The sequence below is a fragment of the Juglans microcarpa x Juglans regia genome, chromosome 7S (genome assembly GCF_004785595.1).
Source record: "Juglans microcarpa x Juglans regia isolate MS1-56 chromosome 7S, Jm3101_v1.0, whole genome shotgun sequence".
Taxonomy (NCBI): domain Eukaryota; kingdom Viridiplantae; phylum Streptophyta; class Magnoliopsida; order Fagales; family Juglandaceae; genus Juglans; species Juglans microcarpa x Juglans regia.
This window is the reverse complement of record NC_054607.1, coordinates 21,465,244-21,588,177: the sequence shown is the minus strand read 5'-3', so window position 1 is coordinate 21,588,177 and position 122,934 is coordinate 21,465,244. Positions and strand designations below refer to the sequence as shown.

The 122,934-nt window shown below is 36.2% G+C and overlaps 12 protein-coding genes, 3 non-coding genes and 1 pseudogene across 25 annotated transcripts; 9 read left to right on the top strand and 7 right to left on the bottom strand.

The window, feature by feature from the left end:
* Positions 1–9,952: 9,952 nt before the first annotated feature.
* LOC121241700 (serine/arginine-rich SC35-like splicing factor SCL30A) lies at positions 9,953–15,270 on the top strand. 2 transcript variants are annotated; one of them, XM_041139585.1, is made up of 6 exons: positions 9,953–10,104; positions 11,082–11,243; positions 11,953–12,030; positions 12,917–13,081; positions 14,432–14,578; positions 14,912–15,270. In XM_041139585.1, the coding sequence occupies exons 2-6, from the start codon at positions 11,101–11,103 to the stop codon at positions 15,090–15,092; spliced, it is 714 nt and encodes a 237-aa protein (XP_040995519.1). In that variant the 5' UTR covers positions 9,953–10,104; positions 11,082–11,100; the 3' UTR covers positions 15,093–15,270. The 2 variants fall into 2 exon arrangements, with proteins under 2 accessions (XP_040995519.1, XP_040995521.1); XM_041139587.1 differs by having other exon boundaries at positions 11,052–11,243.
* A 2,715-nt stretch (positions 15,271–17,985) lies between these two features.
* On the top strand, positions 17,986–24,260 carry LOC121241699 (glucan endo-1,3-beta-glucosidase 4-like). 7 transcript variants are annotated; one of them, XM_041139583.1, is made up of 6 exons: positions 17,986–18,278; positions 18,600–18,685; positions 20,474–20,601; positions 21,721–22,968; positions 23,675–23,702; positions 23,789–24,260. In XM_041139583.1, exons 3-6 carry the CDS (start codon positions 20,535–20,537, stop codon positions 23,934–23,936), a joined length of 1,491 nt encoding a protein of 496 aa, XP_040995517.1. In that variant the 5' UTR covers positions 17,986–18,278; positions 18,600–18,685; positions 20,474–20,534; the 3' UTR covers positions 23,937–24,260. The 7 variants fall into 7 exon arrangements, with proteins under 7 accessions (XP_040995517.1, XP_040995514.1, XP_040995512.1 ...); XM_041139580.1 differs by having other exon boundaries at positions 20,468–20,601; XM_041139578.1 differs by having other exon boundaries at positions 20,445–20,601.
* An 800-nt stretch (positions 24,261–25,060) lies between these two features.
* TRNAM-CAU lies at positions 25,061–25,132 on the top strand. Its single transcript has one exon. It is a non-coding gene; the product is annotated as a tRNA-Met (tRNA).
* A 35-nt stretch (positions 25,133–25,167) lies between these two features.
* LOC121241701 (constitutive photomorphogenesis protein 10) lies at positions 25,168–29,561 on the top strand. 2 transcript variants are annotated; one of them, XM_041139589.1, is made up of 4 exons: positions 25,168–25,553; positions 27,538–27,611; positions 28,791–28,938; positions 29,194–29,561. In XM_041139589.1, exons 1-4 carry the CDS (start codon positions 25,340–25,342, stop codon positions 29,289–29,291), a joined length of 534 nt encoding a protein of 177 aa, XP_040995523.1. In that variant the 5' UTR covers positions 25,168–25,339; the 3' UTR covers positions 29,292–29,561. The 2 variants fall into 2 exon arrangements, with proteins under 2 accessions (XP_040995523.1, XP_040995522.1); XM_041139588.1 differs by having other exon boundaries at positions 25,170–25,553; positions 29,191–29,561.
* Positions 29,562–30,305: 744 nt separating this feature from the next.
* On the top strand, positions 30,306–39,931 carry LOC121241028 (probable acyl-activating enzyme 18, peroxisomal). Its single transcript, XM_041138612.1, has 14 exons — positions 30,306–30,842; positions 31,492–31,621; positions 31,743–32,002; positions 33,087–33,288; positions 35,302–35,342; positions 35,642–35,770; positions 35,916–35,989; positions 36,090–36,310; positions 37,092–37,186; positions 37,267–37,483; positions 37,741–37,866; positions 38,735–38,833; positions 39,002–39,208; positions 39,493–39,931. The coding sequence occupies exons 1-14, from the start codon at positions 30,574–30,576 to the stop codon at positions 39,604–39,606; spliced, it is 2,184 nt and encodes a 727-aa protein (XP_040994546.1). The 5' UTR covers positions 30,306–30,573; the 3' UTR covers positions 39,607–39,931.
* Positions 39,932–47,515: 7,584 nt separating this feature from the next.
* Positions 47,516–49,005, bottom strand: LOC121241031 (feruloyl CoA ortho-hydroxylase F6H1-2-like). Its single transcript, XM_041138615.1, has 2 exons — positions 48,411–49,005; positions 47,516–48,281 (listed from the first exon to the last, which is right to left on the bottom strand). Exons 1-2 carry the CDS (start codon positions 48,914–48,916, stop codon positions 47,711–47,713), a joined length of 1,077 nt encoding a protein of 358 aa, XP_040994549.1. The 5' UTR covers positions 48,917–49,005; the 3' UTR covers positions 47,516–47,710.
* A 6,402-nt stretch (positions 49,006–55,407) lies between these two features.
* Positions 55,408–58,294, top strand: LOC121240949 (ubiquitin-conjugating enzyme E2 E1-like). Its single transcript, XM_041138465.1, has 4 exons — positions 55,408–55,658; positions 56,181–56,223; positions 57,293–57,440; positions 57,693–58,294. Exons 1-4 carry the CDS (start codon positions 55,408–55,410, stop codon positions 57,791–57,793), a joined length of 543 nt encoding a protein of 180 aa, XP_040994399.1. The 3' UTR covers positions 57,794–58,294.
* Positions 58,295–58,876: 582 nt separating this feature from the next.
* Positions 58,877–67,292, top strand: LOC121241029 (probable acyl-activating enzyme 18, peroxisomal). The gene is made up of 14 exons (XM_041138613.1): positions 58,877–59,300; positions 59,950–60,079; positions 60,201–60,460; positions 61,738–61,939; positions 62,839–62,879; positions 63,179–63,307; positions 63,437–63,510; positions 63,586–63,806; positions 64,586–64,680; positions 64,760–64,976; positions 65,234–65,359; positions 66,230–66,328; positions 66,497–66,703; positions 66,988–67,292. The coding sequence occupies exons 1-14, from the start codon at positions 59,032–59,034 to the stop codon at positions 67,099–67,101; spliced, it is 2,184 nt and encodes a 727-aa protein (XP_040994547.1). The 5' UTR covers positions 58,877–59,031; the 3' UTR covers positions 67,102–67,292.
* A 1,107-nt stretch (positions 67,293–68,399) lies between these two features.
* LOC121241030 (probable polyamine transporter At3g13620) lies at positions 68,400–69,989 on the bottom strand. Its single transcript, XM_041138614.1, has one exon. The coding sequence runs from the start codon at positions 69,944–69,946 to the stop codon at positions 68,528–68,530; it is 1,419 nt and encodes a 472-aa protein (XP_040994548.1). The 5' UTR covers positions 69,947–69,989; the 3' UTR covers positions 68,400–68,527.
* Positions 69,990–71,646: 1,657 nt separating this feature from the next.
* LOC121241693 (probable polyamine transporter At3g13620) lies at positions 71,647–73,898 on the bottom strand. The gene is made up of 2 exons (XM_041139573.1): positions 73,355–73,898; positions 71,647–73,324 (listed from the first exon to the last, which is right to left on the bottom strand). The coding sequence occupies exons 1-2, from the start codon at positions 73,386–73,388 to the stop codon at positions 71,943–71,945; spliced, it is 1,416 nt and encodes a 471-aa protein (XP_040995507.1). The 5' UTR covers positions 73,389–73,898; the 3' UTR covers positions 71,647–71,942.
* A 3,110-nt stretch (positions 73,899–77,008) lies between these two features.
* Positions 77,009–77,080, bottom strand: TRNAG-UCC. The gene has a single exon. It is a non-coding gene; the product is annotated as a tRNA-Gly (tRNA).
* A 2,702-nt stretch (positions 77,081–79,782) lies between these two features.
* TRNAG-UCC lies at positions 79,783–79,854 on the bottom strand. The gene has a single exon. It is a non-coding gene; the product is annotated as a tRNA-Gly (tRNA).
* Positions 79,855–80,796: 942 nt separating this feature from the next.
* On the top strand, positions 80,797–83,445 carry LOC121240367 (phytoene synthase 2, chloroplastic-like). Its single transcript, XM_041137784.1, has 6 exons — positions 80,797–81,308; positions 81,627–81,677; positions 81,876–82,048; positions 82,344–82,579; positions 82,666–82,858; positions 83,100–83,445. Exons 1-6 carry the CDS (start codon positions 80,984–80,986, stop codon positions 83,259–83,261), a joined length of 1,140 nt encoding a protein of 379 aa, XP_040993718.1. The 5' UTR covers positions 80,797–80,983; the 3' UTR covers positions 83,262–83,445.
* Positions 83,446–89,942: 6,497 nt separating this feature from the next.
* On the bottom strand, positions 89,943–100,316 carry LOC121241153 (serine/threonine-protein phosphatase PP2A catalytic subunit-like). Its single transcript, XM_041138796.1, has 11 exons — positions 99,990–100,316; positions 97,429–97,485; positions 95,914–95,997; positions 94,314–94,385; positions 93,493–93,564; positions 93,134–93,174; positions 91,934–92,000; positions 90,875–91,066; positions 90,699–90,788; positions 90,497–90,604; positions 89,943–90,411 (listed from the first exon to the last, which is right to left on the bottom strand). Exons 1-11 carry the CDS (start codon positions 100,074–100,076, stop codon positions 90,346–90,348), a joined length of 936 nt encoding a protein of 311 aa, XP_040994730.1. The 5' UTR covers positions 100,077–100,316; the 3' UTR covers positions 89,943–90,345.
* A 10,597-nt stretch (positions 100,317–110,913) lies between these two features.
* On the top strand, positions 110,914–120,332 carry LOC121241107 (F-box/kelch-repeat protein At1g55270-like). 3 transcript variants are annotated; one of them, XM_041138724.1, is made up of 3 exons: positions 110,914–111,355; positions 117,820–119,307; positions 119,662–120,332. In XM_041138724.1, exons 1-2 carry the CDS (start codon positions 111,305–111,307, stop codon positions 119,068–119,070), a joined length of 1,302 nt encoding a protein of 433 aa, XP_040994658.1. In that variant the 5' UTR covers positions 110,914–111,304; the 3' UTR covers positions 119,071–119,307; positions 119,662–120,332. The 3 variants fall into 3 exon arrangements, with proteins under 3 accessions (XP_040994658.1, XP_040994659.1, XP_040994657.1); XM_041138725.1 differs by having other exon boundaries at positions 117,820–119,388; XM_041138723.1 differs by having other exon boundaries at positions 117,820–119,414.
* Positions 120,333–121,276: 944 nt separating this feature from the next.
* Positions 121,277–122,176, bottom strand: LOC121241110 (annotated as a pseudogene).
* Between the last annotated feature and the right edge of the window lie 758 nt (positions 122,177–122,934).

Genomic DNA, 122,934 nt, shown 5'->3' with positions numbered 1-122,934 from the left:
ATAAGTCTTACTAATAAATAATAATTTTTTTTACACTTTTTTAAAGTAGAGTTTACTTTTTTATAAAAATTTATATGAAATTTATCTATTTAAGACTTGTACAAATCATTTCTCTATTATTATTTCAAAAGACAAGTACTCCTTTAAGATTAATATCTAACTATTAATTGTATTTAGTTTAATAAATAAATCACACGTCATATATAAGCAATATTGAAGCTAGCCAACTTGGACTTCGATACATGATCAATTGATCATGAAGATAATGTCTGTCCAAGATAATATTTTTATGCATAATTGGCGATTTATATATATATATATAATGTAGAGAAACACTACTTTATCCACTTATTGTGACCGCTCCATTTGACTGCTTGGTAAAATTTTTTTTTTTTACTTAGTGATTAAGGAAGTGATTTTAAGTGTATTGATATTTTTTTTATTTTTTAAAAATATTACACTAGGCTGTACGCTCAGCGGTCAACATCGGGCAGCATAGTAGCCGCACCCTATAATATATGCATTTTTTTTAATTTGCACTGCCTGTCGACCTGCCTGCCTAAATTGATACCCACCAAAATTATATATATATATATATATATATATATATATATATATATATATATATGGTGGATAGTTTATTGATCATGAGCAGTACTACTACTACTGCTTGAGATCACACGAAACAAAAGTACACAAAAATGGTGCACATGATCATGTAGAAACAAAGTTAGTTTTGCACTGTTATTCGCTGATCTGTTGTATAAACAGTACTGTAAAAACTTATTCTAGCTTATCCGTGCAGTACCATTTAATTTAGCATATAAATGAAAAATTCTGATCTACTTCTGCAATCCATCGATCGATCCCTAGCTAGCTGATCTATGTATCATCAAATTAATAGTGAGTATATTAATATACATACATGATATAAATATACATACATGTATATATATATATATATATATATCCTCATCGATCGAAATCTTATAATTGTATGAACACTATATATAATATAATTAATCAAGACGTGTGGCTGCTCTTATCAAAGTAATTTACATCTACGTACTTCGGAAAGTACGTACATGCAGCAGGACGTACGTACTACGCGTATCAGTCGCCCGGGGGGGGACACACCTAGAAATTATAAAAACTATATGTACTGTCGGAAAGTAGTCATGTACGCCAAATTATAAAAAATCATATGATCATATATATAGATCAAACATTTGTATATTCTAAAACTCTGATCTCTTCTTTTAGAAAAAAAGATCTCGGATCCGAATTTGAAATTGATCATCAGATAAAAAAGATCATCATGATCAATCCAAAACAAATTAATGATCTGTAAACTAAATATATATATATAAAATCTTTGGAACAAACTTAATTAATTTTGACAACGTGGATCATAAATGAGCTATTAATCTACAAAAATATATTATAGAGTAATATTATATATAATCGTAGAGTAAGTAAACATCGTGCAGTCATTTTGAAATAAATGAGTCCATTATTAAAAAAAAAAATGTAAGTTTCGTATTTATTTATTTTTTTCAAAATGATTATATAATATTTATGCACTCACGACTGTAAGTATCATTTTTCTGTATTATAATATCATCGTCTCCACTGATCCCCAGAATAGTCCAGATCGAGCATGCATGCATGGCAGCTGTTTTCTTCCAAGTTCCAATCACATCGATCTACGTACGTATACTACTGGTTGGTCAACCCCCTTGAACCAACATGATCACTATGGATCGATCCCGATCGAGGCTATATATATATATATATATGTTTGATTTTTACTCTAATATAATTACAAGAAAATTATTTATTTGTGATTAATTAATTTCAACAAAATAATTATTTACAGTTAAAATAAATCTATTTTGATCACAAATAATCTTTTCATCGCAATTAAATGATCACCAAAATTCATTTTTCTTATAATGTATCTAACATTATTTAATCCCTCGCTCGCATACGCCACTCGCCCAGCTTTATGATGATTTTATAACTGGGGAACCCTAATTAATCAATTTTGTAGATCGAGGATCATGATGATCTCATTGTTATGAACAGTTCCGATCGCATGAATATCGTTATTTAAAATGAAGCAAAATGCATGCAGCTGAGTATCATATAATACGCTCATGAGAAATAGTTAATTATATATATATGCTTAATTGCATGCACTAATAATTTAAAGCTAAAATTTCAGGAAAATTTAATTAGCTAGCTAGCTAGGTAACCCCCGACCCAACAACATGGCTAGCTGGAGACCACATAGCTGGCAGCCTATTCACTCATAAAAGGATAATAATAATATACGACGTATACGTACCTGTCTCTGGGTGCGAGTCTTGTTTAACTTAATTAATTTGTTTTCGATCTATGGTTAATTACGTACGTACCAATATATACATATATATATATATATATATATGAAATCTCTCAGAAAGACACGATCGAAAGCAAGCTTAATTATATATGTTTATTAGAGCTGGTAAGGCACCGATGCTGCTAGCTAGCTAGCTAGAGCCTCAGAAAGAATGTACCCAAAATTTTTTACCGATTCTGTAAAAAGTTGTTTTTGTAAAACATTTTTTTTTAAATTCTTTAAACGTTTTTAAAAAAATAAAAAAAAAGTCACAAATTCATTATATAAAAAATATTTCTTTAATTATTAAATAAAAAAATAAATCGGTACAAATATTTAATTTTATGTGAAAGTAGTGTTTTCCAAATCATATAATATAATATTAGGACTAAATAACATAAATTAATTTTTTTCATGTGTACGTACGTCGTGTTGTGTTGCAGTACTACTACGTACGTACTTTAAGTCCGAGATCAACCAAAAGTAGTGGTAGTACTTTAGTTTCAGGTGGAAAAAAAAATACGCAAAAGTAGTAGTACTTTTACAAAGTAATTAATAATATGCTAGCTAGCTTTAATTCTCATGATTGTCTGTTACTCAAAAATAAAAATAAAAAATAAAAAATGTAATTCTGAATGGCTAGCTGGCCTGTTACATACGGCAGTGCCAATTTGACGTAGAAAATAAAAACTGGTTGAGAAGTAATTAATTAATTTGGTGTGGGTGTTCATAGAATTAATAGACCCCATGCCCAGGGTCTAGATCAATTAATCATTCCTTCTTTGGCGCGCAAGACCCAACTAAGAAGCTTGCGGAGCAAGTCTTTCCAAGGTCGACGTACGTAACTCACGCACGCACGCACGACCTTGTCAATTAAGCAACCTACATGCACTCTTGATCATCCCGATTCTCGATGGCCGGGTACGAAAGATCAACATGATCTTCTTGTTCCATCTTTTACAACTCATGCATAAATTCATTTGAAAAGGTCAGCCATGTTTTCCATTGCACAGCAACCTTTTCTGACTCAACTCAAATATAATCGTACGTGTTGACTGTCAAAAGAGCATCTACGTCAGTCTATGCATCTTGTAATGAATTTGTATTGTAATATTTTTAGAGAAATTTGTATTGTAATGATTTTGGAGAAATTTTTATTGTATTAAGTTAACATTACAAACTGTTTTTGAGCATAGAATTACGAAGTTGATATTATTGCATGCTCTTCCTCTAATTGCAAAGTCTATAAAAAAAATTAAGCAAAAAAATTAATAATTATTATTATTTTGTCACAAATATGCATAAGCAAACGTGGAAATTTACTTGAATGATAAAGTGGATATGTAAAAGATATGATTTTATATATGCATATGTATAGATCAATGTTAATACTCTTAGCTTAGCTTATGATCATTTTTCCATGTAAAATATTTTATAATTTAGACAGCACTGGTCCAATGAAGTATATTGTACATGGGCCGTGAACTCCACAAAGAATGGGCTATAGCCTATAAGTGAGATGGGTTAGGAACTTAGGATGACTGCCTTCAGCTTGCTAAATATGTGTAGGCCCGTAGTTACAGTCGTGGTGTGGAATCTTGGCCTTAGATCTCATTCTTCCTCAAATCAGATTACAGCGTACCTTATGCTCCAAGATACAGGAAAAAAAAAACTATTTAGGTACAAAAGGTTTGGAGCATCAAACTGTATATCAATACTCATGTAATTTTTTTATTAAAAAATTAATAAAAGAAAATAATTTTTAAAAAAAGAATAAGATTTTTTATCTTATAAAAATCATTTTCATCTTCAATTCACATTGTTTCATTAAACGAATGTCTTACATTTATTATTGGTGCACGGTTTAGTGCACGAAATCGTTTGTAAAAAAATTTTTCTTTTTTTTAATAAATTTTTTAATTTTTTCTTTTAAATTCCAAATATTATTAAAAAATACTTATTTAATCATTAAGAAAAATAAAGACAATCAGAACTCATTGTCGGGACACCAAGTATTTTCCAAACAAAAAACACAAAATGTCCCGATTAGTTCGTGAATTATGCGGAAAAATTGATCACTTTGTCAATAAGTATTTAAGATCTCGAGCGTATAGGGATTTTTTTGGCAGACGATTATATAGTAATAATAACAAAGATTAGAAATAATAAGAATGTGATCTAACAGTCATCCCAATTCAATTAGGACCTATTTGGATACAAGATGTGTCGTGTCTTATCTCATCTCATCTCATCTTATCATTACAATTTTTTTAAATTTTTATACAAAATATAATAAACAATTCAACTTTTTCAAATCTTAAAATAATAATAATATTAAAAAATAATATTCAAACAATATTTTATTCAACTTTCATCTCATTTTAACTCGCTATTTAAACAACACCTTATTATAAAAGCAATCAATTAGATTTAAAATAAAATTTGGCAAATGAATCCAACAAAAATTGGTCCAATCTTGTGATCTTGGCCAAGATCCACGAGGTGATGACAATAAGAAGTTTTTATTTTTTAAGACAATCAACATGATCATGTTCCATCTTTTACAACTCATGCATAAAATCATTTGAAAAGGTCAGCCATGTTTTTCAATAAATATATATATATATATATATATATATATATTCATTGTACAACAACCTTTTCTAACTCAACTAAAATATAATCGTACGTGTTGACTTTTAAAAGAGCATCCACATTAATCTATACATCTTATAATGAATTTGTATTGTAATATTTTTGGAGAAATTTGTATTGTGAGCAAAGAATCTGAAATCAAGCCTCATGGAATTTGAAGGGACATCTCCTCATCCTCAAGCCATGGTAGGTACTACATGGCAAGAGATAAGTCTCAATACTTCCATTTTCTATATACAAGTCCATGGCTTAATAAGAGATCGTATGAAAAGTAAATGGAATGAACTCCCATCTTGAAAATCAAAAACTGAAATTGTTGAGAGTCCAAAGGCTTGGTTAATGCATCGGCAAGCTGATGTTGAGATGCAAGATGGAATGTTTTGATGATCCAGCCTGGAGTTTGTCTCGAATGAAATGGCAGTCAAGCTTAATGTGCTTAGTCCTTTCGTGAAAAAGGGGATTGGCATTAATGTGAAGTGCAGTTTGATTGTCACAAAAAAGATAAGCACTATGAGTATGAGGAATATGAAAGTCAGAAAGAAGGGTTAAAAGCCAAACTATTTCACAAATAGTAAATGTCATAACCCTGTATTCAGCTTCAACGGAAGAACGAGAAATAGTCTGTTGTTTCTTAAGGGTATTTTTGGATCCTCAACTCATTTCAACTTTTTCAAATTCTACCACAAAATATAATAAACAATTTAACTTTTTCAAATTTTAAAGTAATAATAATATTTAAAAATAATATTTGAACAATATTTTATCATCTCAACTCAACTCAACTCAATTCAACATCTAAATGCAGTCTTAGTCATCCAAGAAGCCAGAAAGTCACTAAGGAAAACACATAAACTAGTGGTTGATCTTCTACTATCAGGACAAGAGGCCCAGTCTAAATCTGTAAAAACCTTGAGAGTTAGAGAATTATGAGTTGAAAAAAAAAAGACTAAGACCAGAATCATTTTTTACATATTGTAAAATCCTGTGAGCTGCAGTCAAAAGAGGTAGTCTAGGGCGATCTATAAACTGACTAAGCCTCTGAACAGAGTAAGATAAATCTGGTCTTGTAAGAGTAAGGTAGAGAAGTCACCAATCAATCTTCGAAAGACTGTAGGGTCAGGCAACAAAGCACCATCATCTTTACTAAGTTTCAAATTTTGCTCCATAGAGAAAGAAACTGGTTTACAAGCTAAAAAACCAGCATCTCGTAATATTTTAGGAGTATATTTTTGCTGACACAGTGAAATACCACTGGGTGATCTGGCCACCTCTAAGAAATTTATGGTGCACTAAAGCAAATTCCCAATCACAAGGCCCCAGATCCAGATGGAATAACGACTCTATTTTACAAACACTACTGGGAAACTATCAAAAGGGAGGTCATTGCAGCAGTTCAGACTTTTTTCAGGAATGAGAAATTATTGAAGCAAATAAACTACACAAATATAGCCCTCATCCCGAAGATAGAAAACCTAAGCTCCCCCAGAATTTCAGGCCAATCAGTTTGACAAATGTTTTTTACAAAGTCATCACAAAAATTTTGGCCAATCTTTTTAAGAAAACACTCCAAACATTATTTCTCCTTTCCAAACAGCCTTTGTCCCCTGTCGAAATACTAAAGAAAATTCTATTATCGCTCATGAGATGTTCCATCACCTCAAAAATTCACAAGGGAAGCAGGGGCAAAGTGACATTAAAACTGGATATGGAAAAAGCTTTTGACTGCATTGAATGAAACTTTTTATTTGCAATCATGAAATCCTTGGGATACAACATGACATTGATTAATTTAATCAAAGAGTGTATAACGATTGCATCTTTCTCCATCCTCATCTATGGCTCCCCAATAGGTTTTTCTCAAGCTCAGCGAGGTCTCAGGCAAGGTGATCCTATTTCTCCTTTCCTTTTTACCCTATGCACGGAGGTGCTATCAATATTAATTGCCAGATTTGAAGTTACAAGAAACATAGAAGGTATAAAAATTAGTCGGAATTGCCCTTCTATCTCCATTTTTTTTTCAGATGATCTAATTATTTTTGGAAAAGCAAAGGAAAAAAAATTCAAAACAATCAAAGACAACTTGGAAAAATATCAGTCTTGGTCGGGGCAAAAAATTAATTAGCACAAGTCGTCAATCTTCATCACTCGAAATACAAACTGCACAAATAGAAGGATCATCTTGGCCAACTTACCATACAAGGAAACTTCAACCAAAATGAAATCTCTAGGGATTCTAACTTCTTTTGGCAGATCCAAAAAAGAAGACTACAAAGAAATGATAAAGAAAATTAACAACAAACTTGAAGGGTGGAAAACAAATGTGTATCACAAGCTCGAAGAACTATGCTCATGCCAGTACCATTCCATCGTACCAAATGACAACGCACACAATTCCAAAGTCGATTTGTAAATCCCTCAATACCCGTTTCAAAAATTTTTGGTGGGGAACAAAAAAGGATCAAAAGCATAAACTATACTTGAAATCCTAGAAAACCATCTGTCAGCTAAAAAAAAAAATTGGTTTAGGATTGAGACTTATAGAAAATATGAATGCGGCCTTACTTGCGAAAACGAGATGGGAAATGAATCAACCCAATTCTAGCATATGGAAAAATCTTCTAACCAAGAGATACTTGAGTCTGGAAACTTTTGAGCAAGCTATGACGAAAATAACAAGCTCAAGCCTTTGGAAAGGCATTCTCAAGACAAGATCACTACTAGAAAAAGGTATGTGCTATCAAATTTCAAATGGCCTGTCAGTTAAAGCCTGGTTAGATTCTTGGATACCAACTCTGGAAACCTTCAAGCCCCTACCACTATTCCATATTACATAGTTTCCATTGTCTCTCAAAGTCTTAGATCTGATCAACTGTGTCACAAACTCTTGGGATATCCAAAAAATGCAAACTCTTTTCCAGTGAAACTGCATCAAAGAAATATTAAAGATCCCTCTGCCACCCTCCACTCAAAGATCGGATAGCTTGATTTGGATAAAAAAATCAAAATGGGAAGTTTTCTGTTAAAACTACATATCACCTTGCCGTTGAGATTGGGATCACTCTCCAAACACTGACTCTTAACTTTCCAATGGATAAAACTTGGTAGCTTAAGATCCATGATCGCCACAAGCTTCTACTCTAAAAAATAGTGTGGGATATACTTCTAACAAAAGAGCGACTCAGAAGCTTTATCCCCAATATCCATTCTTTCCAATGTCCATTATGCGATGAACAAGAAGAATATGTTGTATATTTATTCATCAAATGCCCAATCACAAGAATATTATTGAGTCAAAGCAGTTGACCTCTAAAACTCTCAACTTCGGACATAAGCTCCATGAAGGACTGGTTAACATCATTTCCAGATTTTTGCAGCACTAATCTTAGATTTTATTTGGCGACTGTGGAATGATATAGTTCATAACCAAACTGAACTCTTTCTACAAAAAGTTTCAAACCTACTGAATTTGGCATACCAAGAAAATCTTGACCCTTGGACCGGTAAGATGATGTCCAAAGTTGAGCAAAAATGGCAAAGCCCCTCCTTGAATCAAATCAGCATTTCTTTTGATGCTGCGGTAAGAACCTTTCCTCAATAGCTTCAGCGATAAGCAGAAATTCAGAAGGGGATATCATAGAGATATGGACTGGAGAAAACCCCTCTACAACCCCAGTCATCACAAAAGTATTTACTGCTAAACTGGCCACCAAAATGGCATCTCATCTGAATTACCCGTCTATCTCTTTAGAAGGAGATGCTCAACTAGTTATTTCTTCAATCGAGGGAGAGTCTACAAATTAGAAGATCACCAACATCACTGGGGATATCGCAAATACTCTGGAAATTCACAAAGGCTGGCATTTAAAAAATTAATCGATCTCAAAATCGATTTGCGCACTTGGTGGCGCAAGCAATGGGCCGCTACCAACTTTATATTTGGTAGCATTCTATTAGATATTATTCCTTCTAGTTTTCTGTTGATTGATAGTGGAAAATATCCTCTTAAACTTGTTTCGTTGTTTGTTTACTATATTTTATATAAGGAAAAATTTAATTGTAAGCAATTCTGCACACTAATACGTGCACCCATTCAATATGATTGGTTAGAAAGTAGATTTTATTGAAAACAATGCTAATTTGAATTTATAATATAAATGCAACAATAATAGTACGAATATTACTATGTAAACTTGTTTGTACATAACAAAACTCTTTATATAATGCAAGCTTTATTAGAGTGAGACCAAAAAAAAAAGATACCGAGTGTTGGGCACGCATTAGAGCACTCTCAATGGATTCTTTATCTTATCCTTTAAAATACATCACCAAAACTCACTTTTTCTATTTTACATACTGACTTTTATAATATGTCATCCATCAGCTTATCTATTTTTTTTCTATATCATTTAAATATTTTTTTTATTCTTTTTAAATATTTCATTTCTACCAATAAATTTACAATATCTATATATTTTTTTATATTTGTAATTTATTTTTATATACAATGTAAAATAATTCAGTCCTATACACGTAAAACAAAAATATATAAGCCAAATAAAAATTAAAAATAAACTCAAATATGAAAAAATTGGTTTAAAAATAATTTCAAGATATTTTTTAGAAGAAAATAAAATATATGCATTTTAAATGATGAACAATAAAAAGAATTTACTTATATGATAAAAATCAAAGTAAATAAAAATAAGGAGTGAATGAAATATCAATAATAAAAAAATTTTTACAGGATGAACAGTATCTGCTACATGTAGTAGGGTACTATAGTTAAATATATTTTACAATTCATTTTACATAATCGGATGAAACTTTTTTTTTTTTAGAACAATTCTTTAAATTATTTACATTTTTTGTATAATAGAAAAGGAGTGCTCTTATATGGAGAAACCCTAGACCAACGCCACTCGAGATAATAGCATAGTACGCTCTCGAGCGCAGCCGTCTCGTCCAATTTCAAAAAATCATATCCGAATTCCGAACCCAATACTCTCGCGAGAGCCGAAAGCCTTTTCGGCCATACATAGACCTCGCGGATTCCATCTTTTTAGGTCTCTCTCTCGATCGATAGTCAGGGCTTAGGGATCTCTGTTGTGCCCTAATTTGTTCTCTCTCAATTTTTATAATCTCGAGCTCCATTCACGTACTTGTTCTCTCGATTATGGCTTCTACTAGTTTGATTTATCATTTCGTTTATGTTAAAATTCTTGCATTATATTGTAGGGTTTACTGTGTTAGTTAAATTAATTGGAGTTTTATTATATTCGACACACAATGCATGTGTTCTCTGCTAAATTTAGGGTAAAAGAAGTAATTTTCTGTTTTTTTAATACAAACTTTTGGTTCTTTTTGAATTATAAATTATATGTACAGTGATTTCAGAAAACATTTGTTCATATAATATCGATTTTGCATTAGAATGCTCCCTTTGTTGTTTATTTACAGGGTCATGTTATGACATTTTTTATGCTGGTTTCTTTTATATATTTGAAGGGCTCCTTATTTTTTCCTTTGAAGACATATTAAAGTAAATTATGATGTAAATTTCTTAAATGATTTGTATATATGATGGTTTTGTTAAGAACAACGATTAGTTGCTTTTTGGGTGGTTAAAAGAGGACGATCTACTGTAGTAAAAATTTGTTGGGTCAAGACATTGCAGAAATTAGTTTCTTGTTGGTCCTTTTTTTTTGTGGGTTCTAGGGGAGGCAGTTTAGGGGTTGTAATGGGTTTTCCAGCCTTTTCAAAAAAAAAAACTCAAAATCATAATTTGTGATGTACATTATTTCAGTAAAATTTGCTTCTTATTTTCTTATACTTTGCGTGGTATCTGTTAGTCATTTTATGAGTTCTCTTCTAGAATTAGATCTTTTTTTTTTATACTTTTATACTAAGCTTTGGGCTAAAGTAGCCATTTGAGATAATAGCTTAAGTTTGTTGCATGTACGTTGGAGTAAATGTTTTTACTTCTTTGGGCTAAAGCTTTGCCATTTTGCAGTTTCCTTGAATCTCTAGAAATTGTTTACAGGTCCTACTGTTTTCTATAAATGAGGGGGAGAAGTTATACCCCATCACCACCAAGGGGTCATGGCAGGAGAGGACGGAGCCCTAGCCCTAGGGGTCGCTATGGTGGCCTTGGTAGGGATGGTCCTACTAGCCTTCTTGTTCGTAACCTTCGCCACGATTGTAGGTTTGTTCTAATTAACCATTATTCCTTCCTTATTGCTAATAAAGAACTATTATCCACGTTATTAACTAACTATCATGGGATAGTTTAAGAGAAGTATGTTGATTATTTTTTTTAAGCTTAAGATGACCATGTTGATGTTTCTGCACTGTTTTTTTCTTTTTTTTTTTTAGATGGCTCTATATTTTTTGTATGAAATATGAACCTAGAATGATAGTAAGCTTGTGGGAAATGAAAATGGCATATAAATATAAAATTCTAGTAAGTCATTATCACTTGTAAAGAAACAAGATCATGTGCTTATTATTTTTGTTTATATCACTTTCATCATTGCATGGTTAGAAGCTGCATTGTGTGGCTTGAACCATGTAAAGCCTATTTCTTGCGTAATGATTTATGGTTTATGATAAACATAGGTTTTTTAGAAGATTAGAGTTGTTATAGTTTTTTAGAAGATTGAGTTTCTATGATGTCTTGCCAATACACTTTTTAGAATGTTGGAGGTTCTACATTAGATATTCTCTTTATGAAATGGGACAGTAGTTGAAGTTTGTCTTTACTCTATTATCCCAGGATAAAATGTGGTTGTGAAATTGTGACTGATTGGCATTTCTGCAACTGTCTATGATCAAAATAATTTTATTTGATTCGTATCCACAAAATTTTATATATGCTGGAATTATGCTCACTTTCAATACATGCTTTTATGCAGGCCAGAGGATCTTCGTAGACCATTTGGGCAGTTTGGTCATCTCAAGGACATTTACTTGCCAAAGGATTATTATTCTGGGTGAGCATATGTGAGATATTTGTAAGAGTCGATTTCTATATGTAAGTTAAGATCTTTGTAAGTACATAAGGATTATTTCTTGCTTGATGAAGACAATGGCAAGGTATGATGTTGTCTTCAATCTTATTAGTCTTCATAGGTAATAAGATTAGCATTATGCTTAATCTTATTATTTTGAAAAATTTGTTACTAGAATCGTTCGACTTCTCGGCTATTTATTCTCAAGAACTTCTATTGAAAACCTCTCTCTATCTGTCTCCATCTTTAATTCTTGTAGTGTTGTTATTTATGTGTTTCATTCTGAATCTTGGTTGAAGAGACTTGTTGATATAGAAAATGATAATTTCTCAAAATCCTCTTCCTTATATATCTTGTTAAAGGTTTGGGACATGCTAACTATTTTCAAAGCTCTCATTTTGCAAAATGTGGCCCGTCTTGCTAAGTTCCTTCTTTTGAACTTTTTTTTGTTGTGGGCGTTTTTCTTCATAATCTACTCTTTTCTTATCTCCAGTTGGGTGTGTTAATTGAAGTTCTTGAGATTTAACAGTGAAACTAAAGTTTTGAAGACAACAATCAAGTAGTTAGAGTTCTTTTGAAGATGATGTTAATGATAGTGAAGATTGGAAGGAAGTTGGTTTTGAATACATGTTGAAGATGTTCCAAGTCTTGGAGAATTTGAAGTCAATCTTAAAACTGATACTACAAGGTCAGCAGCCAAGTGCTTGCTTTTTATCATGACCTTCCATATTACTGAGGATTATCTTGGACAATTTCATCCGTAAGATCTATGGCATGCAAAGTATGACTCAAAGTTATGCCTTTCAGCATAACCCGTGTTTTGACACTGTTCTCTTTCCCTTTGTTTTGTACACATGTATTTTTCTAGGGAACCCCGTGGTTTTGGTTTTGTGCAATATGTAGATCCTGCTGATGCTGCTGAGGCAAAATATCAGATGGATGGCCAGGTTCTTTTTGGCCGTGAGCTGACTGTTGTCTTTGCTGAGGAGAACAGAAAGAAGCCATCTGACATGAGGGCAAGGGATAGAGGGAGGTAAGATTCCCTTTCTGATTGGGATTTGTTCAGCTGTAAATAGAAATTTTTTAGTTTTTTTTGTTGGTGACATGACCATTAATCTTTTTAGACTTAGCTCAATACTTTTTTAGAAAGTTGAATTATGCTTTCACACAGAACTCAAAGGATTGTCTTATTTTAAAGGTTTTGTTAGAATGTTGTACATACTTCTCTCTTCTTGAATGACTGTAATTATGAGAGTATTGGATCATCGAAGAGACCTGCGGATAGTGTGGTTTTTTTTTTTTTTGGGGGGGGGGGGGGGTGATCTTGATCATCATGTTCAAAGGAAGAAATTTGATGCAATTTCTATAATTTTGGAAATGAGGATACACAAAATCCATAGTCAGTCTTATCAGAAAATTTCATTGCTGTCTAGTAAGTGAAATGATTTTAGTCATTTCACCATTCAAGTTTAAAATGCCAGATGCATCCATGGAAATGGAGTATAGATATTGGATTGGAAAGTGCTCATCCCGCGGATTACTGCCCTGTATATATGGATTTGTACTTATGTAATGTGTAGAATTTGTGTTTAGAGTAAATCTGCTGCAGTCAGATTCTGAAGTTTTTCTCAAGCTTAGCATGTAGAGTAATGACTGGGATTTGGCATTGGATGATTTGTCTGAAAGTTGACAAGAAATTTAACAATCCCTATGGAATATGCAATCTCTATAATACCAGGGAGTGAATTCCTCTGATTTGGTATCTGCCTTTATAAACGATTAGAGTTTCTTTGTTTTTGTCTTTCTATTTTCATTTTTTTAAATTTTTTTGTTTACCATTCATTATAATGTTTTAATTTTTTAACATTTTGCAACTAAATGTTTAAAGTGGACCCATATAGGTGGTACTTCTTCCCCTTAAAATTTCCCACTAGAAATAGCCATTGGCCAGACAATTTTAAAAAAGAGAAAAAATTTCACCTAACGAATAGAGCAGGAATTAGCATGAGGCTGATACTAGTGAGATTATGGAGTGATGAAATTGATTTTTCTTTTTTTTTTATTGAAAATAACAATGTAGGAAATGCTTGGATATCATTACTAATCTAGAAAACTAATGTGGCTGTGGAGTTGTCAAGCCACACATATTCGTACTGTCTCTGTGAATTGAAACCCAGAGTGGAGTACATAATCGGTGGGTGTTACATATCGTACTTAGCACCATCATAAATCATAGCAGGTGTAATGGAGTTTTATGAAATTCTTGTACTCTGAGTATCTTACTACTGAACAATTTATAATTTTTTTTTTCCTAAATTTCACTTATTAAAAAAATATTTTCTAAGTTGCATTTGTGAGTTCTGACTTGACCTTCTAAATACAGTCGGAGTCGATATCATGATCGAAGACGATCACCCCCACGTTATTCTCGCTCACCCAGGTACTCTCAGTCTCCGCCTCCACGTCATGCAAGATCTCCATCCCAAAACCGTGATTATTCCCCTCCTCCCAAACAAAGGCATTATTCAAGGTATGGAATTAAGCAAATCTCTGTTTAATTTTATTTATCTAACAATGTGCAATGCATTGTTTCAAAGTTTAGGGGTAAACCTGACTTGTTTAGTAAGATAATTGTAGTTGGTTGCTCTTGAAATTGAGAATGTATCTGTGAGGTGTTAACTGAATATTGATTTATGTTTGCAATGTGTCTGTAGGGCGTGTGATTAGTTGACTGCTGAACTATAGATATCTTTATCTTCTTCCCCCTTTGCAATTTGATGCCTTATTAAGTTATTGTTGTTCCTTTCCACTTTGTATTCATACCTTTTCCACTGTGGCAATGCGGTTTCTTATTTTGAGGCAGATCTGTTTCACCCCGAGACAGAAGGTATGGTCAAGAGAAGTCATATTCACGTTCGCCCTACAATGGCTCAAGGAGCCGCAGTCGAAGTCCAGCCAGAGGTCCGAGCCGTACTCCGAGCCGAAGCCCTAACCGTGAAGAATACTCGAGGCAACCAAATGGAGATAGGTCTCCTAGTCAGTGAGCTACTCTGAACAGTCTATTGTTATGATAGCTTTTTGTTGGATCTTGTTTGTAATTTGGTTCTGTTCCATGAATTTGAGTCAGATTCTGGTACCCTTTCGTTGACGATTTATTTTCTTGAAACTGATAGCTTTATCTGTGATGATAGAATATATGGTTGAATGTGTCGTGTTCTAAAACCTGTTTGATGGGGGATAGACTATGGTTGCTTAATATACCGTGCCAAGTCTATTTTTGTACTCCAAAAGAATGGAAGGCATTCAAAGCGAGTGCGGAGTGCCACGGATTAACCACGGTTTCGTTTGCTGATATTGTGAGTGAGGCAGTTACGAATTTTTTACCTTTCCCCTTGCCCCTTGAGCATTTACTAGGGTCTGATTTCAATCGGTGACGGGTCTGATTTCATTAAAAAAAAAAAAAAAAGGGATAATTTTTCAGAAGACTAATGGGGGTGTTTGGCTTGGGGAATCAAAATTTAAATTTTCAGAGAATGTATTTTAAATGATTAGGAATCTAATAGAATTTTCGTGAACTGATATTCTAACGTTTAATTTATGTGATCTTTCTTAAGGTGTATGTCACTGCTTTTGATTATATAAAATATATAATTGTGGCTATTATTTTATCTTTTATAAACATAGATTGTACGTAATGTTAAAATTATTTTCTTGATTCTTTTTTTTTATTATTATTTCTATATATTTGTGGAATGAAGACGGTTACAATGAAACAGAGAAATGGTAGCACTAAAACATAACTAGCTATTCTTGTACAATAATAACAATATCCAACAAATTAGAAAAAAGTAAAAGAAGTCAAATGGTAGCATTGGAATGTGGATTCAACCAAGATTTCCCTTTAAGAAAAAGGTCGAGATGGATTTTAAATTTAAATAATATATATATAATTTTATGCAGTTGTTTTTACATGTTTTTTATGAATTTTATTAATGTGATTATTTGTATTATTTTTTTAATATAAAATAATTATTTTGATTAATAAAGTGTATAATTAGTATATAAAATAATTATTTTGATGAGTCAATTCATCAATATCGAGATTTTATTCACTTTTAAGTTATCCTCGTCCAAACATCCCACTAAAGTTTCTAATGATGATGTTGCAGTCCAACCAAAAACAGTCTATAAAGAGAGAAGCGCTTTTTGACGTTTGGTGTACGTCCACAGCATTTTAGCCTTTACAACTAAGCAGCTAACGTTCAATTTATTAGTATATAATATATATGCTGCTTTTACACCTTAAAAGCAATTTGTGTGGTTTATCTATAATTCTACTACTCTTATAATGTATTTTATAATCAATCAATATAATCGTACTATTTTATTAAAATTACACTTTCTCTATTTTATATGGAGTTGTAAAATAGTTGCAGAAGAGTAATAAGTTTACTATTTTCATGTTTATACGTTCAGACTTGGTTTCGTTTGTTCAAGCATTTGGGATCCATTTGTGTTAAATTTTGAAGTTTTGTGAGGCTCGGCCAGTCACTTTTCTGGGTTGATGTTAGATGTGTACTCCTTTATGCAGCAAAAAGAAAAAAATATTTCTGCACAAAACCTTTCAAATGAAAAAAAAGGTAGTAGGTAGTGGGAATTTTGAGTAGTAATGTATCGAAAAATACTTTAATCACAAATAGATTATATAAAAATAATTTTATAAATTGACATGTCTTTATGTAATTTGTCAGATTATAAAATTATTTTTATTGTGAATTATATTTAATAAATTACATAAAATCACGTCAATTTATGAGATTACTTTTGTGTAATCTCTTTGTTGCTAAGATTCCATTGCCCTTTATAATCTGCGCTTACATTCTTCTATAAATCCCATACATTCTAATCATAATCTTACTTAAAAGTTCGCTTGAACGGTGTAAAAGCACAGTACTCCTTCAATTCAAGTATACAAGAAACCAAAAAAATGAATATACAAAGTCCAACAAATAAAGCTTTTTGGAATCATTTTCAAAGTCCAGTTTCCTTTAGTATACAACCAATATCAGATTTAGCTCCCCTTACCATATTAACTATTATCACAACCCTCTTATCTACTATAGCATTTAGGCCCTAACTTTAATGAACATCAACACTCACAGCTCTCCAACTGAGAAAAAGATCACTTGAGAATTTGAAAACAAAACAAAACAAAACCAAAGTTCTTGTGCCGCAGTCACTGTCTTCGAATGTTGTGGGCCCGTTGTCTTTTAGGGTATCTTCAAGTAATAATAATTATAAAAGAAAAAATTTTCTCATCAGTTATTATTTATAACTCTATACTCCACATCCTATAAAAAAATCTTCATACTCTATAAAAAATACCCTCACATTCTATAAAAAAATTTATAATTATAGAGTGTAAAAATAAATAATGACTGATGTATAATAAATCTCATTATAAAAAGAATTGTTCGGCCTAAAAAATCATTTAAAAAATATCTAATATAAACTCCCAAGGAGTTGGCCCAAATGATGAAGGCATTGGTATTAGATATCACTCACTTCAAAGCCTAAGATTCAATATCTTAAAGGTGTAAACGATCATTTGGAGCCAAATTCTCTAATAAAATTAACAATTTAATTAATTTTGTATAAATTTTTTTTAAAAAATATAGTATATGAGATTGAGACTTATTCTGCAGAAATAGGTTCGAATGCCCTACCTTGCAGAGGAGCCCGACGTAGTTAAAAAAAAAAAAAAATCTAATACATATATATATTTTAATATAACTCGTATCATGCGTGGAGTCATAGCTCATAAATTCAAAAGCAACTGCTCATAATTGCATGACTTTTTATATATCTTTTCATGATCACCAGCCTATTAATTTAATTTAAAACCGTTCTGCCACCAGACTTTTCAGCTCCATCTCCCTTTCTTTCAAGCTCACAGAGTTTACTTTTGGAGGGAAAATCACTATTTTGTTGTCTTGCATAGTCTTACATATAATCTTAATACTGTCTATACATGTGCATTAAAATATAAGTAACCGTGTAAATGAGTGATAATCCCCATCTTTTAGAATCAAATTCAATAATCAATAGGTTTTAACCCGTTAAAGAAAAGGGAGAACAGTCCGACAGACAAAAAGTAGTGTGTTGTTGTCTGTATGTCTGTTGGCTGTGTTACTCCGTTCCTCAGACTAAGAGAGAAGCTGCCATTACAGGTTTCTTCATCTCCGTAACCTTATTTTTTATACTGGTTCAGCTCTGAACATCTTATTAGTAGTGTTGGACGTGTACTGGTACTATATTCGTTTATAATAGATTTGTTCTGACGGGGTATTGTTTGTAAGGACTTTTGTTTCCAGAAAATGGTTCGTATAGTTTGTTGTTCTGCTGTTTTGTAGTTCCACATTTTAGGAATAGGTCTTTTTATTTTATTGCTGGGCTTTGAAGTTTTTTCTAGGTGTTTTCTTAGATTCCTTGTTCTGGGCGGTCAGTTTCGTGTCTCGAGTATGTAAGTAACCGTGCCGGGTTTCCTGTAGGGTTTTGTTTTCTCAGTTCTTTGGAAGTGGCTTGGAGTGTAGATATCTCACTATCTCTGCCCGTTCAGCTGGGTCATTTGGATCAGGTACTCTCTATTCACTCTTGATTTCTACATCTGGGTTCAGTTTTTCCTTTTCCTTTCTGGGTACTTTGATAATCGATGCTCTTTGGGTTTTTGCTGGCATCTCGGTGCTTTTCAATCTGATTTTCTTTTTTGACGGGACGGTGGCAGTTTGACCCCCGGGTTTCCTGAGTTTAGGACTTTTATTTTTATTTTCTATTGTCCCTTTTAAAACTTCGCTAAATCTTGAATGGCTGATATGCACATAAAGATTTGAATTCTATTACTATTTTTTTTTTAAAGGAAAAGATTATTCTTCTGGTTTCGGATATGAGCAGGAATATCTTCTTGAAAGGATGTACAACTTTTCTGCCTTGATATTTGTAGTTATATCTGGCCACTAATTGAGTCTCCGAATAATGTCCGCGAATTGGCTTATGCAATTGTAGTTTAGTGTTGTGGTTTTAAGGTATGTGAGAGTTGAATGTTAAGACCTTGGGAAGTGTTTACTTTTCTCCGTCTTGGGTTAATTTGTAGTATATCGATCACTTACTCTTGTCATCACTACTTGATGTGTGGCTCGATCGCTAAACTAACCACACCACTCTTACGTGATCATTCCAACAACAACCCCTTCCCCCCCCCCCCCCCCCCCCCCCCCCCCCCCCCCCCCCCCCCCCCCCCCCCCCCCCTCCTTCACGCGTCTTCTACCAAATTAAATTACATGGCTGGAATCCCCCTTGAACAAGTCTGATGAACCCTCTGAAGGCACTCCCCTCTATGCATGGACCGCCAAATATGATCTAGATGGACCTTCCGTATGAGAAGCCAAAGCCGCTCTACTAGCGGTCAAGGAGGCTTAAGCTCTAAAGCAGGATGATATCATTCTAGAGAGCGACTCATTAGGGTGGTCACCGCTATCCAACATAGCCACCTGACAACCGACTGGAGAATAGGTCCCCTGATTAAGGATATCATCGACAGCTTAAAAAATTTCTCCACATTGACAGTCCAAAGGTCCACAGAAGTGCCAACTTCTCTTTCACAATCTTGCAAGCTGGGCTGCTTCCTTGACATTGTAGGAAACATTCCCATCGCCAATGTCCCAAGCCATGTATACACCTGTCCGTGTTGCAATTCCACCTGAACCCCTAGCCTTTGTTATCCTTTTATTCACAAAAAAAAGTCTGATACTCACCATTGTAGCTCATTTAATCTTTGAGTCGAGCTAATGTAGAAGTTATCTTGTACCATAAGCACATTTTCTTCACTCACAACCATAGTCTTTAGTCAACCATGGGTATAACTAACACGAAAGTCACCATTGCTCATTGTGGGAGCCACCAACCTGTACAGTCACATTGATTGGATGCTCGCCCCATCGATATCACTTATTGGGGATTATGAGTTTATAAAAAGTTAAGATGTTGGTACATTACTGTAACTCAAATAATGCTGAGACTGGCTTCAAACATTGCTCTAACTCAAATAATCTTGTGGATAATTCAGTTTTAAGCCTTTTGGAGGTTATAATTTTTGTATATTTAAATTTAATACATTATCTGTCATGCCTATTTTTTTTTGGATAAGTAAATTATCGGCCATTCCTACTTGTATATTCTGCAGGTCATTACAATAAAATTTGTGGTTTTTACTTTCAAGTCCACACTGAGTTTCTGCAAGTTTATTTTTATTTATTTTTTTAATCCCCTATATTATCCTTATGTTATGGCATTGGTTCTTTTCTGAAATTTTCTGGCTATTATGACATGATTGCATTCAGCACGTGCTTACTGAATCTGGCAGTTTGAGGTTCATCACAGAGTGAAAAGCTCATAAGTGTACATCTAGGCTTGACATTTTATCGGCTCGGATGAAGCTTGGAAAATGGCTTGGAATTCTGGTTTTGCTCGTTGTTGGCATTTTCAGTCATTCATTAGGTAATTGTGCACAGTTCTGATCTCCATTGCCACACTTCTTTTCATGCTCAAGGTCAAATATGTTAATTAGGTCAAATATGTTAATTAAACTATGAGCAAAATCTGGTTTAGAATTGACAATTGCCTTTCTGGTAGGAACTATGGATATCAACAGTGAGAATGGTTTTCATAAGGATTAAACTGATTTATCATTGCCAATTTTGTGTCTATGTGCTTGCTCTTTGATTGTGCAAATTACCATTGCAATTCTTAGGTTATAAAGTACTTCTTTTGCAAGTTCATAAGTTAGAATTGTTTTCTATGATTGTGGAAACAAAACAATGTTCATTTGACAATGGTCTTTGTGATACTCTATACTGAGTGATGCCTCAGAACGTATGGTTTTTGTAATACTCCATATTGAGTGATGAATATAGGTGGTGTGTAAGATTCCACATTGCTTAGGAGGGAGAAGTTATTGTCCTTTATAATCATTCCAATGGGGCTCTAATTGTACCACCAACTAGTCTTTTTGGAGTATGGGCTTTGATGTGGCTTGGGCCTTCCTTAGGGCTTTACAAATGGTATCAAAGATAACCAGAAGTGTGGAATTTAAGCCATGCCACTTATAATGGAATGGCTTGATGACGACATTGGGAATATAAGGGTTGGAGATTGTGCTATCCCATACCGAATGATGAGTATCAGTGGTTTATGGGATCCCATATTGCTTGGGTGAGAGAAGTTATTGTTTTTTATAATGATTCCACTGGGGCTCCTATTGTGCCATTGGACAGTCCTTTTGGAGTATGAGTTCAGTTGTGGCTTAAGCTTTCCTTGGGGCATTTCAGTCTTAGGTTGTCATGGGAGTTAGCATGAATTATGTATTTTTTAATTAGGAAACTAATCTAGCCTTTCCTGATGTAAAATAATATATACGTGTCAAAAAAGAAAAAAAACCAGATGTAAAACTATATCTTAAATATGTTCTGCAACCTGATGGAAAGTTTGGGCAATGCCAGATGCAGAAGCTGTTGAGTGTTGGGGTCATTTGGATCTAGTGGGGGAGTTTATATTCAATCATATTATTCTTTCTCATAGGTTGTTGGTTGTCACTGAATCGTAACTTTGAATTGGTAGGTGCATTTGTGGGGATAAACATTGGCACCGGTGTTTCCAATTTGCCACCAGCTTCAGATGTTGTTGCAATTCTCAAGGCCCATCAGATTACTCATGTACGCCTTTATAATGCTGATTCTCACATGCTGAAAGCCCTATCTAACAGTGGGATTGAGGTAATGGTTGGTGTCATAAATGAGGAAGTTTTAGGGATCGGTGAATCTGCATCAGCAGCAGCAACCTGGATTAATAAAAATGTTGCCGCTTACTTGCCTTCAACCAATATTACGGCAATTGCCGTCGGCAGTGAGGTCCTCTCCTCAATCCCTAATGCAGCTCCAGTTTTGGTTTCCGCCATGAATTACCTTCATAAAGCACTAGTCGCTGCGAACCTCAATTTTCAGGTCAAAGTTTCAACTCCACAGTCCATGGATATAATTCCTAGACCTTTCCCTCCCTCCACTGCCACCTTCAATTCTTCATGGAACTCTACTATTTACCAACTCCTCCAGTTTATAAAAAATACTAATTCCTATTACATGTTAAATGCCTATCCCTACTATGGATACACAAAAGGAGATGGCATTTTCCCAATCGATTATGCTCTTTTCCGACCACTTCCCTCAGTCAAGCAGATTGTTGACCCAAACACTCTTTTCCACTATACCAGCATGCTCGATGCTATGGTGGATGCTACGTATTATTCTATAGAAGCTTTTAATTTTTCTGGAATCCCTATTGTTGTAACAGAGACTGGCTGGCCGTGGTTTGGTGGAGCTGATGAACCAGATGCTACTGTGGAAAATGCTGAAACCTTTATTAAGAATCTAGTCAAACGAGTTCTAAATAATTCAGGTCCACCTAGTCAGCCAAGTATTCCCATTAATGCTCACATTTATGAATTATTCAACGAAGATAAGAGGCCTGGGCCAGTGTCAGAGGAAAATTGGGGTATTCTTTTTGCTAATGGTTCGACTGCTTATCCATTGAGTTTGAGTGCTTCTGATCGGATTACACAGAATTCTTCTGTGGTTTTCTGTGTGGCAAAACCTGGTGCAGATTCTGATAAGTTGCAAAGTGGCCTAAACTGGGCTTGTGGACCAGGCCAGGCTAACTGCACTGCCATTCAACCCGGGAAGCCATGCTATTACCCTGATAATCTTGAAAATCATGCTTCTTATGCTTATAATGATTATTATCAAAAGATGCGAAGTGTTGGTGGAACGTGCGACTTTAGTGGTACAGCTATAACCAGCACTAATGATCCCAGTAAGTTCGTGTAACAGTTTTCCTTATTATCTCTTGAGCTCATAACATGTTTGGATTTCTTTTTTGTTTACATATCTTTTCCTTTTGGTTTCTTGCTTTCTTTTGGACAAGTTTTCTAGAAGCGTGTATGAGACTGACATTTTCTTTCAGCAATCTGTTTCTTCCAGGAGAAACAGTTTCTTTCAATATTTGAAGATATTTATTGTGAATTCATTTGGCGTAAGTACTATAAAAGGATTTTCTACTCTCTTACAATTAAGTCAATATTGTAGAGAAAACTTAAAGTTGAGAAATCATTTCCACACTGTTGGTTTGTTGAGTTGAATCCCCCACGGTATACCACTTTATGATCTAAAGATTTTATTGATGCCCGTTAGCCTGAAGGTTACCTCTACTGATAGGACTACGTATATTCAAATTTGGATACTTGTTAGTTGCTAGTCTCCTTGGAGGCTTGAACGGTGCCTTCAGCTTCTATCACCCTTCCCATGTGCTTGCCCACCACAAAAGATCATAAAAAATAAAAGAAAAGGCCATGATGATCGTTGCTATTGATTCCTTCTTAATACGTCAGCCTTGCATTTTTATATCCAATGTCAATTCTTCTACAATCCGATCATATAATAAGCTGTGCCCCTTCCATCTTCCCGTCTCTAACATAAATATGTTTTCGTGATTCTCTTTGTTGATGGATACCATCCTGCAGGTAATGGATCATGTCAGTTTGCTGGAAGGTGAGAATCTGAATATATTTATTCCAGAAGAAACCTAAATTATTATTTAAGGTTATTGGCTCTAAACATGTAATATTCTGAAACAGTTCTAATTCAAGCACAAGTGGGGGATTTTCACCTCCTGTGGCACTTGGCCCTGCAAACCCATTTGATGGGAGCTCGAATTCAATGCGGCACAATTCCAAGCTTCAGCACATGATATCTGCCATATTTGTTGCTCTAGCGTTACATTGACTTGTAGAAGATCCTTCAAGTTGTCTTCCATCTTGAGCTTTAAAGCATTACTGCTGTGATTGTAATTTCAAGTAATGATGGAAATCTTCGTATGTCATTTTCATCATGGCTGTTCATCAATTTTGGTTGTTTCTAGTTTTGCTTTTATAGTCCGTCCACCTCTGCTTCTTATCAGGCGGGATGTCTTAAGTTATGGGTTCATTCATTGTAATGTATTCTTTTTAGGTAGTAGTAGGTCACTAGGATTTTTGGGACGATGTAATTGTACCTTTGATTTTGTTCTTTAACAATGAACAATTCAGCGTACAAATATCCTTTCATATTTGTCCATTGTCTCTGGAAATATTTGGTAATTGACTCATGCAAACATTTGCTTCCGAAGTTGCAGATCAGATCTCTTTATATTGTGCATGGCCATCCAGAACTAGAAGAAAAGCACTGGGCGGTGCAGATAGAGTAGACATGTCCTTAGATTATAATAAGTTGCCAAAAATGTTTATCTATTATTTTGAGTAATTATTAGGTAATCTTTAAGGATGGATACATGCACTCTTCCTGTCATAAATGATTGGAAATTTTAATTTATAATATACTTGACAAAATACTTGTATGACATGATTTTATTTGAAAGAGAAATTTTAAAATTTATCAAAATTTTTCATGTAAGTGATATGGATGACATATTTTATTGGCTTAAAAAAATAATAACTCGTGTAAATAAATTTAACAATAAATCACTAAACAATAAAGGAGTACTAATAAACAATGTAGACTATCAGGTTCTCTTTGTATGTTGCGTTGAGTTGAGTTGAGTTGAGTTTTTTATGAATAATAATAAGTATAGTTGGTAGAGAGAGTTTTGTGGGGCTCACCTAAGATGAGTTAATATGTGTTTAGATGTTAAGATGAGTTTAGATGTATTTATGAGAAGTTGAAAAAGATTGTGGGTCCTGCGTGTAAAGCGGTGTTGAGTTGAAAAAAGTTGTGGGTCTTATGTGTAAAGAAGTTTTGAGTTTAAATGAATTTAGTAATTTAAGAGTTGAGTATTTAGATGTGAGAAATGGTGAAAGATTAATTAAATTCTCTCAAAACTTGATTTAGATATGTGCCATTGTTAGCAATAAATCAGAGTGGCGCAGCGGAAGCGTGGTGGGCCCATAACCCACAGGTCACAGGATCGAAACCTGTCTCTGATAATTTTTATTTCCATTTAATGAGTAAACTGGTGGCTTCCTTTCTCCCTACTCTTTTGCATCTTTTTTCTTGGACCTACGGATACGATACGTTTTTGCACAATCGCTCTCGCATAATCGCATTCTGCTTCTCCTCTCACCTCTCTTCGTCTCTCTGGGTTAGTTTTCAAAGTTACGTTGCGTGCATAGCGCAAGAGCGGGAGCATCGTGATGATATCAGGAGGAAGAGGAGGGAAATCTGCGCCATCGGCCCCATCATCCCCATCTGTATCTTCAACGACAACATCGTGGGCAGTCTCCGCCTCTGGGAAGAGGATCCAGAGAGAAATGGCGGAGCTCAACTTGAACCCACCTCCCGACTGCTCCGCTGGTCCCAAGGGTGACAATCTCTACCATTGGGTCGCCACCATCCTCGGTCCCCAAGGTCCCTCCTCCTTGTCCCCTTTCATTCACTCTACCACTACAACTTCAACTAGTTTTTTTTTTCTTTTTTTTTTTTTTTTGTTTTCTGTGATTTCTCTTGTGTGAGAATTATTGGTTTTATCTTTTCCACTGAGTTCTTACTTTAAGCTTGATTTTATTCTTTTTTCCTCCTTGTGGTTTCTGAGCGAAGTGTTTGCTATGGAGTTTTTGTTTTCAAGCTCAGAGTAATGTGACTGTGGGCGTACATTGGCTTGAATTACTATCTTTCCATTTGATAATTCGGAGTAATGGGTTCGTGATGAAGTCCTGGTTTTCAAGCTCACTCAATATGATTGTTGTTGTGTAAGAGGGGGGGGGGGGGGGGGTGAGGTTGCTTTGTTCGAGTAGGAACTCGAATTTACTCTCTTCATTTCCTTTATTTAAGCTTCAAGTTTGGGGACTCGGATTCAGGGGCGGATAGCGAAGTTCTGATCTTTGAGCTTAATTTGGCTGTGCTTTTTCTTTGGGTGCTAGCTTTGAGCTACCATCTCAATTTGGCTTCCTAGCTTAATTTTATGATTTTTCTTTACTTTGTTTTGTGTGTTAGCTTCACTTCTTTTCTCAAATGAAGCTTGGTGTTGATGGTTTTTAGTGGATCTGGTGATAAATTTCTGGTTTCACCGCCGGAATTCTAATGATCTGTGTTTACTTTTATTTTGAGCATGAGCTTAAAATCATTCCCTTGTTTTAAGCTTCAGTTTTCAAAAATTTGAGTATTGTATTGGTGATTAAATTCTCGTGTTCATGGTTGATTTCTTTAGCAGCTATCTCATTCTCTAAGTTTCTTGTTTGAAGCTATTTTATTCAACAATTAATGGCAGTGTCAATCTTTTAGTAGCTCTCTCCCTCTCTCACATTGTGATCTTGTCCTTGTAGATAATTAGCTGATGGCCTTCTTCAATCTTTTGTGTTTGGCTATCTTTCAACTGTTAGTATTTGTTTCGAGTACTTATTAAAAAAAGTATTTTCTTAAGTCAGTGGGATGAAGGACCTGTTTGGTTGAGGACAAAACTGCAGAAGAGATCGACTTGTGATTTCATGCTGGTTTTATCATACAGGCCAAAGTCGTGTAGACTTGGTTTCACTCGTATAAACTCATATAAACTGCTATCACTATGTATGCATTGTTTTTATAAAAAAAAAAAAGTTCACTTTGCAATGAGAACATCTTAAATATTTTAGAAAATAAGAGAGAATCATGTTCTTAGTTATGAATACAAGTCTTGATATAGATATGTGTGGGCATATATATAACTATTTAAAGCTATGCATATAAATTAAAATTGGTTCATTGAAATCTGTAGATAAAATCATAAGATATAATATAAATAACCTATTTTGTGATAAAAATTCATACATTGTTTATTTCAAATTTTAGATCTGTCAATTAACTTTTATAAGTAAGCATATTGCCATATATAGTTTACATAACTGACTTAAATAATAGAATTTTAATCTATTTAAGTAACTAATTAATGAATTCATGAAAATATATAAGACTATGGTAATGGAATTTATGTTATCAAAGAAAGTGATAAATTAATCAAGTTATTTGTGAACAAGTTTGAACTCTTTTAAAAAATAATTGAATTGATTTTGAACATAAAATGTAGCTCGGTGATAAGCTCGAGGTCAGCTCGTGTTTGAATAAAAATCAAACAAATAGAGTTTGAAGATACAATATTTAGCTTGACTCGACTCGATTGCAGCCGTAGATGTGAATAGAAGACCCATTGTGAGTTTTTTTGAGTTGGGTTTAATTCCATCACTGGGTTATTGGCTGATCACTGGAATAAACAAATGAATATGATTGATATTTCAGATTTCAGCTATCTTGGCATATTTTTCTAATGCTAGATGCCCGGATTGTAAGGAAATACACTTGTGTGCCATTGGCATGGTTGACATGACTATTTTGATCAAAATTCTCTTGCCCACCTTCTTAGGAACACCATATGAAGGCGGTATATACTTCCTAGACATAACGTTTCCAAGTGATTATCCATTCAAACCTCCGAAGGTACGTTGATTTGAATTGAATTGAAATGATTTCAAGTGGTATTTCATCTGGAACATCAGAATGCATATTTTGTTGCTATATCACCACTAAAAAAATTTTCTAATAAAAAAAAAATCTAAAGCAGCAGCCAGAGAAATGGAATATTGAAGAAAGTTTTTAAGCTCTTTCAGGGTCTGTTCATGGTCCTGAAAATTTAATCAATCCTTTCCCTACACCACACAAGACAGATGAGAGCCATCTTTCACACTGCCGATTTGTGGGCAGCCATATAACCCTATCCAGTTTACAAAGAGGTTTACTTTCATTTTAGGCACAATCTAAACCAACCCAATTCTACCAAAGAAATCATTCCACAAGGCTCTAGCTAATGTTTATTTTGATGCAAAATAAAACCAATCGTGGGTGGGCAAGTATCTGGGAGATTTTTTTTATTGGTTCAGTAGGTTTTGAACCCATAACCTCATCTCCACCTTTTCCTTTCAAGGGTAGGAGGTCCCAATTGAGCTAAAACTCGTTAGCCTGGGAGGACATTAACATCATGATGTACACTGAAGCTCCATAGATGCTTGACAGTTGTAAAAGCACATACTGTTGTTGCATATGGTGAATGCTATTGCTATCCAATTAGGCTGGTTTGGTTACATAAAATTAAACTATCTCATCTCATCTCATCTCATCTCATATAATCATTATAATTTTTCCTAATTTCCACACAAAATATAATAAACAGTTCAACTTTTTCAAATGTCAAAAAATAAATAATATTAAAAAATTATATTATAACAATATTTTATTCAACTTTCAACAAAATATTTCATCCCATCTCATCTCATCTCATTTGAACTGCGTAACCAAACGAGTACCAAATATGCCCTATGAGATTCTAATTTATTATACCATGATGGCATAGAACAGGTGTTTGAGGTTACTGTTTGAAGCCAGGCTTGTGATCTAGAGAGATCTAAGGTTTTCACTTAAACAATCCATAGATTTATAACAATAAATCATTATTGAAGTTTTGAAAAAAAAAAATTGAATTGAATGCAAATGTGTCCCTGTTTGTAGGAATTCTAAATGTGTCAGCTTCTTATGCTTTAGTGTCATTATTTATTAACTTCACTAACAAAAAGTCAATTGTTTAGTCCTATGTTCTTTCAGTTATTAACATTAGGTTTGCAGGTAGTTTTCAAAACTCGAATCTTCCACTGCAATGTTGATACTGCTGGTGTTTTGAGTTTAGACATCTTAAAGGATAGCTGGAGTCCAGCTCTAACAATCACCAACGTGCTTCTTGCAATCAGAGCGATTTTCACAAATCCTGACCCATGTAAGTTTTCAGGATTTCTCTTGGCTATTTGTCTTTCAATAATGGTTTAAACATAATAAAATTTCGTAATGTGTTTGTATGTGACCCAAAAACACGTGCTCACGGAATAAAACACACGAAGCTGGTCTTTTCACTTATCAAATTGTGGAATGCAGACACCTTGATAGTTCAACTGAGAACTGAGTTTTCGCAATGTAACTATTGAATGTATGGGGCTTTCTTGTACTGAATGTATTTATGTTGTCAATGCAGCAGATAATTCGATAATCCCTGGCATTGCCCGATTGTACTTGGCAGATAGAGCTAAACATGATGAATTAGCTGCAGAGTGGACAAGGAGATTTGCCAAGTGACTCTTGTGAATCTGATGCAAGTGCCGTTTCAATTGCAGATATTCCTTGAACATCTTAATTCATGGATTCGTATAAAGTCCGTGTAAAGTAATGGGAAAGATTACTTGCAAAGTTTACACAGCAACCTGCTAATTAGTCTAAGCTTCTGACCATCCCGGAATGTATGATGATGGCTGAAAGAGACATAACGGCATGCAACATGGACTATGAGAAATCCTTTCAAGATTCAGGGGCTATGTAATGTAGATATAATAATATATATATAATATAGTGGTTAGTTCATAGTTGGCTGGTGATTGTCGTTGTGCAGTGCGGATAGCCACCGACACTGTTGAAGATAGGGTCGCGCGGCCGAAAGTCATGTCCGAATGGTGAAGTGGGCATATTTATTATTATTTCCGTTTCCAACAGAATTATGCACTAGCAGGTAGCAGGCACATTGATATTTGATTCGTATAAAGTAAATGCATGTAGCGCCTGATTCAGTAGGGTACAAGGAGAACTACCTCTTTCAAGTTTCATGAAGTACAAAATGCAGGAATTATATGTCAGCTTCTGATTTTGATCCAACAAAAAGAAAATCTTGAAAATGAAAGAGAGAGAAAGACTGGCGTTTCATGTTTGTCAGAAATGCTTTTACAGTGATCATATTTCCCAGCTTAGTTAGGAAAAGTAGTCAGATGCTCTTTGAGAATAATATTAAAAAATCAACGCAAGTCCCAGTACTCCCTAGAAGACAAAATTTTCCTAGCACAGAAAATGGGGTTGTTGAAACATGTGTCGGCTTGGTAGGAATGGTGGGGGAGAGCCCACTTGACAACAAAATATAATATAGCACACCATTATAATCTAATGCTGTTTACCTACTTCGTTTGAACTGCATCTGTTGAATTGCACAAGGAGAGATTTGTAGAGATGAATGGTATCAGATCAGAGTGTTGGAGGGCCAGTGTTAAAGATTCATGGAGCTGAAGCAATTTGGAAGGACTGTTCATTGTTCAATAATTTGCAGTGAATCCGTATCGTCCTTTTCCTTACCATTTTCCATTTGGAAGAATTTGCTTTAACAAAGTTACGTAGCCACCCACTTCAACTTGTACCCCCAAAACAGCAAAAAATATGAAGTCCACACACGTGACCAACCAACCTCCTCCACAACACTCCCAGTTCCCACCCTCTTAACAAGCCACCTTGCTACTTTCGACTATCTAAGCTCCTTCCAACAGCTACTATTCTACGTCAACAAGACAACAACTTTGCACACAGAGAGAGAGAGAGAGAGATGGGAAGGAGCATCAGTGCAGTAGGAGTGGATGACTTGGTGAAGGCAGGCCTAGCGATCGAAGAGGCCAAGGAATTCCATAGAGTGCTTAAAGAAACAGTTTCGGGAGCCAAAAGTTCTGACCCACGAGAGGTGTGGCGCGAGCTGCTGGCTAGGAAGGTGTTAAAGCCATGGTACCCGCATGGGCTGCACCAACTGGTTTACTACTCAGTCTATGCTGATTGGGACTCTTCCACCAACGGTCCCCCTATTTACTGGTTCCCTTCTCTGTATGGTCTTTTCCTCTTTAATCTCCCTCTCTATCCTTTCTTATCCGCTTTCAACAGTTTCATTCGTGGTTTCCGATGGTTCAGCATAATTTTCTATTTGGTCCCTGAATTTTCGTTTGTGTTTCTTTTGTCTATTTGTCTTCCTAGTTATTAGAGATTTTTGTTTGTGGTTTTGTCATGTCATCGTGACAAGAGATTGGACTCATCACCTAAGCGGTACCAATATATTACTATATTGGTAATATGCTTTACTTTGTACTAGTCTGATCTCCTTTGAATAATGCTTTTAAGGATTGAGCTTATTTACATACGTTTCTACCCATGCCTCTGGAACATACTATAGAAACCTACTGATGTTTAATCTTAGGCTAGCTGTGATTGGTAATTAACATAAGCGGCAATTAACATCGTGCTGCTGCTGCTGTACTCTTAACTAAATCTAATTTGTTATGTTTAATGCTTATATCAGTAGTAACTGAAACTTTGCCACATCTTTGTAGCAGATAAAAGTTGCTAGTATGCGGGTACCAACTGATAGGTCAATTTGATTGTGTTGTAGTGACTCTTGAGTTTCCCTGTTTCATCTCTCAACGGTTATTATTGTTACGATTCTTACTCCTGAATGATCATTTTTCTCTCTTTTTATCAGATATCAGTCTAAACAAACAAATTTGGGACATCTGTTGGAAAACTATGGCTCAAAGTTACTAGGGGAATCATATAAGGATCCTATCACAAGTTTTAGTCTATTTCAGAAGTTCTCTGTTCAGCATCCTGAGGTAAATTTTGCTTTTTTTTTCCCCTACATTGCCAACAAATGCCAAGTTGGATGCAAAGAAGTACTTAAAATTAGAGGAATTGAGGTTTGATTGGAGTTGTGTGTATGGCAATGATTTTCAGGCTTACTGGTCAATTGTTCTAAAAGAGCTTTCAGTTTCATTTCATGAGGCCCCAAAGTGCATTTTGGATACCACTGACAAATCGAAACATGGGGGAACATGGTTTCCTGGTTCCTCTATGAATATTGCTGAATGTTGTTTGCTACCTAGAAGTCATCCAAGAAAAGAAGATATTAACTTGGCTGTTGTGTGGAGGGATGAAGGCAGTGACAATTCTGAGATCAGCCATATGACATTGAAAGAACTTCGAGAGCAAGTAATGTATGTTTTCCCCAATTGACTATATCAATCTATCATAAGGTGCAGTGAAAATAGGTGGTGTCCAAGTGATGCCAATGTTATTACTTCTCTCTCTCTCTCTCCCCCCGTATCTAGGTGAATGAAAATGGGATTTATTAGGGATACAGCCTTGTCCTATAGAATTTAGTTCTTTTACATTATGGACTTTTAGGTAATTTAATGCTGTCTTTTTTTAAAATATTTTTGGTATGTAAAAGAAAGGTAACCCTAAACGTTGAAATGCAAGTTTGAGTTATGAAGTCTGGTTGGATTTATGCTTCAATTTTTTAACTTAAATTCAGTTAAAGAAGACTGAAAGTTTGACATTGTTTAAGGAACACATTTATTACAAGAAGGCAGATTCAGATCATGCCCATCCTCAGTTAATTGCAAAACAATTCATGACATACATGAGAAACTCAATACAAGTTGTGTGTGGTGACTAAGTTGGCACCATGACCTCTACGTGGCATTACCACAATCAATCAAGCTTGAAATAAGTGATGTTTTGAGTAAACCAACTATATATTTTTTGTGTAAAAACTTTTAGCACATTAGTGAGAAATAATGCTACTTTCCTATAAATGAGAAAATAAAGAAATAAATAAACAGGAGGTCCCTTCCTGAGACAAAATATTAGAATTGAGTGCTGAAGTTAGCAAGAGCAGTAGAATGTGAAGTGAAAATGAGTTGTGGGAATTAATTGCCTCAAGTCTCGATAGTTGGCTACTAAATTAAGGAACATGGGAGACAGTTGTTCATGTATAGCTTACCAATAAAAAAAGGTATACTTTCTAATAATTTCAGTCTAGTCATTGGTACAAACACCTTCTTTCTTATAGTGGAATTTTATTATAATTTGTGTTCTTTGAGCTAGCATAATAACACAAAGAAAAACTTGGAAAACTTGGACTAGTAGCTAGTGATAACTAGCTGTATTCTTTGTTTTTTGAAGTCTTGTTCGGCAATCTTGTAAATGGTAGCTTTCTTCACAGTCTTACTTGGACCTAACCAGCCAGTACTGTGAGATAACACTTGGGTGATGTGTTTACAATATGACTCGCAGGTTGGTGGCAAATGCACTGGATGCAATATTTTCAAAGGGTGATGCAATTGCAATTGACATGCCAATGACAGTGGACGCAGTTGTCATATATTTGGCAATTGTACTAGCAGGATTTGTTGTTGTTTCAATAGCTGACAGCTTTGCCCCAAAGGAAATTGCAACTCGTTTGCGTGCGTCTAAGGCAAAGGCTATCTTCACTCAGGTGATCATTCACTTCCACGTTACTTAAAAAATGTAGGATTTCTTTAGGAAACGGACCAAGTTGGCCCATGTCCATCCCCGCTCCCCAAAAGAAGTAAAAACAAAATACTAATAAAAAAAGAAGTAAAAACAAAATTCTTTTGGCAAGGATATTTAAGGTGATTCTAATTCTAAATGTGCCATCATACGTTAAAATCATCAATTGGCTGGAATATTTGTCTGTTCTATATATTGTGCTATCTTGTAAACCTCATAGATGAAGTTGATGTTCAAAGGTGCAAAAGTGGTGGTCTGAACATTGTCTTCTGCCCGACATATTCACTGATTTTGAAGACAGTTCCTTTCATTAGAAATAGAAGAAATTTTTTTCTATGGTTGAGCTATTTGATAATTAGTTTCACTCATGCATCAATCTGCTACTTTGACTAGAGTCAAAAAGGGTATTTGCCTGCTCTTTAATTCGTTCTCTCTTTCCTTATCTTTTCGCCCAGTCGTGGAGTGAGTGGTACAACTTATAGTGCAGCCTCAATCCCTTTCTAACAGCTAAAAAGCTCCAGTTGTTAGCGGGGTTGGTTACCTCCCCGAAGAAATGAACTATACTCATGTTGCCCTAATTCCAAAATCAAGCGGTCCCGCCTATATTCACCACTCTAGGCCATTTGGCCTTCACAATGTAATAGAAGAGTTATTCTATTTTCAAGCCGGTGTGTAAAACATATCATCCACATCACTTAAATGGTAAGATTTGATTTGCAAGATTCAAATTTTAAAATTTATCTTTCAAATCAAATTATGCCATGTAAGTAATGTGTGATGCAGAGACTTTAGAATAACATTACCCTTCTATTAAAGGATCTGAAGCTCTCTCTCACCTTCTTATACAATAATAGAAGTGTTGTGATTTTCGAGCTATCAAACTCAGCTTAGAGGGACTTCCTGTCTCTCATCTATTATTTGCATATGACCTAATTATCTTCATTCATGCATAGAAAATAGGAGCTTCAGCCATTCAAAAGTACCACGAAACCTATTCTACCTAATCAGGCCAAACTGTGACCGACACAAGTCTAACATTCACTTCAGTAATTGACAATTGTAATCTTGGGTGTTCAGATCCAGCCCTAACTTTTTGTAGGCTTCTTGTTTAATCCATTCTTTCTAATGAACAATTAATGTTCTTTTTTTTCAGTATTCGCCCCTTCCTTCGCCATTGCCTGGTGGCAATATGACCAAAAACACATATTCCATTATCAAGGCTTCCCATGAGTTTTTTTTCCCTCAGCATTATAATCATCTTCCTACTAGATCATCCACTAAAGCTTTACATTCCCGGGAGGTACACGCTGGTTATCCAGACCTTCTCATTGAACACACGAGCTACCTAAAAATATCATTCCATATCCCATAGAAATTTTGATGGGTTTCAATTGCTATTTTTATAATAATTAGATGTCATCTTTGCTAGTTGTTTCCACATTTCCTCTTGGTTCATAATATTTTGTGATAATTTTTAGATGTCAATATTCCAAGTTTTTTTTTTGTTTTTTAAAAAAAAAATTAAGTTGTCAATGTCCGCTTTCATCTCAGCCTTTGATGTTCTTTTCCAGCTAGTAACTATTAGTAAGGTAGTGAAATTTGGAATATAGAAGGAAAAAAATGTCTTTGACGAATAGTGATTTTTGGAGAGGCTTTTATCATCTTATGACTCTTTATAGTATACTTCTATCCTATGGTAAGAGTGAAAGGGAAAATGTATATATGAGGCATTGACCAACAGTGAAAGAAAAATGTCAGCTCTATTATATTAATCACAGAACTTCCCTATACATATCAAAATTTTTATACTACATCCATTTTGTGTTGTCTCCGTTGTGAGTTTGGACTTACAAGACCAGAAATGGAGATCAGACAATTTGGCTTAAGTTGTCATGTGCTTGCATTTCTAAACAAGCTGTGATTGATTTTACATATGGTAGTTTGTTCTGAAAATTATCCGTTTTCATTTTGTATTCAGGATTTCATATTAAGAGGAGGTCGAAAGGTTCCATTGTACAGGTAAAGACTGCCTTTATATAGTTATGACAGATGACAAGGATTTCTTCTCTCCAACTGGAGGTAGAATTGATGTGACAAACGATGCATGTGAAAGCTAAGCTCACCCAAGTTGAGACTTAAAAAATGCCACTCTTGTAGAAAACAGCTGCAAAAATACAATTTCCGTCTAAGTGCTTAATAGGCACTTCATGTTAATTACTTTTTCTGTTCTCAGAATTATTGGCCTAGTTGGCAGGAGACTATGCATTATTCTAGCAAACCTTTGGCATCATCATGGCTATTCTTCTCTCTCTTTGCAGTCGAGTCGTAGAAGCTTCTCCAATTAAAGCTATAGTGCTCCCCGTGACTGGGAATAATGTAGGGATTCAGTTAAGAGAACAGGATTTATGGTGGAAAGATTTTCTTTCCAGTGCCAATTGCCATCCCGGGTATGTTTTTAGCAATGGTGTGAGTTTTGTCAAATAAGAGTTTTATTAAATAAGAGTTTTGTTGATGAAAATAAGGGTCCACCTTTATATTATCATACAAAGAATGTCCAGAGAAATAATTACAGTGAGGACTATCTCTTGGCAGATCAAATAGTTATATTCCAATCTATCAACGTGCAGAGTCCGTTACTAATATTCTCTTTTCATCTGGAACTACAGGTAGAAAAATTTTGCAAGCACATTTCTATTGCTTATCTCGCGTGCACTGTTGTGCAATGTCCTCATCATAATTGTGTAATTTATTTATATGTTCCTTTAGGAGAACCAAAAGCTATTCCATGGACACAACTTTCACCAATTCGAGGTGCTGCTGATTCGTGGGCCCACATTGATGTTCGAGTTGGAGATGTTTTTTGCTGGCCCACAAACCTGGGGTGGGTGATGGGACCGATATTACTCTACTCGTGCTTCCTAACTGGTGCAACTCTTGCACTCTATCATGGATCACCTCTTGGCCGTGGCTTTGGAAAATTTGTTCAGGTGAAGGCATAAATATTAGTATACTTTCGGGGTCTATAAGCATTCTTAAATAAATTGGAAAGAAGATTTACAAGGCCTACGGGGGAGCCATCAGGTACATGAGAATAAAACCAAGGGGATAAGGCCTTGAGGAGGATCAACATCCTAATTCTTGATCCATCATATCCTTGAAGAGAAACTCACATATCCCTCAAAATCCTATAAATTACCATTGTAGACTTGTAGTTGTGGTTGCTTAGAAGACAGGATTATTGGTTAGTGGAGGAAATAAGGAAAACCTTTCCCCGTACATTCTTTCAAGGGGGAAAACATTATTGTTGGGAACAGACTCTTAACTAGGTTGGAGGAATTTGTTAATTGTTCATGTAGGATGTGAAAATCACATGTTTTTTTTAATATCATTAGAAAGCACGTGCTTCTTACATGCTCAAGGGACATCTGAAAATTTTATAGACTAGACTATTAAAAAAACATGTGCTTCTCCTTCAACCTAACTTCAATCTATCAGTTGCTTCTTACATGCTCAAGGGACACTTGGCAAATTTGTAGACTAGTTTGAAGGAGCTCCTCCTTCAACCTAGCTTGGAGGAAAACTCTGCCTGTTTTTATATGAGTTGTAATAAGGAAAGCAAGGACAAAAAAGATAGGTTTAAATGATACCCCAGGAGTAATGTGATTATGTATACAAGTATACAGAAATTAGTCAATGCTAGAATTATATTTTGCACTAAAATTGCCCTCTGCCAAATACTACCTTAATATTTCTCTTGCTTTTGTTCAGGATGCAGGAGTGACCGTTTTGGGTACAGTTCCTAGCTTAGTAAAAGCCTGGAAGAGTACAATGTGTATGGAAGGCCTAGATTGGACAAAGATAAGGTTATGTCTCTTTGCAATTTATTGAAATATCCTTGCATATAACTCCCAAGAAAAATAACTTACAAATTGTATATGTGCAGATCATATGCATCAACTGGGGAAGTATCCAATATTGATGATGACCTATGGCTTTCTTCAAGAGCTTATTACACACCCATTATCGAGTGCTGTGGTGGAACAGAACTTGCGTCATCTTACATCCAAGGAAATCCACTGCAGCCACAAGTTTTTGGAGCTTTTAGCTCAGCATCAATGACAAGTGGTCTTGTCATCCTTGATGAGCACATGATACCTTATGTAAGAATACTTTTTGGATTTTTTGTAGTAGGGGTTCATTTTCTTTCAGTACTGTTGCAATTGCCAACCTATCATCAGATCAGGTCTTCCCAGTACTTGCTTGTATCTGTTATTGCAGACTGGCGATGAGTAACTTCTAAGCAATTGCTACAATTCTAGTGGTTTTAAAAATATGCATGGAGGAGTCAAGCAAAATGACTGATATTTAGGAGTACATTTTGTATGTATAAATCTGATCCCTTCGACCTTTATGACAGCCAGATGACCAAGCTTGTGTTGGTGAAGTGGGTTTATTCCCTGTATACATGGGATCAACTGATAGATTGCTTAATGCGGATCATGAGGAAGTTTACTTCGAGGGAATGCCAACTTACAAAGGAATGGTACGCTTATACCTGCCTATTCACTAATACTCACATATACACCTCTTTGTATTCATAATTTGATATAGCTTACTATGTATGAGAGTATTAGTTGTTTCTTCCCCATAAAGCAGCATGATTAGGGCCCTTACCCTATCAGGGATTACTAATAGATGAAGTCCCATTTTATATGTACGTCTTTGTCTGCTAACTGGGTTATACTTTTAGATGGGCGCATATGTTTTGGGTTTTGAGGGACTTGAAAATTGATTGTGAGCCTGATCTTTTTATTAATATATGTCTTTATCTAAACCATGGAATAGGTTATCTTCTGATCCACATAGAGTGTTGCTATCCTCTAGTTCTTGTGATGCACTGACGACCAAAACAAATTTAATTGTAAGAGGTTCAAATGACAACAGATTTTAAATGTAAGATATTCTGCTGTGTGTGATAACCTGTATTGAGTGAGTATAGCTAGTGAATGGGATCTCACATTATTTGGAGGAAGAAATTCTTACTCTTTGTAATGATTCCAAAGGACTCCAAATTGCATGATTGACTAGTCCTATTGGGGTATGGGCCTTCCCATGATTCATTACAAATGATATCAGAGCCAATCTCAATTATAAATGTGGGTTTTGAACTGTGCCACCTATGATGGAATGGCCTGGTGGGGAAGTTGAGAATTTAAAGGGGGGAGATTGTGATACCCCATATTGAGTGAATATAGGTAGTGAATGGAATCCAACGTTGCTTTGAAGGGAGAAGTTCTTTCTCTTTATAATGATACCAAATGGCTCCAGTTGTACTGTTAACAATGACCTTTTGGAGTATTTGCATGAAGAAGGCCTTCTATCCTATCTTATCTCGATAAATGTGTTGGCAGCACCTAAGGAGACATGGAGACATCATTAAGAGAACTGTTGGAGGCTATTTAATTGTACAGGGTAGGGCTGATGACACCATGAACCTTGGAGGAATTAAGGTAAGGCGTTTTCAAATCCTCTCATTCTTTAATTTGATGGCTCGACAATGACCTTGCTACATGCTATCATAGTTCAATTATCGTCTTCAACTAAATAATCACATTCTTTAGTCAATATGCTTGGGCTAATTTTTAAATGCTGGGCACTGAATATTTCTTGGTATGCAGACCAGCTCCATTGAAATTGAGCGAGTGTGTGATCGTGCTGATGAAAGAATCTCAGAGACTGCTGCAATCAGTGTTGCACCAGTAAATGGTGGTCCAGAACAGCTGGTTGTATTTGTAGTATTAAAGAAAGGGTTTAATGCTGAACCAGACAAGCTAAAGACTATATTCTCAAAGGCTATTCAGAGCAACCTCAATCCTTTGTTCAAGGTTTGACTCTTAAGCTTATTCCTTTCCCTAATCAGTCTTACCGTCATTTGATAATTCCTGTAGGTACAATTCATACTTGAGATTCAAGAGTCATCTTTGAACTTGTGTGTCCAAGTAGTGTTCATTGAAAATCCAATGATGTTGCCAAAAGTGTCAGAAGCTTATTTCAAATCATAATGTAGATGGGATGAGACAGATTTCAATTCCATGATGGTCCTCACCAATGAGCACATGTTATTTTGAGTTATTGATCTACATTTCTCCACTCTTTAACCAATTAACAGGTGAATTATGTTAAGATTCTTCCGGAGTTTCCCAGAACAGCTTCTAATAAGTTACTGAGAAGGGTGCTGAGGGACCAAATGAAGCGCGAGATTTCAGTTCGGAGTAGAATTTAGTAGCAACATCATCAATCGTCGATGCATCAGATCTCAGGAATCTGTTCATGTGAGCATTTTGAGAGGTTTGAATGCAAACTGCACGAATAGAATAAGAAGAAATGGTTTAGAAATATGAAAACTATAGTTGGAAATACTTGGTGGTTGTTTTTTATGACATTAATGGATAGAAGTGCATTAGTTTGAGGCTCTTACCCCTTCAACCGTGATGATACAATAATGCAACTGTCATGGAGTTGCAGATTGTGAGGTGTCAGAGGATTCCAAGTTGCAATGGCCTTTTGACAAATTAAAAAACTTGAATCTAAATATCTTTATTTTACCATTAATTGCAAAAAAGTTATTTTTTTAATAGGTAAAATGCAGTTAAATGAGTACAATCTAACTGTTTTGAAACGAAAGGATTGCCCTTCATTCATTCTTAAATCACAATCTCTTGATTGAAGCTAAGTTCTTGCTAGTGCTCTCACCAACTCATGTATTATTACCTCTAAAGACCTGCTATTGTTAGCACCCTATTTCATTAGATATTCATGGTTTCATCATTTGCAAGACTGATTTCTAATTAGCTTGATTATCTATTACATCGCCATGTAATGAACTTTACTCATGTGGCACATAGACTAATATTAATTGAATGACTTTAATTTCACTACTGAACAATACGCATTATTCTTTAAAAAACTTCAACTCATGCTTTTGTACATTCCACAAGTCAGCGATTAGTATTGTATGAAATATGAGGAATGACATTTATGATTGTAGTTATGCCGACACACTGATGTTAATTTGTTTGATTTTAAAAAATAATATAAATTTTTTTGAGAGATTTTATTAAACCAAACATACCCTACGTAGGGAATGACTTGCACTAGTTTATCCCAACGATGTCCTGAGTTAGGAAAAATTTTTTTTGCAGCGAAATAAGACGCTGCTGCAAGTATTAGAATGGTTTTGTAGCACTCTGGAAAATACTACTGGGAAAAGTTTCCCAGAAGGGTTCTTTTCAGGGCAAGTAGAGAGAAAATAGATAAAGAAAAATACTAAACTTTTACTCAGATTTTGCATAGTCTCAATGGCACATGACGGAGCCTTACATAGCAGGAACCCTACAGTGATAATAAGGCCATGGGCCGTAGTAGAACAAAATAACAACCAATCTTTGAAGTAGCCCAGTTGACAATAATTAACAAAAGAAAATAACTAGATGAAAATAAAATGACTCCTGCAGACTTGGCCCGATTACAATCTCTTAGGCCCACACCGTTGGGCCCAGCCCACGTCCCCCATTCAAGCACTTCACTTTACTTCACTTCAGACACACGCACACGAACACTTCAGATTCACTTCAACACTTCAGTTCCCCAGTCACGCGAACCCTAGCCCCTTCGGTCTCTTCTTCCATGTTTCGCCCAGCCACCGCCGCTCGTTCCTCCTGGTCAACCCAACGTCGGCAGCTTGTTACACTCCTCCCCCCATCAGAACACCTTGCCTGCAAGGTGGGGAAAAAGTTCCTTTAGTCGCGAGTAGCCCTCCCAAGTGGCGTCCGTTGCTTCTTGCCCGTGCTAGCGAACGAGCAACTCAGTCCTTGCCTTGTTCCCCGCTTTGACCATGCGACGGCTGAGGACTTCCTCGGGTTCAGGTCGAAGAACCCCTTGCTCATCTACAGGCGGTAGTGACCGTATGGCTGAAACCTTAACTCCAATTTTTTTCTTTAGTTGGGATACATGAAAAGTGTGATGGATTTTGGATGATGGAGGCAGATCCAGTTTGTACGCTACCTCCCCAACACGTTGCAGCACCTGGAATGGACCAAAGAACCGTGGTGCAAGCTTGAGGTTGCGCCTGTGAGCTACCGTGGTTTGGCGATACGGTTGTAGGCGCAGGTATACCCAGTCATCTTCTTCAAATTGTTGCTCTTTTCTCTTCAAATCAGAATACTTTTTCATGCGATTTTGGGCTTGCTGTAAATTTTGCTTTAAGTATTTTTGATATCTGGTCTCTGCTACGTAGAGTGATGTCCACTGAGTGTACACGGGCGGTTCCCGGAATGTAGTCCAGCCAACGGGGTGGGGGGTAACCATAGAGGGCCTTGAAGGGTGAGATCCTCGTGGATGCGTGTTGAGTGGAATTGTACCACCACTCTGCAAGTGAAATCCACACTGCCCAGTCCTTAGGCCTATCTCCTGTGAAACATCGTAGGTAATTCTCGACAGTTTTGTTGACAGCTTCTGTCTGTCCGTCGGTTTGCGGGTGATAGGCAGTGCTCATAGACATTTGAACCCCCTGTAAGAAAAATAACTCCTGCCAAAATTGGCTTGTGAATGTTGGGTCTCTGTCAGAAACTATGGAGCAGGGTAATCCATGTAGCTTGAGGATATTTTTGAGGAATAAGTCAGCCACTATCTTGGCTGTGTAGGGGTGTTTTAAGGGCACAAAGTGACTATACTTAGTCAATCGATCAACTACAACCCATAGACAGTCATACCCTTGTGACATGGGAAGGCCATCAATGAAATCCATAGTGATGTGAGTCCATGGTTGAGATGGTATGGGTAATGGTTGCAGCAAGCCACTTGGGAGGGTGTTATCTACCTTAACCCTTTGACAAATATCACAAGCCCTAATAAATTTTTTTAAATCTTTTTTCATTCCTGTCCAGTAGAAATCCCTCCTCATCCGATGAATAGACTTATCATAACCCGAGTGTCCCCCCATGGACTGGAATGGGACAGCTCCATCAACTTATTTTTAAATTCCTCATGTTGAGGAATGCATAATCTATTCTTGTACAGCAATAACCCATCCCTCAAGGTATAGTTAGAGCTTAACTTACCTTCTGAACAGCTCTTCAACACATCTTGTAAGTGCACATCCACCTCATAGGCCTTCTTCAAGTCCTCCACCCATTCCACATTAGGAAATGTGATCAGCATAAGTGTCTCTTCAGGTTCCTGGTCTTTACGGGATAGGGCATCAGCCACCTTATTCTCAGACCCTCTTTTATACTCCACCACGAAATCGTAGCCAAGTAATTTCGTGATCCACTTTTGCTGCATAGGGGTTCCAATTTTCTGATCAAGCAAATGTTTGAGACTTTGTTGGTCCGTTTTAACCACAAAGGTCCGCGCCAACAAATAAGGCCTCCACTTTAATACTGCTGATACCAAAGCAAATAACTCCTTCTCATAGGTAGACAATGAGAGGGAGTTGCCCTTGAGAGCCTTGCTGAAAAATGCTATAGGTCTTCCATGCTGCATTAACACTGCTCCTATTGTTGTCCCTGAAGCATCACACTCAATTATGAATGGTATGGAGAAGTCCGGGAGAGCCAAAACTGGTGGTTGAGTTACAGCCCCCTTCAGCCTTTCAAATGCAATCTTTGCCTCCTCATTCCAATGAAAACCCTCTTTTTTTAACAACCGGGTAAGTGGCGCTGCAATTTCCCTATAGCCTTTTATAAATCTACGGTAATAACCCGTCAAGCCCAAAAATCCTCTCAAGGCCTTAAGGGTCTTAGGTAGTGGCCACTCCACCATAGCATTCAGCTTCTCTGGATCTGCTTGTACCCCCCTTGCCGAAATTAAATGGCCTAGGTAAGCCACCTCTTCACACCCAAACTGGCACTTGGACTGTTTTGCAAATAACTTGTGCTGCCTTAGAGTCTCTAAGGTGAGCAATAAATGCTGAGTGTGCTCCCCTTCTGTTTTGCTGTACACCAAAATATCATCAAAAAACACAAGTATAAACTTCCTTAGAAAGGGTCGAAATACCTCGTTCATGAGACTTTGGAAAGTTGAGAGGGCGTTAGTGAGCCCAAACGGCATCACTAGGAACTCATAGTGTTCCTCATGAGTTCTAAACGCAGTTTTGGATATGTCATTTGGCTTAACCCGTATTTGATGATAGCCGGACCTCAAATCCAGCTTAGAGAATATAGTTGACCCATGTAGTTCATCCATTAGCTCTTCAACCACGGGAATAGGAAATTTATCTTTGATGGTCACACTGTTTAGCCCCCTATAATCAACACATAGCCGCCATGTTCCATCCGCCTTTCTTACCAACAACACGGGAGAAGAGTAGGGACTTTGGCTAGGTTGAATCACTCCCGTAGCCAACAATTCTTGGACTATTTTCTCAATTTCATCTTTTTGGTAATAAGGGTAACGGTAAGGTCTCATAGAGATGGGTTTGGTGTTGGGTAATAGGTTTATGGAGTGGTCATGGGTTCGGGGGGGTGGGAGTCCTTTTGGTTCTGAAAACACATCACCAAACTGTCCCAATAACTGCATAACAACTGCTGGGATCTCCGTTACAGCTTGAGAATCATGGGAAACTGCTCCTTCTATGAGCTGTAAAATAACCCCTCTCGTCTCTAATTTATTTTGCATGTATAAAGACCCTTCCTCAATCATCCTGGCAGCTGTTAACCCTTGCATATGTATTTTTTTGCCTTTATAAATAAACTGCATTGACAATTTATCAAAGTCCCACATGATTTTCCCCAACTCCCGCAGCCATTTAATTCCCAACACCATATCACAACCCGCCAGTACAATGACATGAACTTCCATCTCAAAGATAGTTCCTTGAATAAGGACCTCCACCTTACTGCATTTCCCAGCACTAGGGACTAGCTCACCATTTGCAACCTTCACTCTAACCCTCTCCTTCTCATCCAAGGGTAGGTTGGTTTTTCTTAATATGGCGGGATCTAAAAAATTGTGAGTAGACCCCATGTCAATTAAGATGGTGATCCATTGCTTCCCAATCCTCCCTTTCACTCTCATTGTTTTTGGGTTAAGTGAACCAGTTATTGCATGGAAGGATATTTCTGGATTCTTTTGGGTGGGACAAGTGTCTAAGGTTGGTGGAATTTCTTCTCCGGTGTCTCCTTCTATTTCCTCAATCACCACACTACTCTCATTGTTAGGCAACACTTCCTCCAGCAAAAACAGTTTGGGATTTTGGCACTTATGCCCAGGGACCCACTTGGCATCACAATAATAACACAACCCCTTTTCCCTTCTCTCTTTCATTTGGTTTTGGTTAATTTTGTGTATGGTTAAGGCTTGTTTTTGGCTTGGCTTGGTATTTTCAGATTGGTGGGACAAATGATGGTTGGGGTTCCTTATTATATTAGGCTCAGCAGAATAGTGTAAAATGGTTTTGGAATTTCTTTTGGCTAGGCTCAGGTTCTCCTCTTGTATCTTGGCTAGGCTGTAGGCTGTTATTAGGTTGGTGGGGCTAAACATTCGTACAGGTAACCTGATTTCATCCCTTAGTCCACTTAAAAAACAGCTCAACTTACATGCATCAGATATACCCCTCAACCTATTTGACAAGGTTTCAAAGTTTGCTTGGTAATCCTCAACTGTGTTTGTTTGCTTTAACCTTATCAGGGCTTCCATAAGATCATCATAGGCATTAGGTCCAAACCTAACAAGTAGAGCTCTAGTGAACATATCCCAATCTTGGATTTGCACACTTTGTTCCAGATCTTGGAACCAAACCAATGCTCTTCCTTCCAAATGAAAGGAAGCTAGTTTCACACGGCTTTGTGGGAATGTGTTATGGTATTGAAAAAACTGGTTAACTTTATAGATCCAACCTAATGGGTTATCTCCATTGAATACAGGGAAATCCAACCTCACTGTGCGTGCCTGGACTTCACCTTGCTGCTGCTGATGAAACTGCTGCTGGTGTGGAAACTGTTGTTGTTGATGAAAATGGTGTTGTTGAAACTGTTGTTGCTGTTGAAACTGCTGTTGTTGTTGTTGTTGTTGCTGTTGTAACTGCAAATTTTCCTGATCATTTCCACCTGGAATACCCGAGGAAGACTCTCCAGAAGGCGGGCTGGGATTTCCTGTTTTCATCCCTGCTGAAATGACAGCTAGTTGCTGCAATATAGTTTCATTTTGCTTCTTTAAAGTTGCCATTTCTGTATCTAAATGGGACATTCTTGAATCTGTGGACTTTTTTAGCTCTTGATACTGATTTTCGGAGGATTTTTTGAGGGCATTGAGCCCATCTTGTAACTGATTTAGTCTAGTACCTTCAGCCATGAGGCTATCTTCTGCACAAGACCGGTATCTCTGGATACCATTTGTAGCACTCTGGAAAATACTACTGGGAAAAGTTTCCCAGAAGGGTTCTTTTCAGGGCAAGTAGAGAGAAAATAGATAAAGAAAAATACTAAACTTTTACTCAGATTTTGCATAGTCTCAATGGCACATGACGGCGCCTTACATAGCAGGAACCCTACAGTGATAATAAGGCCATGGGCCAAAGTAGAACAAAATAACAACCAATCTTTGAAGTAGCCCAGTTGACAATAATTAACAAAAGAAAATAACTAGATGAAAATAAAATGACTCCTGCAGACTTGGCCCGGTTACAATCTCTTAAGCCCACACCGTTGGGCCTAGCCCACGTCCCCCATTCAAGCACTTCACTTTACTTCACTTCAGACGCACGCACACGAACACTTCAGATTCACTTCAACACTTCAGTTCCCCAGTCACGCGAACCCTAGCCCCTTCGGTCTCTTCTTCCATGTTTCACCCAGCCACCGCCGCTCGTTCCTCCTGGTCAACCCAACGTCGGCAGCTTGTTACAGGTTTTTGCAGCGAAATCCATTGTAGAATAATCGTCGGAATTCTAACGCAGCGATGGCAAAACCGTATAGAAAAAATCTTTTTTTGCAGCAAACCCATGAATTGCTACAAATGCTGAAGAAGTTTCTTCCGTCGGAAATTATTGTTATGCGGCGAACATACACGTTGGAAAAGAAAAACATTAACGGCGAAAAGAGTGAATCATCGTCCATATTTGCGGCGCTAAATTTGGCTGTTGCAGCGGATTCAAATCGTCGCTATTTACCGTTTCCGACAGTTTATAACTGTATTTGAAAACTTTTTACCGGCGTGTATAAGACCTAATTGCAGCGTAGAGAAATTCGTCCCAAATAATGTTATTCACGTGGATTAGTAGAAGAATGACAGAGGTAATTTTATGCATCCGTTTTTTGGCAACCATTGAGCAGCGACGTATAAAACGTTGGGAAAACATTATTCCCAATGATTGAGCGTCTTTTTGCGGCGAACTTGCACCGCCGATAAATGCCATATTCCTTGTAGTGGATCTAACCCAATTGGAATGAATTTTAACACAATGAATCTCACTGTTTGACAATGGCGGGCCTGCGTATCATGGCCAATAATGGCATGATCTCCTTCGTTTGTGGCGAAGGAAACCAGGATTACATCTTGACACCTTAGATGTAAAAGTCCAAAAACAAAGATATGTAAAACCGAGCTAAAAAAAAGCCAAAAACTATATCTTTTCGCTAAAAAAAACTCTATTTCTTCGTAATATCGACAACCCTATTCTATCAATTTTCAGAAACCCTGTGATATCTTTTGGAGCTGATGTAAATTCTGTAGAAGACCCTTCGTTTTGCAAGAAAATCCTTAGCTTGGTTTATTTCTCTATAGATATGCCTTATTGCTATGTTCAGATCCTTAGCTAGACACATTATTCTATCTCAAACTTCCCTTACAGGCTACAGCATACTGAGTAATGGATCGTTACCCGCTCCTTGCCACCAGTTGGCCATAAGTACTTGAGAATCAGTTCCAACTTCAATGTTTACCATCTGAAGCTTTGAGCATATTCTCGGGCCATCTAGAAAAGCCGCCCTTACTTCAGCCATGGTTTCCGCCGTTCTTAAATTGCTGGTCGTTGTTTTGGTTGTGCTAGTCATCTAATACAAGAGTACTTTTGAAGTTGAGAGAACAGCATCTTGATTGGATAAACCCGGACTGCTAAGTGCTTTTTTTTTTTTTTTGTAACACATTCATTACACGCTCACACAAACAAACGTTTGTTAAAAAAAAACCCCATGTTGAAAGGATTCGTAGTCCTTAAAGCACGAGTCTTATTTCATACCAATGATCTCGAAGACAATAGAATAACGCACAACACCCCACAAAGTACAATCTACCATCTTGAAAGGATTCTAGTCCTTAAAGCACGAGTCTTATTTCATACCAATGATCTCGATGACAATAGAACAACGCACAACACCCCATAAAAAAAATCATATTTTTGCAAACTCAACCGTGTTCTTCCCATCATGAGCCTTCCCGAAAAAATGCTTCACATAATCCGAATACAGAACTTGCCTATATGCTGCTTTCTCCCCTCCGGCGAGCATTTCTGGGAAAGGACCAATTATCTCATATGGCTTTGGATTCACGAAGATGGGAACCGAAATCCTGTTCTGGCTTCCATTGGCAAGCACACGGTGCTCAATGCTCTTGTATCTTCCATTACTCATTATTTGAAGTGCATCACCAACATTGATAACGAGCGAGCCACTTATAGGTGGAACATGGATCCAGCTATCATTTTTTCCTCGCACATAAAGTCCACCAATCTCATCTTGAAGCAAGATAGTGAGGGTTGAGACATCGGAATGACGGCCTACTCCCACCGTGAGCTCGGGATTAGGACAAATGGGATAGTAGTTAAGGTTGATTCTCTTTGAACCCATCAATAGTGATTCTTTCATCTCATCGATTTCGTTCACATTTAATCTCTTCATTAGCACCTCTAATAGCCGTTTGATAACAACTTCAGAGCTCTTCATGTATTCCAGCACTTGATCCCTGAAAGGTCCAAACAATTAGTCCGGAGCAACTATTTACATGTATTCATCTATCAGATTAAGATAGATATTAGTGTGTGTAAATGTAAATGCGTAGAAGTGTTATTTATTTGTTATGTAGCTATGTTACTTGCAGACGGAAGGCCATGATGCAGAGGCCTCATCCTCAGAAACATAGAAGAGGCTGAGGTAATCCTTCCATTCAAGAGCCTTCTCTGCTTTAGGAGAAAAGCTGGTTCCAAACCGCACATTTTTTGAAGGTGAATTCTCTTTTAGGAACTTCTTCTTGTCCTCAGCTGGCAACCCAAAGAACAAATGGGTTGCATCCTTCACATTCTCAAGCACTTCAATGGGCACCCCATGGTTAATAATCTGAAAGAAACCCCATGTCTCTGCTGCATCACAGATTGATTCTGCAACTTTTGGGTCGTTCCAGTTTGACATGTCAATGATGGGTATGGACTCTTGAGGCATGATGTTGCTGAAACTGATCCTTTCTTCTAGGGGTTGGATAAATCGTTGGGGAAGGCATTCGAGTCCCATTTCAGAGAGACCCTTCACTCCATTTCCTTTGCTTATAACAAAGTTTGCGATATCTGCGGAATCGGTGATTGGTGTAGCAATTGTTGGAGCCATTGCTTGGAATTGGAAATATTAGATAAGACAAGAAAGGAGATCTTTGGTGGTGCACTTTGACTATACCACCATAGCTATTTATAAAGCATTGTCTCAAAGGAGATCCTTGAGTATGTGCTTCAACAACTCACATGGCAATCTGCATGCCTTGCTAAGCTGTGCTCCCAATTGATCGAAGCCGATGTTCAGTTTGATTCAGCACACATAATCCTCCGGTCCTACCATTTGTCTTTTAACTTGACTTTGATTAAAAACTATATAGAAAGGACTGAGATTTTCACCTTCAACTTTTTTTTAAGTGCTCGCCTTTACTTGCCTTTTCTTTCTCTTGGCAATATTCAGCGTTACTCGCCTGACTGTGTAAGAGCTTTATATTATTATCATTTATTGTTGTTGTTCTTCTTCTTGTTGGTATAGTTGTTTTGAGTGAGCTGTACGTTTGTCTCTCAAATCCATCCCACTTATCTCAATTCATTTTATCTAATTATCACAATATTTTAAATTTCAACACAAAATATAATAAACAATTCAATTTTTCAAATCTTAAAATAATAATATTATTAAAAAATAATATTCTAACAATATTTTATTTAATTTTTAATTTTCATTTCAACTCAACTCAACTTACTATCCAAACGCAATCTGAACCCTTAATTGAATTTGTTCAACATCCATTAAGGAGTAACCCAACGTTCATTGAATATCCAGTACTCTTGGTGGTATGTAAGATCTGGATCAGCTAGATACTGAATGTGGATATTATTACATGAAGTTGTATATTTATCTTTAAATTAAATTATTTTCATGCATCCCACAGATTTAGGAGTAGTAATAAAAAAATTGAAAAATAGTTGGGAAACGAGAATATGATTAAGCTTTAATCCTTGGCCAATTCTCATGTCAGCAGCTCATTAAACTAAATAAAAAGGAAAACAAGCTTGAAAGTATAAACCAACAACCCCCTCGAGAGGAATGGTGTGGCTCATGCATGTACGCTTAATTGGTAAGAATAATAATAGGGTTATAACCCTATTGTTATTCATCTATTATTCTTTTTATATTTGATTTTTTTAATTAATTATTAATGAAGTGAGTATTAATAAAATTATATATTTTTTTAATTTTTTCTTAATAATTAAAGATATTAAAAAAATACTTAAAAAAATGATAATTAAAATACATTTAAAGAGTAAATCGGTAATAATAGGATAATAACCCTATGGCTGCCCAATTGGTAATATCTGATACACAGCGATAAGACAGCATTATTAATGTGGAAAAAATAAGAGATAAAACGCTTATAATGTGCCTTACTACAAGAGGACGATGTGTTTTCATGGCATTACTTATTAAAGGAAAGTCATCTAGTTAGTTTTTAATATTATTAATTTGGTCAGAATATAATTATTTTTAATATTTTAATTAGTAGAACTATAAAATGTGATAAAAATAAAAATTATTAAATTAATAATATTTTATTATTATATATAGAGTAAATAGATAATCTAATATAGATACAGACCAATACTCATACTTTACTGAAGTTTAGATTTTTTTTTTTTATCTTGATTTTTTGTCTTTCTTTAATCTTATATTTTCTTTTTTCAGACAAATAAATTAATGACTTTTTTATTTTATTTATTTATTTAAATTATTATATTAAGTGCATCAAGAAACTAATGCACCCGGGCCTTTTCCTAGTATGTATATATATATATAGAAAATAATTTGATACGGCCTTGGGTTTACCTTAACTAACCTCGTATTACAGACGGTACTATTATTAGGTCATCAATTAATTAAGGTTCATGGGATGAGTGAGGTTTACATGATGTACGTGTGAGATTGAGGGAAAAACAATGAGAAATAAGCGTTGAAAGTGCAGCAGGATCAATGATGTTAGCACCTCGACCGGCCCATCTAAAATGGGCCGAAAACGAGACACACAGATCTCCTTATTCTTAGAAGCGCTTATAGCTAATGAACAGTAATAAACAATATAAACAGTAAATTTTGTTTTACGTTTTCTTCTTCTTTTTACACGTCTATCTCTACTTTTTTACAGTAAATTCGCAGCCACAAAAGCACCAGTACAAAAATGACAAAAAATAACAACAGACTATTATTTTTTATGTTTTCTTCTTCTCCCTCTACTTCCTCATAGCAAAATCGCAGCCACAAAATCACCACACAAAATATACAAAAATGACAACAAAAAAAGAAAAAAAATGAAGAACAGCTTAGGCTGCAACTTCAGATGAAAGCTCGCAGTCGCATGCGCCCCCCCTCTCGCTTTAACAAACACGAGGCTCGAGTTGAGAGAAAGTTAGAAACTTTGAAAGAAGTGAGTACCAGAAGTAAGGGAGAGAGTCGGGTGTAAATATATTGGGAAGTTTTAACTGCGATTTAACCACGGTTACAAAATTTGGTTGACTGGGACCTTAAACAATTGTGTGTGGGGTCCACTCTCACTTTTGGGGTTTTTAATTTTTAATTGGTAATTCATGTAATATGGTGTTTATTACTTATTAGAGTAAATAGTAATCCTCTTCCCCAAATGGCAATACACGACTACATTAGTAACGGTTGTTGCTGGCCATTTAATTTCCAGAAAAATAGTATAATTACTTTTTGAGTATTTTTAATCATTAAACTGTTTAATATTAAAATAATTTATACAATTTTAAATGAACAAACTCTGAAGAGTACTCCTATATTCACAAATAAATTATATAAAAATAATTTTATAAATTAATGTAATTTTATCTGATCTGTTAGATATATTTTATAATAAAAATAATTTTATAATCTGATAAACCATATCAAATTATATTAATTTATAAGATTGTTTTTATGTTATACGTTTATGGTTAGAATATTTTTCGTATCTAAAACATTACTCAACAAGATCACAGTGACCTTATCTTGTAACCGAACACCCATACCTTCATGCAGGCTGCTGACATTGATGAAGAAGAGCATCCCTGTGTATATGATATATACAGTGTCAGAAGAAGTTGTGCTCAGTTCCACGCCTCTGCTCCCTACTTTCTTTTCCCCTTGGAGGGTCAAAAGGTAGAAAGAAGGGAAAAAAAAAATTGTGAAAATTAAGGATAAAGGTAGTCCTACGCAGTCAACAGGAGTGACATACAAGTAATGACCCCTGCCCAGCCCAAATTGCGGTAGCTCACTCAATCTTTTTTGACCCACGTTTTATTTGTCACCTCTTTAATGCCAGGGGCTGAGGCTCTCTAGGTTTGACAATATATGAAACGATCTGTTAATCTAATACGAATACGATACGATAAAAGTAAGTTAAGATTTAATCTTAATAGAATTGGATCAAAATGAATTGACTCGTTAAGATACGATAGCTTAACGGGTTAATCCGTTATGACCCGTTAAGAAAGTTAAAGTTACAATTATATTCTTATACTTAAAAGATAAAATTTTTGAGATTTTAATTTCGATATTTTTATTATTTAGATTGTAAGTTTAGACTTGTAATTAGTTTTATATTTTTTTATAGATATTATGATTTTAATATTTATATAAAATTATACTAATCTTAATTAGATTAAGGGGGTTAATTTTAAGTCTGTTCAATCCATTTACATAAACGGATCAAAACGGGTTGACACGACACGATCTATTATGTTAATGGGTCGTGTTAAGGTTTTAAATTTTGACACGATAAATTTAACGGATCAGATTAATATTAACCTATATAATATAATATACATATCTTGACACAATACAAAATTTGATGACACGATTTGACACCAAAGCCCCTCCCTCCTTCAAATGCCATATAATCGGTTTCATATATCTGCCAATGTCAGAAAAGGTGAATGAATTAAGATGTACGTATTCATTTATTCAATGATAAATTATCTCCTTTAACTGGCTATAAACGTGAACAATAATAATAGTGCTATAATAATGAACAGTGTTAAACAGTGCGAACAGTAATTAATAGTGCTGCAGTATGTGTTACAGTAATTAACAGTATTCGTAAACAGTAATAAACAATGCTAAACAGTAAAATAAATGATAGAATTTTATTAAATATTTTTAAAAGAATAAAATTAAATAAATAATTAAAGTTTTTAATATAATTTAAATCTCATAATATTTTTAATTAACTAAAATTATTTAGATAAAATGATTTTTTATCATTATAATATTTTTGAAAATTTTAAAATAGAAGAGACTTACTTTAATAATGAAAAAATATGAAAGTAATATAGAAATAAAAGATTCTATATTTTTTCAGTACTCCTTAAATCATTAAGTATTATGGTTGAATTCTACACAATTCATATATTTTTACTAAGAAAACTATTGTTAAAATATTTAAAATCTTTTAATTTTCATATTACTCATATTATTGTAATATTTTGTTATCATTATGATATTTGTTAAAATTTATTTTCCTATTCTGTACATTAAATTATTAACTAATTAATTTTCTTTAAAAAAATATATTATTTTCACACATCATATTATTTTTTTAAACACATCATTTTTTAATTAGACAAATGAACAACCTGCTTTGCACGTTATATAACTGGTAGTATGTATATATATCTGCCTATATCTTAAAAGCATGAATAACGTGAACAGTAATAAACAGTCATTACTGTTCACGTTAAAGTGTAAAAGCGGCTGCCGTATGGGTGATGACCTGACGTAGCTAATTTGAATTGTTTTTGGAGACTTGCGTTGGTGGGCTGGATCAATAATCCGAGACTACCAAAGAAAGCCCACAAAGTTGGATATCCACGGCCCACATTTAGTTAGATAATTAAAATATAAATTCAACTTTAATTTATAAAATACTAATTTTTTATCATTAAATAAAAAAATATAGTTTTGTTAAATATTTTTAAGAGAATAAAATCATATAAATAATTAAAGTTTTTAATATAATTTAAATCTCATAATATTCTTAATTAACTAAAATTATTTAAATAAAATGATTTTTTAAGTGCTCAATGAGTCATTGAGTAGTGTGGTTAAATTCTACAATTCATATATTTTGTTAAGAAAACTATTGCTATAATATCCAAAATCTTTTAATTTTCATATTACTCATATTACTGTAACATTTTATTATCATTATGATGCTTGTTAAAATTTATTTTTCTATTCTTGCACATTAAATTATTGACTAATTAATTTTATTTAAAAAAATATAATATTTTTACACTTTGTGAATATTAGTCACTAGGAAAACGTGCATTGCACGTCACTCACAGCTAGTGTATATATATAAATTGGCACAATCAAGCCATCCCAAATATTTCCTTTTCGGGTCCAACGATTGTGCTCCAATGGTAAGATGGCCTCTTAATTGATAATTAGTTGAGAATATATATTATATTCCTTTTTCTTATCTTTTTTATATCGAGAAGAAAGAGATTTACCTGTGAGTTATATTTTTTGAAGACAAGACAATGGTATTTGGATAATTTTCTGGATTTATGATTTTGGGTTTAATGTTTTAAGTTGCCCAATGTCTACAAGGCAAACCAGAGTCGCAAAATTAGTAACTAACCCTCTTTAAGTTAGAAGGGATTTTTTTGGTTTTATAGATTTTTCATGTCTTGTGCTCTTATTTAGGTAACGAGAAGTTTCACTGAGATCAAACTAACAATCACACCATAAGCAGTGGGCTTCAAAACTCGATAAAACGAGCTGCCTTCATTGAGCTCATTGACATTGTTTATAGTATGTATACACTTGGATTCAGCAAGTATACCTTGGAGCACTACTTCCTTTGTAGTAGTAAGTCTATATGTAGCCTTTCCTGTTCAAATATAAGGAACAAACTATGCCTCTTGGTGCTAAATTATCCCTAAAATATCTGCATGATAAACTCCTGAAATTCAACTGTTTTTTTAATGCGATTACAAGTTCTGGATTCTACATCGTATAGACTCTGTCACAAGAGGCTGGTTCATGGACTATGCTCCAAAGGAAGAACTTCTCATGCATTTATATCACATATTCTTCACGTGGCAGTACATTGCCAGACTAAAATATAAAATATATGCCTTTGAAGTAGAAAGCACAACCAACCTAACTTATGAAGTCAACTAGTCAAGTATAGTACTTGTACAGAATGCCTTTGAAATTGTCTTGTTCTACATCATTATTAATTTTTTAGCAAATCAATTGTCCATGTCATTTGCAAATGCTGGTAGAAAGGGGAAAGGAGAAAAATCTGCAGAAGATCAATCAAGACCCATACAAATTACAATCATTGATTACGGATCCCCTCCAAATCCTCATCTTCAATTTTTTCTCCAGCGTTGTTGAACTCGAGCCACAACCTGGACTTGCAAAATTCCATGAAGAAGTACCAAGCAAGCCCAGCCAATGTCAGCAGAGCACTTACCAAAAACACAGTGCTAGTAGCCACTGCCATTACATAGACCAAAAACCCAGATGGGATCAAGCACATAACCACCAGCCCTGGCAACCCCATGGGAACTTTAAACGGCCTCTTCACTGCTGGCAACTTCCTCCTCAACCAAAGAAAAGATGAAAACTCCAATAACATCCCCAAACTATACAAGAAATTAACTGAAGAAATAATGTTCACAAAACTCATGAAAGAAACTGCGAGGGCAATCAGTGTTGAGAGAAAAATTCCCACCCAAGGTGTCCTAAACCATGTGGATCTTGCACCGAAAATTCGCGGTAAAAATGCTAAATCTGCCATTCCCATAAGTTGGTATGCACAACTGCTCAATTGGGCTTCATAGAGTCCAATTGAGTTCCCTCTGCATCTCCTCCACCACTGCCGGCATGTGTAGTCTCATTCGAAGCATTTGAGTGCTCTGAAAATAGATCTCGTCCTCCAAGAACAGATGCTTAAAACCATACCACTTCAAAGATGGATCCAGTTGAATTTCTTTCCGAAACTTTAGTCTCTAACGAGAAAATCTTTGATTGCTCATCTGTAAAAGAATCATTCCACTTGACAACAAAATATAGCACACCATTATAATCTAATGCTGTCAATTAACATACCTACTTCGTTTGAATTGCATCTGTTGAATTGCACAAGGAGAGATTTGTAGAGATGAATGAGATCAGAGTGTTGTAGGGCCAGTGTTAGAGATTAATGGAGCTGAAGCAATTTGGAAGGACTGTTCATTGTTCAATAAACATGAGTAATTAGTCAAATGTGCAGTGAATCCGTATCGTCCTTTTCCTTACCATTTTCCATTTGGAAGAATTTGCTTTAACAAAGTTACGTAGCCACCAACTTCAACTTCCCATTCAAACCTCCGAAGGTACGTTGATTTGAATTGAATTGAAATGATTTCAATGTTTTTTCATCTGGAACATCAGAATGCATATTTTGTTGCATTCTGATGTTCATGGTCCTGAAAATTTAATCAATCCTTTCCCTACACCACACAAGATAGATGAGAGCCATCTTTCACACTGCCGATTTGTGGGCAGCCATATAACCCTATCCAGTTTACAAAGAGGTTTACTATCATTTTAGGCACAATCTAAACCAACCCAATTCTACCAAAGAAATCATTCCACAAGGCTCTAGCTAATGTTTATTTTGATGCAAAATAAAACCAATCGTGGGTAGGCAAGTATCTGGGAGATTTTTTTTTATTGGTTCAGTAGGTTTTGAACCCATAACCTCATCTCCACCTTTTCCTTTCAAGGGTAGGAGGTCCCGATTGAGCTAAAACTCGTTAGCCTGGGAGGACATTAACATCAAGATGTACACTGAAGCTCCATAGATGCTTGACAGTTGTAAAAGCACATACTGTTGTTGCATATGGTGAATGCTATTGCTATTCAATTAGGCTGGTTTGGTTACACAAAATTAAACTATCTTATCTCATCTCATATAATCATTATAATTTTTCATAATTTCCATACAAAATATAATAAACAGTTCAATTTTTTCAAATCTTAAAAAATAAATAATATTAAAAAATTATATTATAACAATATTTTATTCAATTTTCAATAAAATATCTCATCTCATCTCATTTAAACTGCGTAACCAAACGAGTACCATATATGCCCTATGAGATTCTAATTTATTATACCATGATGGCATAGAACAGGTGTTTGAGGTTACTGTTTGAAGCCAGGCTTGTGATCTAGAGAGATCTAAGGTTTTCACTTAAACAATCCATAGATTTATAACAATAAATCAATATTGAAGTTTTGAAAAAAAAAAAATTGAATTAAATGCAAATGTGTCCCTGTTTGTAGGAATTCTAAATGTGTCAGCTTCTTATGCTTTAGTGTCATTATTTATTAACTTCACTAACAAAAAGTCAATTGTTTAGTCCTATGTTCTTTCAGTTATTAACATTAGGTTTGCAGGTAGTTTTCAAAACTCGAATCTTCCACTGCAATGTTGATACTGCTGGTGTTTTGAGTTTAGACATCTTAAAGGATAGTTGGAGTCCAGCTCTAACAATCACCAACGTGCTTCTTGCAATCAGAGCGATTTTCACAAATCCTGACCCATGTAAGTTTTCAGGATTTCTCTTGGCTATTTGTCTTTCAATAATGGTTTAAACATAATAAAATTTCGTAATGTGTTTGTATGTGACCCAAAAACACGTGCTCACGGAATAAAACACACGAAGCTGGTCTTTTCACTTATCAAATTGTGGAATGCAGACACCTTGATAGCTCAACTGAGAACTGAGTTTTCGCAATGTAACTACTGAATGTATGGGGCTTTCTTGTACTGAATGTATTTATGTTGTCAATGCAGCAGATAATTCGATAATCCCTGGCATTGCCCGATTGTACTTGGCAGATAGAGCTAAACATGACGAATTAGCTGCAGAGTGGACAAGGAGATTTGCCAAGTGACTCTTGTGAATCTGATGCAAGTGCCGTTTCAATTGCAGATATTCCTTGAACATCTTAATTCATGGATTGGTATAAAGTCCGTGTAAAGTAATGGGAAAGATTACTTGCAAAGTTTACACCGCAACCTGCTAATTAGTCTAAGCTTCTAACCATCCCGGAATGTATGATGATGGCTGAAAGAGACATAACGGCATGCAACATGGACTATGAGAAATCCTTTCAAGATTCAGGGGCTATGTAATGTAGATATAATAATATATATATATAATATAGTGGTTAGTTCATAGTCGGCTGGTGATCGTCGTTGTGCAGTGCGGATAGCCACCGACACTGTTGAAGATAGGGTCGCGCGGCCGAAAGTCATGTCCGAATGGTGAAGTGGGCATATTTATTATTATTTCCGTTTCCAACAGAATTATGCACTAGCAAGTAGCAGGCACAGTGATATTTGATTCGTATAAAGTAAATGCATGTAGCGCCTGATTCAGTAGGGTACAAGGAGAACTACGTCTTTCAAGTTTCATGAAGTACAAAATGCAGGAATTATACGTCAGCTTCTGATTTTGATCCAACAAAAAGAAAATCTTGAAAATGAAAGAGAGAGAAAGACTGGCGTTTCATGTTTGTCAGAAATGCTTTTACAATGATCATCTTTCCCAGCTTAGTTAGGAAAAGTAGTCAGATGCTCATTGAGAATAATAATAATAAATCAACGCAAGTCCCAGTACTCCCTAGAAGACAAAATTTTCCTAGCACAGAAAATGGGGTTGTTGAAACATGTGTCGGCTTGGTAGGAATGGTGGGGGAAAGCCCACTAGACAACAAAATATAATATAGCACACCATTATAATCTAATGCTGTTTACCTACTTCGTTTGAACTGCATCTGTTGAATTGCACAAGGAGAGATTTGTAGAGATGAATGGTATCAGATCAGAGTGTTGGAGGGCCAGTGTTAAAGATTAATGGAGCTGAAGCAATTTGGAAGGACTGTTCATTGTTCAATAATTTGCAGTGAATCCGTATCGTCCTTTTCCTTACCATTTTCCATTTGGAAGAATTTGCTTTAACAAAGTTACGTGACCAACCAACCTCCTCCTCAACACTCCCAGTTCCCACCCTCTTAACAAGCCACCTTACTACTTTCGACTATCTAAGCTGCTTCCAACAGCTACTATTCTACGTCAACAAGACAACAACTTTGCACAGAGAGAGAGAGAGAGAGAGAGAGAGAGAGAGATGGGAAGGAGCATCAGTGCAGTAGGAGTGGATGACTTGGTGAAGGCAGGCCTAGCGATCGAAGAGGCCAAGGAATTCCATAGGGTGCTTATAGAAACAGTTTCGGGAGCCAAAAGTTCTGACCCACGAGAGGTGTGGCGCGAGCTGCTGGCTAGGAAGGTGTTAAAGCCATGGTACCCGCATGGGCTGCACCAACTGGTTTACTACTCAGTCTATGCTGATTGGGACTCTTCCACCAACGGTCCCCCTATTTACTGGTTCCCTTCTCTGTATGTTCTTTTCCTCTTTAATCTCCCTCTCTATCCTTTCTTATCCGCTTTCAACAGTTTCATTCGTGGTTTCCGATAGTTCAGCATAATTTTCTATTTGGTCCCTGAATTTTCGTTTGTGTTTCTTTTGTCTATTTGTCTTCCTAGTTATTAGAGATTTTTGTTTGTGGTTTTGTCATGTCATCGTGACAAGAGATTGGACTCATCACCTAAGCGGTACCAATATATTACTATATTGGTAATATGCTTTTCTTTGTACTAATCTGATCTCCTTTGAATAATGCTATTAAGGATTGAGCTTATTTACATACGTTTCTATCCATGCCCTCTGGAACATACTATAGAAACCTACTGATGTTTAATCTTAGGCTAGCTGTGATTGGTAATTAACATAAGGGGCAATTAACATGGTGCTGCTGCTTCTGCACTCTTAACTAAATCTAATTTGTTATGTTTAATGCTTATATCAGTAGTAACTGAAACTTTTCCACATCTTTGTAGCAGATAAAAGTTGCTAGTATGCGGGTACCAACTGATAGGTCAATTTGATTGTGTTTTAGTGACTCTGAGGTTCCCTGTTTCATCTCTCAACGGTTATTATTGTTACGATTCTTACTCCTGAATGATCCTTTTTCTCTCTTTTTATCAGATATCAGTCTAAACAAACAAATTTGGGACGTCTGTTGGAAAACTATGGCTCAAAGATACTAGGGGAATCATATAAGGATCCGATCACAAGTTTTAGTCTATTTCAGAAGTTCTCTGTTCAGCATCCTGAGGTAAATTTTGCTTTTTTTTTCCCCTACATTGCCAACAAATGCCAAGTTGGATGCAAAGAAGTACTTAAAATTAGAGGAATTGAGGTTTGATTGGAGTTGTTTGTATGGCAATGATTTTCAGGCTTACTGGTCAATTGTTCTAAAAGAGCTTTCAGTTTCATTTCATGAGGCCCCAAAGTGCATTTTGGATACCACTGACAAATCGAAACATGGGGGAACATGGTTTCCTGGTTCCTCTATGAATATTGCTGAATGTTGTTTGCTACCTAGAAGTCATCCAAGAAAAGAAGATATTAGCTTGGCTGTTTTGTGGAGGGAAGAAGGCAGTGACAATTCTGAGATCAGCCATATGACATTGAAAGAACTTCGAGAGCAAGTAATGTATGTTTTTCCCAATTGACTATATCAATCTATCATAAGGTGCAGTGAAAATAGGTGGTGTCCAAGTGATGCCAATGTTTTTACTTCTTTCTCTTTCTCTCCCCGTATCTAGGTGAATGAAAATGGGATTTATTAGGGATACAGCCTTGTCCTATAGAATTTAGTTCTTTTACATTATTCACTTTTAGGTAATTTAATGCTGTTTTTTTTTTTTAAATTATTTTTGGTATGTAAAAGAAAGGTAACCCTAAATGTTGAAATGCAAGTTTGAGTTATGAAGTCTGGTTGGATTTATGATTCAATTTTTTAACTTAAATTCAGTTAAAGAAGACTGAAAGTTTGAGATTGTTTGAGGAACACATTTATTACAAGAAGGCAGATTCAGATCATGCCCATCCTCAGTTAATTGAAAAACAATTCATGACATACATGAGAAACTCAATACAAGTTGTGTGTGGTGACTAAGTTGGCACCATGACCTCTACGTGGCATTACAGCAATCAATCAAGTTGGCTTGAAATAAGTGATGTTTTGAGTAAACCAACTATATATTTTTTGTGTAAAAACTTTTAGCACATTAGTGAGAAATAATGCTACTTTCCTATAAATGAGAAAATAAAGAAATAAATAAACAGGAGGTCCCTTCCTGAGACAAAATATAAGAATCGAGTGCTGAAGTTAGCGAGAGCAGTAGAATGTGAAATGAAAATGAGTTGTGGGAATTAATTGCCTCAAGTCTTGATATTTGGCTACTAAATTAAGGAACATGGGAGGCAGTTGTTCATGTATAGCTTACCAATAAAAAATATACTTTCTAATAATTTCAGTCTAGTCATTGGTACAAACACCTTCTTTCTTATAGTGGAATTTTATTATAATTTGTGTTCTTTGAGCTAGCATAATAACACAAAGAAAAACTTGGAAACTTGGACTAGTAGCTAGTGATAACGAGCTGTATTATTTGTTTTTTGAAGTCTTGTTCGGCAATCTTGTAAATGGTAGCTTTCTTCACAGTCTTACTTGGACCTAACCAGACAGTACTGTGAGACTGTGAGATAACACTATTAGGAGGAGTAGAGTTGTAAATAGGTGCATGCTTTGGGTTATTCTCATTTTGGAAAACAAGCATCGTTCCTCTCATTTCCTGTTTCTCCTAATGTATCATATGTTCTTTATTCCTCTTGTGACCTTGCTAGATCATATCTTAAGGTCACTCACCTGTTCCTTTCTCACCTACCTTTTTGACTTGGGAAATGTGTTTACAATATGACTCGCAGGTTGGTGGCAAATGCACTGGATGCAATATTTTCAAAGAGTGATGCAATTGCAATTGACATGCCAATGACAGTGGACGCAGTTGTCATATATTTGGCAATTGTACTAGCAGGATTTGTTGTTGTTTCAATAGCTGACAGCTTTGCCCCAAAGGAAATTGCAACTCGTTTGCGTGTGTCAAAGGCAAAGGCTATCTTCACTCAGGTGATCATTCACTTCCACGTTACTTAAAAAATATAGGATTTCTTTAGGAAACGGACCAAGTTGGCCCATGTCCATCCCAGCTCCCCAAAAGAAGTAAAAACCAAATACTAATAAAAAAAGAAGTTAAAACAAAATTCTTGTGGCAAGGATATTTAAGGTGATTCTAATTCTAAATGTGCCATCATACGTTAAAATCATCAATTGGCTTGAATAACATTACCTAAAGGATCTGAAGCTCTCTCTCACCTTCTTATACAACAATAGAAGTGTTATGATTTTCGAGCTATCAAACTCAGCTTAGAGGGACTTCCTGTCTCTCATCTATTATTTGCATATGACCTAATTATATTCATTCATGCATAGAAAATAGGAGCTACAGCCATTCAAAAGTACCACGAAACCTATTCTACCTAATCAGGCCAAACTGTGACAGACACAAGTCTAACATTTGCTTCAGCAATTGACAATTGTAATCTTGGGTGTTCAGATCCAGCCCCAACTTTTTGTAGGTTTCTTGTTTAATCCATTCTTTCTGATAAATGATTAGAATGAAAATTAATGTTCTTTTTTTCAGTATTCGCCCCTTCCTTCGCCATTGTCTGGTGGCAATATGACCAAAAACACATATTCCATTATCAAGGCTTTCCCATGAGTTATTTTTCCCTCAGCATTATAATCATCTTCCTGCCAGATTGTCCACTAAAGCTTTACATTCCTGGGAGGTACACGCTGGTTATCCAGACCTTCTCATTGAACACACGAGCTACCTAAAAATATCATTCCATATCCCATAGAAATTTGGCTTAAGTTGTCATGTGCTTGCATTTCTAAACAAGCTGTGATTGATTTTACATATGGTAGTTTGTTCTGAAAATTATCCGTTTTCATTTTGTATTCAGGATTTCATATTAAGAGGAGGTCGAAAGGTTCCATTGTACAGGTAAAGACTGCCTTTATATAGTTATGACAGATGACACGGATTTCTTCTCTCCAACTGGAGGTAGAATTGATGTGACAAACGATGCATGTGAAAGCTAAGCTCACCCAAGTTGAGACTTAAAAAATGCCACTCTTGTAGAAAACAACTGCAAAAATACAATTTCCGTCCAAGTGCTTAATAGGCACTTCATGTTAATTACTTTTTCTGTTCTCAGAATTATTTGCCTAGTTGGTAGGAGACTATGCATTATTCTAGCAAACCTTTGGCATCATCATGGCTATTCTTCTCTCTCTTTGCAGTCGAGTCGTAGAAGCTTCTCCAATTAAAGCTATAGTGCTCCCCGTGACTGGAAAGAATGTAGGGATTCAGTTAAGAGAACAGGATTTATGGTGGAAAGATTTTCTTTCCAGTGCCAATTGCCATCCTGGGTATGTTTATAGCAATGGTGTGAGTTTAGTCAAATAAGAGTTTTATTGATGAAAATAAGGGTCCACCTTTATATTATCATACAATGATTGTCAAGAGAAATAATTACAGTGAGGACTATCTCTTGGCAGATCAAATAGTTATATTCCAATCTATCAACCTGCAGAGTCCGTTACTAATATTCTCTTTTCATCTGTAACTACAGGTAGAAAAATTTTGCAAGCACATTTCTATTACTTACCTCATCATAATTGTGTAATTTATTTATGTGTTCCTTCAGGAGAACCAAAAGCTATTCCATGGACACAACTTTCACCAATTCAAGGTGTTGCTGATTCGTGGGCCCACATTGATGTCCGAGTTGGAGATGTTTTCTGCTGGCCCACAAACCTGGGGTGGGGGATGGGACCGATATTACTCTACTCGTGCTTCCTAACTGGTGCAACTCTTGCACTCTATCATGGATCACCTCTTGGCCGTGGCTTTGGAAAATTTGTTCAGGTGAAGGCATATATATTAGTATACTTTCGGGGTCTATAAGCATTCCTAAATAAATTGGAAAGAAGATTTATAAGGCCTACGGGGGAGCCATCAGGTACATGAGAATAAAACCAAGGGGATAAGGCCTTGAGGAGGATCAGCATCCTAATTCTTGATCCATCATATCCTTGAAGAGAAACTCACATATCCCTCAACATCCTATAAATTACCGTTGTAGACTTGTAGTTGTGGTTGCTTAGAAGGCGGGATTATTGGTTAGTGGAGGAAATAAGGAAAACCTTTCCCCGTACATTCTTTCAAGGGGGAAAACGTTATTGTTGGGAACAGACTCTTAACTAGGTTGGAGGAATTTGTTAATTGTTCATTTAAATCACATGTTTTTTTTTAATATCATTACAAAGCACGAGCTTCTTACATGCTCAAGGGACATCTGAAAATTTTATAGACTAGACTATTAAAAAAACATGTGCTTCTCCTTCAACTTAGCTTCAATCTATCAGTTGCTTCTTACATGCTCGAGGGGCACTTAGCAAATTTGTAGACTAGATTGAAGGAGCTCCTCCTTCAACCTAGCTTGGAGGAAAACTCTGCCTGTTTTTATATGAGTTGTAATAAGGAAAGCAAAGACAAAAAAGATAGGTTTATATGATACCCCAGGAGTAATGTGATTATGTATACGAGTATACAGAAATTAGTCAATGCTAGAATTATATTTTGCACTAAAATTGTTAGCGCCCACTGCCAAATACTACCTTAATATTTCTCCTGCTTTTGTTCAGGATGCAGGAGTGACCGTTTTGGGTACAATTCCTAGCTTAGTAAAAGCCTGGAAGAGTACAATGTGTATGGAAGGCCTAGATTGGACAAAGATAAGGTTATGTCTCTTTGCAATTTATTGAAATATCCTTGCATATAACTCCAAGAAAAATAACTTACAAATTGTATATGTGCAGATCATATGCATCAACTGGGGAAGTATCGAATATTGATGATGACCTATGGCTTTCTTCAAGAGCTTATTACACACCCATTATCGAGTGCTGTGGTGGAACAGAACTTGCGTCATCTTACATCCAAGGAAATCCACTGCAGCCACAAGTTTTTGGAGCTTTTAGCTCAGCATCAATGACAAGTGGCCTTGTCATCCTTGATGAGCACGGGATACCTTATGTAAGAATACTTTTTGGATCTTATGTAGTAGGGGTTCATTTTCTTTTAGTACTGTTGCAATTGCCAACATATCATCAGATCAGGTCTTCCCAGAACTTGCTTCTATCTGTTATTGCAGACTGGCGATGAGTAACTTCTAAGCAATTGCTACAATTCTGTTGGTTTTGAAAATATGCGTGGAGGAGCCAAGCAAAATGACTGATATTTAGGAGTACATTTTGTATGTATAAATCTGATCCCTTTGACGCTAATGACAGCCAGATGACCAAGCTTGTGTTGGTGAAGTAGGTTTATTCCCTGTATACATGGGAGCAACTGATAGATTGCTTAATGCGGATCATGAGGAAGTTTACTTCGAGGGAATGCCAACTTACAAAGGAATGGTACCCTTATACCTGCCTATTCACTAATACTCACATATACACCTCTTTGTATTCATATTTTGATATAGCTTACTATGTATGAGAGTATTAGTTGTTTCTTCCCCATAAAGCAGCATGATTAGGGCCCTTACCCTATCAGGGATTACTAATAGATGAAGTCCCATTTTATATGTATGTCTTTGTCTGCTAACTGAGTTATACTTTTAGATGGGCGCATATGTTTTGGGTTTTGAAGGACTTGAAAATTGATTGTGAGCCTGATCTTTTTTATTAATATATGTCTTTATCTAAACCATGGAATAGGTTATCTTCTGATCCACATAGAGTGTTGCTATCCTCTAGTTCTTGTGATGCACTGACGACCAAAACAAACTTAATTGTAAGAGGTTCAAATGAAAACAGATTTTAAATGTAAGGTATTCTGCTGTGTGTGATAGCCTGTATTGAGTGAGTATAGCTAGTGAATGGGATCTCACATTATTTGGAGGAAGAAATGCTTACTCTTTGTAATGATTCCAAAGGACTCCAAATTGCATGATTGACTAGTCCTATTGGGGTATGGGCCTTCCCATGAGGCATTACAAATGATACCAGAGCCAATCTCAGTCATAAATGTGGGTTTTGAACTGTGCCACCTATGATGGAATGGCCCGGTGAGGAAGTTGAGAATTTAAAAGGGGGAGATTGTGATACCCCATATTGAATGAATATAGGTAGTGAATGGAATTCAACGTTGCTTTGAAGGGAGAAGTTTTTTTCTCTTTATAATGATACCAAATGGCTCCAGTTGTACTGTTAACAGTGACCTTTTCGAGTATTTGCATGAAGAAGGCCTTCTATCCTATCTTATCTCGATAAATGTGTTGGCAGCACCTAAGGAGACATGGAGACATCATTAAGAGAACTGTTGGAGGCTATTTAATTGTTCAGGGTAGGGCTGATGACACCATGAACCTTGGAGGAATTAAGGTAAGGCGTTTTCAAATCCTCTCATTCTTTAATTTGATGGCTCAACAATGACCCTGCTACATGCTATCATAGTTCAATTACCGTCTTCAACTGAATAATCACATTCTTTAGTCAGTATGCTTGGGCTAATTTTTAAATGTTGGGCACTGAATATTTCTTGGTATGCAGACTAGCTCCATTGAAATTGAGCGAGTGTGTGATCGTACTGATGAAAGAATCTCAGAGACTGCTGCAATCAATATTGCACCAGTAAATGGTGGTCCAGAACAACTGGTTGTATGTGTAGTATTAAAGAAAGGGTTTAATGCTGAACCTGACAAGCTAAAGACCATATTCTCAAAGGCTATTCAGAGCAACCTCAATCCTTTGTTCAAGGTTTGACTCTTAAGCTTATTCCTTTCCCTAATCAGTCTTACCGTCATTTGATAATTCATGTTGGTACAATTCATACTTGAGATTCAAGAGTCATGTTTGAACTTCTGTGTCCAAGTAGTGTTCATTGAAAATCCAATGATGTTGCCAAAAGTGTCAGAAGCTTATTTCAAATCATAATGTAGATGGGATGAGACAGATTTCAATTCCATGATGGTCCTCACCAATGAGCACGTGTTATTTCGAGTTATTGATCTACATTTCTCCACTCTTTAACCAATTAACAGGTGAATTATGTTAAGATTCTTCCGGAGTTTCCCAGAACAGCTTCTAATAAGTTACTGAGAAGGGTGCTGAGGGACCAAATGAAGCACGAGATTTCAGTTCGGAGTAGAATTTAGTAGCAACATCATCAATCGTCGATGCATCAGATCTCAGGAATCTGTTCATGTGAGCGTTTTGAGAGGCTTGAATGCAAACTGCACGAATAGAATAAGAAGAAATGGTTTAGAAATATGAAAACTATAGTTGGAAATCCTTGGTGGTTGTTTTTTATGACATTAATGGATAGAAGTGCATTAGTTTTGGGGCTCTTACCCCTTTAACCGTGATGATACAATAATGCAACTGTCATGGAGTTGCAGATTGTGAGGTGTCAGAGGATTCCAAAGTTGCAATGGCCTTTTGACAAATTAAAAAACTTGAATCTAAATATCTTTATTTTACCATTAAATGCAAAAAAGTTATTTTTTTAATAGGTAAAATACAGTTAAATGAGTACAATCTAACTGTTTTGAAACGAAAGGATTGCCCTTCATTCATTCTTACATCACAATCTCTTGATTGAAGCTTAGTTCTTGCTAGTGCTCCAATGGTAAGATGGCCTCTTAATTGATAATTAGTTGAGAATATATATTATATTCCTTTTTCTTATCTTTTTTATATCGAGAAGAAAGAGATTTACCTGTGAGTTATATTTTTTGAAGACAAGACAATGGTATTTGGATAATTTTCTGGATTTATGATTTTGGGTTTAATGTTTTAAGTTGGGACAAATTACTCAAAGTCTTCTGTCTTTGGGCCATAATACACCAATGTCTACAAGGCAAACCAGAGTCGCAAAATTAGTAACTAACCCTCTTTAAGTTAAAAGGGATTTTTGTGGTTTTATAGATTTTTCATGTCTTGTGCTCTTATTTAGGTAACGAGAAGTTTCACTGAGATCAAACTAACAATCACACCATAAGCAGTGGGCTTCAAAACTCGATAAAACGAGCTGCCTTCATTGAGCTCATTGACATTGTTTATAGTATGTATACACTTGGATTCAGCAAGTATACCTTGGAGCACTACTTCCTTTGTAGTAGTAAGTCTATATGTAGCCTTTCCTGTTCAAATATAAGGAACAAACTATGCCTCTTGGAGCTAAATTATCCCTAAAATATCTGCATGATAAACTCCTGAAATTCAACTGTTTTTTTAATGCGATTACAAGTTCCGGATTCTACATCGTATAGACTCTGTCACAAGAGGCTGGTTCATGGACTATGCTCCAAAGGAAGAACTTCTCATGCATTTATATCACATATTCTTCACGTGGCAGTACATTGCCAGACTAAAATATATGCCTTTGAAGTAGAAAGCACAACCAACCTAACTTATGAAGTCAACTAGTCAAGTATAGTACTTGTACAGAATGCCTTTGAAATTGTCTTGTTCTACATCATTATTAATTTTTTAGCAAATCAATTGTCCATGTCATTTGCAAATGCTGGTAGAAAAGGGAAAGGAGAAAAATCTGCAGATCAAGACCCATACAAATTACAATCATTGATTACGGATCCCCTCCAAATCCTCATCTTCAATTTTTTCTCCAGCGTTGTTGAACTCGAGCCACAACCTGGACTTGCAAAATTCCATGAAGAAGTACCAAGCAAGCCCAGCCAATGTCAGCAGAGCACTTACCAAAAACACAGTGCTAGTAGCCACTGCCATTACATAGACCAAAAACCCAGATGGGATCAAGCACATAACCACCAGCCCTGGCAACCCCATGGGAACTTTAAACGGCCTCTTCACTACTGGCAACTTCCTCCTCAACCAAAGAAAAGATGAAAACTCCAATAACATCCCCAAACTATACAAGAAATTAACTGAAGAAATAATGTTCACAAAACTCATGAAAGAAACTGCGAGTGCAATCAGTGTTGAGAGAAAAATTCCCACCCAAGGTGTCCTAAACCATGTGGATCTTGCACCGAAAATTTGCGGTAAAAATGCTAAATCTGCCATTCCCAGAAGTTGGTATGCACAACTGCTCAATTGGGCTTCATAGAGTCCAATAACCGATAAAACTGCACCAATTTCAATCCAAACCTTCAACCACTTGCCAGCAATGATTTCTGCAGCATCTGCAAAATACCCATCAACCCAATCTTCTTGATGTAGAGGTATAGACCCAGTTGCAGCCAGGAGAGGGATCAAATAAGCCAAACAAGTGAGCAACCCAGCAGAAAACAATGCCTTTGGGTATGTTTTCTGGGGTTGCTCCACTTCACCAGCTAAAGTACTAGCGTTGTCCCAAAAATTCAAGTTCCAAAAGAGGGTATTGAAAAACAATGTCCAGTCTTTTTTTACACCCTCTTGACCCAAACTGATCCACCTACTAGGATCAATCTTCGGAATTGCAACCAAAGACATTACTATAAAGGGCAAAAGTGAAACAACTCCTAGAGTTACTGCAGTGTACCCTACTATAGTCAGACCGGTATAGTTAAAAAAAGACAGCACCAAAGTTGAAACAACTACAGCAAAATAGCGAGGTAGGCCGGATGAGAAAATTGGCAATACCAGCTTGAGATAGTCTACGCATAGAACTGGATATGATGCCAAGTTTATGACTCCGCTGAAGAACTTCCAGGATCCCATTAAGGAGCCCCAGAAGGGGCCGAAGGCGTGGTTGGCCCAGATGACATAACCACCATTGCCAGGGAAGGTGGTGGCGAGCTCGGCAGTGACCACGGCCTCCGGGATGCTCCATACGAAGGGGAAGATGAGGAAGCCAAGGATCGAAAAGAGTGGCCCGGCAGCCCCAACCGCAGACTCTTCGCCGTAGGGGCCGCCGGCGACCTCGAAGTAGATGAGGAAGACGAGCGGGATTAGAGCTAGTTTCTTGGGACTTTTACTCGATGGTTCTTGTTGTTCGAGAAGTGGCTGGGCATCCGGGGAGGAGAGGCGGGTTTCCATGGTTGTCCTTTTTGGGCTAATGTTTGTTTGGTAGGTTGCGCAGCCTCTGCTTGTGCTTTATTTTCTCAATGGATTCCAAATCCAGCATGGTGGGGGCCATGTAATGTTACGTGTGCATTATTCTTATTTTGATGGGCATGGCACATGTGCATGATTGAGTGGGCTATTATGCCGTTCTATTTTTATTGCTGGATGGTGTTACCGTACTGCTCCACTTTTATTGTCGGACGGTATTATTTTTTTTATATATTTAAATATTTTTTAAAAATTAAAAAATATATTAATATATTTAAAATTATTTTTTTAATTATTAGATAAAAAAATAAAAAATTTTAACCAACGATCAACTTAAACAATCAAATAAAAGAGGCAAAGTAACTTTTCTCGTGCATCGGTTAGCCATATTATAATCATTGAATTTGGGTTACTAATATCATATTTCCCCATCACATTTCCAATAAAATCAAGATGATGAAAAGAAAGCTCATTTATATTGTTTATTTAATAATGTTTTATCACTATGTTATTGGTTCAATCTATTTTCTATTAATTTCTACCAACCTTTAGACTCCTTGTTACTTTTTTAGGCTCTGATGGCATTAGCCTTGATCTCTCTTTCTTTTTCTTCCTAATCTTTTTGGTTATATTATAAATAAAGTTGTGACTTTGTGGCTTGTAGTTTGATTAGATAGAGCTAGATACATAATATAACCTTCCAACGTTTATTAAACATTTATTACTATTCCAAAAATAGCATCAATATTTATCAAACAAAAATCTTGCAATGGAAAATGGGAGTTGTTTTGTTTTGTAGGAGTTGGTTTACATTGGATTGGACCCCCAAGTGATGAAACCGACCCGAAATAGACTACATAATCGTGGGTGTTCAATTTTCAACCGATTGGATGAGGGATGAAAATAGAAGCAAGAGTGAGACAGATATATTTGTGAGTAAGGTTCTGTTTGAATATAAAAATACTCTCAATCTATCTCATCTCATTTTATTTTATTATTATAATTTTTTAAAATTTTTATATAAAATATAATAAATAATTTAATTTTTTTTAAATTTAAAATAATAATATATTAAAAATATAATATTTTATTTAACTAATTTAAAACTATTTTATCTTGAGCTCATTCATGTATTTATGATAAATGGCATGTGTAAGTTTTACACACGTTCCCACAAAAACAATATGATATAGCTTTAATCAGGACTGTCCAAGCTGTCACCAAGTCTCACACGAAAATAAGATTCGAGGAGCCAACTGGCGAAGTAGGAATTGAATTTTCAATTATTTTCCCACGTTGCTTTCAATGCAATTTTGTCCAAATAGTCTGGTCCACACAGACACTCCACACTAGTTTGAATTTCCTTTCTGCTCGGCTTTAACCCATAATTAATATCTTGCTTTTTTCCTTCTTTCTTTCGTAAACTACAATTAATACACGTCCAATTAAAAGATTGTTCAATTAAAAGTAATTAACTAATATCTAGATTTTGGTTTACAGATTCCATGTATCTTCCACTATCTTCATGCGAAACTATATTATGATTCACCTTATATACAGCTGTAACTGCAACCAATGTGACCAAATAAAGCAAATAGAAAATTGATTTTCCGTAAGAGTCATTGTTTACTATCTCACATCTTATAAAAAATTATAAGTGTGAAGCGTGAAAGTGAATAAAGAGAATAAAATTACTCTTTAATATTAGTTTTTTTCGGATACCAAGATACAGAAATAACTGCAAAACAGAGCAAAAGATTACAACAATAATTCAGTCGTGAAGAGACAGACTGGTCTTCTGTACATATAATCTGCAAGTGAGGACCATTCAGTAGTTGTGGATCTCAAAGCCGAAGTGCCCCCACGCCAACATCAACTTCCTTGCCTAGGACCTAAGAAAGGTGGAATTTTGCTTACAAAAAAAAACTTCAAATTCCACAGATATAGATATTCATGTCTGTTTAATTGGACATGTCAAAGGTCATAAATGAGCAACATCCCTCTCCTCGTCATTTTCTTCAAACCCAATTTCTTCCCCACCAATGTTGAACTGAAACAACTTTTTTGACTTGCAGAGTCTCATCAAGTAGTACCAACCAATCCCAGCAACGGTCATTATTCCACTCACTAAATAAACAGTCTTTGTAGCAATAGCCATTATAACTATAAGAAACCCAGATGGTATCGAGCACATGAGCACCAGCCCCGGCAACCTCAATGGAACCCGGTATGGTCGCTTCAACATTGGCAACTTCCTTCTCAACCAAATAAACGAAGCAAACTCTAACAACATGCTCAAAGAATACAGGAAATTGGCCGAGGATATGATGTCTGTGAAATCCATATATGAAACCCCCAGTGAAATCAGAGTTGATAACAAAATCCCAACCCAAGGGGTGTTGAACCATTTAGACCTCAAACCAAAAAACTTGGGCAAAGATCCCATATCCGCCATACCCAGAAGTTGGAAAGCACTGCTGCTTAGTTGTGCTTCGTATAGCCCAATTGCTGATAACACAGCACCAACTTCAAGAAAGATCTTCAGCCATTTCCCGGCAATCATTTCTGCAGCTATGGCCATAAACCCTGATTCCCATTCGCTTTGGTTCACGGAGAGAGATCCTGTCACGGCCAATAGTGGAAACAGGTATGCCAGGCAAGTGAAAATCACCGCAACGAAAAGAGCCTTCGGATATGTTTTCTGGGGCTTATCAACTTCTCCGGCTAGAGTGCTGACATTATCCCAGAAATTCAAGTTCCAGAAAAGAGTGTTGAAAAACAAGTTCCAATCTTTTTTCACACCTTTCTGCCCCAAACTGATCCATCTATGAGGCCGAATCTTGGGGAGTGCAATCAAGGTCATCAATATAAAAGGCAAAAGTGAAACAACAGCAAGTGCCACAGCAGCATATCCAACGATTGTCAAACCAGTATAATTAAGAAAGGAAAGGCCAAAAGTTGAGCCCAAGATTGAAAGGTACCTAGGAAGGCCAGATTCCAAATCAGGGATTAATCGCTTCATGTAGTCTATACAAAGAACTGGGAAGGCAGCGACGTTGATGACACCACTGAGGAACTTCAATGTTCCCATGAGAGATCCCCAGAAAGGACCAAAGGCACGCTCAGCCCATATGACAAAGCCACCGTTGCCAGGAAAGGTGGTGGAGAGCTCAGCGGTGATAAGGGCCTCGGGGATACTCCATATGAAGGGGAAGATAAGGAAACCGAGAATGGCGAAGAGGGGTCCTGCTGCTTTCACCGCAGGTTCCTCTCCATAAGGGCCACCGGCCACTTCAAAGTAGATGATAAAGATGAGAGGTATGAGAGTCAGCTTCTTTGGGTCAGGACTGCTTGTTGTTGTCGTTGTTGTTGTTGTTGCTGTCGTCGTCGCCGCCGCCAGGGTGGAGACAGGGAGCTGCTGAGGCATGTTTACCGGTTTTCTCGAGGTTATGGGATCTATTGTTGCGTGATGGAACTGGAAGTGATGAATTAGACAGATGCCAGAAGATGCTGGAATATTGGTAACGGAAGTTGCGGCCTATAAAGGAGGGCAACCGGGGCAAAGGATCTGATCGATCTATAAAAGGCTATACAAGCCACCCGCTTGTGCAAGGGAATAGAATAAATGAATATACTTATACATGAGATCGATTGCCAGTCAATATAAGATGTTATTGTCAGAGGGCCGACGAAATAATTTGGAAGGAACTGTTCTGATCTGATCAGTATACATATAAACTTATTTTGAAGGATATTCTACAGGGTGTGGGTAGTCAAAATAGTCAGCTCGTCGGCCGGATCCTATATATAAACATAGAATCTATTCGCATTTTCTGAGGTTTTTTTTTTTTTTTTTTTAATAAGGAGCATGCGGAACGTGGGTTGTGTTTTCCTGATTTATGTGATGCCGTTACTTTTGGCAATGGTGATGATCGAGTGATATCATTAATAAGGGAAAGATATCCCAAAAATATGGAGTCACGCATTTTTCTCTCTTTTAAGCCCATCCACTCAGTTTCAGTGTAATTAGGTGCAAACTTATTTTTTTAATTTTTGTTTAAATTTTAAATTTTAATTTAGAAAGGGAAACATATCTATCATAGCATTTTGATTACTTAGAATTTATCGAAATACATATATATATATATATATATTTAAAGAAGCAAAATAAAAACATTTTAACCTTTTATTATACATGTAATTACATTTACTGGAGGGGAACGGAATTAATTAGCATTGTTTATGCGAAATAATTTAGTCTTTAACTACGCGTTTTACTTGTAATCGGTTAAAAGACAAAACAAAATACACAACAACGTGAGTGCACGTTGGAGTGAGCCTTTTGTTTAATACTAGTTAGTGGGTAGGAACAGACATTTCTCTTTTATATTCCTTTTCTTGTTTCCTCTCTCTTTTTCTAATATTTAATTTCATTCCCTAAGTTTGGAATAATATTATTGTTTTGGGTAATTTATTTTATCCCCAATTTTATTATTTTATAGTGATGGACTTAAAGTAGGTGTGAATAATGCTATGCTCACAAGTATTGAGATTGATAGATAGATGGTGGTGTGATAAACACTAGAACAATGGAAGTTTATTCATGAAACAATTTTAAGCCTCTCAGTACAGCTTAGGAGTGGCAATATGTGACACGATCTGTTAATCCAATACGAACACAAACATGACATAATAATAACGGATTTGAGTTTAGTCTTAAAAGGTTCTGATCAAAACGAATCGGTCCGTTAAGACACGATTGCTTAACGGGTCGAAAACGAGTCAACCCGTTAAAACTCCTGCCGCACTCTCAGTCACTTGGCTCACTCCCACACATTCATCTTCATTCTTCACTCGCAAAAGACCGCCCCCTTCTTCTCAACCCTGTCTTGCCGCTCAACTGCTAGCTTCTCTCCAAATCTCCAGCAAAAAGGTAAGTTAATATCTCAAACCCTAGCACTTGAATCTTAATCTCAAATTTCTTCATCTTTAAAAATAAAATTCTTACTCAGTTTCAAAAAGGTCCAAAATCTCCCAGATTTTAAGCACAAATTCAAAGAAACGTAGGGTCCATTCTATATAATACGTTAGCATACTGAAGATGCCGGCACCTTCTTTCTTTTTTTAACAAAATTATATGGTCTGGGACCATTCATGAGCATTAAGTCATGCTAATTTTTAATTATGAATACATGGTTTGGGACCATTCATTTTGCTTAATTTGGCTTATTTTCTTCTTTTTGCTCATTAAGCTTTTGACAAAATGGATTATAAGTTTCTATTTCTTATTTGAATTTGTGGGTCTAATGTTGTATATATATAAAGTGAGTCATTGTTAATTTTTATTATGATTATTCATATGATCAATAAATAATATAGGATCTACTTCATGTATCTAGCTATATCTATCTGATAAGTATTGAAGATACTAGAATTCTGAACAAAATTTTTAAAGATCTTACTCCTAGCTTAATATGCATGTGAGCTTAATTAGCTTAATCTTTGAAATCTATCTAAATAGGAGATGCTCTCCCAGCTTACAGTGATCATGAATATGCATGAATGGGCGTATTATGTCGGCTTGTTAGTAAAACTTCCTAGAGTCAATTAGAAACTTTTAAACCATGCTTGTTTGTTATGGATTGTGGTAGTGTTCGAAATGCTAATGTTATTGTTATACACTTGTAAAATCATGCTATTTTTTCATGTTCGATTTTGTTTTGTTATGTCAGATGTTTGAGGCAGTAGGTGTGAATGATGATTTGATTGACTTGGACTTGCTGGAAGATGTCTCAACAAGTTGTCAAAATGAAGGAGGGAAGGCGAAACAAAGGAAACGATCAAATGTGTGGAGTTTGTTTGAGATGCTTCTTGATTCTGAAAACAGTGATGATAGTAACATCGGCAAGCCACGTGCCAAGTGCAAGATGTGTGGACAAACATATTTGGCAACAAACAAATATGGAACAGGGCCTGTTCTGCTTGTAATTGGCATTTTCTTTTTGAAGGATATTAGATTGTCATATTAGTAGTTAGTTTTATGTTTTTGGATGATATTGTGATTTTAATTTTAATGTGAAATTATGTGAATTAGGTTAAAATAAAACGGGTTGAAACGAGTCAGTTCAACCCATTAACATATAACTGGTTGAAATGGGTTGTGTCGTGTTGACCTATTTTTTATTAATTAATAAAGGGTTATAACGGGTCGGGTCAGGTCAATCCGTTATGTTAATAAGTCGTGTTAGGGTTTGAAATATTGACATATTAAGCTTAGCTAGTCGTATTTGTATCGACCCATATAATATAATATTCATGCTTTGACACGATACGAACATAACCCGTTAACATGATTTGCCTCCCTTAGCATAGCTACTTATAGACTTCTGATAAAATAGCCCAAGGATTAAAAGCTCAAGCCACTGTCAATATGATAAGAAGATTAACTAGCGATATCTAATAACAACAAAAGTTATGCAGAAGAGAAGAGTGATGGATTTCATGCTACTGTTTGTGTGATTCCAATTTTGTTACAAGTATCATCAAACGGTTGCTGTTTACTCTCCTCTGTTATCTTACATGATGGCATATATTTGATGGGTCCTATCCCAAATATTTGTAAAATAAAATGGCCCAAAGAGGCAGAGGACCCCTGACAGTGTATATGAGAGAGGCACAGAAGCAAAGGAAAAACACCGTGAATATGAGGCAGTCCGGGAACAACTTGATAAGAAAGGAAAAGGTGGCAAAAGCGCCATTATAGAGGCTATCCATATAAGGAAAGCATCAAAAGAGAGGATTGGACTCATCTTCATATTAGAAAAGACTATTCTCTCAGACGGTGGGGGTTTTGAAGAGGAGTTTGGGCTTAATTCAAAACCATTGGGTTAGCATGTTGTAACTGAGATACTGCTCTGTATCAAATTGAAGAGCTCATAAATTCTGTTTGCATCTCAAGTCAGTTTTGCTGACAACTCTTATCAAGAAAATCATGGCAGTTTAATATTATTACTACCTCCAAAGTTTTCTCAGAAGCATAAAAAGAAGTGCGTCTGCCGGGAGTCGAACCCGGGTCTATTGCTTGGAAGGCAATTATCCTAACCGTTGGACTACAAACGCCAACTGGGTGAACATCTTTTTGCCTAATATAAAATTAGAACCATGACTCAGGTGCAGCTATGGAGCCGCTTTCTCGAAGGCAAACAGAAGGATCCACACCCAAACTGGACATTTAGGCTTCAGTATCCCCTCCAAAAAGTCTGATCTCCACGGTACGTACTAACTTTGTTTTCCATGGGAAACAGTTTTAAAGGTCTCACATTTTCAGCTCTTTGCTTACTAGCCACCACCTCAAAATTCATGTTTGGTTCCTTTTTTTTTTATTTAATTGGGAACCCAAAAAAATTGTGGTTCTTTTAGATGGTTTTGTGGGCTGGCGTATTTCGCAAAAAATTAGTGTCTAGTTTGCTGTAAAGCATAAATTTTTTATAAGGTTACCTGATATGAATATAGTGCTAATTAATAAAACATAACTGATGAAATTTTTTACTACTTAAGAAAACTGGATAGAAAGTAAGCAATTACGTTGATCGTATTGGGCTGTGTCTTTAGTATTTTTCCGTAAACTTGTAATTTGTACGAGTGTTCAATCCACTTTCAGCTTACCTGATTTAACAATGTTTAAGGCTATTTGAATTCGACATAATCTGTCATAAAAATGGTGCTTGTTTTGCCAATAAAAACCAGTCACTCCATTGTGATATATATGCTAAACTTATGTAGTACTACTGTTGTATGTTATTGATTTCACGTACCTTTAGACAGTATAAATCAGTCATGACTCCTGGTGTGATATGTTAAACTTATGCAGTACTGTTGTAAGTAATTGATTTCACATACCTTTAGACCATATTGTGTAAATAGTTAACAATATTGTCATATTGTATAGTGCAAATTGTCGTTGCTCTTGAATATGATAATATGACGTGATATGATACCCATCATTTTGTTTCTTAGAGCTGTTCAAGATACGATGTTAAATCAATGTAACTTATGAAAACTGAAGTCATGTGTGCATGAGTCGAATGTGCGTTGTTGCTTTTAATGGTAAAGGGTTTGTTGGAAACAGTCGGTAGTGAATGAATTTTGATGGTGGTTGGAATGTAATATGTGGTACTTTTGGTGCTTATGGTTCTGCCATTGTTTGTAGCCTTGGAGGTAAATATTATAAGAGATCCTTAGCGAGGAAGCTCTTCCCTTTCAATGAGTTAACTTCAGGTTCTAAGCGAAGTATATCCTGTATGGTATGTCTGTCGATCCTCTGCAATGATTTTATCTTTCTGTAATTTCAATACAGCTCCAAAAAAAGTGATTCTAGTTCATATCAAAGTTGGAAGTAGCTCCAGGATTGTGTGTCATGAAGTGATTAAACAACTGCAAGGGATATGAAACAGGCAATTGCAAGGGTGCACGCCCCAAATAGTCACAGAATTCATTTGCTTGATTTTAGGTTTCTACTTCTGTAGAGGCCCACCTTCTGATTTGTATTCAAGAAATGGCCACAAGTCACTGGGAAGTGTGAAGTGTGCTCTAAGGTTATTATCTTACTTCGATTATTATATCTAGAAGGAGGGTTTTTCTCTTTTTTGTATTCTTTCTTTTTTCTTTTTTTTTTTTTGGGGGGGGGGGGGGGGGGGGGGGGTTGTTGGGGTTTTGAGTGGGGAAAATCTGTTTCTCCTCAAATTTTAAATCATAATAGATAGCAGTTCTAACAAGATTGAAGTGAATTAGACCATTTGCTTTATATTCTATCAAGGTTGAATTACTTTGTAGTTTTTTTTAATATTCGAGTAAATTAATAGGCTTCTGCCCAGATTTTCAGGAATATGCAAAACCTTCCCGTATCTTGCCAGCCAAAGACGTGAGTTTCTGCACAGATACCTCAGCAGAAAAGTTTTTTTACACTTTTAAAGGAGGATAGATCTCAGTTTTACCAAGTACTAGCAGCATCTATGGCTCAAATCTGTGTGACTTTAAATGACTTTCATTGACTTGTTTATGAAAAATTGATTGCTTCAAAAACTGCAAAGCAACATGAATAACCTAGATGTGATGTATGTTTGACCAGAAGAGTCTAACACCTCTTCTCTTCTATCTTCAAGGTCAAGTTCAGTTGAAACTGGGAAATTTGAGCTCTGACAGTTGTTTTTGGATTCCAACCTTCATTAGAAAGATGGAGATGAACTCAATTATAATTGTTTCTGATACGCTTATCAAAGTGAGGACTTTTTGCTTGGGGATGGAAGTGATATGTCAAAAGGTGGAACTTAGACCCTGCTTCGCTAACCAAGTTTTATGGGTCGATTCCTTTGCCCTCTCGGGCAAAAGCCTCTATGAACTGACTTGACTTGACTTCAGAGTCATTGGATTTCAAATGAGATTTGCCCTTGACATTGACGCCAAAAGAACTCACTCGTCGCTGGGGTGTTGGCAAAAGTAAAGTTGATGCCACTGGCTCCAAAGGTTAACCAAGGAATATGCCAGTTCTGTTTCACAAAATGAGTGGAAGGGCTGAGAATTATTAGTATGTTTAGAACCGAATTTGTGTCACCCATCTCATCTGTATAATTCCAGTTCTATTTCCCTATAATTCTGCATAATTCTCCAAAGGGCGCGCTTTCAATTCCCCATCCACCTCTAAGTGGGGCCTAGCGGCTAGCATTGAGCCACCCACACCTTGTTGGTCAGATTAGGAATTAAGAGAATGCCACACATTCTGGGCATAGCTAATCGCCCATTTCCAAAAAAGCAAAATACAAATGTGCGTCTGCCGGGAGTCGAACCCGGGTCTATTGCTTGGAAGGCAATTATCCTAACCGTTGGACTACAAACGCCCACAGAACACAACATTGAAACTAAATATATCAAGCGTAAACGTGATAAGGGTAAGCTTTCACTCTTATCTGCAACATCTACATGCTCCCATAGTTAATATCCACTTGGAAAGAAACTTCAACACTCGGAAGAATCATTAGAGACTGGAGGACAAAAACATGGGAAATGAAATATAAAAGGTTTTGAGGGAGGAATCAGAGGTGATCAAGATTCTAAAACCAGGCTGCACAATAAAGACAGATTTTGGAACAATGCCATGTTGGTGAGTACAAGACAAAAATTACATCATCTTTGTAATATACATTATTCCCTTTCACCATATAATCGTATATTCATCTTTATAATATAGTAGAAAATACAACATTTGCATTGCATACTCCACCATACCGGCATCTAAGCATCTTGGACCTTTAGGCGGCACAAAACCATCCATTTTCAAATCATTCTACAACTCCCTAATTTTATTTTATTTTATTTTTTTAAACTGGTTTATTTGAAATATCACACTTCCTAGTTCCATCCCATGTTACCAAACATGTTTCACTTTTTCAACATCTCGGATCATCAACAGATGGAGATTCCTAGTAGTTTGTTACCTTAAAGGTGCCATTATTTGAATCGTATTATTTCACCGGACTTTAATGTGAGATCATTCTCTTATACCAGACTACCGGCATCATTGTAAAACACGTTGTGAGACCATTCTCTTGTTCCAAAGAAGTTAGAGAGTTTCAAGATGCTTAGATGGTAACAAGTTTGATTGCTTTGTTATTGGGCTATTTGCATTATATATATATATATATATTAGCTATAACCTGATAAGAACAACGCACCAATAACGCCATACAGAATGGGATCCTCTCCATTTGTGGACATATAAAATTGTCAAAATACCTCATATTTTGCATTAAATTGATATTACCTATTTACTAAGAGGATTGTTGTCCCACCAAACACAGAGAGTGATAAATTTACTTCATATCCAGGAGAAAGCACCGATTTTTTTGAATTATCTAATCCCACATGCTTAACACTCAGAGGGAGTCCTGGTTTCCTCGTAAGAGTACTTGACATTTCTCTCTTACCCGCTCGACATTTAGAAAGGAAGTAACAAGAATTAAGTGCCAGATGTGTTCAATGTATTCTGTTGCAGTTAAGCCTTGCATCAGGGTGAGCAATGGCAAATGCCCATCTCGAAAATCAATTATTGCAAGAGCTGAAGTCACTGTGGCTCCCCAGCACAGTACCACACGCATTTTCCCTTTGTTGTCAAAGGATGGCATTCCTCTTGCTGATTTACATGTACAGGAAATTATAGAAAGGCAGTCTCAGAATAACATCTTAGCCAGGGAAGATCCTTGTAACAAGCCACAGTTCCACCCTATGTTTCTTGAAGAAGCATATGAAAAGTGCAGAAACATTTGTGCAGAATATGCCAAGACCTTCTATCTAGGTCCAACTCCATTTCCCTTCTTTCATCGGTTTTGACTTATTTTGACTTATCCAATATATGTATGATGTCTTGAATTCTAACTGAATAGAATTTATTGTGAGTCATCAAATCTTATTTCATAGGATTCTATGATTCTCTTAGGATGCATGAAATCTGATATACTGCAAAGAGATTCCATACCAAAAAAAACATAAAACTGACAAGGAGAACATGTGCTTTCGTGTGTATGGACATGTCTTCCAAACCCGGCCATGCTTTCTAATCTCATCGAAGTTGCATGAGTTTTGATACAAGTTTTGGTGTACTGTCTTGATGCAGGAACTTTGCTAATGACCGAGGAACGACAGAAAGCCATATGGGCAATATATGGTAAGGATGTATCCTGGAATTTGCTTATTTTTCATCTTTGCGATGACAATAAGATATCAAGTCCAGATTTATCGATGCATTTCAACCCACTGCAAAAGTAACATGAACCATTTTGGCACAGATCAATCCTCTTAAATTAATGCTAAAACTGGCAGCAGAAATTACTCTGGTCTTTCTTTGAAAATTGCCTCTCTGCAGTCTGGTGCAGGAGAACAGATGAATTGGTCGATGGCCCTAATGCTGGTTATCTAAGCTCTGCTGCTCTTGATAGGTGGGAAGAGAGACTGCAAGAAATTTTCGATGGACGCCCTTATGATATTCTCGATGCTGCATTAACTGATACAGTTTTCAAGTTCCCTCTGGACATCAAGGTGGTTAGAATGTGAATGTCTGCCTTTTAATCATTTTAAATTTAATAGATCCATTTCTTTTTTAATAAGTATTACTAGATCCATTTCTTAGTGCACTGATATACTCTGTCTTCAAGTTGCCTTATAAAAATGTCAACTTCTTAGTGCATTGCTAGTAAAAGTAATTTCTTATGAAAACTCGTGGATTCCGTTGTGCTAATGAAAATAATTTCATAAAAAAATAAAAATAAATAAATAAATAAAGAAAACCATTACTAGTTTCACTCAACAAACTTTTGTTGTTCTTCAATCATAGCCATTCAGGGACATGATTGAAGGAATGAGAATGGATACAAGGAAAAGTTGCTATGAGAACTTTCAAGAACTCTACCTATACTGCTACTATGTAGCTGGAACTGTGGGCCTAATGAGTGTTCCAGTGATGGGAATTGCACCAGAATCTCTGGTTTCTGCTCAAAGCATATATAATGCAGCACTCTACTTGGGTATCGGAAATCAACTGACCAACATTCTCAGAGATGTGGGAGAGGAGTAAGTTTTACGTACCTCCTGTACTTCACTTGCTCAACATTCACTTGATTAATCTCTTCAATTCTTTTTCATCTATCTTCTTTCAGTGCATTAAGGGGGAGAGTATATCTTCCCCAAGATGAGCTTGGACAGTTTGGGCTATGTGTCAATGATGTTTTATCAATGAAGGTCACTCATAGATGGAGAGAGTTCATGAAAGAGCAGATTACAAGAGCAAGGTTCTACTTCAACCTTGCTGAGGAGGGAGCTTCTCAGCTCGACAAGGCTAGCCGCTGGCCAGTATGTACCCCCTTTCATTTAGCCTCTTTCTCTTCCTTGCATTGAAGTTTAAAGTACAAGTCCATCATCTAAACTTGGGATGTTATTGGATTTACAATTGGATCTCTAAAACATTTTTGAAACAATCTAAAACTCTAGATAAAGAACAAACTTCCATTGTCAATATCATGCAAGTCACATGTAAAGAATGATGAAGTCAAGATTTTGCAGTTGATGCGCATGGTTTGTGGTGATTTTGCAGGTATGGTCATCCTTGCTATTGTATCGAATGATCTTGGATGCAATTGAGGATAACGATTACGATAATTTGACAAAGAGAGCCTACGTTGGAAGGAGCAAGAAACTTCTCATGTTGCCTCTGGCATATACTAGATCTCTATCGAGTCGCAAGGTTTTTTTATAAAGGGCAGTGAAATATATAATGCTGGTGTATCTCATTAAAAGTAGGTTAATGTTTTTTATAATGTTATAGAAGAAACAAAAACTCTATGTAGTCACTTTTGCGTACTCATCCACTCCGCAAATTGATTGATTGCGTCACTTTTTTTTAATACAAAATAAATGTTGAGTTCTGCCACATCAATGGAGTGTGCAAGGGATACACAAAAGTGATTGTATGTAACAGAATTGTTCTTTTTAAGCAGAAAAATTCTTCTCATGAGCCACTATTCATCATCCCACACTCTACACCCTATGATAAACGAGTGCGGCTATACATCAGTCGCACTCTCCGCACACCTTAATGGTGTTTATTTATTTATTTATTTTTTCTTCCTCAACACACTAGGTGTGCTGCGGCTACAGCCAACAGTAGGCTGATATAAATAATTTTTCATGATAACATATCTACATCCTATGAAAAAATTATAGGTGTTGAGTGTGGGAGTGAATAATGACCGATGGTTAGCATTCCTTATTTAAACAAGTCTAGTAAGTTTGAATTGTACATGAGGATACTGCTTATATTATTATTGCATCAAAAAGAAAAATGACTGATAGGACTATTGGTTTTGTGACCGATATTGAAGTTTCCACGTGTCATTCTCTCAAGGATTAATGACTTAAATATTCAGTTCGTTAAATTTTGAAACTCAAGTCATCAACTTCGTAACTCCCATCTTGTACATTAATATGTGATTTTTCTGGAACCCCTAAAATACGATTTATTTGTAGATCAAAAGAAGGTTTTTGCTTTTGGGGGTGTTGTATCCTAGAAAGAAAGGCACGTTCTTGAGCATGTATGACAGAATATTCCCTTGTGGGTGGTATGATATGCATTAAAGACATATATTTGTAACCATCAGAGTCATATAAAAAAACTTACCTTAATATTTTTATCCGAATTTGAGAATCTCTAGTTTTAATAAATTCTTATCCGAGTTTAAGAATCTAAGTGTTAATCTGAATTTATAAGAGTTACAAATGATAAAGACCTAAAGTGAGCCCTCAACATTTATAGAGCATTCGATATGGTTTAAAAACATTGTCATACGCACCCTCATATATCTCATTATATCACAAGTCTATCTTGTAAGGAACAAAGAAGGAGAATAAAGGGGACTGATATGCCGAGAGGATTACGCATGGAAGCTCCTGAATGAAGCAAATCGTGCTGTGTCATTGTGTAATGGAGGATGTACAGTACTGCTGCTTTATACACGGGTTTCCTAACAGAATAATATTCTTCCTAATGGACTAATACAACTCATCTAGAAGGAATTACAAAGAATAAAATAATAACAGTAAAATGAACAAATACAAGTTAAATGAACAAATACAATTTAAATAAACAATAAACAAATACAAGTGATTTATCCTTTATCCAAATGGACTAAGGCATCTGGACGACTTGCAGAAGTTGGAGTGGCAGCTTGACCATGGGCTTTGCTATCCTGAGGCTGGAATTGTGTAGATGGATTTTGGGCTTCACATTCATTGTCTAATAGCCCCCCGCAAGATAGAGAGTAGAGATTTACTACTCCCATCTTGGAGAGGTGCAGCTGTAGTAGATGGGCAGGCAATGCTTTGATGAAGATGTTTGCCAATTGAGCTTGTGAGGGAACATGAGAGGTAATGATACTACCTTCTTGAATTTTATCTCGGAAGAGGTGACAATCCAACTAGATGTGCTTGGTTCTTTCGTGAAACACTAAATTGGCAGCAATGTGTAAGGCCACTTGATTGTCACAATAGAGCATGGCACCTTGTGGATGTGGAACCTGCAAGTCAGTAAGTAAGAATCTGATTCAAGTGAGTTCAGAGCATGTGGATGCCATAGAACGATACTCAGCTTCAGTAGAGGAGCGAGAGACCACTGTTTGTTTCTTGGACTTCCAAGAAACAAGGCATTTTCCAAGGAAAATGCAATAACCTGTGACGAAGCGACGTGTGTCAGAGCATGATGCCCAATCTGAATCACAATAGGCACTTAGTTGTAACTGAGATGTGGAGGGCAGTAAAATGCCCTGACTAGGTGCTGTCTTTAGATATCTAAGAAGCTTGTGAGCTGTGGCCAGATGTGAAGATGTGGGTGGTCCATGAAAGTGCTTAAAAGCTGGACAGATATCAGGTCTTGTGATTATGAGATACAATAGCCGTCCAACTAGTCTTCTATAAGGGCTGGGATCTGAAAGAGGCTGCCTCGTAGCCTTACTCAACTTGAAATTTTGTTCAAGGGGCAACTTAAGAGGCTTGTATCCAAGGGAATCGGAATCTGAAAGTATGTCTAATGCATACTTTCTTTGACATAAATGTATTCCTTTAGAGAATCTAGCAACCTCTAAACCAAGAAAATAATGCAAACAACCGAGGTCTTTTATCTTGAAATGAGTGTGCAGAAAATTTTTGAGAGAAGAAATGGACTGTGAACAGTTACTAGCTACAATAATGTCGTCAACATACACTAATAAAGCAGTGAAAGAAGTGTCATCTGCTTTAGCGAAGAGACTATAGTCAGCTCGAGATTGCTTGAACCCAAAAGCAATGAGAGAAGAAGAAAACTTGGAGTGCCATTGTCTTGAAGCTTGTTTAAGGCCATAGAGGCTCTTAACTAATTTGCACACTTGGTGAGATTCTCCTTTAGTGTAACCCGGGGGTTTTCTCATGTAAATTTCCTCGTCTAAATCACCATGTAGAAAGGCATTATGTACATCAAATTGATGTAAGGACCAACCTTGTATTGCTGCCATAGATAAAAGGACCCGAACAGTTACTACTTTAGCAATCGGAGAGAAGGTTTCTGTGTAGTCTATGCCTTCTTGTTGCGTAAACCCTTTAGCAACAAGTCTGACTTTTAGCCTCTCAATGGACCCATTGGAGTTGAATTTAATTTTGTAGACATACTTGCAATCAATGGCTTGTTTTCCAAGAGGTAAATCAATGAGGAACCAAGTGTGGTTTTGTTCTAAGGCATTTAATTCAATTTCCATAGCTTGGCACCAACCAGGATGTTTTATGGCTTGCTTATAGGTGGTTGGTTCAGATGTAGTGGAAATAGATGCTGAAAAAGCACTAAAAGATGGAGTAAATTTCTGATAAGATAGATAGTGAGCAAGAGGATGAGAGGTAACCATGAGTTTTGTGCAATACTTGGACACTTGCAAATATTGAGGTGCTCTCTTGAGTCTAGTGGATCGGCGAGGTGGTGGGGTAGGAGGAGAAACAGAAATTGGAGGAATAGGAGAGAGGGGGTTCTGGTTGGGAGGGTAAATCAGATTGGGCAGTAGGTGAAGGGGCATCTGAATGTGCATGTAAGGGATGGTCAAGAAAATGAGTGGAAGCTGAAAAATCTAGAGAGTCTGGTAAAAATTTAGTAAAAACCAGATTTGGATGATTAGTGAAGGAGGAAGTGAGGGAGGGAATTAATGAAATTCATGAAACACAACGTCCTTAGAAATGAAAGTAGTTCTTGTTTCAAAATCAAGGAGTTTGTATCCCTTAATACCAAAGGGATACCCAAGAAAAATACATATACGACCATGAGAATCAAACTTTTTCCTACCTTGAGAGAGGGTACAAGCAAAGCATAGTGAGCCAAAAATTTTCAGATGAGCATAAGTTGGTTTAAAATTGAATAAAAGCTCATATGGTGTTTTATTTTGAAGGAGTGGGGTCGTGGTCTATTTATTAAATAGGTGGCCGTTAAAACACAATCATTCCAATATTCAATTGGAAGACCAGCTTGAAATTTTAAAGCTCGAGCCACATTTAACAAATGTTGATGTTTTCTTTCTACAATCCCATTTTGTTGAAGGGTAGCAACATAACTTTTCTAATGAATGATACCCTTGTTGTTGAAAAACTCAGTCATTTGAAATTCTCCCCCCCTCCCCCCCCCCCAATTGTCACTTCTTAAAATTTTGATTTTAAGATTGAATTGAGTCTTAATAAGATATACTATGAAGAATGTATAACCATGTACTTCTAGTAAAGTCATCCACTATTGTCAAAAAATATTTGGACCCATCATACACAGTTGTTGAGCAAGGGCCCCATAAATCGCAATGTATTATTTCAAAAGGAGAAGATGTCACATGTTGACTAGTAGGAAAATGTAGTCGATATAACTTAGCCATTGGACAAAAATAACAAGGCTTAGTATTAATGGAAGAGATATGATTCTTTACAATAGGATCATTGATCAAACTAAGACAAGGAAAATATAGATGACCTAGGCGACAATGCCAAAGGTCGGTAACACCAACATTGTTCAAAACAGAAGCTGAAACAGTGAGAGGGAGGTGTTAAAAACTGTGAAAGTGTTGTGGCTAGACTTGAAGGAGAAATTTCAGTTCGTAGCAAGTGGTAAAGGCCATCCCTCACTTCACCCTTCCCAATCGTTGTCCAAGAGAGAAAATCCTGAATAAAGCACAAATCAGAAAAGAAAATGAGACAGTAAGTGAGTGAAGTAGCAAGTTTCTTAACTGAGAGGAGATTAAAGGTGAAGGATGGAACACATAAAACATCGGTGAGGCAAATGGAAGTTGTGAGCTGAACAGTACCAATGTGTGAGACAGGTACTTCCATTCCATTTAGTAGTTTTACAATGTGAGAGATAAGTGAGGTGGTAGAAGTGAACAAGGAGGGGCAACAGACCTGTCTATGATCCAAGGAAATGTGCTGGATTGTAATGCATGGTGTGTGTGTGTGTGGATAATGAAAGAGATATACCTGCAAGGTTAGAATGAGGTGAAGGCAACTTGGACTGAATCTGATTAGCGGAGTGCTGAGCAGCAATGGAAAACTCCCTTGGTTGAAGCAAGGTCATTAGTTGCTGAAATTGTGCCTTAGTTAAACCTACTTTGTTGTCATTGGTCTCCTCAAATTGTGATGGATAAGAAGTTGAGGATTGGGTAGCTAAAACCGTGGGGTTAGAAGCTTTGTTGAAAAATTTGTGACCCAGGGATAACCGTTAAATTTGTAGCATTTATCTACTACATGTCCAGATAAATGGCAATGAGTATAGAGAGGGCTCTCGGCATTACCAGCCTTAAAACATGTATCAAAGGTATGACCAATAATTTTGCAGTGAGTGCAAAATAGTCTATCTCTCTTTTGGTGAGGGCGTGTTTGTGGTGAAAATTTCTGAGGGGAAAAGGGTTTCTTGATGGCAAGAGCCATTGAGTCAGGGGATGGGCGTGATGGGTAAGCTGATGTTGGTGCTCTTGTTGTTGGATCAGTGAAAAAACCTTAGTGACAGGAGGTAGGGATCTAACAACATTATCTAGTCTCGTACATTAGAGTAAATATCATTCAAACTCAAGAACTGAAAAACACAGTCACGTTGATAACGATCCAAGAGAGTAGACATGGTACGGCAGTTGCACAAGGGAATGGGGTCATAAATTGAGAGTTCATCCCATAAGGTTTTGAGCTTACCATAATAAGCACTTACATAGTTGTGTTCTTGGAGGAGATTGGCAAGATTGTGCTTGAGTTGAAAGATCCGTGGTACATTCTGGTGGGAGAAACGGTCCTGGAGGTCGAGCCATATGTCTCATGCATCATCAACGAAGACCACGCTGGATTTGATAGAGGCACTGATGGAGTTTTGAAGCCAGGAAGCTACCATGTCGTTGCAGCGCTCCCAAGGTTCAAGCAAGGGGTCATCTGGGTCAGATGGGCGTGGGATATCACCCGTGACAAAGCCCACTTTGTTTTTGGCCCGTAGAGCGTGGCGCATGGCGCGCAATCAGGTGGGATAGTTATCGGCGATGAGTGGGTCAGTGACAAGAAGCACGACTGGGTTATCGCCATTGTCTAGGCAGAAGGGATTGCCGAGGTCACTCAAGTTCAAGAAAAGAGTCACGGGTGTGGCACGGAAGGTGTTTGTATTTAGGTTTGTGTGGATTTCGGAAGGGTCTAAGTGGTGGGAGGTAGAATCAGAGGAGTCTTCAGTTGGGTCTTCCATGGAAATATTCTCTCAGGCTCCTAATACCATGTAAGAAACAAAGAAGGAGAATAAAGGGGACTGATATGCAGAGAGGATTACGCATGGAAGTTCCTGAATGAAGCAAATCGTGCTGTCATTGTGTAATGGAGGATGTACAGTGCTGCTGCTGTATACACGGGTTTCCTAACAGAATAATATTCTTCCTAATGGACTAATACAGCTCATCTAGAAGGAATTACAAAGAATAACATAATAACAGTCAAATGAACAAATACAAGTGAAATAAACAATAAACAAATACAAATAATTAATCTTTTATCCAAGTCGACTAAGGCATCTGGCCGACTTGAAGAAGTTGGAGTGGCAGCTTGACCATGGGCTTTGCTATCTTGAGGCTGGGCTTGTGTAGATGGATTTTGGGCTTCAAATACATCTGGCCTCCTCGTGAACTTTTTATTGCTTTTCTCGTAATCATTGATTTTGAGTTTGATACTCTTCCAGGTTTTTCAGTTAGACTTTTATTGCTTTTCTCATACGTAATCAATTCTACTTAAGAAGCGCGTGAAAAAAAAGAGGAAAATTAAAAATAACACAGATAACAAATCTCAGAAAAGTCCGCTTGATTACCAAAAATTAAAACAAAGAACCTACAAGAGGAATCGTGTAAATCAGACTCTAAAAGGGAAAAAAAAATTATAAATGCACCCATTATAAGAAAAAATTACACATCGTCCCTCTACAGAACCCCGACCAAAAACCATCCATCCATCCATCTACATAGAAGTGGAGGAAAATAAGGAAAAAAAGAGGGAAAATCAGAGCTAAGAAATAAAAAAGATGCCAATTTTGTTCGATGGAATTGGTACACATGAGCTCCTATAGTGTCGCCAGTTCTGCTCCTTCCTCTCCGGAAATTGAGCATACTCGAATAAGAAGTCACAGTAAGCCCACCCCCCCACCTGCACATTTTACATACTTTTTCACCACTCAACCACCACTATAGCAAAATTATGAACGTTTAAATCTCATAGACGCCCTCATCGTGAAACAGCTAGCCACTAGCCGCTTCCAATTCAGCAACTAATTTACTGCTGCATCATAGGAAGTAATCTGGTGTTCTTCTCGTCACATCAGGCTCCCCCCTCCTTGGAGCAGGCTCAAACTGCACCCAAACATAAAAGAGTTCAAGCTTCTTGTCGAGCATCATTTATGTTGCAAAGGTGGTCAGTCCAAGAGAGATAAAAAACCTGAATGAATGTGTGGCCCTTGCAGTCATCAACTTCCAGGATAGATGCCATGTTTCCACAGCGATAACAATAATTAGGGGCACTAAATATGGTAACCACTTTTTGTTCCTGTAGCAAGGAATGCAAATTGAGGAGAGACTGCCCATCCCAAACAAAAAAAATAATGGCCAAATAAAACCTCAAAATGCAGCTTGGCACTTACATGACCCCAATTATATCCTTCCATAACCAACTGATGAGCTCTAGCAATCAGCTTTAGGTTATTAGTATGGTTGAACTGCTCAGATATGTCCTGCAAAAGATACGAGCAAACTGATCAACAGAGCTTGAAATTACGTGGGGAAGACAGATTTTAGTGAAAAACAGAAATTAAACCACCTGGCCAAAGGTGTATCCAGCACCCCTGGGAGAGATACCCCAACCACAGCGATCATCTGGGTCAGACCATAATAGATCGCACATAGGTCCCTCGTGAGGAACTTCTTGAACGCGGTCAAAGTTACGAATGTTATCTAGGGTCTCTATGGAAGGGGACAATCCACCATGCAGACAAAATATTTCAGATTCAACCTTCAAAAGATAAGAAAAGGTTAGCATATCATCACACTATCATCCAGAACACCTAACAACATTAACACTTTCCCCAGTGTCCTTGGGTTGCAGGTGTGCCCCTAGTGCTTTTTCAATTATACGTGGGATTGTTACCCATTAAAAAGCACAACATTAACACTTATAAATCACTGCAGCTTATGTAACATTATTGATTTGAGAACCAGGACAATCAGAAACTGAAAGATGGTCCCCAACTACAACTCAATCATATGCAAAATTATGACGCACGGGCAGATAAATAATAATATATACTTTGAGTTTTGAAGCAGCAACAGGCTCCAACAAAAGAAATATGTAACCAAATGCCTAGGCATAAATTGAAATCAACCAGGCAATCATGCAAGAATATAAAATCTATATTCTTCTAAAGCATGATGATCATGTGATCGACACTCCTTTGCATTGAAGAGCTTCTGTTGCTGATATAACTCGGCATTACTAGCAGGGGAACTGTACAAAGTTTTTTTTGATAAAACAGGGGAACTGTACAAATAACAATACAGTTGAAGAATGATCACAAAGAGGTTGCAAGAATCAGCTATCAATCTTCTTCAAAATCTTCAAAGATAACATGCATCAATCCTTCTCAAAAGCAATCACCTATTCAACTCTGGCTCAACAAAACTTCATTTCCTCACAGCTATATGGATCAGCTACTATAATGGTTCCTTACAATATTCCTAGATTTTTCTCCTTCCTTTTATACCAAATGGATGATGCTGACGGCAGTGTACATGACATATCAGATGAAATAGATGCAGGATAGCATTACCCTACAACAATCATTTAAAGCATCAAGGAAATAGCAAATATAATTATACTAACCAATGCTGTTAGCGGGAAATAGTCAAACAAATCTGTAAAGATCTTCCAAACATTGGCATTACCATACCTGAAAATAAACCAAGGCAAAAGTACCTTTAGAGACTATCAGAAATGGTAATATTCAACCAAAATTAAAGAGGTCAAAGGTTGGGGAAAGCAGTAGGAATTGCACGTAAGAGACTAGCTGCAGATCTTGAATGTAGCATATTTTCAAAATATTTACCAAAAACAATTGTCAATCCACAAGTGAAGTCAGTTTTGAGCTGTTGAATTTTAGTGTTTATGAACAAAGCACGATGTATTTCTCAATAATCTGCCACACTCAAATATATTGGTGCACATATCAGTCATTTGGGACAAGTAAGAAAAATCTCATACACATTGTGCATCCCACAGCATGGATGTAAATAAATTGACACCAGATTCAAACCAAGGGGCATATGCATGAATGGTATGGATATTTACCACTCTCCCAATAACATGGGTCATTTACAACCTAGAAAAGCCCTTTCCAACCGAAGAGATAGGGAGGATAGATAAAACGGAAAATGGAAGATATTGGTTTCCCATCTTGCGTGTTTGGTACAAGCTATGAAAAAGTGAAAGAAAAATGATCTCATTTTCCCTTGACTGGTAAAGATGGAAGTATGAAAAAGAAGAAAAGAGAAACTAGTTGTTTTTACATTTAACACACTTAACAAAAAATAATCATTTAAATAATTGAGAGAATTGAGGCGTAAATTTGTAGATACACATTAACCATCAAAAAACATTGTAGAAACACATTACCCTGCATAATCCATCCCATTTCTTTTATTGATAAGTAAAATTTTAACAAAGCAGGGTAAATCCATCCCATTTCTTCCAATTTAGGGATGATCAATTCCATCCTGATTTTCCCTCCTATCAAACAATGAGAACACTTAATTCTGTCTATATTTTCCTTCTTCCCTTCTTCATTCCTCTCCCCTTTACCTTTGTACCAAAAGGACAATTAAAGAAAGAGAAAAAACCGGATAATAATAAAAAATATAGTCACGAGAATCTCAAGCTAGAGACTTGAACTAAAGTCACAAGTAATGATAGCAGGTATTTCTTTTAAGTAAAACGAGGGGTGCAACACGAGGACTAATGATAGCAGGTATTAAATTAGTAGGTTAAAATGAGCTTGTGGCAAACCAAAGGTATTAAGAAACTCACTTTCGAAGGCACTCATCATAGAAGCCATAGACTTGAGTAATCTGTGCAATGAGAAACATAAAGCAATAATAAGAATAAAAAACTAGTTGCAAAAAGAATAATAACAAAAGGCACAAAAGACTCGCATCATAGAAAAGTGAAACAAAAATTGCATTACACCTTATAACCCAAACGGGAAAATGGACGGAACCCCAAAATGAACCTCCTAATTATAATAAAACAACAGCTTTGTGACCAGCTCCTAACAATACAATGGCATTTACTATAATGTTATTATCATAATAGAAGCAAACCATTACGAAGTCATTTAACAAGAATAAACAGAAATTCTTAAAAAAATAAATCCAAATTATTATTACCTGGCGGCTTTCATGATTTCCTCTTAGAATAGTAATCCGATGGGGATAACGCACTTTTAAGGCCACCAGAAGCTGAATAAAGGAGTTAATCATTACAACAGTAGTTGCAACTCAAAGAAATGTCACCAAGCTAAATGAACATCTAGATAATGGAAACAAAAAGCATGAGGAGCATCCGATTTGTTGGATTTAGACATACCAGATAGGTATTAAACAAGACCCTTATCTATTCCATAAAAATATATGGTACATCAACAAATGCAACCCTATAGGCAACATTCAAGGAAATATAAGAGATACTGTCACTTTATAATGAATGCAACCCTTCATTCCAAGCCCAGCAGCATATGCAACAAAATTTACAACTCATAATGTGTTTCTAGGAAGAGCCAGAAAATAAAATCCATGGTCATTGCGCTGCCCAATGGCAAGGGGCAGTTCAGAGAGAGACACAGAGTGGTGTGGAGCCCAGTAGGACCCATGCAGCCTGTGGGGCCCGCATATCTCTCTCTTTCTTCCTCTCAACTGCCCCTTGCGATGGGGCAGCACAATGGAAGGGGAACCAGATCCAAGAGCCAGAGCCTTGTGAATGAATGAAGCTACAACAATTGATTTGACTCAAATATTGTGGCCTCAACTTACGTTAATAAATTTTGTCCCAAGAATCAAGAAATTCTTTGTTGGTAAAAGTTAAAACATCATACATCAGAAAGAATAAAAAACTTTCAAATATAACTTTTTTTAATAAGTAAAGCAACTGTTAGAAAGACAAATAGAATTTTAACAAAGCTAGAAAGTAAAAAGTATCAACTTATACTTACAGTGACAGTTTCGACTGAATAGTAGCCACGATCAACATAATCTCCCATGAACAAGTAATTTGTATCGGGACACTGTCAACAAAAATATGCAACCAGATATGGATATTATAGTTGTAAATGTCCACTTATAAATAAAACCAAGAAAAGACAAATGATGGAACACGAAGAAAAGCTCAATGCAATAGCTTAAACAGATGACATGTCCTATCGGGGAAAAGTAAATGCATCAACACAACTATTAGGTCAAAGCACAGTATTTGTGATGCATATCCTATGTGGCTACACAGAGACTCTAGTGGCAGATGTAATTGGCATTACAATTATAGGCTATGGCCGCAAAAATCTGAAGGCTCAATATCCATGTGGAGAAAACAATGACAACAACCAAACACGTAAAGATGGCAAACTTCTTGATCAACCAAGTCATCCTACTTGTTTGAGACAGCCAAAAGTTGCACAGATAGGCACCAAACTGATGAAAGAGACAATGATCACTCAAAGCCTGTCCAACTTACAATGTTACCAGAAACTTAAGGCCTCGTTTGGTTACACACATGAGATGAGATAAAAGTTAAAAGTTGAATAAAATATTGTTAGAATATAATTTTTTAATATTATTTTTGTTTTGGGATTTGAAAAAGTTGAATTGTTTATTATATTTTGTGTGGGAGTTTGGGAAAGTTGTAATGATTAGATGGGAAAAGATGAGATGAGATGGTTTGATCTGTGAACCAAACCAGGCCTAAGACTGAAAAGAGCAGAAGTGGTACATGCCATGCGTTTTTTTATTGGCACATGACAAAGTCGTGACTAATTCCGGTGATGCATAGACCCTAGGCAAGAAGTTTCCAACAAGTACACCTTGGGTAATTCAATGGAAGTTTTTCTAATTATGACGGCCACAAGAGTGTGAATGCAGAGTTTAGAACCAAAGATGTCCGGTTTATACGGGTCACCCTAGGACCACAATGCCACCCCTTGGGGTTTACATCTGTGATCAAGCACTTGTAAGCATTCAACTCTCAAACATGCCTTGTCTTGATTTGCAGTAGAATAAATGAAATTACCAGGCATATCAAGGTGAAAGGCACTTTATTTAAAAGGAAGCATGAAGTTCTAATATACACAACTTTCATGATAACTTATTGGAACAACATTTTCATTACAGAGTTTCAAGGGTTAGATCACATAATAATATTGGGCATTCTTTGCACTGAATGTTAGAGGAACATTCAGATCGACCATCGTTTCCTATACACATGCTTTATTAAGTTTCCTTTAATACTTCTCATTTTCTTCTACATATTATCACATCACATTTAAATTTTATAAATAAAACTTACACGAGACACATTACAAGCCACACTCTCTATACTTCTTGTTTTGCTATTCCACAGCTCTAGAAGCTTGGCTCGCACATGCAACAATGAACATCTTAACGCATTGCATTAAACCTAGATTCCAATTAGAGAATTTCAATTTTCAAAAGCAGTTAAATTACAACTCCAATCAGTTCATAAATCCCATGCAGTAACAGATCACCATACCCTTCAGCAAGCATAACATGAGTAGAATGTTGACAGCCTAGTCAGAAAAATACCTTCCCTCCAATGCGAAAAAGCTCCGCAAGATCATGGAATTGCCCATGAATATCACCACAAATTGTAACAGGGCTTTTAACGGGCTGCAGTGGAAAAAGGAAGTTACAACTTGCAGTCAGGTAAATAAACATAAGACAAAAACCCAGTGATTCAAGAAAAGGCAATGTAATATAAAGGATGCTTGTACATTCAAATCTCATTCAAATCATAACTAAGCACTGATAATAGTCTGAATCCAAATTGTTTAACCACAAAAGTTGGCACATAAGAGAGAATGGAGACCCAACATAATACAAAAACTAAAGGCATGTTTTAAAGAAAACAGGTTTTTTAAGATTGTCTCTTTCATCAACAATATTCATAAAAGGGGCATAAAATAGAGTAGGTAGGGAACCAACATTTTTTTTTATTTTTTGATGGGTAGGTAGGGAAGCTTTCCTAACTCATCCAACAAAATGTCATCATAAGTTTCTAACGCATCAATTGTTCTACAGAACGAATTGTTACCATAACACAACCTATGAATTAAGAATCTCCATAATAAGATGGAAAATGACCTCAAAGCGCAAGCTACGTTTCGAGTAAAGCTACAAATAGTTTCTTTTCTATGTAGAAAGGGAAAATTCAGATCGAAATTTTAGCCATTAATCTCAGCCACTCAAGTTAAATTCAATTAAATAATAACGCAGTAACAAGAGCTTCCAAAAGTCAATCAAATACTAACTTCGTAAAATATCAAGACTGGAGCAATAAAACTCCATCATTAATTAGCATAACACCTTAGTTCAATACTATGAATCAAATAGAGTGAGAAGGTTATAAAGATAATCATGAGTGCTAAGTCACACATTGGCTACTTACTAGATGAAACTAGACTTTATAAATGATTTTAGGGAAGCTTCAAATTGACAAATCTTTTTGGAGTTATAGTATAGATGTAGCTAGTGCTTTCTCTGGATTGCTATATACTGTATCCACGCTACCTAATAAGGCCAACCATATGATACTGAAGCATTAACGAGTATGTCAACAATTTAAGAGGAAGAGTATGTAACACCCCATACACATTGGAACAAGGAATGAGTCACATAGAGTGGGGTTAAGCCAGACAGGTAATGAGAGCTAATTCCCAAATTTGGCAACTTAGTAGGTGAAATTGCACTTCATAAGTGATTATAGTAAAACTCCAAATCAACCAGTCTTTTTGGGTTTACAGTGCAGATGTGACTAACGCTTTCCTAGAGGTCGTTCTAATCAGGAAGGAATAAACCTAACCTACTAATGGAAGCTGTTTCTTTATGGGTTGGTGGAAGCTGTTTATATGCCTTTTAACAATCCTCACCAACCTAAGTGCATCTATAATTCTAAAATCCATAACTAAAGATCCTTGTTACTTGAGATTGGGGTGTATAATCCAAACAATTAGAAACATATATGAAGTAAGATGAAGCAAATATATGAATAATCAGTATTATGTAATGAGACATCACAAAAGAATAGATAGAAAGCCACACCTGGACATTGCTTTCTTCCATTAATATCTCCTTAGCTTTATCACACAGCACCCGTACCTACATCAATATAAAATATTAACCACCATTATTGATAAATGATTTTGGATTGGTGACAGAAAACAACTGAAAAAATGAGAGCAAAATCTAACATTCTGAAAGTCCATTACCCAAACTTTCAAGTAGTTCCAAGATCATCAAATTCCATAGCCAATCGTATTGGACATCGCACTGCTTTGGTCTTTGACTCATGAGACTCTATAATGCACACAATATAACCCAAATCCAATGGAACTAAATTCCATGTCCAAAAGATAATATATATCCAACTTTATACAACATGAACCTAGACTTTATGATCATAATAGTGTCATGCGGTTTTTTCCATCAAAAGCTTAAATACAGCTTATCTGCATAAAACTGACAGAGACCCTGGAGTAAACCACCATTAGTCGCTTTAAAAGTAAAGAGATCAAAATCACCTAAATATCCACCATGATGTCTCCCGCTTCAGTCCCCCTAGAATCAATAGCAACCCATCATTCGGTGAGAAATGCTATTGAACTGTCTCATAGATTACTACCAGCTGTCAAGATTTGCACTCAGCTAGAATCTTGCCCACCTTAAGCCAAGAAAACTACCGTGTGACACCAAAACATCCTCCAATGAAACATTTTTGTTCCATTAGATTTTTTATCGGTAAATAAGATTTTATTGATTGTAGGAATAGGCAAAAGCAGAAGTACACAGGTCATATACAAGAGCAATGCCTAGGAGTGATGTTCTAGTGATACAAGAAACTCATGAATGGTCATGCCATTAAAATCAATTACAATTGATCATTGAAACAAGGTGTTAAAAAAGAAAGTTCTAAGTTCATCCAATGACCGCTCACGATTTGCGAAGTTTCGCTCGTTCCTCTCCTCCAAAGACACCACCATAGGCCAATCGGAACCATCCAAATTGCGGCAATATGAGAGGTGCCTTGGAGACCTCTCCATGAAGCTAAGAGGTCGATCACCCTTCTTGGCATCACCCAAGCTACACCCATCCTATCAAAAAAGTCATTCCACAAAGTCTGTCAATCTCACAATGAATTAGTAGATGATCGACAGATTCTCTGCTCTTTTTACAAAAACAACACCAATCCAAGACTATGATTCGGCATTTCCTTAGGTTGTCGATAGTGAGAATCTTCCCCAAAGAAGTTTTCCATACAAAAAAGGATGCCTTTAAGGGGGCCTTTGTCTTACAAATGCTCTTCCACGGGCTTAGAGATGGATTGGTAGAAGGAGCGTATTGTGAACTTCGCTTTCACCGAGGGGCGCCAAAAAAGCTTGTCTTCACCTACCCTCCCTCATAGGGCCAGAATAGACTAGGTTGTAAAATTCAGATATTGTGTCAACTTCCCAATCATGGACAGCTCTAAGAAATGTGACATTCCATTGGAGAGTGCCATTAGATTGGTCAAGGAGGTCCACAATCGAGGCTTCCTTCATTCTTGCTATACCAGTTTGGCTAAGCTTCCTTAAGTGCCCTATCACCACACCATATGTCACTCCAGGATTTGATTTGGGGCCTGTCATCCGCCTCAAAACAGGTAAAACTAGAAAGTTTAGTCCATCCACATCTAATGTGCTTCCAAAGCCCCACCCCATAGGATCCACTCACCTCATTCGAGCACCAACCTCCCCATGCTCTACCATACTTTGAATCTAAAATTGTTCTCCACAAAGCTCCATGTTCTATGGGATATTTCCATAGCCATTTTCCCAACATCGTCTTATTAAAAAGCTGCAAATTTCGGATACCCAAACCTCCTTCAGAAATAGGGGAACAATCGGTAGCCGATTTTACCAAATGAAATTTGAACACATCATTCATCCCTTCCATTAGATTTCAGATCCTCGGACTTTAAAATTTTACCTATTAACAGGGTCTACCCACCAAATGTGCCCTACCAAAACCCACAACGCCAGGGAAAAACGGACCAACATTTCCCACCATAAACCCACTCTAGGAAGGTCGCTACCTGTTGAATAAATGGCAACTCCCATTTTCTTTAATGAGAAACAAACAAAAATAGTTCAAACTGTGATAACCCCAGTCTTGTTCGGGTTTTTTGTACGGCAGATACGATAACTTTATACAATAAATGGAATTTCAGTTTCATCGATCTGTGCTATCTCAACATCAGTCTACGTATACTTAAAGCAAGCCTGTGGTTTGAAACACAAGCCGAAGAAACCAATAGGGCCATATTTGACACATATCCTACAATGGATCTGGTTCAATTACAAATAAATCTAGAGCCTCCCCACCAATTGGATCCCAAAAATCCCTAATTCAGCTAATCTCATAGATCACGCCCATATCACGCGCGCACGCAAAAAAACCATGAGTTATCCGATCTGGCTAACGCAAGCCCCAAGGGTCAAACCAGATCCATCATATTCGCGAGAAATCGAACCATAGATAGATCAAAACCACCAAGAGAAGCTAAAAAAAAAAAAAAAAAAAAAATTAAACATAAGTGAAAGGAGAATGAGGATGCAGAAGAGCACCTCTTGCTCGGACAAGGGCTTGCACTGCATGAGCTGCGAAATCTGCTCGTCCAGGTTCCCATGTGAGTTCGAAGGGACCGAATCCATGCTCTCCTGCTCCTCCTCTCCTCCACCTTTTTCTTCCCTCAAACGCACTGTTTCACAGACCAAGATCCCTCCCAACCTCGCCCCAACTCCACAAACTATAGATCTCGGTAAACCCTAGCAAACTTCGTCCAGTTCTCCCGCTTCGTCCTGTAGTTCTAGAAAGAGAGGATGAAGCCCACGGGAGAAACAGAGAGTGGTGGAGAAACCAAAATAGTTTTTTGTCTTTCCGAGCTCCTTCTGTGGGGGAAATGGTAATTATATGTTTTTAGCGGTTTTAAAATTTTCTGAAAAAAAAAATAATAATAACAAAAAAATAAAAAAAAATTCTGGAGAATAGATTGGTGGTGGAAGGGTTTCAGTCGCGCCATTAGCGCGTGTAAGGCTTATAGTGAGGTTCTGGCGGGCTTTGATTAAAATCAATGTGCACGCTCCTTGATAGCGCGTGCTGAATGGAGAGGAAGTATTATGGATAAAAATGTTTTTTTTAATATTTTAAAAGTTTCATAAAATATTAAAAATAAGTTTATTTGCGAACTGCAAGTGTTAACGTTACGTTCTCAGTGCCCGATGTTAAGGATTTTTTTTTTTTTTTTATGATGAGTAACCTCTTCATAGCATGATTCTTCGAATCTATTTTTACAGAATAAACTCCGGTCCTGTACATTACATTTTCAAAATTTTTTTTTACATAAAACTAGTTAAATCGTTAGTTTTTCACCCTTCTATAAGTTCATGATTTAACTGGATAGAAGATATATTGTGTTTATATGTCTACGAAGTTTCTCATAAATACAAAGGTTGTTTTGGGTTTGGTGCATTGGACATTTTGTCTAAACAAACACAAGCCTAGAATATGCATAATTGTGTGCATGATACAAGCATACATAACTTATTTGTAAGACGTTCTTTCTTGGAAAAAGCCCAAACAACTGCCCTTGTTGTACAACAGAATGAGTTGGAATATGCTGCGCAATCGGGGGGCATGCGAGTTTAGAGTTTGTTCATATACTCATTTATATTTTATAGTATGGTGCTTCATTTTATAATATATAGAAACTAGAAAGTTTATACTAGTTTTGTGCAATGGATTTGCATAATGATGCAAGCAAACAATTGATGATTTGGATTTAATGTTTGTAGATGATTGCATTAGAATTCAATTTGTTTTGGACTAATGGAGTTTTAAAGCATTGTTTATGAAAAGTCTTCTTATGTTATTTCTCATCCTTTCGTTAGTTTTTTCTGCCTTGTTTTAGCTTTTATTCCTTCTTTTTGGTGGGTTAGGGTTAGTAAAATATGTAGTAGAGATGAAGATAGTTTCTTTTTTGCTACATCTTGTTTGTCTCATAAGCATGTTCATTTCGGATATGCTTGGTAAGTAAGATGAGACACAAAATTTTCATATCATCTCATCATTACAATTTTTTCAAATTCTCATATAAAATATAATAAACAATTGAACTTTTTTAAATCTCAATTCAACTTTTTCAAATCTCAAAACAATAATAATATTAAAAAAAATATTTAAACTTTTATCTAAAACTAAAAATTCTCATCTTATTATCCAGACCTACCTAACTCAAAATGGATCAATCTATTATTGGGGCTCTGAAATGGTATCTTCTCCCTCTTGTCAAATTTTTTAAAAGAACTTTATAATGAAAAAAATCTATTTGTAAACTCTTTTATTTACGCACCAATCACACTACTAATGTAGAAGTATGTCACATTAAATTACATAAAAAAGTATTAGTATTTTGACTCATTTTATGAATATAATTGATCATATAATAAGTACTGTGTTATATGTCAAACTTGTAAATGGTATATTTCTTTTTATAATATTATGGTTTTGCCAACCACATGAAGGAATGAAGTCAATTTTTGTTCAATATCCAGAGAAACAAATATGATATTTGTTACATAAAGTATCTTTTTATATGACTACTTTGAGAGTATTATAATATATATACTGTTCACTTATTATGAAATGAGCCAATCGCACGTGTGTTGCTTTTAAAAAAATAAAGAAATGATTGGGACACAGGGAGAGGCACGGGATTCACTTGGTATAAACTAAAGTATTTTACTATTAATTACTATTTAAGTAAACTGTATTAAAAAAAATTAAGTAAAACAAAAAAAAAACTATAAAAACAAAGGAAGTTACCATGCATTAACAGTATCCTCATTACTCAATCATTCTTGTCTATCTACTCCTCCCCAATCCTTTATTATCCTATTTTCCTGTCTATTTATTCTGTTAATAGAATTATTTTTAGTTTTTTTAATTATTTTTATTGTCATTTTTCTTTCAAGATTGAAAAATCTGATCTACAATTACCCAACCAATTCCAAAATGCATGTGCCATATAAGAAGACTTTCAGTCTGTCGATCCTTCGAATAGAAGTAGTGCGTGGGGCACACGCATCAAACCGAAAAGTTCCCCACCCTTAGATCTTTTAAATTTGACCTTCATGGCCGTAATGCAGCATGCATGTGGGTCTCACGTGCTGATGCAGATTTCAATATCTATCGGAGTTAGCTCAAACTGTAATTCATCTATTTTCACGCTCTATCTTACTACTTTTTTTGTAATCTAATTCGGATGCTCGTATATCTAAAAGGTAAAGTGAGCAACTCAAACTCTTCATGCCCAATGATCACCACTACTTCTTTAGTCCCTCGACGATTCACATTTTTTTAATTTTGCCTCCTGCACAAAAATCACATATATTTTTCTAGAAGAGTATGGAGTTTTGCAACGACGTATAACACGATTGAGTTTGGAGTTTTTATTTGATTTTTTATTATAAGAATTGTCTTACTTTGCCATAGGATCTTGAAGACGAGGAAGTAGATCTCTCCAACTGCCATTTTAGAACAAAATACAGTCACATCAACCACTTTGACCTCTGGCCATGGGCTTACAATTCATTTGTCAGGATTGTATAAAAATCACCATTTTTTGCAGCTCCCCCCCCCCCCCTTGACAAGGAAGTATAGGGAACATTTATTTGTTTTCAATGCTATTTTTTTTTCTTTAGTACTATGCAAGTTGTGAACGAGTATTTGCCGGATTCTCCCTACCCTTTTGTTCATATACTCCTTTATCTGTTAAATATAATATATCAAGCTTGCTTAGAATAAAAAACTATAAAAGGAATATGGCTTCTCATGTTTTACGATTGGTTGGCTCAAGCACACACAAATAGATGTTTCATGAGTCGTTGATAAAGTAGCATATTCCAATCTTCAATTATGCAGTTAGGATTTTAGCCAAATATGTTTTTTGTTATAAATATTGACATCTCTAATTATACATGTTGCGTGATATCTTAAATCTATACTATTTAAAAATTTTGCATATAAAATCATTTAAAATATTCTATATCAATAAAAATGCAGAAAGAAAACTAATATTATTGTTTTTCTAAACCATGGGCTGGATGGCCTTAATAGAATGATAATTTCCGTGAACTTCATGCTTATGTTATGTTGCCTTTAACATTCTTCTACATGATTATTCAAATATCCTATAATCAAAGGCAGATTTTCATGATTGATTGATGATGCCAAGTTGTGAAGTTAGAGATATAATTCTCAATGATATTTAAAAAGATATAATAAATTTATCGCATCCATACTAAAAGAAAAGAGACAAAACTTGGTTATGAAATCCAATAGCATATGTCATTCATAAATGTGAAGAAAAGGACATCACAATTGATCTAGTAGTTGCAAAAAAAACGTTGTTGGTGTTTCGAATGGTCATTTCCTTCCTTGAATGGTAAGGTGGAAATCTTTGCCGTTAAGCAAAGGTATCGTCTCTTAGACTGTGTCTGAAGAGTTTCTTGTCATCACCGTGGCGGAAGAGCTCTCCTTTCTATGGAAAAGCCTAAAACTTACAAAAGAGGAGAAAATAGAGATTTTTCTATGGGAGAAAGCTATGAAAACTCTAATCTTAAGATGTAGACAGTGTCTTCTTGCCCTAATTTTAATGGAAAAAAAGAAACAACGAAGCCTATAAGAATACTATGTCCAAAATTTGGAGCCCAGAAGGATGGATAATATTTCAGAATGAGACAAATAAGGAAAGAGTATTACTTGGAAGACCTTGGACTTTTGATAGGTTTTTGATCTGTATTCAGGAGTTTGAAGGGTGTACACCCCCAAACAACATTTGCTTCATAAACGAACATTTTTTTGTGCAAATTCATCATATGCCATTGGTCGCTATAATAGAAGAAACTGGAAAAACAATAGGCTCTGTAATTGGTAAAGTACTCATATGTAGATGTTGATAAGGATGGAATTGGTTGGGAGAAATTCTTAAGGACAAGAGTTAATATTGATATTACAAAACCACTGGCAAGAGGGAGATTGTTGAATATGAGAGGAAAGCAACTACAGTTTGAGTTTAAGTATGAAAGGTTGGCTTTATTCTATTTTTACTTTAGTGTCCTAAAACATAAAGGAAATGTATGTTCCATAGAAAAACTATCCAACTAACACAGAGAGTCCATAGTATGGTCAGTGACCGAGAGCATCTTCAGCCAACCCGAGTACAAAGGGAAGCAAAAAATTTGGGGTTCATAAGAAACAAACATGATCAAGTTATCCCTATCAAGGCAGTACTGAGAATGGTGAAAGTAGGAAAGTAACATAAGAAAAAGAGGACCAACTTCACTGAGTGGAAAAAGAAGGTAATAACTGGAGACTCTATAGTTCACGCAGAGAAAAATCTGGATATTAACACTCCAATTATAAATAAGGGATATTTTCCTTGTGTGGATTTTATAAATCCTCAAAAATGATATAATACTACTTTGGTTAGCCATTTAAATCTAGCTACTAGAGTGAAGGAGCAACCATATGGATTGAGGGATATAGAGGCTCTTGCTAACAATACTCCTGAAATAGTTAAAGATCATATTCCAGCCTCTCCTCCAAAGCACGCCAAGTTGAACACTGATCCAGTAAGTCATACTAACATTTCTTTAATGGAACTCTCTGTTAATGCAACTAAGGTTCCTAAGAAAATTGGGTGGAAAATGAGAGCAATGGAGGCTCATTTTTTAAATAGAATAGAGGTCAACTATAGGAACTCACCAAGTGGGGAAACAACAATGAACAAGAGGGGGAGTGAAGACTGGTCCTTTGTTAGCCTAGAAAAGTCACTAAAAAAAAAAAAAAAACTCAATCTTGAAAGGAGAATAAATTAGAACATAATGGTGGAGACTGCTAATCAGCCCTACCAACAACAATGAATTGCTTAAGTTGGAACTGTTGAGGATTTGGGAAACCTCGAGCAGTCAGAGAACTTCACTGTCCCAACATAGTATTTCTCATGGAAACAAAAAATAATAGGAGAAAAGTGAAAAATGTTAGAAATCAAATTGGTTTTGACCAAAGTTTTGTGGTTTATAGTAATGGGTGGAGTGGTGGTTTAGCAATCTTTTGAAAATCTAACATGAAGATTGATTTGGACTCTTTTACTGGAAGGCGCAACTCTGTAAAAGTTAAGCAAGAAGACAATTTAGAGGGGGGATGGAGTGGCTACTCACATGTTTTTAAGGAAACCCTCAGCTCATATGGCTTGGCTATGTATAAGGGATTTTAATGAGATTTTTCATATACATGAAAAGTATGGAGGCTTAGTTAGACCTTACGCTCATATAGAATACTTCAGAAAAGCTATGGAGGACAGTGACTTTATTGATTTGGGCTACAAGGGAGATGAATTTGCTTGGAGTAATAAAATAGAAGGGAATAATTTCACTAAAGAAAGACTTGACATATCATTGGGTAATTCTGATACGATCAGCCTGTATTCTACCATTAGTGCTAGCAACCTAGCCGTCTCTAGGTCAGATCATAACTCAATCCTTATCTCTCTAACTAAAGAATGTGAACCTTTTTCTGGGAAGAGGAGAGACCTTTTAGATATGAAGTAAGCTGGGATAAAAGAGGGGAATGTAATGATCTGGGATAAAAGAGGGGAATGTAATGATCTAATTAAGGAAGCTTGGTTTTGTTTTGCATTTTTCAATAGATCTCTAAAAGTAGCCACTAAATGTTTAACCAAATGTAAAGCTAGATTGATGACATGGAGCAAGGAGAAATATAGAGAGCAGAAATGAACCATTGAGACCAAATTAGCACAAATAAAATCTCTCCAAGAAATTAACCTTGGATATCACACTAAGGAAGTCAAGTAACTACATAAGAAAGTGGACCACATGTTGGAAGTGTATGATTTAAAATGGAAATAAAGAGCCAAACAAAGATGGCTAAAGGATGGGGACAGAAGTACAAAATTCTTTCACAAGTGTGCATCTCAGAGAAGGCAGACAAATACCATCAAAAGTATCACTGATGGGCATGGGGTAACGACTACCTCCTTATAAGAGATAAGTAAGATGTTCCAAAATTATTTCCAAGACCTTTTTACTAAATCGATCGTAAAAAAAATTAAAGATTACTTACAACCTATGAAGACTATAGTTATTGAGGAAATGAATGAAATGTTGCTACGAGAGTTTACTTCCACAGAGATAAAAGAAGCTGTTTTTCAAATGAATCCTCTAGGCTCTCCTGGACTAGATGGCGTCCCTGCAATCTTCTTCGAAAATCATTGGAATATAATTGGACAAGACGTTATTATGCATTCCTGGCTGCCTTTAATTGAAATAGATGGACAAATAATATTAATGGGACATTCATAGTACTGATTCCTAAAATTAAAGCCCCCATAAAAGTCATTGAGTATAGGCCAATTAGTCTATACAATGTAGTGTACAAGATCATTTTAAAAGTCTTGGCTAATAGAATGAAAAATATACTGCCAATGATCATTTCTCCCACTCAAAATGTGTTTGTTCCTAGGAGATTAATATCAGATGATGTGATAGTTGCATATGAATTGATACAACAATGCAAAGTAGAATGAGAAATACTGGGTACATGACACTGAAGTTGGACATGAGTAAAACATAAGACAAAATTAAATGGAAGTTTCTTAAGGCAGTTATGCACAAAATGACTTTCTAGTAAATGGACTGACCTCATCATGAAGCGTGTCTCTACCGTATCTTACTCAATTATTCTTAATGGAATTCCACAAAGTACCTTTCAACCATCAAGGGGCATAAGCCAATATGATCCACTATCACCTTACCTTTTCATCCTATACTCAGAAACACATAACTTGCTGCTCAATAGAGCTGATGAAAAAGGTATGATCATTGGCATCCCAATGGCAAAAGGATAGCTCCATATTAATTGTCTATTCTTGTAGACGACATCCTGTTGTTCTGCATGGCTAGTTCCTTGGAATGGAGCCAATTCGAAAGATTACTTGAAAGTTATGAACAAGCCTCAGGCCAGGGGTTGAATAAGGAAAAAAAATCTATATTTTTCAGCAGCAACACAGGGAAAACAACAAGAGATGGAATCACTACCATAGCAGATATTAGATCTACAAGCTCATATGAAAAATACATTCGTCTGCCAATCTTGATAGGAAGATCTAGATCACAATCTTTCAAATGTATTCTAGATAAAGTGAGAGTTAGATTAAGTAATCAGAAGCTGAAATTCCTATCTTAGGTAGGAAAATAAATACTCATCAAATCCGTGATACAAGTTAGTCTTACATATAGCATGAGAGTTTTTTAACTTTTCAAAAGTTTACTACAATAAATCAACAAACTAGATTAGGAAAGGAGAATTCACTAGAGTAGATGAGACCAAATGGGAAAGGCAAATCTATAGGAGGGCTGGGCTTTAGGGATTTTGAAAACTTTAACCTTGTTATGTTGGCAAAGAATGGATATTAGTTGCTGCAAAATTCAGATTCACTAGTTGCCTGAGTCTTAAAGCTAAAGGAAAATGCCACTCTCACCGAGAATGGCTCCCAACAATCCTTACCGATTGTCTTTTTTTCTTGCTTAATGATTAATGAAATACTTTTTAATGAGTTTGTGATTTTTATTTTTGAGATTTTTAAGAGTTTAAAAAAAATGTGTGGAAAAAAAGCAAAAGAAAAAGAAAATTGCCTTGTCGGTGAGGATCCTCGGTGGCTTTAGTAGCCCTAAAGCTAAAATATTTCCCTAACGTTGATTTTCTACAAGCTAAAATGGGTAGCCAACCATCCTATGTGTGGAGCTATGTTTTGGAGGATTAGTAATGGTGAAACTATAAGAATTTAATTAGACAAATAGCTCCTTTAACCAACTTCCTTTAAGCCTCAAAGTGTAGTAAGAACTCTTGATACAAATACTAAGGTTGCCAAATTAACCGATGCAGACACACATAGCTGGAATAAAGAAACTTTCTAGAACAATGAAACTGACATCATATGCAAAATCCCCAACAGTTATAACAACAGACCAAACCAACTAATATGGAGATGTAGATCAAATGGTATTTTCATAGTCAGAAGTGCTTACCATCTTCAAGGTTAGGAAATGAAAGTTGGACAAAAATCTGAAAGCTGGCTATCACAAATGCATGAGAAGTATTTTTATGGAACGCTTGCCTTAATGCTCTTCCTACTAAGTTAAATGTATTCCACAAGAAAATAGTAGAGAACCCAAATTGCCCTATTTGTTTATAGGAACTAGAATCTATAGAATATGCCTTTTGGGAATGTGTTGCAGCTGGAGATGTTTAGGAACAATGCTAAAAAATGACTTAAAAAAGTTGTGTTAGTAACAGTTCTTTCAAGCATTTCATGGAAGTAATGTTTGACGATATGAACAAGAAGAAGATGAAAGAACTTACAATAATTTTCTAGCAACATTGGAAGAGAAGAAAAATTTTTGTCTTTAAGAAAGTGTTCTAGCACCGAAACGCTCTGCTGTAACAGGCATATCAATTGCTGGAAAATACTAAAATAGAATGAACAATGACTTCAAATATGAATAAACCTCCAAGTCGTTAGAAAAAAGGGATGAGAAGCTCCTCCAAGGGATTTCTTCAAAATTAACTGAGATTTTGCATTAGATAGATTTAACTATCAGGTGAGAACTGGCATCAGTTTACGTGATTGATATGGTAACCATGTGGCTACAATGAGAAGGAGAAAAGGCCTATTCCCAGAACCCTTTTTAGTAGATACATATGCAACTTTTTAAGCTGTAAACTTCAGTATTGAATTGAGATTGCAAATGATAATTCTAGAAGGTGAGGCACTTAACATGGTTCAAGCCATTCAAGGATCAGTTGCAGACTTAACTACACAGGGTTGCTCATTTCAAATACCAAACAAAGGCTTCAATGCTATGGTTAGTTAGACATATTAATAGGTAAGCTAATGTAGTAGCTCATACTTTGGACAAGAATGCTTTACTCATTAAGGATTTTAAAGTTGATACGGATGAAACTCCACACTGTATTCAATCTCTTTTATAGAGGCCTTTCAATATATAATGCTTTTTTTTTTTAAATAAAAAATGCGAGGACAAGGTAGAATGCAAGTGTATTTCAAAACCAAAACTCACTTGGCTGTGTTTGGTTGTTGGAGTGAGGTCAACTCAGGGTACGTTTGGAAACTCAACTCATCTCAACTCATCATTACAATTTTTTTAAATTTCAATATAAAATATAATAAACAATTCAACTTTTTCAAATCCTAAAATAATAATAATATTAAAAAATAATATAATAACAATATTTTATCATCTCAACTCAATTCAACTCAACTCAGTTCAACATCCAAATGCAGCCTTATTCCAAACCAATCATTATTGGGGTCTATTACTATTTCAACTTTCTATAAAAAAATTAAACTCATTTCAACCTATTTCATATATTCAAACACACGTATCAACCTATTTATTTATAAACACATCTTAATAGGACTCATAAAATATTAGGTAGCACTACAGCTACTGAGAGGAATTCTCGCATTTAGTGCATTCCCTTTTTTCTTTTATTGTTTTGTCATGTATTTTTTTAATCCTCTTCAACATATTTTTTTTTTAAAAAAATACAACATCTTTAAAAATATTTTCTTAATCATTAAGTAAATAAAAATCTATCGAGACCCATCATTGGGACCCATTATCGGGACATATAACATTTTCCTAAAATATTGCTATTTACAGAATAATTTAGATCAATATCCTAAAATTTTACAACTTATCTCCCTCTCCTTTCCATAGAAATTAATTTTGATGAAAAAATAAAAAATAAAAAGAATAGGGTTTGAGCCCATAAATGGCAACCAAAAAATAAGATCAATTCATTACTTTCTTATCCGATTATCTGACCTTTGCAATTAATTAGAAAAATAGAAAAATTTTATATGTAGTCATTTTTTACGTATTTTTTATGTAATTTACTGATGTGATTAATTGCCTTATTTTGTTAATATAAAATAATTACTTTAGTCAATCACATCAGTAGAATATGTAATGAATACGTAAAAGTGATTGTATGTAACAAAATTTTTAGAAATAAATTTTAACAAATTATTTATTTAAAATTGTATGTGAATATTGGTTAATATATATGAATGAGATTTCTACACATTTATGAAAATCAAACAACCAAAGTGATAACTTAGATAGTATGAGTTGATATTTCATGACTTCAAAATTAAGAGTTTGAGTCAGAATATAAGTTAAAATCACTTATAGTAGTATCTGACTCTTGAACCCTGCGATGAGCTTTGGAAAGGTAGATATTTAACGGGTGTTGCGGTGACGAGCTCGCTATTGTGATAGTAATTGTAGCTGAAACCGGATATTTTGGAGCGGGAATAGGTTCTTATAGTCCCTTTCAGCCTGCCAAGGAAGGATTTTTACGTTGATTGCCACAGCCTCCCCTTTTAAGGACCAAAAAAAAGAAAAATCACAAGTTGCTGTGGTCCATTTGTCCAGCTATACTCATGAGCTAGAGAGAAACATGCTGTCTTGGATAATAGGGACAGGGGTAGAGAGAGAAGCCCTCACGTTTTGTTGTTATGGTTGCTGTTTGAACTTGGAAGAGCTAGTTCGGTGTTTGTTGGTTTGCATTTGCGCAGAGAGTAACAAAAAGACTGGATTTTTTTAATTTTTTTTTTGCCTTTTAACGTTTTGGTATTTAGCATCGGATTTAAGGGAGTGAAGGCGAACTCAAGGTTGAAAGAGCTCTCGATCTGAGCCTATGATGTTTCTCTAACTTTTCTTGATTCTGGGTTTAGGCTTTTTGACTAGTTCTATGAGTGCGAGCGTCTGAGATGGAACAATCTTCGAATGCTCCAAGGGGCATCCGAGTTCAAGCTCCACTGGTTAGTATGGTCGATCCATAACCTTTCTTTACATTATTTTTATAAAAAAACATCTATTTTCTGTAAATTGATGAACTTTCAGAGACACCCAGATGTACTCTTGTTTAGATTTGTGCATTTCTTTAAGTATTTTTAGTGGGCGTGTGTACGAGGTTTGGTTTTTTTTTTTTCACTTGGCATTTCCTGTTTAGGGTGTTCTTTCTACGGGATTGGAAACCCCCACATTGAGATTTTGGTTGAAAGTGCAATCTTTTAGGGGATTTATGACAAAAAACTGCTGTCCTTCTGAATTCTGTTGCTGTTGCTAGTTGATTTGTCATTTGGTGTTACTTGAGGCTGCATTTGTGTAAGGATAAGGCATATAGACGGGCTGCTGTTCAATGAGAGCCAAGTGGCTCTTTAGATATGTTATTTTATCTTTTGAATTTATTTTATATTCCAATGGGATAATTGATTCTCTTGATGGGAAGATAAATGATTTGTACAGTCCTAGATGTGCAAGTCCCGCACACTCCCTTTAGGAAAAAGTAGGGCCTACCATTGAAGTGTGGGTTTTTCATGTGGGTCCCTGATTTGCTTGCTTTTTTGGAGTGCACAGAGCTTGCAATCTATCATTTCTCATCACGGGAAAATTGTTACTGCACCAATCTTTAATGATTATAAATGGCCCATAGGATTAGTCTGGGTTGTAGTTTGGCCGGTTTCTTGTTTTTACGTTCATTCAAATTAAAACTTATTAGGAGCTAGGCAGAGAGGGTAGTTCATGGAAGCATCAAATAATTAGTCGCCTCCAACTCAATATTTGATTTTTGTATGAAATTATGTACTTCAAATAAATGGTGCCATGATTATGGATCTTTTAGGTGTTAAAAGTTTTGCTTGGAAATTCCTTGATTATCTCAATTTATGGGTGGATGTTACTGTATTCAGTTTAAGTTTCCCCAATTTCTTTCCTTTTCCCTTTTTGTAGTATCCACAGTCAGCTTTTTTTTTTTTCCTGGGTATCTATCTGATTATGAAACTCTTTTCATCCATTGCATAGATGGTGTTCCTTTTGCAAGGCTTCCAAGTAATTTTGCTGTTTTCTTTGTTAGTTTTATCAGTAATTGCAAAAAGTTTTCACATGTATACTTCATGTGTACTTGGGCTTTTCCTATTACTATGAATAAAACTTCTTGATTACTTATCCAAAAAAAAAAAGTAATTGCAAAAAGTTTGAATCGTTGTGAATTTTTCATTATTACAATCCTAATGAGTAAGGTTTAACTTAATTAGCATCTAGCTTCCAGTAGTTCTAGGGCTTTCGAATCAATGGTCTAGCACTTGGTCATAGAGCAAACACCGTGCTATGGGTGCGAGTTACGGCTGGCAATCTATAGGCTGTATTAAAATGTCTTCATATATGAGCATAGTATTAAAAGTACTTGATATTGATAGATGACTGATATATAAAAAAAAATTAGTATTGATAGGTGAGTGGAGCCACCACAAGAGAAAGGCTACCATTGGGTAAATATCGATCGAGTGGGCCACAATGGACGTTGATTCAAAAGCATGGTGTAATCAATATTAGGCCATGTTATGGCTTTTGGATCAAAAGCTTGACATTTAAGTACCTTAGGAAAGTCGTAGCCAACCTATCAAAAAGAAATTCCTAGCCACATCTACTATATTCTTCAAAATGACTAGTAATAGTTTTTTGATAAGTAAAATGACTAGCCATAGTTGCTATTGGAGCTTCTTGGAATTATCATAAAGCCCAGTTACACCTAGTACTGAATCATTGTGGGATTTCTCCCCTTTAAGATCGTAACATTCCATCACACTTCCAAATTCGACATTGACGGCGGCCCACTCTATCGACATTGATTAAGGGTAACATTTTATCTTTTGGTAACTCTGCTCACTTATCAGTTGAATGATTATTAATAGTATGTCCATACATAATACCGAGTCATTTCAATCTAGTCCGGTCATTGCCCCAATGACTTGAATTCAGGATGTGGTGCCAGCGGTGATACCTAATCTTAAAAACTCAAGGAAAGCACTAGTCACATCTTTGCTTATACTTCAACAAGACTAGTCAAGGTTACTATTAGAGTCCTTGGACTCATTATAAAACCATTTTCATCGAGTAAGGAGACAATATGGGACTCAGCACCATTAGGATCATAACATTAGCAATTGCAACAAGCCTAACTTTATTTAAAAAAACATATGACTGCTGACTAGTGACTAGTTAAACCATTAACCCCTAGGATCATGACATTCATGTTGTCTTTATTTTTTCTTGATTCACTTTTTTCTCTGTTTGTGTCATTATTTTCAACTAATTGCTTATGTATCTGTCTATTGATATACTCTGAAGATGACCAATTCCCTCATCTGTGTCTATAATTATTTCTTCAATATCATGGTTTGGCACAGGTCCACGTAGTCTGCTTCCTAGGCATGTTTAGTTCACATCCTGACTGAGGATGGCTAATGACTTAAACTTAAGTTTTCTTTCTTTTTGACACCACTTGCGAATAAATTATAAATGGCTGAGGAAGACCATATATTTCCAGAGTGTGGCTTTTGCTATCTTATTATGGTTCAATTATTTATGAGGAGGAATGAACATGGGGTATGCCTATCATTTTTCATCAATAAAATTCATAATTGCTTATTAAAAAAAAAAAAAGAACGAGATGCACGTCCTGACCTAGGATTCAAGTGTCTAGCACTCAGACTTAATAAAGAAGATAAGAAACTATGACTGCACGAGGAGCATCCAAAACCTCAATACCTTTTTGGTTCATTGTCATGCACCCATTGATCAAATCTCCTGAAGCCTCTACCCCCTTCTGAATAGAACCAAACTTTGAAACTCCAAGTTCTGATCAATTGTCCTGGGGTTAGTTTTCTAATGGGCCTGGGTGATTGGCTATTCCTGACTTGTAATTTGCTTTAGAAAATGAAAAGGAAAAGAAGCGCTGCTACATGCATCAAATGCTCTTATTTAATTTTCTTAAAATGTGGTTGGCAGTGGTTATGATGCCTTTTCGGTTGCTTACTCATGAGATTTCATGATGCTTATTGATTTCCAGATGCTTAGCTGCCCATCCTTTTCTGCAGATATTATGTATTGGCACATCATCGTATTTCCTTGTTTAATAGGCATAAAGTAATATCAGATGTGCCATCATCTGAGTGTCTGCTGCTCCCTGTTTTTCCAAGCTTCACTTGTTTCTACTCTTGTTTTTTTGGCACATCAGTATATTGTCTTGTTTAACAGATATAAAGTAATATCAGACGTGCCATCATCTGAGTGCCTGGCGCTCCATAATTTTCCAAGCTTAATCTGTGTATACTCTTGTTTATTTGAATTCTTGTATTTTCCCACAAACATGCTCATAGAAGCAACGTTGTGATCCAAATCGTTGCAAAAGGTGGTTATACTCAATAGCATCTTTAACATGGTTGTTTTGGTTCTCATTTTTGTTTATTTGTTATGTTTGCCCCCTTTTTTGGTGTATATACATCTTGATGTATCTTTGTAACAACCCGACCCAAAAATTAGGATGTTTCATATTAGTATTATTATTATTATTTTATAATATTATAGAGTTTTGTTTGAATTTTTAAATATCTTTTCTTCCTATCCCAACCCGTTAGCAACAACCTCACACTCACCCTTATCCCTTAAATTGATAAATTCGAATCCTATTAGGAGACGAACTCGTATGAGAAAACCCTACCATAGTTTTTCCTCTATAAAAGCTCACGAAGCCTCTTATTAAATGCACCACAAACCAGATCCACGCACTCAGCCACTACACAGCACCCTCACCGACAGTTCCTCCACGTCAAGACCCCACAGAAAACTGCCATGCATCACGCTGCCATGCACATGCCCCTCATGCACGAAAGCAGTCCTGTTTTGCACCCATCGAACAGAGCATCGTCAGCAACAACCATGAAAGGCCACGACTCGACGACGGAGCCACCGCAGCGACTCCACTACGCAGACCACGCATGACCGCGAGAACCACCGGGGCATGCCGCCAGCCACCACAGAAGACATCGGCAGTGGCTCTTTGGCCGTATACTTCTACTGCCATCACCAACCACTTCAAGGGACATCGGAGCACCACCCACGGTGACAGAAACTGCCGGCCGTCCTAGTCCCGTCGCACCCACTCCCTTCCGGGTAGCCTACTGCCGTCCGCCACCCTCGCCTCACTCTTTTCCTCTCGGTAAACATCTCTCACTCTCCCTCTCTCTCTCTCGGTTGCACTGCCGCTTGGTTCACTTCCTTCGGCGTCGCACCACCTCAGACGAGCCCCCAGTCGCGCCGCCGTGACCCCCGCCAGCAACCCAGAACCGCCGCACGTCAGCCTCTCTCTCGGTGAGTCCTCTGCCTCGCACGCGTCTCCCGTTGCCTCTGTTTCTCTACGTAACGTATTAGTTGCTTTTTAGGTTTATTTTCACTCAGTGCAAGTGTTTAAAGGAGATTACTTTTATACCCTTTGTAACCCCTTCCCATAGTATCTTCAGTGTTTTTAAGTACGATTACATTTATAACTTATTGTTTAAGTGTATGTTAATTTATGAATATTAATATGTCATTGTATTGAAATTGAGTCTAATTTTATTAAATAAAGATATTAGTCATAAGCTCTTTGTGTATAAGAAAGTGTTTAAAGAATTTAAAATGTGTTTTAAAGTATATTATGGAGCCTATTATATGTTATACTTTAAAAAGAAATTAAGGAATTTTAAACTATATTAGTTATTATTAATTTTACAATTAAATTTCAGTAGTAAATAGTAAGTGTTTAAATCTTTTATTTTAAATACTTTAAATCTATGGTGTGAAGTGAATCTTTAATGTTATTATAATAGATTTTGATATTTTTATGCTATTAGAGTTGTAAATTTAAGAATAAAGAAATATGTTAAGAATATTTAAATGATATTATTATTTATTCGATTTCTTGTTTAATTATGTTAATTATAAGAAAGGAAACCTATTTTAAGAATTTAAGTTTTTATGACTTATCTTTAATAGAATTGATTATATCTCAAGTATTATACTAAGTTATATTTTGAAAGTAAGAATATGCTATTAGTATTGTAAATAATTTAAGATATCAGTATTCATTGTTTTAGTGATAAACAGAATATTTATTTGATTATGTTCTACGATGTGAATTTTTTAATTAAGTAAAAACTTAGTTAAGAATTTAAGTTTTATGAATTATTTTAAAATAGCTCGAGTATTCCACTATATTATAGATTAGTATTTTAGTAATTTAAATATTATGATTTATTGATTAAAGGGTTAAACAAAAGATTTGTTTGACTGCCTATTAGATTGTGAAATTGATTTAGTAGGATATTAGTACATATTGTTTCCAAACAGATTTAGTGATAGTTATTATTGCGTATAGGTGTCGAGTTACGAAGTGATATTCAGGAAGAAGCACAGTGAGGTAAGTAAATTTGATCATAAATTAGGATCATCACAATTAGCTTATATGTATGTATTATCCAAGCCAGTTCATTGATAGCCACTATTTATGAACCGCTCATGTCATATGCAAGCATGTCATCTAGCATAGCATACGACCATGTCATTCCGCATCATGTTTAAATTCAGAATTTATGATTATGTATGTAGTATGTCATGCATCTCATGTGTATAAGACACGTAAGCTATCTTAAATTCAAGTGTAAGATAATATCAGATCAGTTAATAAGATGGCCATTCAGATGCATGGTACCAATGCAGTTCAGTTCAGTTCAGGGTGGTGTGCAAGCCATGAACTCAGTCGTGGTCCACCATAGTATGCTAGAATACTATCAGCAGTTCCCCTTGCTGCAGCGGGATGTGGGGCTGGTGCACAACCTTGCACACAGGGTTAAGTGTGTTGGCCAGTCAGATAAATCAGTTAAATCAGATAAATCAGTCAGATCAGTCAGTTAAAACAGTCATACATAGCATAAGCATCAGTATGAACAGTCATGAATTTTAAGCTCAGCATGAAAGTTGTTATGAAAATCTTATGTTTATTACGTTTACGTTGTGATAGATTTCTTACTGAGTCATCGACTCATTTTAGTTTGTTTTCATGTTTTTAACCACCCAGGTGAAGATAATGATTACGAGCAGGCAGGCCAGGAGTAGAAGGAGCATTTTAGTTTTAGTTCAGACTTTCTAAAATAAAACGTGTCTTTTATGACATGAATTTATTCAGTTTAGTCCTTTAAATTTTTGGAAGACAATTTTATTAGACCTTTTATTTCATAATAAATTATTTCAGTTTATTTTTCAATTATGAAATTAGAGAATCGCTTGTCGGGTTTATTTTTATGAAAAACACGTGACACACCTAACCTACGGGAAGGGGGTGTTACAATCTTGCATCCTCACACTAATAAAAAAATGTATCTTGCATGCTAACATATAAAATTCTCAGGTCGATTCTGTATCGTGCTATTGCAAAGTTGATTCAAGCTTGAAAACTGTTGCCAGTGCAAGAAAATTTGTTCCAGGGTCAAAGATTTGCATTCAGCCTGATATCAATCCTAAAGCACACAAGAGCAAAAACTCACGACGCGAAAGAACACGAGTGCAGCTACCTCTCCTGTTTGGCCTTCCTGATGATCTCGCCATTGCTTGTTTGATCCGAGTCCCTCGTGTTGAACATAGAAAGCTCCGTCTAGTTTGCAAGAGATGGTTTTGTCTTCTCGCTGGAAACTTCTTTTATTCTCTTAGGAAAAGTCTTGGAATGGCAGAAGAGTGGGTTTATGTCATCAAAAGAGACCGTGATGGAAGGATTTCTTGGCATGCTTTTGATCCCACCTACCAACTATGGCAGCCACTTCCCCCTGTCCCTGGGGAATATTCTGAAGCACTGGGTTTTGGATGTGCCGTTCTTAATGGTTGCCGCCTGTACTTATTTGGAGGAAAAGATCCACTCAAGGGATCCATGCGACGGGTCATTTTCTACAGCGCCCGGACAAATAAATGGCATAGGGCACCAGATATGCTGCGAAGACGTCATTTCTTTGGTTCATGTGTCATAAATAACTGCCTTTATGTGGCCGGTGGGGAATGTGAAGGGATCCAAAGGACTCTCCGTTCTGCTGAAGTTTATGATCCTAACAAGAATCGGTGGAGCTTTATCTCAGATATGAGAATGGCTATGGTGCCATTTATTGGAGTTGTGCACAATGGAATGTGGTTTCTAAAAGGTCTTGGGTCTCACCGTGAGGTCATGAGCGATGCCTATTCTCCTGAAACAAATGCCTGGACCTCTATTAGTAGTGGCATGGTCTCAGGTTGGCGGAACCCTAGTATCTCGTTAAATGGTAAACTCTATGCCTTGGATTGCCGAGATGGATGCAAGCTTAGATTTTATGATACAACAACAGATTCGTGGAACAAATTTATAGATAGCAAGCTCCATCTAGGGAGCTCTAGTGCTCTTGAGGCTGCTGCTCTTGTTTCCCTCAATGGGAAGCTTTGCATAATCCGTAACAACATGAGCATCAGCCTTGTCGATGTTTCAAGTCCGGATAAGCAGGTGCAGAGCAACCCTCACCTTTGGGAAAATATTCCTGGGAAAGGCCAGTTCCGGACTCTTATCACAAATTTGTGGTCTAGTATAGCTGGTCGAAGTGGTTTGAATAGTCACATTGTGCACTGTCAGCTGCTTCAAGCATGAGGATCACAGTCCATATCTCCCGCCTTGCCTTTGGAAAAGACTTCCAATGCATGGGAATGAAGGATAAGAATTGTTTTTCTCTATTGAAAAGTCTAGAGCAGAAAACATTGAGCAAGTGGAGTCTCCGTGCGCATTCTTGTGAGAGATTCGAAATTAGACATGCCTGCTCAAGTTTATTATGCAGTTACCTGGCAAGTAGCAGGGGTGATTTCTATTGCTTTCGGCAATAGAATTGAGGTTATTTCTTTGAGAGAATACTTGTAAATTTTGTTATTTGGGTTCAGGTTGCTGTGTCTTTTGTCGTGGGATCTTATATCGGTAGCATGCAACCTTGAAGATGCTATGTGAGTATATATATATGCTCTCTACAAAAAAATAAATCAAATATACATCAATTAGTTTTCATGACCATGAATCAGATTTTTGTTATCCGCTTGACTTGACATGTTTCCTTAAAAATGATTTGCTTTTGAATAAGATAATAACATAGTGTTTTGATAAACTTGTGTTGAAAAAGGAAAATCATTGTGTTGAGCTTTGGGCTTTATATATTAGCAACTGAGAGTAATCTGATTATATGGCTTCGTGCAGGTTGTTGTCATGTAAAGGCCGAACACCGGGCAGTACCTGGAAAGATAAGCCATGAACATCACTGCAGTGACCCAACAAGGTGTTCTTGCAAGTAATTAAGTGATCCGGATTTTGCGCACAAGTTCCTTGCTTTACTTAAAACACATTGGGTATGTCCTGATTACCAAAAGAAAAAGGGCAACATGCACATTGAGCATGGTATTGGAGTCAATATTTTGGAACGGCCTTTTTCATCAGTAAACGTTAGACTTGGTGCTGGTGAACCCAAACCAGATCTGAAAACTGTGAACTGCTGATGAAGCTAGAAAACTCTGGAGTTTTGACGCAATTAAGTCCTCTGTGTTACCAAAAAGACACGCATAGAAGAACACATGATACTACTTTACGATACTTTTAGGGGAATACAAATGAACTGGGGTACCTTCTACCGTCCGTCTGAATGATGGGAATTGATGTGGGTGGGTATGCATACATATATGTCGCTTTGATTACCTTACTATACTTGGCATACATGCTGCCTGTGAAGACACATGTTGAACCGTTATTGTTACGTAACTTACATGTGAAATCTTTAACGGGACTCTTGTTTTATACATGAACAACTCTTGTTTTCAATCTCTATTGGGTGGTACCTTGCTTATTTTCCAACCTTTATATTATTTTTCTTTTTATTTATCCATTATCCTCATCCCTTTTGTGACTTACTATTGCCCGCTCGCTCACAATCACCATGCACCTCTCTTCTGGTTTGGCCACCGGCTGATCTTTCATTGATCTCCACTTCTGAATTAATATTTATATGCGTGTGGGTGGTGGTACACATGCCTTCCTCCCTACCAGCTGCTCAGCGTTTTCTTCCTCATTTGAGGAACAAATGTCCCAGGGTTCCTCATTCGAGGGACAGTTTATCTATTCTCTCTTTTGCTCAAAGCAGACATTCGTCCTTGTTTTCTTTCAAAACTCCTTCCAAGTACAGTGCATTATTACTGGAGAAAATATATTTGTAATCGTGAATTGTACAATTACTACGTAATTGTTTTGAAAAAAGTGAATAAAACATGAGATCTATATGAAAAAAATTAATTTTTTTAATAGTAGACTTTACTTTTTTTTAAGGCGATTACGTAACATTTACGCAATTCATTATTGTATGTAGAATTACTCTTTTAATTAAAAAGAATATATATTGCTGATTAAAAAAGTACATAAAAACAAAGAACTAAGATTCTTCGCACCTTCTATGGGAGTGGCATCATGAGACTTATTATTATATTTTTATGATAGTATGATACAATTATATTTGGGGAAGGGGGATTAATGAGTCACATGGCTGACATTTTATGGTTGCTGATCATTAGCTTCTCCACATGATCTTAAAATGATAAATCTCATTTCTGAACATAAACAAAATGCAATCCTAAACTATAATTGGTGGTTTGATTGATCTCTGACTTATTAATTAATCTTCAATAATTGTTGTTCACTAGTACTCATATGCAATTGATGAGACGAGAATTTCCCACATAAATGACTAACAAATCTTTCTGTCTCCACTCCATGATAAACAGATCCAACTACTTACTATCAGTATCTCGATTTCATTCCTAGCTAGGAGTTTACGAAGGGAGATTAATGTATCACTGATACTCTTTTACAAGCAATAACAACGATGACCATTACGGAGGGCCGTAAAATACTACAAAATATGAGAAAGTGGGTAAGATGTGAAAAGACATAGTAAAATCCCACAAACCATCTTTGCTCCATCCCAACCTCCTCTTTCCCAACCTACCACCATTTTTTTGTCAGCACTGCTTGATGCATTGCTGGTGGAGTTCCCTTTAACTTAGATCATCCAAAAACAAAACAAAACAAAACAGATCAAATAAAAAGAAAACAAAAAGAATCAAAATTATAGACAAGAACTCAATTGATTACCGCTGCCAACCGTTGTTGTAGTGCTTCCTTTGGTACTGTTCAAGTGTCCCTCAAATATTTTAGCCTCCGTTGAATTAGGTGCCAAATGCAGAAGAGCTGAGTTACATCAACAAAATAATTGTAACCAACTTGGAGTTTGAGAAAATATGCACATGTATGTGTGTCAGTGTGTGTTTATGAATACTTACTAACACACTCAGATATGTTAGCGGGTGCATGACAGAGAGTTGGGAGGGCTAGTGCAAGCGTAGCGTTTATCTTGAGGCCAAGATTGGGATCATCTCTGTCCTTGATTAGGACACACAGGCATTTCTTGCTCTTCTCAACGACTTGCTTTAGGCCAGTGCAACAGTCTGGGGTTGGAGCTTTGGCATCACCACCGACGTAAGGAAGACACGTGGCGAGTCCGACTAGCTGATCTGCACATTCTGCTCTGTCTTGGTTCAAGTCTGAGCTTGCAAAGCCAACAAGCAGCAACACCTAGGTGTATGAGATTGCCAAATTTGAGTTTTTGGAGCCCATATTGATGTGAAGAGAAAGAGGTGGAGACAAGAAGATCACAGTCGATGCTGTATGGCTTTTGTGCTTTGGTTGTAGCTTTATTGAATATGGGGATGAAAGTAAGAGTTGGAATGAAAAGTAGTGGGTGGTGATAACTATAGTTGGAATGAAAACTAGTGGGTGGTGCTAATTATTATAGTCCCACTAAGGTGATAACTTCTCCTTAAACTTCTGTGCCTTGTCTTTATCTGAAATTTTAAGGCTGGGAGAACGATAAAACGTGAAGTGGGTCTATAATATTTATTAAGCATTTAATTCTGCTCAAAATTTACAGAGATAAATATACTTATTGTAATATGGAGAAAACATCTAAGAAATATTGGCTCAAAAAATCTTTCCTACACTCAAGGCAAAATCTGCATACTTTGGTAGTAGAATAATCAGTGTTATTAAACTGCAATCATCCTGTATATGGCACATTGCAATATACATAATAGGCTTATATCATTAATCCTGAGTTTCTTGTTGGATCTCAGATTGAGCTAGCGTTACTTTGATACTGATTGAGTTGATAGGACAAAATAAACTTAGGGCCAGTTTGGATTGAGATGTGACTCATCTCACTACTATTTTCAAATTTTAACTCACAAATCTCATTACTATTCACAAACCATTTGAACTCATTTCTGAATCTTAACTCACTAAATACTCACAATAGGGATGCGTGTAGACTCAGTGATTTGGCATAGTAATACCACCTATGAACTCTTCCCTAGCAACAAAAACTTGGACACGAAATCTTATAGTTAATTGAGTTCATATATATGGCATTTT

What these genes read in the sequence shown, in the direction of transcription:
- LOC121241700 (XM_041139585.1), top strand. Translation starts at nt 11,101, where the DNA reads ATGAGGGGGAGAAGTTATACCCCATCACCACCAAGGGGTCATGGCAGG. An exon ending in CCAAAGGATTATTATTCTGG is followed by an intron (nt 12,031 to 12,916) that starts GTGAGCATATGT and finishes GTATTTTTCTAG; the next exon opens with GGAACCCCGTGGTTTTGGTT. An exon ending in AGGGCAAGGGATAGAGGGAG is followed by an intron (nt 13,082 to 14,431) that starts GTAAGATTCCCT and finishes TTCTAAATACAG; the next exon opens with TCGGAGTCGATATCATGATC.
- LOC121241699 (XM_041139583.1), top strand. Translation starts at nt 20,535, where the DNA reads ATGAAGCTTGGAAAATGGCTTGGAATTCTGGTTTTGCTCGTTGTTGGC. An exon ending in AACCAGCACTAATGATCCCA is followed by an intron (nt 22,969 to 23,674) that starts GTAAGTTCGTGT and finishes ACCATCCTGCAG; the next exon opens with GTAATGGATCATGTCAGTTT. An exon ending in TCATGTCAGTTTGCTGGAAG is followed by an intron (nt 23,703 to 23,788) that starts GTGAGAATCTGA and finishes ATTCTGAAACAG; the next exon opens with TTCTAATTCAAGCACAAGTG.
- LOC121241701 (XM_041139588.1), top strand. Translation starts at nt 25,340, where the DNA reads ATGATATCAGGAGGAAGAGGAGGGAAATCTGCGCCATCGGCCCCATCA. An exon ending in CACCATCCTCGGTCCCCAAG is followed by an intron (nt 25,554 to 27,537) that starts GTCCCTCCTCCT and finishes CCACCTTCTTAG; the next exon opens with GAACACCATATGAAGGCGGT. An exon ending in ATCCATTCAAACCTCCGAAG is followed by an intron (nt 27,612 to 28,790) that starts GTACGTTGATTT and finishes TTAGGTTTGCAG; the next exon opens with GTAGTTTTCAAAACTCGAAT.
- LOC121241028 (XM_041138612.1), top strand. Translation starts at nt 30,574, where the DNA reads ATGGGAAGGAGCATCAGTGCAGTAGGAGTGGATGACTTGGTGAAGGCA. An exon ending in CAAAGGCTATCTTCACTCAG is followed by an intron (nt 33,289 to 35,301) that starts GTGATCATTCAC and finishes TTTTGTATTCAG; the next exon opens with GATTTCATATTAAGAGGAGG. An exon ending in TGCCAACTTACAAAGGAATG is followed by an intron (nt 37,867 to 38,734) that starts GTACGCTTATAC and finishes ATGTGTTGGCAG; the next exon opens with CACCTAAGGAGACATGGAGA.
- LOC121241031 (XM_041138615.1), bottom strand. Translation starts at nt 48,916, where the DNA reads ATGGCTCCAACAATTGCTACACCAATCACCGATTCCGCAGATATCGCA. An exon ending in TCATGGCCTTCCGTCTGCAA is followed by an intron (nt 48,282 to 48,410) that starts GTAACATAGCTA and finishes TGGACCTTTCAG; the next exon opens with GGATCAAGTGCTGGAATACA.
- LOC121240949 (XM_041138465.1), top strand. Translation starts at nt 55,408, where the DNA reads ATGGGAACTTTAAACGGCCTCTTCACTGCTGGCAACTTCCTCCTCAAC. An exon ending in TCCCATTCAAACCTCCGAAG is followed by an intron (nt 56,224 to 57,292) that starts GTACGTTGATTT and finishes TTAGGTTTGCAG; the next exon opens with GTAGTTTTCAAAACTCGAAT. An exon ending in TTTCACAAATCCTGACCCAT is followed by an intron (nt 57,441 to 57,692) that starts GTAAGTTTTCAG and finishes TTGTCAATGCAG; the next exon opens with CAGATAATTCGATAATCCCT.
- LOC121241029 (XM_041138613.1), top strand. Translation starts at nt 59,032, where the DNA reads ATGGGAAGGAGCATCAGTGCAGTAGGAGTGGATGACTTGGTGAAGGCA. An exon ending in TGCCAACTTACAAAGGAATG is followed by an intron (nt 65,360 to 66,229) that starts GTACCCTTATAC and finishes ATGTGTTGGCAG; the next exon opens with CACCTAAGGAGACATGGAGA. An exon ending in ACCTCAATCCTTTGTTCAAG is followed by an intron (nt 66,704 to 66,987) that starts GTTTGACTCTTA and finishes ACCAATTAACAG; the next exon opens with GTGAATTATGTTAAGATTCT.
- LOC121241030 (XM_041138614.1), bottom strand. Translation starts at nt 69,946, where the DNA reads ATGGAAACCCGCCTCTCCTCCCCGGATGCCCAGCCACTTCTCGAACAA.
- LOC121241693 (XM_041139573.1), bottom strand. Translation starts at nt 73,388, where the DNA reads ATGCCTCAGCAGCTCCCTGTCTCCACCCTGGCGG. An exon ending in CCCTGTCTCCACCCTGGCGG is followed by an intron (nt 73,325 to 73,354) that starts CGGCGACGACGA and finishes CAACAACAACAA; the next exon opens with CGACAACAACAAGCAGTCCT.
- LOC121240367 (XM_041137784.1), top strand. Translation starts at nt 80,984, where the DNA reads ATGTGTTCAATGTATTCTGTTGCAGTTAAGCCTTGCATCAGGGTGAGC. An exon ending in AGCCATATGGGCAATATATG is followed by an intron (nt 81,678 to 81,875) that starts GTAAGGATGTAT and finishes GCCTCTCTGCAG; the next exon opens with TCTGGTGCAGGAGAACAGAT. An exon ending in AGTTCCCTCTGGACATCAAG is followed by an intron (nt 82,049 to 82,343) that starts GTGGTTAGAATG and finishes CTTCAATCATAG; the next exon opens with CCATTCAGGGACATGATTGA.
- LOC121241153 (XM_041138796.1), bottom strand. Translation starts at nt 100,076, where the DNA reads ATGGATTCGGTCCCTTCGAACTCACATGGGAACCTGGACGAGCAGATT. An exon ending in AAGGATATAATTGGGGTCAT is followed by an intron (nt 90,605 to 90,698) that starts GTAAGTGCCAAG and finishes TCCTTGCTACAG; the next exon opens with GAACAAAAAGTGGTTACCAT. An exon ending in AGGGCCACACATTCATTCAG is followed by an intron (nt 90,412 to 90,496) that starts GTTTTTTATCTC and finishes GTTTGGGTGCAG; the next exon opens with TTTGAGCCTGCTCCAAGGAG.
- LOC121241107 (XM_041138724.1), top strand. Translation starts at nt 111,305, where the DNA reads ATGGAACAATCTTCGAATGCTCCAAGGGGCATCCGAGTTCAAGCTCCA. An exon ending in TCCGAGTTCAAGCTCCACTG is followed by an intron (nt 111,356 to 117,819) that starts GTTAGTATGGTC and finishes TAAAATTCTCAG; the next exon opens with GTCGATTCTGTATCGTGCTA.